This window comes from Mixophyes fleayi, chromosome 2, assembly GCF_038048845.1.
Source record: "Mixophyes fleayi isolate aMixFle1 chromosome 2, aMixFle1.hap1, whole genome shotgun sequence".
NCBI lineage: Eukaryota > Metazoa > Chordata > Amphibia > Anura > Limnodynastidae > Mixophyes > Mixophyes fleayi.
The window spans coordinates 73,474,138-73,618,316 of NC_134403.1; the positions used below are offsets into that span (position 1 = coordinate 73,474,138).

The following is a 144,179-nucleotide window of genomic DNA, read 5'->3' on the forward strand; positions in this document are numbered from 1 at the left end:
AGGGTCCAGGAATCAAGCCGAGGGTCAAAACAGAAGATCAAGCAGCAAAGGAGCCATCACAGGAAGAGGGGGAAAGCAGCAGCAGCCAGGAATTAACGGATGAACTGCACAGAGCACAGCTTGAGGCAGGTATTTGAAGCAGTGCGACAGGTGCAGTTCTAAATAGGTATCAGGCAAGGAGATTAACTCCTTCAGGCATGTTGAAGAGTTCAGGAACAGAACAGCAGCACCTCTGGTGGTATGAGGTACTGCTGCTAGATACAAAGAATAGGCAGAGTCGTAACATCAATGAAGATAGAGTTTGATTCACGACCATGGCCTTATCTGTGTAGAATTTGTATGTTCTCCCCGTGTTTGCATGGGTTTCCTCAGAATGCTACGGTTTCCTCCCACATTCCAAAAACATAGGGAATTTAGACTGTAAGTTCCAATAGGGCAGGGACTAATGTGAATGACAAATATTCTTTGTACAGCTCTGTGGAATTGCTGGTGCTATATAAATACACACAAAATCTGTCAATTTTGTGTGTATCGTCCGCACATTTATTATGCACATGCCCAGAACCAGACTAGAGGCCAAGAAATGCAGCCACGTCCAAGTCGTCTTGGAGCGCAAAGGCCACCTACTACACCATATGATTTCAAGGAGGGGAAGTAGTCAATGTACAGTAATAATGTTCCCGTGCAGCAATGTCCAAGTCAACCTCCAGCACAAACAGAAGTAAGCTGGTTTTCTGCTGCATTTCTTGCTCCAGCTACAGGGCAAGTCTAGGTCCCAAATACTAGTTATGATGGCTCAGTATACATGCTAAAACATGTGTTTGCAATCAGGAACAACTGTAAAAATGTACGCCTAATAATTGTTTTTAATTTACATTTTTCTCATTAATGCCTATCTTATTAACAGGATCCAGTTTCAGGGGGAGGTACTCCAAAAAGTAGGACTGGATTAGGGTACATCCCATCCACACTACACAGTACCATCCTCAAACTAACAGGTTTTTTGAGCGGGCGGTTCAATGTAAGCAATTGCTGCAGGCATACGTATATATATATATATATATATATATATATATATATATATATATATATTTACAAATACATATTGGAATATGTGGAGAATTTCTGGAAAACTTTCAATTCCAGCTATTGATTGAACTCTCCTGGGCGGCTTGCTCCATTTACATTGAGGTCTTGTTGGATTTTGGAGTGAAGGAGAATTTTATAGACTTGGCCTTCGCCTGAAAGATGCAGCTACCTCTGGTTCCTAAAATCAGGCCAATGGCTGTAGAATCTGTGGATGGACGACCCATAACTCCAGCTTCCGTAACCCACAAGACCATCCAGGAGCTGATGTGTGTCTGTTTCAGTTATCAAGAGCTGATCTCATTCAGTGCCATCCACACTCCCAAGAGTCCAATTATGCTGAATTATTCCTGGTTCTACATTCTCATACCAGTGATCAATTGGAGGACAAAATAGATACAAGGATATGATAATTCATGCCGGAACACTTTTCTACAACCAGCAAAAATGGCAAGTAAGTACAATTAAGGTGAGGAGACTAGTCTGGACCAAAGGGGATGCCCGATGAGTACCTAAGGATCATCAGAGTCTTCAACAAAGAGCAGACAGAGGTACTTCCACCCCACAGAGAATGTGACTGTCCGATCAACCTGTTGCCTGGCACCATGCCCCCGGGGGGAGGAAATTCTCAATAGCTAAACAAGAAACAAAGGCAATGACCACCTATATTTTTCACGAGATCCAGATCCCTTGTCGCACGCTTCATTTTCGTAGTGAAGAAGGATTGTTCCCTACAACCCTGAATCAATTAACTAGGGCTCAATGAAATAACAATTAAGAATCATTACCCCTCCCACTAGTCTCGGACCTCTTCGAGAGGCTCCATCAGGCCATGGTCTTCACAAAACTGGATTTGCGAGGAGTAGACAACCTGATCTGTATCCTTTCGGCCTGTGTAATGCCCCATCCATCTTACCTTTGTGAATTGTCTATTTAAGAACCTACTGGAGACATTAGTCCCCATCTACCTGGATGATATACTTATCTTCCCTAGCACACTCAAGGGACATCACAACCATGTGAGAGAGATACTGCAAAGGCTTGTGTACAATCAATTATTTGCTAAAATGGAGAAGTGTTCCTTCAACCAGTCCAGTGTGAGCTTCCTGGGACACATCATCTCAGCAAAGGGCATAGGAATGTTACCAAAGTAGCTCCACTGTGCTCAATTGACCACTGCCTAAATGTATCAAGGCCATCCAGAGGTTTGTGGGGACCAGCAACTACTATAAATGCTTTAACTGAAACTTTTCAAAAGAGACTCCCAAGGACACATGGACCTTCCAGACACAGCAGGCTTTTGACACCTTAAAAACCCTTAAAACTCCTTAAAAACCCTTAAAACTCCTTAAAGTACACATCCTCTGGTATTACACCCCAGTCGGGCCTATATCCTTGAAATGGATTCAGAGTGTGGAGCCGGAGCCGTGCACTCCCAGAGGTCAACCATAATGTGGGAACCTGTGAGCTGCAGGCTATTATGCTTTATGTTACTGAGTGGAGGTACCAGATTCCCTCTCTCTATAATCACTGACCACAAGAACCTGCAATATATGCTGAGGGCCAAGAGGTTGAATTTCTCGACCAGTAACATCAACGCCCATGCATTCTCCAAGCAATTCTCTCCCAAATGATTGATCATGGGGGGATCTCCCTGCTTGTTTCTGTGAATGGCCATTTCTTTGGTGCTGCAAGACAGGTTCTGCAATTGGGGAAATGAGTCACAATTGGCAGGGCATCCTGGTATCAAGAAAACTATTGATTTGGTCCCCCAAGAATTCTGGTGGTCCACTGTAAAGGAGGATGGTGTCTCTTTCTTCCAAATGGGCACTACTTATGCATGTACCAAGGTACTATGGACACTGTGTTTTGGGCTCTGTCCATTCCACAGAGGCCACGAACCGATGTGTCCATAGATTTCATCACTGACCATCCCAGCTGTCAAGGCAACACCATCCTGGTGGTAGTGGCATTTCAACTTTCCCAGATATTTACCAAGGAAGTCTTCAGGCTGCATGGACTTCCCTTGGAGATAGTATCCGACAAAGGGGTTCCATTCATAGCAAGGTTTTGTTGGGCCTTTTGCAAGGTGCTGAGAATTTCACACCATTTCTTATCTGGGTGCCACCCTCAGTCGAATGGACAGATGGAGCAGCCAACCAATCTCTCAAACAGTTCATGTGGTGCTTTGTCTTGGATACCCAGTAAGACTGGACCCAATTGCTTCTGTGGGCAGAATTCTCACTTAGCAATTTGTGCAGGACTCCACAGGGATAGCTCCTTTCTATGTGAACCATGGTTTCCATCCAGTAGTCATTCCAGCTCCACATGCCACCTCTACGGTTCCTTCAGCAGAAACACATGTGCACGATCTCCAGGAATTGTGGAAAAGGGTTACAGGAGCAGCTGAAGATGGAGGTAGCTAACCAAAGGTATGCAGACCAGAGCAGATGGGACAGGATGGTGTTCTCAGTGGGCGATAAAGTGTGGCTCTCCACATGAAACATCACTCTATAATCAGCACTCTGCTTAGAACAGCAATCTAGCTAGCCACCTCACCTGGACTACTGCACAGCTTTTTTTTTACTCTGTAACCAGCCTTCAGTGAAAAGTTAAACTCAATCAGAATAATTTATCTCATCTGTTTGCAGCCTCTAAAAAGTCCCTCAGTTCTACAAAAACTTTTGCAGAGGCAATTGTTTTGAATTTCTCTGCTCGTGCTTTGAAGAAGACTTGTTGTCAGGTAACAGCAATGGCTGGTTAAGCTAATATAAAGTCTCTATGGAACACAGAGGTGGAACTAGCGAGCTGTGTGCTCCAGTGCAGGGAAGCATGGAGGAGGGAACCGGGGCCCACAGCTCACTAATTGCCCATGCAGCAGGCCCCATTATCTCCATGGGCCCTGGTGCACTGCACCTGCTGCACCAATAGTAGTTCCACTACTGATGAAACACATGATTAAACAAGGTCTCTGGAACACAGGATAAAGTAAGGTCTCGATAGCAAAGGAGTGAATAAGTGGTAACAAATTAATTGAAGCATAGAATTAAATACTTGGTAACGAGTCTCTGAAACGCAGGATTGAGCAGGATTCGACTCAATTATCTGCAGAACCTTTACATAGCCAGGCATTTAAAAGTTATAAACGGAACCTATATATATAATTGTATATAATTTATATTTAACACATAAGTATCTCATATGTCTCTCCTATATGTCTGCAGATATATTATATCAGGCTTGCAATTGGTCGGCTCATTAAACTAAAAGGCCGAAAATTACTTTGAGTCCAATCATATATTATATAAACACATTTATCCCGTATGTGCATATGATTGGCTCATGTATTTTTAAAAGGGGATCTATTTCACCAAGAAATATATCTATGCAATAATAAATATACTATATACAGATATATAATTGTAGCTCATTGACTATGCAAGATTTTGTCCAAACCTTTGCAATCTGACATAAATATATTTGTATGCAGTTTTGATTTATATCTATAGTTTTAATGATTCCAAAAAGTAATTTGACATGGAAACTCAGCTCTATTTTACTAATATTTATTTACAGTTATTCAGATTACAAAACATGAAAAAGCACAATGATAATAAGTTTTCGAATTACTTAGATTTCCTTAGACAACACAAAATACCACACCATTTGACAAAACACTCAATAATTAATATGCATATTATATCCTTTCAAGAATTAAACAGTATAGCTACCTGTTAGAGGATATCATTCAATAATTCTGTCTGTTTCATCTCCTTCTGCACTCCACCTCCCTACTTACTTCTTGCGTTTTTTGATCTAACGAACAATGTCCTGGTCTCTCATATATATATTTAAACGTCCCCCCACCATGGGTTGTGATTTTCCCACTATGTGTTCCTATAGCCTTGTCCTTTCCCAGGATACAATCTCACTGAGCTATTTTTTTCAGACTGTTGTAAAACAATCCTGCCCAAGGCAAGGAAGGGGGCTGTTGTAAAAAAGGTGTCTTTGATGTAACTAAGTATCAGTATAATGACTGTCCATCTGTCCAGGTGACATGGAAGAGGCCATAAACATAAGATTTTCTCTTTCTCACTGACTATCTTTTGGGACCGGCTTTTGATGTGTAAATGGCATTTTTTTTGTTTGGGAATCCAGTGACAAACTTGTTCTATTACCACTGTTGTTCAGTTTTGTGTCTAAATGTGAATTCTATCCACCCATATGGCACACAATGACTAAGTCTAGCAATTAAACACAAATATACCACTCCATACAAACTAGTTTATTAAACTACACTTAAACTTTATTATTTAATTCTCTAATTGATACATTTACGCACAAAACTATATCTCAACACATCTACTTCTTACTAACCTATACACACACACACACACACACACACACACATATATATATATATATATATATATATATATATATATATATATATATATATATACACACTATTTTATGTCAGACAATTTATCCTTATTCTTCTACTCACTACATTATTTTATTTATTAAAACAATTACCTATATGGTAACAAGGTCAAACACTAATGCATGTCATTACCTTCAAATGGGTTTGTAGCAGTGTACATTAACTGCTCCATTGCTGGACAACAGGAAAGTCAGATGCTGCATCCTTCAGGTGGGATAATGAACTACAGCACAAATATTTCAAATACATAAAACAAGACTCCAAGTCCTGACAATCCTCTGCATTCTCTAAGCCAATATCCTATGTAAAATATGTATCTTATGATATTATGCTCCATAGACTGCTGCTAACAGATGACATAGATTCTGTTAGGTAGAGAAGCAGGGCCTGATCAACCACTAGGCTGACCAGGCTGCAGCCTGGGGCGCTGGGTCCCGGGGGGCGCGGCGCTGCGGGTATTTATTTATTTTTTTCATTCTTTTTTTTTTTTCTTCATTAATTTTGTTTTCGGGGTGGGGGGTCGCCGCAGGGGGGTGGAGGGCTCGACGATCAAAAGCATTGGTGGTCAGTGGTTAGCAACTAGAGATGGTCACTGACCCCCGTGTTTTGGTTTTGGATTCGGTTTTGGATCTGGATTACCGTCGCGTTTTGGTTTTGGTTTTGGTTTTGCAAAACCGCCATTGCATGTTTTGGTTTTGGTTTTGTTTGGTTTTGTTTTGCTATTTTTTGGGAAAATCCATGTTTTTGGGCCTAAATTAACCCAATTTAGTGCTCCAACTGTTTTAGAGACAAGTAATCTAATTGTTGAGGTAATAAATCATCCAAAAAAACAGTTTAATTCTTCGTTGGTAGGCCTTCATTTATTCTACACACAAAACAGATTGTCTTCCTCTCAATCTATGCATATTGGCAATGCAGCCATCGTCTTTGGATGTATATTACACCCTACACTTATAGTTAAATATGTAAAGAAATGGAAAAAGACAGTTTGCTTTCTGTCTCTATAGGCCACCCTCCACTTTTTTTAAAAAAAACAAAAATTCAGCCATTATAGACTGTACAATATTAATTGACATGGAGAAAGCCAGTTTGGTTTTTGTCTCTCTAGGCTCCCCTCCACTTGTATAAAATACTAATAAATTCAGCCGTTATATACTGTACAATATAAATTGAAATGGACAAAGGCAGTTTGGTATCTCTCTGCATCAGATCCTCTCTCCACTAGGAGTAAAATAGAAAACTATTCAGCCGTTATATAATCTAGAATATAAATAGAAATTGAGAAAGGCAATTTGGTATCTGTCTGCATCATAATCATCAACATCATCATTAGCGCCCTCGTCGCCTACACAAATCTCCCCCTCATCCTCTTCTAATTCCAAAGTGGCATCCTCAATTTGGGTATCACCGGCTACACTCGGGCTATTAAGGCACACATCAGAAGAATGCTCACGATTAGACATCCTACTATTGGATGGACTCTCCACAGGGATTGTTGTCATTTGTGAATCAGAGCAAATATTCTCCTGTAATGCCTCACTGTTATCTTGCAGCTCGGCTTTGACGCGTAACAGTAGTTGTGCACTAATTGTAGGCTGGGTAAATTTTTGGGATCTGCCACTAATAGCCAAAGGTGAAGGCCTCATTCTCTCTTTGCCACTGCGTGTGTAGAATGGCATGCTTGCAATTTTTTTTTTATCGTCACTTAACTTTTGCTCAGTTACACTTCTTTTTCGCTTCAATACAGTAAATTTTTTTTGGGTTTTTGTTTTTTGCACTAATTTGAAAACACTCTGTTGTTTGACATCGCCTTGGCCAGATGACGTACTGGGAACACTAACATCAGGACTGGTGACAGAACCTGGTTGCTCATTCAGATCATATGTGGACTGCTTTGAATCCATTCTGAGCGCAAACCACTGGGGAGTGCTAAAAATTATTTAGTAGATACTGCTGACAGATATGACTTTTGACAGCCAGAAATATTAATGCACAATTAGGGAGGACACCCCAAAAGCACTGAGGTGTGCTACAAATTATTTAGTAGATACTGCTGACAGATATGACTTTTGACAGCCAGAAATATTAATGCACAATTAGGGAGGACACCCCAAAAACACTGAGGAGTGCTAAAAATTATTTAGTAGATACTGCTGACAGATATGACTTTTGACAGCCAGAAATATTAATGCACAATTAGGGAGGACACCCCAAAAACACTGAGGAGTGCTAAAAATTATTTAGTAGATACTGCTGACAGATATGACTTTTGACAGCCAGAAATATTAATGCACAATTAGGGAGGACACCCCAAAAACACTGAGGAGTGCTAAAAATTATTTAGTAGATACTGCTGACAGATATGACTTTTGACAGCCAGAAATATTAATGCACAATTAGGGAGGACACCCCAAAAACACTGAGGAGTGCTAAAAATTATTTAGTAGATACTGCTGACAGATATGACTTTTGACAGCCAGAAATATTAATGCACAATTAGGGAGGACACCCCAAAAACACTGAGGAGTGCTAAAAATTATTTAGTAGATACTGCTGACAGATATGACTTTTGACAGCCAGAAATATTAATGCACAATTAGGGAGGACACCCCAAAAACACTGAGGAGTGCTAAAAATTATTTAGTAGATACTGCTGACAGATATGACTTTTGACAGCCAGAAATATTAATGCACAATTAGGGAGGACACCCCAAAAGCACTGAGGAGTGCTACAAATTATTTAGTAGATACTGCTGACAGATATGACTTTTGACAGCCAGAAATATTAATGCACAATTAGGGAGGACACCCCAAAAGCACTGAGGTGTGCTACAAATTATTTAGTAGATACTGCTGACAGATATGACTTTTGACAGCCAGAAATATTAATGCACAATTATGGGGGACACCCCAAAAGCGCTGGGGAGTGCCAAATATGAAGAAAAAATAATAAACCTCTATCCTCCTCTCTGCACTAGCGATTTTGGTTAGAGCAATTGCAAGAACAATATTGTATTCTCTGTCCCTGCTCTAATTAGCCTATGACTACACCCTGCTCTCTCCCTCTGTCAAATGGCGATGGATTGCTGTGGAGGCGTGTATTTATAAAGTTGAAGTATCGCGAGAACCGAGTCCCGAGATCCGACAACGTCACAATGACGTTCGGCCTCGATTTGGATTCGGAATGGGCGGGAGAGTACCGAGCTGCTCAGCTCGGTACTCGGATACCCAAAGTTCGGGTGGGTTCGGTTCTCGGAGAACCGGACCCGCCCATCTCTATTAGCAACACACAGCCAATCACCAGGCTGCCTGTTGCTGTGCAGCAGACAGGAAGCAGGATGTCTTCACTTCCTATCTGCTGATCTGAGGAGAGGAGCGACGCTGGCACAACTACAGGTAAGTGAAGGGGGGGACTGCCCTGCATATCTATAGGGAGGGGGGGAGACTGCCCTGCATATCTATAGGGAGGGGGGGGAGACTGCCCTGCATATCTATAGGGAGGGGGGGGGAGACTGCCCTGCATATCTATAGGGAGGGGGGGGAGACTGACCTGCATATCTATAGGGAGGGGGGGACTGCCCTGCATATCTATAGGGAGGAGGGGGGGAGACTGCCCTGCATATCTATAGGGAGTGGGGGGAGACTGCCCTGCATATCTATAGGGAGGGCGGGGGAGACTGCCCTGCATATCTATAGGGAGGGGGGGGGAGACTGACCTGCATATCTATAGGGAGGGGGGGAGACTGCCCTGCATATCTATAGGGAGGGGGGGGAGACTGCCCTGCATATCTATAGGGAGGGGGGGAGACTGCCCTGCATATCTATAGGGAGGGGGGGAGACTGCCCTGCCTATCTATAGGGAGGGGGGGGGACTACCCTGCATATCTATAGGGAGGGGGGGAACTACCCTGCATATCTATAGGGGGGGGGGGAACTACCCTGCATATCTATAGGGAGGGGGGGGGGGGGACTACCCTGCATATCTATAGGGAGGGAGAGGGGGTACTGTCATGCATATGTATAGGGAGGGAGAGGGGGACTGTCATACAAATCTATAGGGTGGGAGGGGGGGGGGGGGCTGCCATGAAAATCTATAGGGAGGGAGAGAGGTTGATATGTATGAAGGAGGGCAGAGGAGGGGGGCTGATATATGTAACTGGGGGAGTTTTGATGTGATGGGGGGATAGCTACAGAGTGGAGGTAAGGAAAATAGCTGCAAGGGGGATGGATGCAGGGTGGGAGGTAAAGAAAATGGCTGCAGCAGGGGTTAGGGAAAATGGCTGTGGGGGGGGGGGGTTGTGGTAAGGAAAATGGCTGCAGGGGGTATATAAAAAATAGAGCAGCTTTGGGGGGCAGAATCTCATGATTGCGTGGTGGATACTAAATATTAGTGAGATGGGGCTGGTAGAGGTTTGTATTTGATTGACAACAAATATTCAGATATTGCTTATATATGCCTGTCCAATGGGGTACTTTTAGCTGGCCATAATGGAGTGTTTTGTTTTAACTAAAGGGCCTAATCATTCAGGGTTTGCATTATAATACATTTTTGCATTTTCAAAACAGGACGCCAACTTTCCAGAAGCCAGCGAGAGGATAACAAAGTTGCAAGAGAGAAGAGCAAGAACAGGTAAGAGACAATGGCACAATCTGTCTAAATTTGAATGCTAGAGAATACACCTGAACATTCATATTCAGGAGTGTTCCTATACACCTATATATTCGGAGGAGGAAGGGGGGTGGGAGGGGCGCTGCGGCCGTATTAGCCTAGGGCGGCCAGAACCCTTAATCAGGCCCTGTAGAGAAGGGATAGAATAACAACTATATTACAGAAAAATGTATTAATTCTAAAATTGCACATACGTTAAGTCAAAAATCCTAAAAATGTAGATTCAGGTTAGACAGACTTTATCTGACATTTGTTGCCACAGGGGGACTTATGGACTTCCTCAGGGGGACTCACTGGGGCCAAATGAGGAATTCCATCATTGGATAAAACACATAGGGGACACATTTGTTTCATTGGAATTTTATATTTTGAAATAGGGCATGTGACTATCACTAGATTTCTTTATCTTTATAATGTATAAATATTACAACTACTACAACACTTAATAATATACTTTACATTCTTCAGGTTTATTAGCAGTGCTGGTATCTTAAAAAAACAGGTCCTTGTGACAGGATGGACCTTCTATGCCACCCTGTCTGTGATTGATGGGGACTGGCTGGGCTTGCCTTGCCTTGCCACCGTCCCCTTTTTTTACCCCAAATTGTGCCTGTGAGGACACCGGGGTTATTACCAAAGCTCTCTAGATACCCGGTCCTCTAGGTTCACAGGTCACACAGGTAAGGAGACAGGAAAGAAATAATAATCCCTTTTATTAAACAAAGTGCACACACTTAGTAAAATACAACAGTGCTCCCCAAGGAGAAACTTGTTCCCCCTGCCAAATATATCAAGTGTCAGAAAATCACCAGTGCAAGTAAAACTCCCCAACAAAATCCCCAGCAGGTTACCTCCAAGCACAGAGTCCTAGCAGGCCCAAACTCCTGGTAATAAAATCCACAGCTGACAATCCAAGTGGGCCAGGGTTTCTGATCCTTAAGGTGGGTCTGTGTATCTTGCTGATCCCAGCCGCTCGGCCAACTCTCCACCAGCTTGGTGGGACCCTGGGTATCAGTCTCCCTACGGATGTAGGCTCACCAATTCCCCAGAATCTGCGAGTGTCTCCCGATGGAGTGGTAACAGAATCAGTCCTAGAGGTACACTGTCCGATCTCTGTCAAGAAGCTCCTGCCTCAAGCATTCCTTTAAGGCCCTGCGAGAATACGGTTACTCTCTAACAGGTCCTTGCTGTCTCCAGATTCTCCAACAACACTCCCATCCCCCAGACAGCTCCTTTTTGGTCCCTTCTCACCACCCCCCCCCACTCACTGTCCTCTTGTGATTGGTGGTGTGAAGAGTTTGGGTGGTAACCGGGGTGGAAATAGTGCATGACATCAGTGGTCACCCCTTGCTGTGATGGTGCCATTCAGACTGTGTTGCAGACTTGCTAGAACAATAGTTAGCAAACAGGGAGAGACCCCCTACTGATTTTAGATAAGGTCCTGACCCTCCTTTTTTTAACCCGTTCCACTACTTTTTGATGTCACAGGGTCCACAGCTGATTCACACTTCCTGTGAGCTGCCTCTCCCCTCCCTCTCTGGACACCACAGTAATAACAGATCTGGCCACCGGGCGGCATTTAATAACAGAGTGGGCCATGGTTGTTCAATTGGCCCACTGAGGACAGACCGGGTTGGCACGATATTCTCAATATAAGGCCCGGGTCTGTCACATACCTCCCCCTTATTAAATCAAGGGGACAGTTGGAGTCTGGTGGTCGGGCTCCAGATGTTCTCCTTGGCACGGTGGGTTCCTTAATGAAGGGTTCTCCTCCTCTCTTCTGGAGAGTCCGTCCGCATTTGAGTGGTCTTTTCCCTTTTTGTGCGAGATAGTAAAGTTATAACCTTGTAATGCTAAACTCCACCGTAATAACCTCCCATTTTCCCCAGCAGATCTTTGTAACCAGTAAAGGGGGTTGTGGTCTGTAATTACTGTGAACTCTTGCCCATAAATGTAGGGTTGTAATTTCTTTAGGGCCCACACTATGGCCAGGCATTCTTTTTCAATGGTGGCATAGGCTACCTCTCTATCAACCAGCTTTCGGGATAAATAAACTACTGGGTGCTCATGCCCATCCTCCCCCACTTGGCTGAGCACAGCACCGAGTCCACACCCTGAAGCATCTGTCTGTACCAGAAATCGTTTCTTGAAGTCTGGGGCTGCTAACACTGGGGACTGGGTCAATGCTGCCTTCAGAGCGTCAAAGGCTCCCTCGCACTCTGGGGTCCATTCTATACGTCTAGAGTATTTTTTCTTTGTCAAGTCAGTCAGGGGCCTGGCAACAGTGCTATACTGCGGCACAAATTTTCTGTAGTACCCTGCGATCCCGAGGAACGCTCGTACTTGCTTTTGGTTGGTGGGTCGGGGCCACTGAACAATGGCTTCTACTTTTGCCGGTTCAGGTCGTATGATTCCCCCACCAACACGGTGCCCCAAGTATTGCACTTCTGCCATGCCCATGAAGCATTTGTCTGGGCGAATGGTCAACCCTGCCTGCCTGATTCTCCTCAGGACCTCTGACACCTGCACTAAGTGATCCTCCCACGTCTGGCTGAAGATGGCAATGTCATCTAAGTAAGCCTGGGCAAATTCCTGACACCCCCCCAACAGGTCATCAACCATCCGTTGGAATGTGGCTGGAGCATTTTTCATCCCAAATGGCATTGTCGTACATTCAAACAATCCCAGTGGGGTTATAAAGGCTGACCGCTCCTGAGCCTCGGGGGTGAGGGGAATTTGCCAATAGCCCTTACTCAGATCCAAAGTTGACACAAACTTGGCTGCCCCTAGCCTGTCTAGTAGCTCATCTATTCGGGCCATGGGATAAGCATCAGTGGTGGTGACCTCATTTAGTTTACGGTAGTCCACGCAGAAGCGGGTGGTCCCATCCTTCTTCGGGACCAATACCACCCCTGCAGCCCATGGACTATTTGACTTCTTAATTACTCCTAAGGCCAGCATTTCCTCTATCTCCTTCCGTACTTGGGCCAGTACAGCGGGGGTCATGCGGTATGCTACCTGCCTTATGGGCTTCTCCTCCCCCGTGTCTACATGGTGGGTGGCTAGGTGGGTACGACCGGGCTTACAGGTAAATTGGGCCTGCTCCTTCTCCAGTACCTCCCTCATTTCCTGCCTCTGTCCCTCTCCTAGCTGCGTCCCCACTGTCACTGTCTCCACCCCCTTTTCCTCTCTCACCTCCCCTATCATCTCCAGTAGGGGGTCTACCTCTGTGGGACCCATGGGGGGACAACACACCACCATTGCTGCCACTTGCCGTTCCACATAACCTTTTAGTCGATTGATGTGGAAGGTTTTCAGCCAGGTTTCCTCATCATCCAGCGCTACTACATAGTTAACCGGCCCTACCTGCCTCACCACTTTGTATGGGCCATCCCAGGTGGCTTGAAGTTTATTCCGTCTCATTGGGATTAGCACCATCACCTTCTGTCCTGCGTTCAGCTTCCTATCCTGAGCGTGGGCATCGTACCACTCTTTTTGTCTTGCCTGGGCTCCTTTTAAATGGCCTTGCGCCAGCTGCGCTACTCTCTTCATCCTCTCCCTCATCTTCTCTACATATTTAAGGATAGGCTGCTCATTGGCCTGGAATGTTCCTTCCCAGCTCTCTCTAACCAGGTCTAGGGGGCCTCGTACCCTCCGGCCATACAGAAGTTCGAAAGGAGAGTATCCGGTGGACTCCTGGGGTACTTCCCTGTATGCAAACAGGAGCTGCTGCAGGGCCCTGTCCCAGTCTCTCCCTTCAGACTGTACATATGCCTTCAGGAGGTGTTTCAGCGTTCCATTGAAACGCTCACATAACCCATTGGTCTGGGGATGGTACGGGGTGGTTCGTAGGGGCTTAATGCCCCACTTTTCCCATAGGGTCTGGACTAGGTCCCCTTGGAATTGGGTCCCCTGGTCAGTAACCACTTCCCTGGGATATCCTACCCGGCTGAAAATGTCCACCAGAGCCTGGGCCACATGCTCTGCGTCTATGGACGACAGGGCTACTGCCTCTGGGTATCTGGTGGCAAAGTCCACCAGGGTGAGGATGAATCTTTTTCCGGTGTAACTGGGGATGGCTAATGGACCTACGATATCTATAGCCACCCGGGCAAAGGGCTCCTCAATTATAGGCAGGGATTGTAGTGGAACTTTCTTAGGGGCTCTCCCTATTCTCTGACAGGTGTCACAGGAGGCTTTGTAACGTTTCACATCCTGGGTGACTTGAGGCCAGAAAAAAGTCCGCAACAACCGGGCCAACGTTTTTCTGGTCCCAAAGTGCCCCGCTGCTGGAATGTCATGGGCCAGCGCTAATAAATGGGTCCGGTAAGCCCATGGTACTACCAACTGCTTCACTTCTGTCCCTGGGTCTTGATCTAGGGTGGGGGTGACTACCCTATATAACAGTCCTTTGTCCCACACTACTTTACTGCCTGCCACTTCCCCTCCCCCAGCGTCTGCTGCACTCCTCAGTTTGGCTAGGGATGGGTCAGTCTGTTGGGCCTTCCTAAATTCCCTTCTGTCCTCCTCCCCCAAATCAATTTCTGGTACAACATCAGATATTTCTGGGTTACTCACCAACGGTGCTGCCTCTGGCTCCTTGGTTCTGGTTGCCGGGGTTAATCTTGGTGGTCTCCTTGGCGTTGCGGCTTCTTGTGCTGCTGTGGCTTGTGCTCGGCTCTGGCTGCGGGTCACAGCTTGCACAAAGTGAGTGACCAATCCCTGGCCCAAATCATTCCCCAAAATCACTTTTGCTGGTAGTCCATCCAGAATGCCCACCTCCACCATTCCAAATCCCGCCCCCCAATCCAAATGTACCCGGGCCACCTGAATATCTGCAAGATGGCCCCCCACCGTGGAAATCCGGACCTGCTGTCCCTCCATAACTTGGGATCTTTTAATTATATCAGGCTCCACCAGGGTCAGGGATGCTCCTGAGTCTCTCAACCCCTGGACCTTGCAGTCCCCCACCCACACGTCCTGTAGATGACCCTGCATATTCCTAGGGCTCTGCCTCCCCTTCCCCAAAATCAGGTTCACCACATACACCCCGTCCCTTGCCTCTGGCACATCAGGACAGGGTGGCTCGGCCTCAATGCCGATTTCAAAATCTCCTGGGGCATACTGTACAGCGGCCACTGGTGCAGCTCTGGCTCCTGGGATCGGACTTCTGGTACGGGGGCAATCTCTCTGGAAGTGCCCCACCTGGTTGCACCGAAAGCACCTCTTTGGATTCAGGTCCCAGGGTCTGGATCGGGCTGGTTCATCTCTTGGATTCCGGGCAGAGTTCTCTCTAATAAAGGGGGCTCCCGGTGTCACTAGACCTGCTGGAATTATTCGGCTCCCCCTCCCTGCAGCTGCTTGACTAGGCATACTAGGGGCTCTCCATCTTGGTCGACTCACCACATACTCATCAGCTAGCCCTGCTGCCTCCTCCAGGGTCTCAGGTTTTCTGTCCGCCAGCCATTCCCGGATCTCTGGGGCCATTTTTAGAGTCAGCTGCTCCAGCATAATGAGCTCTTTAATTTGCTTAGCGGAGCGGGCCCCTTTCCCTTCCATCCATTTCTCGCAGGCCCTCTGTAGCTGGCTGGCAAATTCCTGGTGCGACTGTGACCCTCCTTTATTCAAAGTCCTGAACTTGTATCTGTAGGTCTCTGCATTTAACTGGAATTTTACCATCAGTGCATTTTTCACTGTACCATAATCCCCACATTCGTGAGGGCTTAGAGCCTGGTAAGCTTCCAGCGCTCTCCCAGTCAGGCTGGGTCCCAGATATTTGGACCACTCTTCCTCCTCAATCCCATGGACTCCCATCAAGTTTTCAAAAACCTGGAGATGGGTATCAATGTCTGTGTCTGCCTCTTTAAAAATTGGGACTCCACTATATCCCAGCTGAGGTCTCAACCGGGCCTCTCCCCGACCTTCTACTCTCTGAATCTGGGGTACCTCATATGCTACCCCCAACATTGCTTGGAGTACGGCTGCCCTTTCATGCAGGGTTGCCCTTTCCCCCAGTGCTGTCAGCCAATCTTGCAGCACTGCTGGAGTGCCGGACGGTGGTCTGGGTTGTGTCCCACTAGGGGGTCTCTGTGGCTGGTCTTTGGCCTCCTCCTCTTCCACCTCTGACTCTTCCATCTCCTCAGGGTGGGCCTTTTCCCATTCCATTAGTTTGGCCACCAGAACTTCACGCACGTCTGTGTCATCAAAGTCCACCCCTTTGGTTCTGCAGAACCCCTGCAAGTGTTGTTTCCTTGCTTTCATATAGAATCTCTCTGTGGCTTTTAAGCTGATCTGCTCTGCTTCTGTGGCCATTCCTGCTGACTTCCTAGCTAGGGTTTTTTTTTTTTTTTTTTTTTACTAACACTGGTGCTGACAGACTGTTGCCTTGTGTCCTTACAGAGCCTGACCGTATCTGGATACGAGTCCCTGCGCTCTACCCAAACGTTGGGACTGTGTGACCCCACTGCTTGCCACCAAAATTGTGAGGACACCGGGGTTATTACCAAAGCTCTCTAGATACCCGGTCCTCTAGGTTCACAGGTCACACAGGTAAGGAGACAGGAAAGAAATAATAATCCCTTTTATTAAACAAAGTGCACACACTTAGTAAAATACAACAGTGCTCCCCAAGGAGAAACTTGTTCCCCCCGCCAAATATATCAAGTGTCAGAAAATCACCAGTGCAAGTAAAACTCCCCAACAAAATCCCCAGCAGGTTACCTCCAAGCACAGAGTCCTAGCAGGCCCAAACTCCTGGTAATAAAATCCACAGCTGACAATCCAAGTGGGCCAGGGTTTCTGATCCTTAAGGTGGGTCTGTGTATCTTGCTGATCCCAGCCGCTCGGCCAACTCTCCACCAGCTTGGTGGGACCCTGGGTATCAGTCTCCCTACGGATGTAGGCTCACCAATTCCCCAGAATCTGCGAGTGTCTCCCGATGGAGTGGTAACAGAATCAGTCCTAGAGGTACACTGTCCGATCTCTGTCAAGAAGCTCCTGCCTCAAGCATTCCTTTAAGGCCCTGCGAGAATACGGTTACTCTCTAACAGGTCCTTGCTGTCTCCAGATTCTCCAACAACACTCCCATCCCCCAGACAGCTCCTTTTTGGTCCCTTCTCACCACCCCCCCCCCCCACTCACTGTCCTCTTGTGATTGGTGGTGTGAAGAGTTTGGGTGGTAACCGGGGTGGAAATAGTGCATGACATCAGTGGTCACCCCTTGCTGTGATGGTGCCATTCAGACTGTGTTGCAGACTTGCTAGAACAATAGTTAGCAAACAGGGAGAGACCCCCTACTGATTTTAGATAAGGTCCTGACCCTCCTTTTTTTAACCCGTTCCACTACTTTTTGATGTCACAGGGTCCACAGCTGATTCACACTTCCTGTGAGCTGCCTCTCCCCTCCCTCTCTGGACACCACAGTAATAACAGATCTGGCCACCGGGCGGCATTTAATAACAGAGTGGGCCATGGTTGTTCAATTGGCCCACTGAGGACAGACCGGGTTGGCACGATATTCTCAATATAAGGCCCGGGTCTGTCACAGTGCCTCTCTAAAACGCAGTAGGCAGGGCTTCTGCTGCAACCACTAGGCTCCATTGCAGCGCAAAGAAATGCTTCCTTCTGTGTAACTCTTGCTGCTAGTGTACCCCCTTGCTGGGCACCTGGACTGGTACACCTGACCTCTTCCTTTAGATCAGGGTTGCTGTGAATGGTTCCCCCTGGTCTATCACACTGGGGGCAGAGTGTTGTTAGCGGATTCTGAATCTCCATTCACGCTCCATCCCGCCCTCTACGTTCGGCTAACGACCGCCGCCTCTCTTCCCCCCTGGTTACCTCCTCCCATGCTCGCATCCAAGACTTCTCCCGCGCTGCCCCCATCCACTGGAACCAGCTCCCCCGCTCCATCAGAACTTCCCCCAACTTGTCCAGCTTCAAACGGGCCTTAAAAACCCACCTCTTCCTTAAAGCCCTTCACTCCCCCACCCAGTCTCCCCCTACCCTCTCCTGTCCCCCTCCTACTTCCCACCTTGCAGTTATATAGATCATCTCAGTGGTCAAAGTGGAAATTTAGAAGCGGTGGTATGGAAAATGTAAGTGAGTAGAATTTTATAGATTTTCCACCAAAGTAGTAGAAGTGACGGTATAACACTATTTATCAGCGCACTTCAAAAACTGTTTATTAGTGTGATTGACTGTACCTTCCAATCAGATCAACAGGTTTAATACTTAATACCAGGTTCTTGTTTGTCATTGGTTGATAATTTTATCCAATCAAATTCAATTAAACTGGGTTGACTGATTTTCCACTAGGACACTCTGGGCCTGAGTCATTAAGGAAAGTAAGCCAAAAGAAGGAGTAAATGTTCCCCGGGACAAACCATGTTATAATGCAAGGGGTGCAAATTAGTTTATTATTTTGCACATAAGTAAATACTGGGTGTTTTATCATGTAGCACACAAATAATTCACATCTTTTTTTTTTACACTGAAATTTAAAGTTGATCTAGGACATGCCCTACCCAAGCTATAAATCTGTCCCCATATTTTATATTTATCTCCCCCTCCAATGCAACACGGTTTTGCCCAGGTGCAAAGTTACTCCATCATTATGCTTTGCTCTCCTTAATGACTTAGGCCCTCTAAGTTTTGTATGGACTTACCCTGTGTCTCCCTAATAGCTCCGAAACAGATTTACCGAAAGGCGGGATCTGTTGGTTGCTGACCATTGTAGTGTAGAATGTTGAGAACTCCCTCCCAGTATTCACGAAAAGGAGCTGGCAAAAAAAGAGCCTGTCTCTTTGGACCACTAGAAAGGACAGGAGGGAGCTGTGATTCTCCTTATCCTGCAGAAGGCCATGGGCAAATTTGCTAGAGTTAGAGAGCTTTGTTTTTCCCCGAGTCTCTGTAATTTAGGATTTTCCTAATTTAGGCAGCACGAATGGATTAGAAATTAGGCTAACCTTTCACTAGGATCTATCCTCATGGACAGATCATTAGACGTCAGCAGGACGTAAACACAGAAGTGTCATTTTTGCATCTCTTCCATACTTTTTTGACACCAAAGCAGAGGAGAGACATAATTTAATAAGGCAAATGTCAGATGGGTGGAGGAAAGTTGTACAGGTTCTACTTTTCCCTCTCCCTGCTCTGTCATGCAATTTGGAAAGATTTCCATATGCACTGCACCAGTATCTCTCCATAGAGAACAATAATCTCTATGTGAGATTCCATCGCTCCTCACATTAAGCTGTCAAAAATGAAATGGAGGGGAAATGGAATTAATTATGCCCTTAATATTTTAGTTTGATCCTTCAAAATTTGTAAAAGTAGCCCACCCTCTTAAAGAGTTTGGCAATGGTACTGCCATATAAGCAGTGTCAGAACAGATGGGTAGTACTTTAATATGAAGGAGGGCAATTTATCCTTTACAGATCAAAGATGACCAATGATCTCTAAGATCCTCCATCATGTCTTTACCGACTCCTGGAAAATCACAATGTGACCATACAGAAGCTAAAAGCCGAGCACAAGCTGGAAGGCTAAAAATTGGCAGACTGTAACACAAACACATACATGGCAGGTTCTCACACAGACTTACACATACATGGCAGGATCTGACACAGACTTACACATACACGGCAGGTTCTGACACAGACTTACGCATACATGGCAGGATCTGACACAGACTTACGCATACATGCCAGGATCTGACACAGACTTACACATACATGGCAGGATCTGACACAGACTTACACATACATGGCAGGATCTGACACAGACTTACACATACACGGCAGGTTCTGACACAGACTTACACATACACGGCAGGTTCTGACACAGACTTACGCATACATGGCAGGATCTGACACAGACTTACGCATACATGCCAGGATCTGACACAGACTTACACATACATGGCAGGATCTGACACAGACTTACACATACATGGCAGGATCTGACACAGACTTACACATACACGGCAGGTTCTGACACAGACTTACGCATACATGGCAGGATCTGACACAGACTTACACATACATGCCAGGATCTGACACAGACTTACACATACATGGCAGGATCTGACACAGACTTACACATACATGGCATGATCTGACACAGACTTACGCATACATGACAGGTTCTCAGACAGACTTACGCATACATGGCAGGTTCTCACACAGACTTACACATACATGCCAGGATCTGACACAGACTTACACATACATGGCAGGATCTGACACAGACTTACACATACATGGTAGGATCTGACACAGACTTACACATACATGGCAGGATCTGACACAGACTTACACATACATGGCAGGATCTGACACACTTACACATACATGGCAGGATCTGACACAGACTTACACATACATGGCAGGATCTGACACAGACTTACGCATACATGGCAGGATCTGACACAGACTTACACATACATGGCATGATCTGACACAGACTTACGCATACATGACAGGTTCTCAGACAGACTTACGCATACATGGCAGGTTCTCACACAGACTTACGCATACATGGCAGGTTCTCACACAGACTTTATTGTCGACCTAGTAACACTGTGTACAGTCATAGCCAAAAGTTTTGAGAATGACATAAGTATTGGTTTTCACAAAGTTTGCTGCTTCCTTTTTGACAGATCTTGCTATGGTATACTGAAGTAAAATTACAAGCATTTAATAAGTGTCAAAGGCTTTTACTAACAATTATATTAAGTTTATGCAAAAAGTCAACAACCTAACAATACTATCATTGTCAATACTGACGACTTTCCAACCCTGTCTATATTATGGTGTTGACCATATAAATGTCAATCATGTAACTATCGAACACATATATCCCACCTACTCTGAATATGTTGTGCTGCGTATGTAAGCATTCTGTAAATGGATGTGTCCAAGAAATTATAAATGTACTGTCATGAACGCCTAAGTTTATTTGGCCATAGATTAACTTGCACATCTCATATAGGGGTCTATTTCCAAAGCTGAGAATGGCCATCGCAGCTCTTCTTTTAATTTATCAAAGAGTTAATGCGGGAGAAATCAGATATTTCTCCTGCCTTCACCTGTTTAATGTTGATTACTGCAGTCCCCATAGACTTCTGTGTTCGGCGATGTGACCCAAATTAACAGGTCTTAAAAAACTAACACTATCTCAAGATGGCGTTAGGCTTACCTTTCTAATGGAGTCCTGTGCAGTAACCACTGGGGGTCAGAACCTCTATTCTCTGGCAGCATTAGGCTGCTGGTGAAGGAGGTTTTAGTTAGCTTAGATAGGGGAGGGTTGCTTGCTAGGGCTCATCAATGAGCCCTGGCGTGGTAAATATTAGTGGCAGGATATTGCAGTGATACAGTATGATTTTTCTCTGCCGCCCACTACCAATATTAAATGGACCACATAGAAACATATGTGCACCAAGTGCTAGAATAAGTCAGCTAATTGTGAGTACAAAGAGCAAGAGTAGGAGAGATAAGACAGAACACATTTCTTTTTTCATGCTATGTAAGTTGATATTTAACTACTATACAGGTAAAAACAGATAACGTATTGGGCTTGGAGTACACACCTTCTGTGCATGCTGTCATTTTCACCTATATAGAGATGCTTAAAAATGTGTTAATCTCCATTCTAAACACTTGTCAAATTATATGAAGTATTCTGTTTATTTGAACTGTACTCATTCTGACGTGTTTTTTTTTATGTATCTTACTCATCTGTACTATGTTATTTAAACAATAGGCTGGGCAGCACAGAGGCCTAGTGGTTAGCACTTCTGCCTCACAGCACTGGGGTCATGAGTTCAATTCCAGACCACGGCCTTATCTGTGTGGAGTTTGTATATTCTCCGTGTGTTTGTGTGGGTTTCTTCCAGGTGCTCTGGTTTCCTCCCACACTCCAAAAAACATACTGGTAGGTTAATTGGCTGCTATCAAAATTGTTCCTAGTCTCTCCCTCTCTGTCTGTTCCCCTCTCTGTCTGTGTGTGTGTGTGTCTATATATTAGGGAATTTAGACTGTAAGCGCCAATAGGGCAGGGACTGATGTTAATGAGTTCTCTGTACAGCGCTGCGGAATTAGTGGCGCTATATAAATAAATGATGATGATGATGATGATGATGAAAGAATGTGCTGTTAATAGTAAATGCAACCACTAGGGGACCTGAACGTTTTGGCTGTCCTGGCCTATCAGGTGCTGGGACTTGTAGTTCCACTGCACTTTGTCCCAAAACCCGGATTCTATATCGCCTCACAATCTACTCTTTGGACATAGTACTCTTATATCCTAGTCATGCGCGATATAAACATCCCTGAACAACATCCATTAACATCCCTCACTGTGACCAGTTGTTGCACAGAACTATTTTCCGCCGGTGCTTCCGGTCACGTGGAGACAAGTGCTGGGTGGGCGGAGCTTCAGCTGTTTTCTCTGGGTCTCACGGTGACGGATACCGACTATTATCCAGCGAGATATCCCGCCGCCCCTGCAGGTGAGTGAGGAGACCTAACCTGTCCCTGTCTACCACCGGCCATAGCACACCCCACTGTCTGTCACCCCGAAGTAACATATCCGTAGGTATGTCACCCGCTGCGGCGCCCCCTCCCCCCCCGGAATATATATGTAATATGGAGTCAGCATCTGATGACCACGCCCACTGTGTATCCCTATTACCATACTGTATACATATTACGTAGTACCGGGATGGTGTGAGCTGCAGCGGCCTTCTCACCAGTACACAATGTCATCCCGTGTATTGTAATAGACGTGTAAGCTGCAGACCTCTCTTTTATTGAATGCCAACAACCACTGGACATCAGAGACACCAGTGACTGCCAGTGACAATCCTCGCTGCTCTCTTGTATGTCTGGGTCTTGTAGGGATTGTTCTGGTTAAAGGGTCTTTGCTTTTGCCAGACCAAGTGCCTACAATTGTTGTTTAATGCAGCAAATACGTATGCTGACTGTGGTAGCATCTCTATGGGTTATTTCTTTTTTTTTACTACTAACACATTTATACTGTACCTCACTCTACTGTTTTATACTGAACACGTTGGGCTACAGATTGATTAACTAAAAAGTGTTAGCATTTGTCAGATGTTTCCGTTGTTAAGTTTAGCAAGAAGTTTTGTTTTATGTTCACATCAGCAAAGTAACCCAGATTTGCAAATGATTGTTTTTTGTTTTTTTAACCAACCTCATTTGCTGACTAAGACTTACACTGCTCAGTGTTTTGTATAGATACATTGTATTATACTTTGGATGTGCTGACAGTATGTTCACCAGTGATTCTTTTTTTTTCTTGATTTTTTTTTTTTTTTTTTTTTTTAACATCAGCTGTTTTTATTGAAGTTTTAGCAGGTATTGGGGTACAAAAAGTGAAAATGAGAGGAAGGAGCACACAAGGGGGGAGAGTAGAGAGGGTACATAGTGGAGTAGGAACACAGCAACATACCACTAACAAGTTGCATGTGGCATAGAGACAGTGATGGTGTTTAGTAAGGTAACAGAGTTCACAGAGAGGGGTCTGAGGTCTCGCAGTGAGTAGACTGCGGGAGTTCAATGAGAGTGGGAGCAGAGTAGGTAGCGGAAGGGCTGGAACGAGCCCCATGGGCGCCCTTCTGTGACATGGACGTGCCAGTCAAATAATTTCATTAACAGGGAAGAAAGTGCGGTGGAGTAGAGCACCCCTAGGATCTCTATTTCAAAACTAAATTGAACGTTATACAGCACTTTCTGTAGGGCCTGATTTACAGGCTTGGGTTATAGCAGCTCATGCGGCAATAAGAATATGGCTAAATACGTATCGAACCAATTATTCTTTTATATAAAAAAAACAAGTTTAAGAACAATCTATTCTTGACAATTTAAATAAAAAATGTTTCTTTTTTTTTTTTATACATAGGATTTATTTGCACTTTATAATGTCAATTGATATAACTTTCCAGTGAAACCTTTTGCTATATGGTAATTTAGTTTTATAATGGCCCACACCAAACCTCCAGTAAAGTGCATATATTTGGCATCCCTGTAAATGTTAAAAAATAATATCCTAAAATGAGGGATATATTTAGTGTTTAGTGCAATTTTTTTTTTACATTACACAAAAGAGCCATATCAATAATGGCTTTAGTTAAAATTGTGTGATGAGAAATTTGGTCCCTATCTTCCACAAATCGCTAAATTCACAGTGGCACCATTCTATACAAAGCATTTGTTACATAGTAAACCACAATACAATCACACTACCCCACTTCTTCCTTCCTATTCCAGTGTGATGCAAGGTAGACATTCTGTCCTCATAAGCTGCTTTTAAGAAAGACTGCTATAGGCCAAGAGATAGGATAAGGTAGCATTCTGGACATATTAAGTTTAAGCCCTAATCTCTAAGTTTATAAATCATGATAATCCACAAAATTTGATATAAATGTCCAATAATAGGCTTGCCTGCTGTTTAAACTTCATTCTCAGAGTAATTAGGACTGCCATATTCACTTCTAGGTGCAGTTCGGTTCATCTTATTCCAACATTCATGACTACTATGACTCTTCACATGATCTACAGAATGACCCTTCTTTTGAGCTATGCTTTCTCTTTGGCTAGTTAAGTGTAACTAATGCTGTGCTTTCCAGCCTAAAAATGTAGTGGTCAGAAGCTACTTTAGTTGCATACAACTCTACGTGTTAAAGGTAATTTTTCTTTCACACTAGAGCACATCAGCCGTGAGATTTTAAAAGTGCTCTGTTGTGAAGGGAAAAACACGTTTCGGTAAACAGAAAGCTGGATGTCCTTAAACTAGCTTCTGAATGTTGACTTTTCTTGACCAGAAGAAAACAGTCTGTAAATGCTAGTGTGACACCAGCATAATGAAAAGGATATCCCCAAGGCCAATTGTTTTATTAACCTACACATCTACAAGACTACTCCATAATGTGTAAACTGTTAGCCATTTGGTATACCTTCTAGCGTTTTCATTTAATTTTGTTTTGTTAAAACAGATGCTGAACAAAGACTATGGGGTCAATAATGTCTGCATACACCAATCGTACGACATCCTCGAAGCAGGCTAACAACTCGCGCGTTGAAGAGGATGATGATTTGTTAGATGAAAAGGACAGGGAGGAAGATATTGCCCAATTTCCTTATGTTGAATTTACAGGCCGTGACAGTATTACCTGCCCTTCCTGCCAGGGAACTGGATGCATTCCAACAGGTGAGACACAAGGAATTACTGCTACTGGTTTCTCTGAGCCATTTACAGTTAAAGCTCTAATGTGATTGATAAGACAAAAATAACTTGAATATGGTAGCTTACTTTATAATCTAAACATAAATCACACGAACAATGAAATCACTTATTCTATTTCTACGTCTGATCTAATTTTGACAAATGTATCTCATTCATAGGTTTGTTTTTTAACCTGAATTTTAAAATTTTGCCTTAATATTATTTTTTGCCTGTAATTTTATTGGAAAATTAATAGAAAAAATAAAAAAATTATATTTTTGTTACCTTGACTCTCTATTACAAAAATAATTAGAATAAACCGTATAATTCATATTTCATCAAGAGCCTTTAATGAAATGTTGTGGCTGAGAAACCATGGATTCAAAGTTTTTTTTCCCTCTTACCATTAAAAATAAAAAAGCATTTTCAACAGATAAAGTTCTTGTTTTCCTAAAGCATTTTCTCTTTCACTTTCCTCGATTTTGTTTTTTTTATATATTCATTATATATGTGCCTTGTTTCAGAGCAAGTGAACGAGTTGGTTGCGTTAATACCATACAGTGACCAGCGACTGCGGCCCCAAAGAACGTAAGCATGAGGGAGAGTGCATGTACTTTTCTCTTTAATGCCACATATTCAAACATTTATGGGCTTTTTATTTCTAAATAAACATTATTTAATGATTCATAGTAAAGCTTCAAACCACTTTTATTACTTGATATGAAAGCTGCATTACCATCTAGGGAGGGAGCCAGAGCATTATATCTCCACTAACCCCCCCCCCCACCCCTGAAGCCAAGGTTGCTCCGTGCACCTTTGTTCCTAGGCTCATGGTTAGTCTCTGAGCCCCGGCTAAAAACTGTGGCTGTGTGATGTTTTGGAGGGAGTGTAAGGTGGAGGACCAGTGCAGGGCCACCATCCTTGACATTGTGACTTCTCATTGGTTTCCCCCTTGCTAAAACACCCAACCAAAAAATAGTCACTATTTTTAGTTGTCCAGGCTGGTAACATGCTAATATAATAACAAAAACACAAACTTTGTATTAAAATCTTTCATTTCTGTTGCAAGAAAAGTCAGTTACCTTATAACCATGTAATATTTAACTTTCAATGTCATTGTGCTCAGAGCAAGAAACTCACTCAAAAGTGTTGTGTAAGGCGATATATATAGATATTAATGCCACCATTTCATGCACAGCTTCACAGAGAATATTTAGTCATTCCCAATACATCTAATTTCTTGTGTATACATTTCTCAACAGGAAACTTTATGTCGTGCTTTCGGTTCTGCTATGCCTTTTAATTTGTGGTCTCGTGGTGTTTTTCCTGTTTCCACGAACTGTTCTTGTAGAGGATGGTGGTATCCGAATGGTAAAAGTGTGGTTTGATAATGAAAATCACATTGTGAACATTGCTATGACGGTACGTACTGTGAAAAGATTTGCTCCAACTGGAACAATTATTTCTTTGTGCTAAAGATACAGTACTAAAGAAACAAATGTACTCAATTAAAACTTCTGCATTCCTCTCTGATAAACAGAATTTATTATGTTTTGTCCAATTTTTGCTCCCTGTTCTCTAATTCTTATTCACTGAAATCTGTTATTAGTGTCGACTATTTGCTAGTGAAGACCAGCTCTTTCACAGCTAAAGATATAACTGTGGTAATAAATCATAAGGTGTCAAAGGGCTTGTGAATGGTCCTCCCACTCACAACCCCCCTCTGCCGCCATATAAATTTGGTGAATAAGGGTTGGCGGAGAGGGGAAAATATATAGGTGCAGCTTTAAAATAAATACTCGGTGAGTATAAACTAGTGTCTAATATAAATATATATTATTATTATTATAATACCTGCCCACAAACAGAAAAATCTGTCAATAAACGGCATATGAAATTGTAAATTTTATGTTAGGTGTAACTTTTTTTTATATTTCTGATTTAAAAAAAAAAACAAAAAAAAACTTTCACCTTGTCTTGCAATTCTATAGTATACTTCATACTTGTCTACTCTCTCGGAAGAGTAGACAAACCTCCCGGACCCTATAAAATGCCGAAATTCTAGGTATTGAATAGCGAGGGGGGGGGGGGGGCTCGATTGTCATTAAATCCCGCTATTCATTGCTGATGATTTTCTGTATTTTATAGTAGGGGCGGGACTATAGTGATGTAACAACGTCATCACGCCCCCTCCTACCCTCTGTCACATGATCTGTACTCCGATCTCCCGGAGTACAGATTTAAAAAGTAAGCAAGCATGGTATACTTTATATTACAAATACTTCAATTGTAGATTTTCTCCAAGTAAAAGGAGGTCCCCAATTTAAGCCAAAAATGAATTGCTGCAGCTACCATGGAGCAAAACCTGCAGCTCTCAATAATCCAGTGAAAACTGTCGCCTACAGGCTGTAGTGTGGAAGAGCATAGTAAGATGCAGTTTTGGTTTTAGGTGGAGACCCCAAGTACTTGTCTGTCTGATGGTGTACAGTATTGGCTCTAGGGAAATAATTGAATACATTTTTGTAAATATAATTTCTCCTCTAAAGGTAAACCAATAGAATGTTGACAGATTTAGAATCTAGTCTTGTTTGCATAGCTTGCAACTAAAATGGTAAAATTTCCCAGGAAAAATAGCTAGCATTTTTGTACATACTTTTTTAAAGACTTCAACAGAGGAATCTCTCTCATGGTGACTACACCCCTATGTACAGCTCTAGCAGCCTGGTGACTGATTGACAGGCTTTTAGATATGAAGGCAGAGATTGGAGAAAGGAAAGAGTATATATTGTATCATCAAAACTAGTTAGGAAAACATTTGCATTTGAGTTTGCCCAGGATATATTTAGATTAACATTTCATGATTAATCATCTTTTTAAGTATAGAAACTGTGTTATTTGTACACTGTTCAGTTAACGCACAAATCTATAGAGATGACTGTGTGTACAAATGCTAGTCTGCAGAATTAAACTTAATATTGTACATATGTTTTAATTTTTTACAGAGCACATTACAGATGACCAATTCAAATTTCTATTCAATCTCTGTGGATAGCCTGATTAGCCAAGTACAGTACATGAACACTGTCATTGGAACCCAGCAGCAGACCAATGTGTCTGTTATCCAGCCGCTCAGCGAGAAACTGGTAAATTACATTTTTATTATATTACAGTATGTGCGCTTTGCCGTGTCTGCATTATGTTGAACTGCACGCAGGTATCCCAGCTGAGATTGTCTGCAGTTTTCATAGTAACGCAGATACATAAAATTAATGTGATTATCTGACCATGGAGACTGCAAGTTTGGCACATGCACCACATATATAAATAAAGAAACCTTGTAGATTATAAAAAAAATTAAACGGTGAAGGATAATAAGATATTGTGTAATTACTAAAGATTAAAATTCTAAAAGCCCACTTATCTCAGTGTAAATGAAAGACTAATGTCTTATCAATATACAGTATTTTAAACTAAGATGAGGGGGCCTTTATGATTTTAATCTTCAGTAATTTCACAATACCTTATTTCTTTCTCTCCTCCATGGCAGTGGATATTAAGACGTTAATCCACACCTCCACTTGAGTCAGAAAGAAGACCTTTTTGGAGGGAATGTAGGGCCACTCCTCTGGCCTTCATGTGTCTTCTTGCCTGTCCTCCACTAAGGGTAAGGGCAAATTATGGGTAGAGGGCAAGAGGGGCTATCAGGAGGAACAAGTGCTGATTGTTTAGTCCACATTGTTGTGCTAGCTGCATAAACCATGGGGGAGACGTAGAGGGACGGGCATCTAACTTTCGGGAACAATCAAAACACTCTGAATACAGGGTAGACAGCAGCATAACATGCAATATATAATGTGTGCTTATGTATAGATATGATGCATTTCCTACTGTAAATAAGGATATTAGAAGTCACCAAGGCGTTCTGTAAACTTTAGAAATTTCACAGAAATACAATGTGACTTGTAATGTGTGTAATAATTTACAGTAGGGGTTTATTTTCTTAAGTTTTGCTAATTATGCCAAGTGATGACATCAGAACAGAAACCATGCAGCCTATGCTGACCGTCCTACTGTTTTGTTTGGTTATTTGACATGTTAATGATGTCTGTCAGAGGACTCACAATAATGTGCGCTGCCTAGTAAGAGTTTCCTGTCATTTTTAGAGCGTGTATACAGGGATAGAGGTAATAGAATACCATCATAGGGCCCGGTGCAGAGTTGACCACTCCAAATCGCAGCTGAAAATTATATATATTTTAGAGATAGATAGATATCCATCGGTCTATCCTATCATGAGAAGCTAAATAGATCCATGTCGCTCCATTTAATCATTCGCATCAGTCCTTGTCCAGTTGGAAGTCTAAATTCTCTACCCCCAACGCTGGGGTCCATTTTGTCAGTATCCAGGGAAAAAAACCAACTCAAACAAGGGAAGAACAAGCAAACACTGCACGGATGGTGTCCTGTTTGGAACGGAACCCAAGGCCCCAGCACTGAGAGGCAGCAATGCTAACAAATGAACCAGTGTGCCACCCAGTCAATGCTGATAATCCTGAGTATTTTAAAAAAAACAACATCATATGTACGCAGTATAAAATGATCTGTGTAGAAGATTGTGCTCAGTCCATTTCTAGTAGTCCTAGATAGGTTTTTATCCCACTCACGATCCAATTTGTAGAGTAGAAAGAGAGACAAAATGACTAATACCATCAAAATAATTAGTATTTTTGTCTATCGCCTACTCAATGGTCTGGATCTTCAGTGATAATAGATTCCTAGGAGTGGATTCTTATCGCCATGTTTTACACATTTCAGTACCACCTTGCTACCTTATACTGTCTTGATAAACGTTCAAGATAACCTATTGATTTGTTTCTGTTATTTTTTTTAAATATTTTTATTTTTTTAATACAAGACATATATATGGGTCAGCTGTTTTTTTGTGATAAATTTATATATATTATATACCGTATTAATGTATATTATATACTGTATTAATATGCAGGAAGTAATGAATCTGTATATTTTTAGGTGAATTTCACAGTGAAGTTGGAGTTGGGTGGGACCTTATCTTATTTATAGTAAGTATGTTACATAGAGTAAAGGTTATTGCTAAAACACTGAACAAGTTGTTAAAATTGCTAATGCAAGAATGTTCGAGTCATCCACTTGGTTCGCATATAGACATTTGGACGACGATTAAAAACAAGGAGGAGTTTGTGTGATGGTTCGGCTGGGTGGAGTGGCTCGGAATGGGGCTTGATGTGGTAACTCGGTTGACTGAATTTGTCCCACAAATAATATGGAGCTCCAATATACATCCTCCCCTTCCTAGGAATGTTCTAACTCATATCCTGAAAATGAAGTACTGAAAAATTCTGATTTGAATTAAGAATGTTTATTCATATTCTTTCCTTTTTGTTGAATTTCTGTCATCCTGGTTATATTTCTTCCCTCCCCACCCCCTTTTTTGGTACAGTAGAAACGGACAAGATATTTGTGTCAAATTAAAATTGGAATGCAATTTTTATATATTACGAATTTATAGCTTTCGTGATAGTTACGCTCTACTTGTTGTACCAATGTTATTGGATCCGTCTCCTGTCATAATCTGTTATTACCCCCCCCCCCCTCCCCTTTTTTTTATTGAAAGAAAATATCAGTAAAATGCCAATATGTTATGAAAGTGGTGCAGCAAGATCTTGCGCTGCAGTTTCCCAACTCTGATGCTAAAAGTTGGCACTGAAAGAACCCGATATATGGAACCCGACAGATTAAATAAAGCAGTCTTACAAGTTTCGACAGTCCCCTTGGAGAGCTCTGCTGTGCCTCCCTGTTCCTGGACTGGAGCGCAGGATTAATAAACTTTTTTCCATAATCTTAATGCTGCAAAATCCTCTATAGCCAAATTCTGGAAGAACCCTTCCCTGTCTCCCCTCCAGCTTGTGCAGAACAAAGTTTGGTTCATTGCCTCTGTGGAGCGCATCACTTATCCGCTTTACAGACTCGCTCCCTCACTTCTCCTCCTACTCATTAACCGTTCTGTGTTCCCAGTTAGCCTGGCTCTATACACTACACTAAGGTTGATATGAATGTTTCCATTACCTGTTTATCCATTGATGTTTGTTGATTGTCCATTAGCTCTTTTCCTGGTTCTGATTCGGTCCTGACGGGCGCTCTGCTCTCTCCATTCTTTCTCCCCTTCCCTTTCCTTCCCTCCCTATTTTTCAATTTATTACAATGACATGCTGCTGATGTATTGTTCTACTTTGTTTTATTTTCACCTACTGCTGTGTTGATGTTACCTTGATAAACATTCCTTTCTCTCTTTTTTCTTGTTTTGTTTTTTATTGTCATATCAAGATAAGGTGTTTATAAAAAACAAAACAAAAAAAAAGCAGTTTTCCTGCCATCACTTGACCAAGGAGGTATTCATTTTACCCACATCACAAGGTGTGTGGGGGAGGGGGGCAGGGAAGGCTCTTATGTATGTCTCAGAGACCTATGCTGGGATGGGGTTAACATTATTTCTGAACTCCAGAATTCTCCAGAGGATGTTAGATGTTATATTTACCCTGCCTTAGATCATTTTTTTTTTTTTCTTTTTCTTTTTCTTTTTTCTTTTACTGCGGCTGAATAAGAAATTCTTCTGTTTATGTAATGAACAGCACGCGACAGAGCAGATAACTGATGTTTATCAGTTTGTACAGTACAGGTTACTGAAAGTAAAAATTACAGAAAGTGTTGAGGAATGCAACATCCTGTCACCGTGTTCATTAAGTTTTATATATTTAATTTTCATTAAGTAAAATTCTCAGATGTCTAACACAGAGCTCATTTGATGCTGTTATGTGTCTGGTTATATTCTTGAAATACAAAAGTCATATTTGTCCTTTGTAATTTGCTGTGCTTAGCTTTTGGTAAGTTTGTTCTCTTTTCTTTCAGTAACTTCTGCACGTTTCAGTCTGTGAAAGTGCACAACATAGTAGTTTTTATGCGGTATGTAGCGCTCTATTTTCGTGTTTTTGTTTTCGCTTCGTTGTTGTATTTCATACTCCCTAAATGTCATTAAACGAGTTTTAAAAAAAAAAAAAGAAGATGGGAAATGTGAGTGAAATGCTGATTTCTAAGTACGTTTCTCTTCAGATAAGCTCTGATAAGCACCTGTAACACAGGTGCAATGTTATAATATTGCATTGTTACATTTTTCAAAAAAACACAAGTTAATTAAGAAATTCCCCAGGCTCAAAAAGTGTGATCACTTACAAAAGCATTAGCCATCATTTAAATCCGTTTTAATGTGCACAGACCATGCATATGGCCTATAGACACTACACTAAAGGTCATGTTTTGCAGATAAGATATGGTTTATTTTTCACTCTTTGCTGTGCATTATGCTAAATCCAGTTCAGAGAAAAATGTCAGCAAACCATGCATGCATAGTGAATGAGTGATGGTACATATGGATTTAAACAACAAAGCCATTGTACATTAAATATAAATAAGTTGACTGTCCCTTCCTGGTTGTTAGTGTACAGACCCGCTTGTTTATAATTCACCATGTTACTGTAGCCTTTGGCTTGCCTGTAGACATTTTTTTTTTTGTTCATGTATGATTAGAACAGCAGTGTGGTAGCTGAAAAGTATTTATAAATCAAAGTGAATACTCCGCCACCTCGATGCAGCAGACCTCTGCCTGCAAACACTTGAAAGAGAACTCTACCCAAAACTAAAATCTCCGTTTTGGGTGGAGATGGAGTTAAAATAAAAAATCATGCTTACCATACAGGTGACATTTACCATAGTCCTCAGATTTCCTGCTGGCTGTAGTAGTTCATACAAATGGGAATGTTCGTCATTGGGTTCCACAGGGAAAGGTGTCTGCAAGTACTTTCATTTTTTTTTTAACTCCATCTCCATTCAAAACTTGCCCCAGGTCATATTTGTCTCTATAGTCCTTTTTCCTTTTTTTTTTTTTTTTTTTTAATTAGTGCTTGTTGTATTTGTTTTTTTTTTTTTTGTTTTTTATATAACAAACTGAAGATGTGCAAGACAAATTGGGTTAAATAAGTCCTGAAACTGTTCCCAGTGCATATTGCACTGCGCAGATTCTAAATGTACTTTATTTGTTGCACACAGATGTACTGGAGGTGAGTGAGGCCAACCATTAGTCTGTATTGCATTGATTTTTCTTTTTATTTGCAATGGTATGAAATGTGTTTACATTTATGACTACTGTAGCATCTAACTTTTTCCTCTTCCTCCTACAGAACATCAGTGAAGCTTTCCTACATTGGGCACACATCACAGAGCTCCCTGGAAACCTACCAATATATTGATTGTGGAGCAAACTCAACGATACTAACTGACCATCATGCTCTATAAAGTTAACATTGGCCATAACAAAGTATTAACAGCACTGACACCTTTACTTTTCACTGTGATTCCTCCATAGAGAGCATACAACTAATACCACTGCAGGAGCTTATAGCACAAGTTTACATTAAAGAGTACTGGAATCTGCACTGCCACTTTCTTTTAATTGTGCAGGTCTGCCTAATCACAATAACGTGACTAATTTATTTTGAAGTAGTGGGAATGAGTATTTTATCTAAAAAAATATAAACGCAATTGCGGTTTTCTAATTATGATTGTTTTGTATAGCATTGGTGACCCTCATTTTCTGTAGTTCTTTTTATTTGATTATGGTTATTCCCACCTTTTACTTGCAAGAGTATTTTTTACCATTTTAAAATTCTGTTTACATTTGAACCTCTTGGGCCACATATCTATATCCAATTTGCACAATACACAGCACAAGGTCTCCAAAATTAGGTAGTAAAAGCACATAAACTGCCAAAATACTTAGACTAAGCTATAATTAACTGTGGCTACAAATGTTTGTTCTTGTGGATTTGTTCAGCTATTTTCCCTAAACCTTGAACGTTTTGTGGCCGGTTTTGTATAATTAATTATTTAAAACAAGGTAATATTAATACTGGTATAACAGTGTCCTTACCGTTGACACCTTAAAGGCACTTCAACTAAAAATGTTTTATTTATTTAATTGTGCTTAGTATAGTGGAATGCTTGTGCTAGCCATAGGTTTTTGTGTTATTTTTCTGTGCGATTGCTGTTAGCCCGTAAAGGAGTTGGGTCCATCTCCTCTGTACCTTCTGGCAGTTTAGATACTGGCCATGCCACAGTTACATTGAAACCAACAGTCATTCCTAACCTATGCTCCTAAATTGTTGAATGTGGAGAGGATTATCATATATGAATACTGTACTTTGACTGCCTTTGAAAAAAATGTAAAGCACTATGTATGGGATAGACAAAAACAAGACAAACTAAATTCTAAAAGCAGTCATTATAGATGCTCCTTGACACTGGAATGTTATTCATTCTTAATATTGATGTTTGACAAATATATAAAGGGAGAATTTTAAAATGAGGGTTAATGTGCTTCAAAATGTTCCCCTTGATTTATTAGTTTTACAACTCAAGGGTACCTAAAATTGTTCTGCTTCATGGTTAGACACACTGTATTAGTCCCAGGATGATTTGCAGAGCGGCTGGATCTTGTAAGGTTTCCAACCTGTGATAAGCCAAAATGACAATTTTCTGTATTGGCACAGGATAATAGATGTGTAATCGGGAGGCTTATTGGTAAATAAGAGGTCATGAGTTTGTTAAACATTTATGAATAGAAAAGGGTAGGTACTGTGTTTAAATTTGTAGTGAAAGGTACTTTGTAAGAAAGCAGATGAGTAACGCTCTTATTACTTGGAGACCATATTTACTTCTGTGTAGATACCATAATTTGGTGAAATGTATTGACTTCTTCAGTTAAATGAATCTTTTAAATTCTAAAACCTATTTTGCTAAGCAACAGAATCCATGTCGGTGGTGCATTCAGCTGTTCTGACTGGCTGCGCTTGTCAGTGTGGTCAGAGGGTGACTGCACACAGGTCAATGGCATTCATCTGTTTTCCTCTGGCATACATTTACTAGCATGCTGAATAATGGTCTGAGACTGCCTGTTATTGGCTGTGTATGAAGCCAGCAGCAGAAGCGCCAAAGAAAATGCTGTCCGTGACTAATAACCTGGGCATGTAAGAGAAACATTATCGCCATACGTACTGGAAGGGCTATCCTAAGGGACATAGATATCTAATGACCGCAAACATGGTCATTTACAGTTTGCTGAATGCTTTGTTTTTTTTCTTTTTGGTGTTTTTTTTTTTTTTTAAAAAAAAGGAAACTAGTTGAACACATACCAATCCATTAACGTTCTCAAGTGTGTTCTCAACAAAGATACCGCCAAGCATTTTACGGCAAGCATGTAATAATTTAAAGTTCTACCCCTCGGGTTATTTGTGAAGCCAGGGAAAACCTTTTTTGTTTCTTTTATTTAAATGCCCATCACAACCTTTGTCACAAACTAAGGGACAGATTTATGGATGTTTGATTATACAATATGTTTCAAATATCTTTAAATCATAAACTGGGCCTCAAACTAGCTCACTCTTGTTTATATTTGTTTTTTTACTGTATATTGATCTTAAAGTTAGTTTAGTTGCAGTTGTATAATAAATCTAGTCCTTAAAGCACAGTGAATGCAATAATTATAAGACAAGCGTTTGCTTTTTGTTTTCGTTAGCTTTTCATGTTTGTATGGTGGCTACAAAACTGGTGTGAACAGAAGATGCATATCCCTGTAAAACTAATATTCTAGGTGTCCTGCGCAAATATAACTTTGTTCACTTAGTCATTCTTTTGTTAAATAATTTTAATGCTCACAATCATACAGTTTGGGTTGTATAAATTTTGTTTTTTGCAAAGTTAATAAAATAGTTTGTGTTTAACGTTGTGATTTTATTTTTCTATTTGTACAATCATCTTTGAACGCATCACTAAAAAATGGTGGTACTCTTGTTTTAATTGATTGAAAGAGGTCTATGATATATTTCATTCATCCAGTCTAATGTATTCTTATTATCCTTCAATACTACCTAGCAATAATATAGAGGCAAAGTAAATATCCATTGCTTTATATGGAATTAATACAAAAGATAAGAGGACCCTGCTTGCTTTCGCTCATAATCTATAGGAAATGTCAACTGTTACAAGTATGATATGTGCTGAACACTGGGGAGATGTAAATATTATAACTACAATGGGAAAAGGAAATGCATATATCTGTGTGTATTGTATTATGTCTGTCTAAGACCTTTTCCATTACAAGTGGCTTGCCAGCTTCCTTCTCACTACTGCTATACACTTAGTGGCCACTTTATTAGATACACCATTATAGTACTGGGTACTTTGCCCCCAAGAACAGCCTGAATTCTTTGTTCCAAGGTGCTAGAAACATTCCTTACATATTCTGGTCCATGTTGACATGATAGCATCACACAGTTGCTGCAGATTTGTCAGCTGCACCTTTATGCTGCAAATCTTAAATTCCATCACATCTATTGAAATGAAATCTGGTGACTGTTGAGGCCATTGGAATACACTGAACTCCTTGTTATGTTTGTGGAACCAGCTTGAGATGGTATGTGCATTGTGACACGGGACGTTATCCTGCGCGTAGTAACCATAAGAAGATGGGTAGACTGTGGCCATTAAGGTATGCAAATGGTCAGCAATGCTCTATTGGTATGAAGGGGCCTAAAGTCTGTCAATAAAACATTCCACACAGTATTGCACCAGCCTGTATGGTGGAGTAATGTTTGTGTAAAATTCTGACCCTATCTGCATGTCTCGGCAGAAAATGATATTCCTCAGACCAGACAACATTTTTCCATTCTTCAACTGCTCAGTTTTGGTGAACCTGTGGCCTCAGTTTCCGGTTCTTAACTTACAATAGTGGAACCCGGTGTGATCATCTGTTGTTGTAGCCCATGTACTTTAAGGTTTGATGTGCGTTCAGAGATGTTCTTCTGCATAGCACTGTTGCAGCACATAGTTATTTGAGTTACTGTGTGTTTCTGTCAGTTTGAACCAGTCTGGCCATTCTCTGACCTCTCTTGTTAACAAGGTGTTTTCACTCACAGAACTGCTCGCTGGATATTTATTGTTTTGAGCACCAGTGTGGCTGGATCACTTAGAAATAACCTACTATATAAATTTATTTCAATTAGAGGTGCAATGTCCCAATGTTTATTGTAAATGTACTGATGCCGTGTTAGAGGATATTTGTTTTTGTAAATTTTCTAAAGCAAGTCCCATGCTATTTAAGTATTTTCATCTGAGTGACTGCATCTTTTTAGCCTGAATGCACAGGGAGCATCCTATCTGAATAATGAATGTAACAGCAAGTAATTTAGGAAATCACAGATTGATTTGAATTTTGTTAAGTTTAAATTGCATTAAATTTAAATTTAGGGAGCATATTATATCCTGATGCTAAAGATCTAATGTAAAATCTCTGACTTTGTGGTTCCAGATAGGCTGTGTTATCCCCTGCCAACAGGGGTCTCAGAAACAATAGATAAGAGCTGTTTTTTGTATTTCACTGTAGTATATCATCTGAACTTCTGGTAGAGCACTAGAACCTTTTTAACTAGTGTGTAAATGTCTTTCTAAGGACCTTTGAGCAATAAAACATCCCTGCTTAAAGATTTTGTCTGACGCCTATTGCCTGCTATATCCTGTGCCCAACAGATAAGAGCTTACACTCTAATCCGCTCACCATCTTTCCTATGTTGTGCATCTGTGTCAACGCTTCCCGCTATCCAGCAATCCTGATCCATAATAAGCAGTCAAGGGGTACTAGCCAACCCACAGCAAAGAGGTACTAATAAGCAGTAGAAGTAAGCGGGTCTAGGTGCAGTGAAGGAGCCTAGTGGTGGCAGTGAGATTGTCCCACCACTATTGTGCAGATGACATTTGCAGAAGGTGAGTGTCCGGTGGCAAGGTGACACCAGTATGAGTGATCAGTAAGAGTCTTACTGACGGTGAGAAAGAAACCCAGGTAAACTGAGTAAGAAGAGCATCCCTTCATTCCTCCTCTTAACAGAACGGGTGACAAAGTAAGCCCATCCGGTCACAACCATTTACTGTAAAAGCCAGAGACTTGTGCGAGAATATCCCTGGATATCAGCAGTTTCTGAGATACTCAAACCACCCTGTCGCACTAACCAGCATTCCAGAAGTAACTAAGATCACATTTCCGCTCCATTCTGGTGTTTATCCTGTACAACAGCTGAACTAGATATTTGCTGATTAGATATTTGCATTAATGAGCTGTTGGACAGGTGTCTCTAATAAGGCTTGTCATCTTTGACATTACTTTGCCACCATATAAGTTCACCCTCTGATTGTGGTATATATGAATACAGCGCTGGAGAAACACACACACACACACACACACACACACACACACACACACACACACACCCCCCCCCCCCCCCCCCTAAAATTAGTTCTGGTTTATTATAGCTTAGACACTATTATTTATACAGATAACAGTACCTACTTGGTTTCTACTGTAATCACATATTGACGTAATAATTAGCACATTTTTTTTTTACTTGTATGCTCTGACCTTTGATTAACTTTACACAGAAATTTCTACAAAGTATCTGCTCAAGGCTAACTGTCCTGCTCTATCTTAAACAAAGATAAAAGAAATTTTGATCTGATTGAGAAATCTGCATCAGCCCTCTATTCACCAACACACAATCCATTATAATGTGCTATAGTGTCCTGTATAAAGAAATGGAAAATAAAGTTGACGCTTCCAAATATAAATGATAATAAGACAGTCAAATAATATAGAGACAGATATATCAGTCTGTCAAAGTTTTCAAACTCAATGCATAGAAGTATTAAAATTCCAAAACTTTAATGCAATGGAGATCCCAATATTAAGTCTCCAGCGCTCTCCTCTCAGAATATGTATACATGAAAGCAAAACAGAAAATGTATCGGAGCGTAACATGTATTGACAACAAAGTGTAAACTCAAATGGCCCAATTACACCTGTGCATATATAGATAGTAACTTAATAACACCACGTGATTGCACTCCACCCCCTTTCAGGTTTGAACTTACAAAATGGAAAAACTCCATATCAACGTGGTATACAACAGGAACTCCGATAATAGGCTTCTGATGCTCTTCTCGCAGAATGTGTATATATGTGTATATATATATATATATATATATATATATATATATATATATATATATATATAGAGAGAGAGAGACAAAATCAGAAACGTCATAGTGTAACATGTACAAGCAAATAGGAACGATCACCAGTGGTCCGATTAGTACTGTGCATATATGACTGGTAACACATTGTGATGAAAAACTCTGCCCCCTTTTGGGTGTAAACTTACAAAATAAAGCATCTTAAATCAGCATGGTATGCAAATAATATATCCTCCTCAGGGCAGCTACACAGATATTCTAAAGTAGTTTTCTTGCACATATACCCAAAAAGGAGAAATTTTGCCAATAGTGTAAAATCACATATTCACGGTGTTTGAATCACATAAAAAAACGTAAAATCACAAAATAAAAATGGGCTCCCCAACAGAAGAACGAACTTCACCCCATATCCTATGTAAATCAGCATGTAGATAGAAACATCTCTCACATTGTGGGGTAGCCAGCTAGTTCCTTCCACAATCTTTAGGAGATGGAAGAAAGATGGTCTGTCCAGTGTGCATTGATTCATGGTGCCCGCCCCTCCCCAACGCGTTTCGATTAAAACAATCTTTATCAAGGCATCAGGGTTAGAACAAACAGTCGCATAGTGTAGATGATAACGTCCAATCACATAGGAGTGCCAATTCAAACAATTAGCATAATGGTGAATTGTGTGTTCGGAATCTTGTAAATGGCAACTCAATAACCATATACATGCAAATACAAATACCACAAAACTTCAATTGCATAAGTGAAACCATACATTTAGAGGTTCAATTAAATGTATCCACTTGCATATACAAAGCCCATAAATACAACTTTGCTGTTAATCCTGCAAGTAATTAGGATATTCTACCTCCTATATCTCAGAGCTTACAATCTCAGACAGTGGATTTCATATCCACACATACTCAACTAGAGTGTTCAGAACAAGGCTCTATAGAGACAAAGATAGAATAAAAGTTCAAATTAACTCATCCGCATCTCCTGGATTCGGTAAACTCGAAGGTTCTTACATCAACATGCAAGATTTAAGAGTTGATATAATATGTTAATAACTAAAACAATGAAAGGTGATAGAATCCAATGACCGTCACGTCTTCAAAACGTCTCGATAATAAACCCCCTTTTTTTCTATACCCCAGGGCAAGAAGGGACTGAGGGAGGTGGAGGCATAGCCAGGCAGGACCCCAAACAACCAGAGAAAGGTAGTCGGTAGGGCTCTCAGGCAGTAGGGCTCAGAGTAGCTACTGTATCAGGAGACCGAGACTTCCCGCTGAGGCTCTGTGAATTGACCGATGCTGGTGGCTACAAGAATATAACAAGGTGCACCAAGTGAATGCTGGAGGCTGTGCACAGCCCAGCAGGAAATTGTCTCACTTTGCGGGGGACCGCAAAAAACCTGCAGTAGCGGCTGCACAAGAGACTGGGGCTCAAGTTTAAAAAGTGGGGGAGGAATATTGTGAGGATACCAACCTTAGCTGGGATGGCAGTTACCCTCTGTGTGATTCAACTCACTCGAGTAGAACAGAGTATATCCAAAATAAGGCTTTATTACGACAGCACAACACCACAAGGTGTTCACAAGATACAAGATAATGGTAGCATGTATCCTCCAGCAGCCACTTGCAGTCAGCACTCCAAAGTGATAATCTGAGTTTCTTTCAGAGTCTTATCCTCCCGCAATATTGTAACTGCTAGACAGTTACTATATCGACCAGCTTGGGATACTAGCTCACACTGACTCTTTGCTGGTAGGGTTTCCTTCAGCTGCACCACAATGCCTGGCCCAGAGTCCTTTTCACTAATGTCTTGTACACAAGTATCCTCCAAGCTAGAATCGCTCTCTTGGCATTCTGCTCTCCCTGTATTCTTGGCTGTATACAAAGGGAGTAGGGTCAAATATCTCAATCCTTCCACCTACAGCAGGGGTCTATCAATGGACACTTTAACTGTTAGACATACTGTCTCTGTTACCTTTATTATACAATGGAATGGCTTGACTCAATTAGCTATTTGGCTGAATACACTAAACAAAGGGTTACAATATAACATCATGGAATGACACTTCACGCTTGCATGAAACAACAAGACATTTGTCACATTGTATCTGCCACATTACACAATATAAGTCTGTGATACATTTTGATACAATAACATTTATATTGATACATGTTAATGCATTTCCCAATACTATTTCAGCCAGTATATTACTGTAAAGGCATGTTGCATATCATCTAGAAGTTCTAACCATATTACCTCAGATTACCTGTTGACCTTAGATTGTAAGCTTGCGAGCAGGGTCTTCTCACCTCTTTATCTGTTTTACCCAGTTTGTTTATTAGTTTACCGTGTTTGTCACCAATTGTAAAGCGCTACAGAATATGTTGGCGCTATATAAATAAAGATGATGATGATGACCTAGCTAATTAACATGGGCTGCCAGCTAGCTATGTCAAGTTCCTCAGACATTGTTCTCATTGGAAACTAAATCTAAGCCAGACCTCATGACAATGGACATTTGAGACAAATGGTAATTACCTTAGCTAACACAAGCAAAATGACTTCTGCTGTCCTGTTATTTTCACACAATATGGCAATATTCTTTCTATTTCTAATACATACAATATTGCAGGTAATAGCAAGGGCAAAATGTACTTAATAGTATGAACTAAGAATACACATAATACACCAATGCTCTAATCTAATATATATAAGCCTAGCGGCGTGTGTTAGTGTGTGTGTAAAAAACTATTTTCTCAGAAAGGGCTCATCCAATTGACCTGAAATTTGGTATACTGACATTATTTGACCAAAAAAATATAATAGTGAAGTCAGTTAACTTCTATCATCCCCCCTACCCCCCCCCCCCCCCGTGGGAGGGGTAGTAAAGGCTAAATTTACGAGTTGAGAGCTCAAACTCTTTTTCGTGAGGTAATTTTACCTCATGAACACACATGCGTAGTATACTTAACACAGTGAAGAAACCTGATGAAAGCACCATATGCATGGACGTCATTACTGTGCTACCCGCCTTCCTAACAAATTGGCAAACACCTACTATTACTACTCACGCCTTCCTAACAAGTCGGCAAAAATTACTACTCACACTCTACTGACAAGTCCGCAAAAAACTACTACTGACGCTTTCCTAACAAGTCAGCAAAAATTACTACTCCCGCTGTACTAATAAGTCCGCAAAATATAAACCACAATCCAACTTCTATAGCCCTCACTATCAAACAATAGCAAACAAAGTCATTATCTTATTTTTATTTTGTTTATTCTTATTTAAATGGGGAGGTCAAAAAAATACAATTGTATGTCGCATTTTCACGAGTACAGAGAAGCAGTGATGTGAAAGTGCAGGTTATGAATACTGCCCTTCAAGGAAGACTGATTGAGCACAGCGATAAGGTGTTTAGCAGAAACGTTGTGTATCGAGAGGTTTTAGAACAGTAAGACGATGGAGATTAAGGATGTGGCGATGAAGATGAAGGATGAGGTGATGGAGAAGAATGATGAGGTGGTGACGTGGACAAAACCACGTTAAAAAGGGGCGCTTACGTTGGGAAGTAACGCTCTTCCCCTGAGGAGGCCTGGCCTAGCCCCAAATGCATGACAAGAACCTTTTTAACACCTTAAGTAGCTTGATTTGACTAGAATGCATGAGTATCATGCACGGGTTAACTTGTATATATGTATATATGTATATATATATATATATATATATATATATATATATATATATACATATATACATATATACAAGTTAACCCGTGCATGATACTCATGCATTCTAGTCAAATCAAGCTACTTAAGGTGTTAAAAAGGTTCTTGTCATGCATTTGGGCCATAGCCCAGGCCTCCTCAGGGGAAGAGCGTTACATCCCGACGTAAGCGCCCTTTTTTAACGTGGTTTTGTGCACATGTCACCACCTCATCATTCTTCTCCATCACCTCATCCTTCATTTTCATCGCCACATCTATCCAGATGTCTATCCAGACACAGGGATCTCTCTCAGCGGTCCTGATTATCACACTCCTCTCACTCTGTCACCCCCGGCAACCACCAACCACTCCCCACTGTCACCCCCGGCAACCACCAACCACTCCCAACTGTCACTTCTCCTTCAAGAAATATATATTTATTTTTTTTAAATCTTTATAAACACTTTAACAATTAACAAATTAAATTAACAAATTAAAAACATCTTAGTATACCAAATTTCAGCCCTTTCTGAATTTTTTTTTCCACACACACTAAGAATTTAGTAGGTCAGTGTATAACTCCACCCAGCAGGTGGCGCTGCAGCTTGGTTTTATTTTTTCAACACACACACACAGACAGACTAACACACGCCACTAGACATTTATATTATAGATATATATACACGTAGACTGGGCCAAGGATTAAAAAGTACATTAAACTGTGAGAATCTGGTGAGAAATATAAAGTTCTCAGTCCAGTAGCACCCTGTTTCCTCACAATTCCCATGAACCAACCACCTAGTCCTTTGAATTAGCCATGACAACCATCCTGCAAGATATGCACTCCCAGTGTGCTTTTCTGAAAATGTATTCTTTAGGTCCTGGATTTCCTGTAAGTGTTCATCAATTAATCTTTCTGGGTCATCTGTATCATTTGAATCATAAGAATGTGCCACACCGAGCACCAAACTGGCTGTTCAGAGTCACACAATATCACCCTTATTGTGCGGTAAGGTAATTCAAAGCCAGTCTATGTTGCACCACCTCCTTCTTTATCATTTTCAACTCTTCCCCCACATATCTGAATGTATTATCATAAACATCTGTAATATTATCTAGTAATTCAGCTAGATCACTGAGTTGTCTATCGTTGAATACAGTTCCCGCTGTTCCTAATATGATAATGTTTCCCTGGTTACCCCTAAAATTGTCCTAAACCCTGTGTCCATAACCTTTTTGTATGGTTTCCCCTTAGTATTAAGCCTATGAGTGTTTTGTTTCATGTGGAATCAAAACATACATCACGATGTTCATGCAACTGTGAAATCCACAACGTCTGTGGTTCTGTAATGTATATTTCACTGACTATGCGTGTGGTGTTCAGATCCATAATTTCCTCTAGGATCAAAATTATGGCTAACCAGGGAAACATTTTAGAGCCAAAAGGGGCTTTGGCACAAATCCAACAGCTATCATTTTTTGTGCATTTCCTATTGTTTTATGTAGGTGTAATGAGGTATTTGGTTCCTTGTCAGTGGCATTCTGACACTACCTGATGCATCTTTCTTCGAGTGGCTCTACACAATATTCACAGATGCACTTTTGTATTGGGGTAGTCCCTCAGATTTGTCATTCAAGATTGCCCTTCACTGGAGATAAGGGGTCTATCCTAAACCCTGAAAAACAGCCCCATACCATTATCGCTCATCCACCAAACTTCACAGTTGGCATAATGCAGTCTGATAGGTAATGTTCTCCTGACATCCACCAAACCCAGCCTCTCCCATCTGACTGGAAAGCAGACTGTGGATATGAGCCAAGTGTCCATCTACCCAGAAAATAAGTTACATAACCAAAACATATTGCAACCTTTTACTTGCTGAGAGTTGGACAAAATCAGTCTGAATTACCTGGAAGTGTCCTTCTGTAGCTAGGAGGTATATTGGCTATCAATTGAGCCAAAGCAGTCTTTGATAAGTGTGTTAAACCATGACTAATCTGTGCCAAAACAGGGTACAAACTTTTTTTTGGTGCAACAAGCTTACCATCATTACTGTACCACAAACCTGTGTGGTCTGGTTCACATCCTCCCTACTGCCAGCTGGAGACCTCCTATCTGGAGAACAAACTTTTATGCATAGTATTTAATCATCAGGGATTACAGTAACTGACATTATTTCATTTTTTTTCTTCTTTTAACATTTTTTCTGCTACTGACTTCACTACTTTGTCAACTGTTATTATCTTTGGGCAACACATCCATCTTTGTGGTGTGTTCTTGGTATTTTATAATGCCTATAATGCCTATTGGTAGCAATAATACATTCTATAGTTATTATACCATGTTAGCTTGTGCAATGGGTGTGTCATTTGATGTGAGGAAATTCCTAATTTTCCATAATAAAATCATGATTTGTCATATGTTGGGCTACCCAGTGAGGGTGAACTAAATAGTGATTGTTTCTGTGCAGAAAAACCATTCGTTTCAGTAGTGTATATAGCTGGATCTGGGGCTATGAATTTTGTAAGGTCATACACTTGGGCTGCTATTTGTGAACCTGGTGATAGGCAGTGACCAATATATGTAACTCTTTGAGTAAAAGAAGTTTCAAAATCAGGTGAACAAATAAGGTTATCAACATATAGAATCAGGATTAAACCACCTTTAGGAGAGGGAGTAACACAGTTATCAGTTACATTTTGATTAAAATGCTGAACCATTGATGAATCCTCAGAAAGTTTGGCTTAAGCAAATTGAGCACACCTTTATTTATGGGAATAGAGAAAAAAATGCATAAATTAACAACAGACAATTATGCACTATCAAGCTTGAAGTTGCAATATATAGCAACTTGGAACTATAGTATACCGTGATTGTAATGCTCAAGTAATCTTTATCTTCTAGTGTCTGAAGACATTTTAATTACTCTTGAATTATTGAAGCATACTCAACAAACTTATTTTTAACAATTATACACAGGGCCTGATTAAGGGTTCTGGCCGCCCTAGGCTAATACGGCCGCAGCGCCCCGCCCCCCCCTCCTCCGAATATATAGGTGTATAGGAACACTCCTGAATATGAATGTTCAGGTGTATTCTCCAGCATTCAAATTTAGACAGATTGTGCCATTGTCTCTTACCTGTCCTTGCTCTTCTCTCTTGCAACTTTGTTATCCTCTCGTTGGCTTCTGGAAAGTTGGCGTCCTTTTTTGAAAATGCAAAAATGTATTATAATGCAAACCCTGAATGATTAGTCCCTTTATTTAAAACAAAACACTCCATTATGGCCAGCTAAAAGTACCCCATTGGACAGGCATATATAAGCAATATCTGAATATTTGTTGTCAATCAAATACAAACCTCTACCAGCCCCATCTCACTAATATTTAGTATTCTAGTGATTGCTGAGACCACCCATGTGACCACCACACAATCATGAGATTCTGCCCCCCAAAGCTGCTCTATTTTTTAAAAAGCCCCTGCAGCCATTTTCCTTAACCACAACCCCCCCGCACAGCCATTTTCCTTAACCCCTGCTGCAGCCATTTTCTTTACCTCCCACCCTGCATCCATCCCCCTTGCAGCTATTTTCCTTACCTCCACTCTGCTAGCTAGCTATCCCCCCCCGTCACATCAAAACTCCCCCAGTCACATATATCAGCCCCCCTCCTCTGCCCTCCTTCATACATATCAACCTCTCTACCTCCCTATAGATTTTCATGGCAGCTCCCCCCTCCCACCCTATAGATTTGTATGACAGTCCCCCTCTCCCTCCCTATACATATGCATGACAGTCCCCCCTTCCCTCCCTATAGATATGCAGGGTAGTCCCCCCCCTCCCTATAGATATGCAGGGCAGTTCCCCCCTTCACTTACCTGTAGTTGTGCCAGCGTCGCTCCTCTCCTCAGATCAGCAGATAGGAAGTGAAGACGTCCTGCTTCCTGTCTGCTGCACAGCAACAGGCAGCCTGGCGATTGGCTGTGTGTTGCTAACCACTGACTACCAATGCTTTTGATCGTCGAGCCCTCCACCCCCCCATGGCGATCCCCCCCCTCGGCGATCCCCAGCGGCGACCCCCCCCCCCTCCCCCACCCCAAAAAAAAAAATGAATGAAAAAAAAAATTAAAAAAAAAAAATACCCACAGTGCAGCGCCCCCCGGGACCCAGCGCCCCAGGCTGCAGCCTAGTCAGCCTAGTGGTTGATCAGGCCCTGATTATACATGCATTGATAAACAAACTAAATGTGTCAGCATTTAAGGTATTCAGCAGAAATGAAACCATTTTTCCTATACATTTGACTAGCAACTGACCCGTCTGCAAACTTTGTTTTTAACCCAACACAACATAATGCTAGTCACAATATTTAAATCCTCTGCTTGGGTCATGTGGACCACAGCACCATAGACAAAACAAACCAATCCTGACTTAGCAAGACCCAGTCACTGCATCCTGCAAAAGGGTCACAACACAAAACCAGAAAGAACTAATTAACCTCAGAAGTTTGCACATTGACATAAAAACAATGACAAAGAAACCCTCATCTTATTATCAAATCAAAATGGATTAATACTATCTGCAATATCTGCATGCAAGGATTCAAACATACCAGGTCTTCTGGACAGATCATAAATCTTTCTTGTATAATACCAGCACTACCTCTGCAAACACACAACAAAATAATGAAAGATGTCCTCACTTGATGTCGAGGCAGATGGCGAAGATGAAAAATATCAAGATGATAATAATATGCTTTGTTCTAGCAGAAATACAATGTCCTAGGAATTGCACTAAGATTGCTGGATTAACTGTAATTTTTCTTTGGATACTTTTGCATCAATTTCTATAGAACCATACATACATACATAAACATATGACATAGTTCACATTTTTCAACATTTGGGGAGTTACACAATCCACAAATAGGACACTCCCAATTTGTTCCCTTAGAATTTGTTTTGATCTTTCTCTTCCTTAACGGGTTATCACCAAAGTCATCATTTCAAACATATCATCACATTCTTTCTCATATTCCACTCAATGTTCTATTTGACTTTATAGACCCTTTTCAGCCTTGTGTCTTTCTCAATTCTCATAATTTATCAGAGACTAGTGTCCCCCTGGGGTCCACACCACCCCTTTCAAATAATTTACTCATAATACCTTTCAAGACCACCTCACCATGTATCAAAATGTCTTAAATTACAAGACTTTAATAAGACACTTTACTTTGTGTCTTTCTCAATTCTCGTAATTTATCCGGGACTAATGTCTCCCAGAGTCTACAGGGGCGCAGCTCAGTTTCGGCAGCACTGTACTATACAGCAGCCGCGGCGCTGTCAAGAAGCGTCCGCGGTGGTGCTGTAACGCCGCGGAAGTTCCTTTGACAGCGCCGCGGCTGCTGTATAGTACAGTGCCGCTATGTGAGGCACTTCGTTAGCGGAGGGGAGGGGTTTCTGAAGACCCAGACACTCCCTTGCTTGCGTCCCTGATCTAAACTGCCCCTCTCAAATATCCAGAGCTTTTATTGAATTATAATTCTTACACCTTCAAAAACATCCCTTGGTACATTCTTCCACAACTTTTCTATCCAACGATCATCAAGAATTTCTGTTAATCCAATAGACACATTAAATGACTCTCTGAATATAAATGTGTCATGAAATTGGCTTCCAATACAAATGTTGTTAATTCTAAATCCCTCACTGGTTAATTTAAGAATCAGAGTACTTTTCTGTTCAGTATCAGATATTTAGATAACCAATTACAAAATATTTAGAAAATCAAAAATTGCTTTGCCAGAACCAGAAGGATGAGTATTCTCAAGCCTTTACAACAGACTGGTGGGTCTTAGGAGATTCAGAAATAACACATTTTTAGAGCAGAATAAGACTTCTACTCACTGCATGGTTTTGTTGTTCCTAGTTCTGTCTCTCTGGACCCCTCGCAGTCTTCCGAAAAGGCTTGGAGAATCTCGGTGGGACATCCGAGTACTGTCAGATGACAAGCCTTGCCACCTTATAAGTTTACCTTCTGATTGTAGTATATAAGAATACAGCGCTGGAGAAGTGATCAGGCACACACACAGTTTTTTGAAAAATCAGTTCTGGTTTATTGTAGCTTAGACCAGGATCGCCATCAGGGGGGTACAGGGGGTACTCTTGTACTGGGCCCGGGCGCACCAGAGGGCCCTGCGGCACACACTTACCAGGGGGCCCGCTGTCCTCCACTCCCAGCGTCTCCACTGCTGTCTTCAGCTTGGCTGTCACAGTGACAGCCAGGCAGCAGAACGCGATCGCAGGGCCAGAGCAATCATTCCCCTGTGATCAAGTGATCTCCCTGTGACAGCCAGGCTTCATTTGTACTGGGCCCCACGATTTCTGATGGCGGCCTTGGCTTAGACACTAATATGTATACAGATAACAGTACCTATCTGGTTTCTACTGTGGTTACATATTGATGTAATAATTAGCACATTCCTTTACTTGTATGCTCTGACCGTCAATTAACTTTACACAAAAAATTCGGCAAAGTATCTGCTCAAGGCTAGCTGTCCTGCTCTATCTTGCTTATCTTTTCTGAAAATGACTTATTTCTTGGTTTCATAGTAAGATATCTCAGCCTTGAAAAGCACTTGTTATTCTAATTACAATTCCATTAGATGTGCAGGTCTGTACGTTAATCATTCTAGCTAATTGGTTTCTACACTAATTATTTCTCTGTAAGCTATATTGCATAATTAAAAAGATCATTTCTTTTGCAGTAACAACCGCCTGTATTTTTCTGCAATATGCCCATTTCAGACCTCTTCTGTTACAAATGGTATGCCAACAACTGGTGGTTGATCATACCCTTCAATAGAAATTGATAAGCATCCATACTACCACTAATTCTAAATTGCTGAAACATTTTTTCTTACCACAGGCAAGATCCAGGTGTGTTTGTGTGGCTCTGAGTGGTTATGTGTGAATTTAGTGTGATTCAGGTGTGTTGGTGTGAATCTAGTATAGATTATTGCTTAAAGGTGTGAACATTGTCTGGGTTGATTCATGTGCAAGATAAATTTATCGACCTAGGCTGGTTAAAGGGACCATGCCTGGATTACCCCTGCCAAAATACGTGTAGCAGCACATATAAAACTCCTACTTTTTGTACATTGCAAATGTATTATATGCTATTTTGTATCTGGAAGACTAGTGAGATGTGTGCACGTGTCTTAGTGTCTGAGGAAAGAGATGAATATTTCAGTAGCATATGTAGATAATTAGCCATTTGAAATTGTGGCCTGTACACATTTTAAAAAAGTTAATAGGTAAGATCATATTGTAGCCAGGCTTTCCCACAAGATATCTTGCACCTCTGCAAAGCAATGATCCTAATGGATAGTCTGAATGCTCTGCTTGTAATGACTAGAGCGATGGAAGTGGAAATGTGCATTTTAATAGGAAGAATCCAAGAGCTGCAAGGCAAAATCAAATGTAATTTGTAAGACTCAGTTGGGGCAGTTACAATGACTAGTGCACAACAAAAACAGGTACTTAAGAATTAATCCTATGTTGGCTTTCTTTTTTGTAAACTACTAGATACAATTTAGGAACTGATTGGTTGCTTAGAGTTAGGCTAGGTACACACTGGAGCTTTTTCGTCCAATCATCGTGCAAAACAGCCAACATCCAACGATTCTTTCAGATGTTGGTTTAGTGTGTATAATTCCACAATGATCGAAAGTCGCCCCAAAGTGCAAATTGTCAGTACATTTGGTTGGTCATACTGTTTAATTACCTCATTCCAATCACCTTACGATCATGTAATGTCTATAAATTCCCGATCGATCAACGACCAACTGTCGATAGTTCCTCAAGTTCGACTCGTTTGAGGGTGTGTTTATGTAAATTTCTGATGCCTGTACCTCTCCCATGTGGTGCGGTGTCCACACATCACTCAATTGGTAATTAGATGCTTCTAATTGTAAAACAATAGTAGCTGTCTACTGCATTCATGTGTATAACATGTCTGCTTGTTTAATTATACTTCATTGTCAGTACAGTCTACAAGAAAAGCTTTGTTTTCTACATATGTGTGTTGCATATGACTGGTTCTATAATTATGCCCTTTGTCACTGTAGTATAGAATAAAGACACATATGTTTGAGATACAAAATATGTGTATTAGATGTGTCTGCCTGCATAATTATACAACTGTGTGCATGTACTACATTTCTAAGTTTTATATAGATGTGTGTATTGTATATGACTGCTAGAATATCTATACACCTGTGTACATGGCAATGTATCTTGTAACCCTGCACATGTAAATTCATCATGTTTTATACTTGTGCCTTTATTTACTTATTAATATATATATATATAGTTCAGTCCATTGTTCTTTAATCCTTTAAAACATGTCTAGTGTGTACGCATGAAATGTGTGAGCGATAGGACCTTCAGCCCGTTAATAAAATTGTTGTAGATAGAACGTCGGTCGGAAAATTCTTCAATGTGTATCTAGCCTTAGGCAGCAGTTTTAATTTTTCTCACTGTATTTTCTGTGTAAATGAATTGACTTGTTATGGGTAGATGAGGAAAGGTTTAAGATACTCTGCCAACAACAAAATATAAGCATGTGCAGGGGAGGGCTGGCAAATTTTGGTCCAGTGGGCAAGACTCGATTAAGCAGACTATTTTAAAGAAAAAAAAATGCAGATGGCCCAGTGCCCAGCCCACTATGGGACTGGCCTGGGAGCTCATGCTCCCCTGCCCCCCAGCCCAGACTGCCCCTGAGCATGTGATACTTTGGTTCTTATAATCTACCACTAGGAGTTTTTAAACATTATGTCCACCTGAAACGAAACATCAACTGTACTATCTGTAGGACTTTTGTGCCCACTGCCTTCTGTGGTCCGTTAAAACACTAACATACTCTACATTTCCAGCACCTGAATTCTCACTGCAGGTGATGTGAGCAACAATCACAGTAAGATGCAGTTTGAACTGCAAATTAGCTTTGTCACTTTATGTCCCTTTACATATGGTGGTCAAAACATGGACAAATCTTAGTAAAATGGCCCTTGCTCTAGTAAAGAAGGAACTCACAAGTTCCCTGAAATTTTAAAAGCTTTCATTGCAAATTAAATCATGCATCTTGTAATTAATGTGTATACATATGCGAACCTGCCCCTTATATTTGTCATATTGTATATTTCATACATAAAGTATAAATACCACAGTCCTTAATTACCAATACATTTATTTTATTTAGGAGATGGAGGGAGCCCAAAAAAGTTTATATTGATAAAAGTATCTTGAGCAAAGACCTATGATGTATGATGTTTTATTGCATGAGAATATGTAAATACATGAAGTCTGACATAAAATATATTGGGTTAACACACAGGAGTGCCTGGGCAATCCAATTAAAATGATATACTGCCTGAGCTCTTCTGTACTCATGCCACCAAATCTTGTGGAATTCAACATGAAGAAAAGAACCAGTGTCTGTGTTACTATTCCAAAGTGTTATTCACCCATTTACTAATTTTATAGAATTTTATCTTTTGCTTGTCAAACATGTTGAATAACCACGCAGCCTACAATTATTTTCTTCATTCCAGTATCATAAAGTTGTCTATTGAGAATAAATTAATAACAAATGAAAGTACAATAGTTAATAAGACTACATAGCTTGTTCCTTCACTAATTTTCTTGTGAGGACTGAAAATATTCAGCCCACAGCCTAACAGTTCACTAATTCCACTAGCTCATGAATATTGGCTATGAAGTTCCACAGTGATATCACTGATTACTAGAGATTAATAGGCTTGTGGGTAGCATTCTGTTCATTATTATTCAAAGTGGCTTTCTTCAATGTGTGTGACAACCTTTAACAGAATCTTTGATCATACTAATTTCTGTGGGGATATGTGTTTAAGTCCTAGTAAGATAGTGATCGTTTAAGTCCACGGGTCATGACATAATCCAATTTTTAGAATTTGGACAAACTCTGAATCATATTACAAGAGGTTCTGCCAATTCAATAACTGAATCCAAAACCTTGTTTATATATTTAAATTAAGTTTACATGATTAACAACTTCCTGCTTCCACCTTGCTAGGACGTGCCGCACGAGCTCTCCACTGGGGCCCAGAGCCTGGGCTCCCTATTCCTGTGGAGAAGCCCCCGGCCCTTCTCCGCAGCCTACCGCCTACTTTCCTCTCCTCCACCCTGCCTCCTGCCGTGTTCCCGCTCCCACCTGGCTACTTGGCTCCTGCGTTCGGCTAATGACCACCGCCTCTCTTCCCCCCTGGCTGTCTCCTCCCATGCTCGCATCCAAGACTTCTCCCGCACTGCCCCCTTCCACTGGAACCAGCTCCCCCGCTCCATCAGAACATTCCACAACTTGTCCAGTTTCAAACGGGCCTTAAAAACCCACCTCTTCCTTAAAGCCTTCCAGTCCCCCACCTAATTGACCTCCTCCCAGACTCCCCCTACCCCCCTCCCACTCCTGCCCTCCTTCCTATCCCCCTCCTTATCATTCTCTTCTCCCCCCTCTCCGTCTCTGCCTCCGTTCTCCCCCTTTCCTCTTCCTACCATTGCGTCTCTGTCCGTCCTACCCTCCCTTTAGATTGTACGCTCCTTCGAGCAGGGCCTCCTCTCTTCCTGTTCTCCACCAACTTAACTCTGCTCTCCAGCTCCTTGTTTCTTCTGTGAGGTCCTACTGCTCTTCTACCCCTCTCTCTACCCTGCTGGGGGCTCTCACCTCTCATCTAGCTGTACGTTGAGCTTCCGAGTTACTGTGCTTTTTGTTAACTGTACCGTGCTGTCTCACCCTGTTTCGTGTTCTGTCTGTCCCTGTATGGCGCTACGGATACCTAGTGGCGCCCTATAAATAAAAATTAATAATAATAATAATAATAATAATAATAATAAAAAAAAAAGTAGGATGTACTCTAATGTGAAAATATTTTCTTTACACATGCAGTAAATTGTAGGGGAATTGGGACTTTAATTGGGTTGGCTAACTAGTAAGGATCCAGCCAAACTCAAATCTTACAAAAAAAATCTTTAGGAATCAATTGAGTCCTTGATTCATGCCATCCCTTTGCACTTGCCTTCTAGCCATAGTGTAGGCTTTCATTTTGTAGGATGAACCATAATTCATAAGATTGTAGCCCTTAGATTCATTAGGAGCACCGGGTGAATATGTTACTAGAAATCAACATTTACACAGTTTAATAAGTACAACAAAATCACAATTTCTTCTCAAAAAATAAGTTGTAAAGTTTATTATTTATATTATAAGACACACTAAAATTGTAGTTTGCTGATTTGCTTTAAAATTGGGTGGTTAGTGTCAGTGAAAGACCAAAATTCCTGGGTTAAAATGTTTTGCTTGAAACATCATATCTGTACTATGGGATTTAGGGTCATTTCTGTTGTGTGAATACTTTCCTAAGATTAAATCTCATTAAGAAATGTCTTGTTAATGTGGAATGTTACAAATCTCAAATGCATAAAGAGATGATCTAGCACAAATAATTAAATTAAAAAAATAAAAAGCCTTGTGATTATTTTTTATAATTAAATTTTTATTTGTGTTGTTTCGTTCTGTCATGAAATATCCCAGATAAGATTAACATCATTCAACAAAGATTACATCATAGGATGGACTTTAATACAAATAAAAAAATCAAACAAAACGTGTTTTATTTTTTTTATAGAAAAAGCTTTCTATCTTTATTGCGGAAGAGTAGGAGGGATGGGAAAATGAGAAAAAAAGATACAGTAAGACAATTATTTCACAAGAAAGATTAGTGTTGGTGTTGGACATGTTTACTAGCCTACCATGCTGAAAATCAGTATTGCAAAATAAAAAAAAAATATCTATTTTACATATACAAAATAGTACATATTCTTATTCTTTATCCGTTCTGGTTTCGCTTCCCCCCCCACCCCCTCTGGCCAAAAAGGTCTACCTGTTTTTCCCTTAAAACTTTGCAAAGTAAAAGCCAGAGATACTTATATTTTTAGGGAAAGAGTTCAGGGATCAACAATTCACATACATAATTGGGAAAACAACAAAGAAATTATTTTGAATGGCTTTGACCTGAACAGTATAAATCATCCACTTGCCTATTACAATACTGATTTTATTGACTCTAGCTGCTAAACTTTGGCATTGTCCACATTCCACCACAAAACAGCAACACTTAAGTCACCATTATATACTCCACTGCTTCCCCATGATCCTTGATCTTTGATCCATCTCTTAGTCTTCTACTAAGTGGAGAACACAGAAGCATAAGGTAAGCCCCTTATCTTGGCATAACGACCCATGATCTCTCCATCCATGACTGTTTCTGTAGTTCCTACTGTGTGTTTAGTTCAGCTTCAAGATTAAACTTGTGTCTCTCTAGTTTTTTAGTTAGTGTGAGGTAGCTTAAACCTGGGAAGTTTTAGATTTTGCCCCAAACTTCCTTCATCTCATATTGGAAATAAAAAAAACAAAGGGCAGACGAACTTTAAATCCTGGACATTTTCAATCTTTGCTATCTACAGTATAATAAAAAAAAAAGTAAAAAGAACAAAGCTCAGATCAACTTGTACTTTCCAAAAAAAGTTATTTTTATATCAGTTGATGTTACAAAATACAAACTTTTTTACAACAATAGCACCATTTCATTCAATGACACGCAGTCTGGTAGTCTGCTGGTATACACTGTGAGGGGGGGAGGGTTGCTTTAAACTGCACTTCGTACATCGGTTAGGGGGGGCTTTCAATCATGCCAGTTAGTGTCACACCTTCACCTGACCCATAGGTCTTACAGGAAGACAATAAATAAATAATACCATGATTTTATTCCGCAGTCTGCCCATTTCTGTTCTTGCAATAGAAAATAAAAATGTCCAAAATGTAAGCGCGTGGATGAATGGTAATTTGGGGTCGGTTCAGCCATTCAGTGCAGAAGTCCTAAAAGTGATTGGAAAGTACTCAGGTCCTTAGGGTTTTTATTAATTTTTATTTACTTTTTTGGTTTTTACAAGAAGCAAACTGGGCCAATGTCAACACCAAATTCCTGATCAGCTCCACCAATATCCATAGGTGCAATGTCTACGATGGGCAGGCGGGAAGTCTTCTGTGTCCTATATTCAATAACTGTCTTGCCCCATTTGCCAGTGTGTTTCTAGAATAAAATAATAAATAGTTGTTAAAGCAAAAATAAATGTGTAATCATTTAAATAACTTAAATCAATTTTATTAGCTATTGATCCAAGACTTTACTTTTACACTTTGACTGGTAAAACTCAATTCCCCCAGTTATTCTGTCCTCTAAATGGTAATGTCCTAATACATTATATCTATGTTATTCCATTTTACTGCGACAAAACAGACCTTATAAATCCCTTATGCTGATCTAAATAAGTAGAAAAATAAAGTTTTTTGTTTGTATATTTTATTACACTTGGTAAAGGTCAAATTAATTTAGTCCCAAAATATTGTAGATTTCTTTGGTCTCTTGCTTAATAAATACATATAGATTTAAACATACAAAATAGCCCCAGTGTTTACTCTTTATTGCATATATTTTGTTGAGCATTTCGACATTTATATTTACCTTGCAGCCATCTTCCAAGGCAGTGTATGTGAATCGGCTATTGCCCTCAGCTCTAATCTCAACATCATTGGATCCTTGTAGAAGAAGAGCCTTTTTCAGGTTGCCTGAAGCCTCATCTATGAAAGCAATACTGTTCTTGCAGTGGTAGGTGATGTTCTGTGATGCGTCCGTAGACAGCAGGCGGAGGAAGGTCATCTGAATGCTGGCAGTGTTGGGTGCTGAGCTGTCATCACCATAACTGAACTGCAATAGTAAAGACAACAATATTGTAGTTTGATGGCAAATAAAATAAGGCACAACAATCACCGTCAATTGTAACAATATTGAAAAAGGAAGGCACCTAATTCATTTGAGAAATGTAAGTAAGAAATTTCAATTGTTTAAGTAAAATTTAATTTTTTTTTTTGCATTATGCACAGAATTGAAATAAGAAAAGTGCTTACCTGGAATCCACCATTGATTGTCTCTCCAAACCAGATGTGCTTCTTGTCCTTGGTCTTGCTTGTCCACCAGTTCTTCTTGGGGATCTTGCTTGGGTTGGGGTATACACATGTTTCTCCAGTTTCCATGTTGCAGAAGACTTTAATGGCATCCACAGTACAACCCTGGTTGGGGTCAATCCAGTAGTCACCTGAAAAAATATCAGGATATATTCAGGAGGATAATACATTATTTTGTTTTTCACTCATCTGTGACTATTTTGTACATACCGCTCTTCCATTCAGGGTGGCACAATTTCAGGTCCCGGCAAGTACGAGCTGGGTTTTTCTTGCTTCCATCTGGGCTACGGATGCTCTCAATCTGGTTGTTCAGTGATTTTAGAGTGGCATCAACCTCAACATCATGCTGGCGGAGATTGCTGGAGGCCTGGTCAGCACGCATGTAACGAAGGGGATCGGGTCCTTTCTCAGTCTGAGATAGGCCAGCAAATGCAGACATGTCAATGCCAGGGCCGGGAGGACCAGGGGGACCGGGTGGACCAGGGTTACCAGGAGGACCCTATTGGAAGAAGCACAAACCATATGAGTGGTCTACTAGTCGTTTATAATCACTTTAAATTTACCTTTGTTGTCTAATGAGATTGCACTTAAAACATGTACAATAACATTTAATTTGGAATAGTTAGAAGCTATAAATGCAAAATTGTGTGTATACTTACAGCTGGACCAGTTTCACCACCACGACCACGTGGACCAGGTGGACCAATTGGACCAGGCAGACCATTAGAACCATCTTTGCCAGAAGGACCAACAGGGCCAGGTGGACCCTAAGCAGGAAAAACAAGATGTAAGTTGACTGGTAATGTCAAATGTGAACAATATAATCAATAATAATAGTTTTAGTTAGTTTACTTACTCTTGGACCGGATGGACCAGCAGGACCAGTAGCACCCTGATCACCAGCAGTACCCTAAAAGAGAAAAAACAAATCAAAGTTTGAATTTAAATGTATGCTAATTAGTCCCTGTTTAACAAGGAATGTTTATTACACGTAAACCTTTTGCACTATTTTGAAAAACACCTAACCTGATTTTGAGTTTTATAACATGCATTTGGAAAACCAATAGTTGTAATATTCTTAGAATAATAATTAATAATAATAGTAAAAGTAATAATCTCTATTATATCAATAGTATCCACAGCTCTTTTATCGGATATAGCCTTAAATACCATGTCTGGCTTGTCCCATGATTTACTAACAAGTAATATGAAGTGTACACAGAAAAATTGATCAATATATGATCCAATGTGGGAACTCAATTTTCAAATTGTGTAACATCTGCATTTTTTATAAATAGGAAGCTTTCACTGGCTAATAGCAGCGTGCTTGTGGATTGTATGTGTTTCTAAAAGCTGATTTGTAAAACAATATTGTTAAATTTTTGTAAGATGATAATGTATGTGTACTGTGTTTTATTATTCAATGGATGGAAAGAAGATGAGGAACCTAAACCCCTATTTTATCACTTGTCCCACTTGTACTGTGTGTTAGGCTAAGCAAATAGATAATAACTAAAAGCATGAGTCATGTTAATGCCCATTATACTTGATAATGTTGTGATTAAAATAGATACAGTATTTTGCAGTTTTATGTAGAAATGGGCAACCATAGACTTTCCACCTGTTTTGAAGTACATTTCCAATAATACTTAGCAAAGCAGAAGGTTAGGGACGTCATACTTAAAATAGGTACTTGTAGGTAAACTGCTTGAAGAGCTTGTGTAATGTTCACATGTAAAATGAACAGTAAACATTTTAAAATAATGATCCATTTTGGCTGAGTAATCTTTGCCAAGCAAACTACTTAACAATTCTAACTGTCTATTTGCTATATTTTATTGTTTGAATAAAATAATTTGTATGTGATCCATGAAGCTTGTACAGTCTATTCTATAGTGAGTCTTGCTGTGAATTTCACATGGGTAATATGTTGAGGCAGCAGATTGATATGACTGCGGACCCCTTGGTTTTGTGGTTTTCAATTAGAGATCTCTGTTTATAAAATGTTCACTTTATAAATGACATGAGACATTATTATAAGAGGACCATACGCAAACATTTATTCTTCACTGTCCAAAATAAAATATTCACACTCGCTTTTGTTTAATGCAAAATGTGCAGCATTGTAATTAGATAAAAAATAAAAATGTACACTGCACCGACATACACATAGGTTAACATTGCTGCCGAGCATTGCTAGTTGATTTGATTCTGATCTAAGGTTCCGAGTTTGCATATTCTCCCCGTGTTCATATGGGTTTCATCTGGGTGCTTTAGTTTACTTTTACAATCCAAAGGCTAACTAGAAGGGTAATTTGGTTCTGTCTGTATTGGCCTTAGGAGCAGATTTATCAAACTGTCTAACAAGAAAAAGTGGAGATGTTGCCCATATCAACAAATCAGATTCTAGCTATCTTTTTCTAGAATGTACTAGAGACATGATGGCTACAATCCACTTGTCCTTTCTAGAAAGTTTGAGATAGATATATATATATATATATATATATATATATATATATATATATATATATACACCTGGGGCAGATTTTGATAATAGATAATCTTAAATATAACAAGACACAAATGTATTTCTCAGTTATTGTACTTACTGGAGGTCCGGGCAGACCCTGAAGACCAGTGAAACCTCTGTGACCTTTCTGGCCTCTCTCTCCAGATTCACCAGCCTCACCCTTATCACCACGTGGACCTTGAGGACCCTAAAATACAGTAAAGTGTTACAAAAAGAACCGTAAAAATAATACAATTTCGAAAATGTTTTCTAGTAAAATGTATGAGGTGAACAATATGCAAATGCCAACATGCAGAATATAAACATACAGCATATGCTATAACACATTCTTATTGAAAATATGAAGCAGAGGCATCATGTGGGTAGGGTTTGGACACTGATTCATATTTTCAGTCTATTGTTACATATTTATTCCCACATAGTGCTTGTAGCACATAGGCTTAAAATGGGATAATAATATATCAGTTTTGTTAATTTCAGCACTGGGATCAATATAGTTGAGGTCAACTACGAATGATCTTCATTTACTCTATACACAGGTGTTTGAAATGTCTGTATCCAGCCCATTGTAACTACATATTGACCCTTCAGTTGCCTCATCTATTTGTCAGGGCCCAGTATTACACCCAAGGAAACTAAGCTATAAAACATTACTGTATGCATGAAATTTCACTACCCTGATACTGCTTTATATTTATTTTGCATTACAGCTTGGAAAAGTAATTAGTCCATATATGTTTATACTATAGTACTAAGACTTTTTTTATACATGAAAATGTTCAATAAAATGACAAGAGAACTTAAAAAAGGAGAGTGGTACTTACTGGCAGACCACGAGCGCCAGCCGGACCAGATGGACCCAATGGACCTTGTGGACCCTACAAAGGAACATACATGTTGAATTAAAGACAAACTATCATTTATTAAAGTATGTTTATGGTGTGTACTACATAGCTTCACAAAATGCAGCAAAAATAAACTGACTACTCACCACTTTGTAACGAGAGTATTAAACTGATTATTTAATTCTTTGCTAGTTTCATTAAATATACCTCTATTCTAATTTCCTTAATGTAGTTTGTGACAAGCATATAAAAATTTTGGTAGTGGCACCAATAACGCTCCCCTTATGGTTCATTGAACAAAAAAGAACATTGTTACATTCTGTGCACTTAAATGACTGAATATACAATATCTAACAAGCTAGGAGAAAGACTTGCTCTGCACCCTACCATAATTCTGCGAACATAAACCACCTGACACATGTTTTTAAAGTTTCTGACTTGCCTCCTGGCTAAATAGACTAAGCGCAAAATCTGGCATTTTAAATGAGTGTAAATAAAAATATACTTACAGATTCACCTCTATCTCCTTGTTTTCCAGTTGGGCCTACAGGACCAGGAGCACCAGGAGAGCCAGGAGCACCAGGTGCACCAAGAGGTCCGGTCTCACCACGGTCACCCTGTAGGATTAGAGGAAATAATTGAGTAATTTGTAATAGTAAAATGCATTATCAAGCTATAAAGTTTAACAATTATTATTCTCTCCCTAAGGTAATACAGGAGTCATATAAAATATACTGAGCTACATTAGTCATTGGTTTAAGCTATGACCATGTTTGTTTTTATTAGTATTGTATGTACCTTTCTATGCAAGTACTCTAAATCCTAAGTAGTTGTCAATTATTAATTTGTAGAACATGAAAATCAAAGCTGTCTTGAAATCCTAGAATGTCCATTTAATTAGATTAGAAAAAATATTAAAAGTTGTCCCTGCTGAATCATTTCGACTCCACTGTTCCCACTGTGAGACCTACACAAAACTGCCGGTGGAATCATTCTATTAATTTGACAATCTTACCTTCACACCAGTAGAACCATCGCGACCGGGAGGACCATCAGATCCAGGGTTTCCCTAAAGGAAAATAACATTTAGGCTTTATTATAAATAGCTGCTGATGATGATGATGGCCTTTTAATCTGGCCATCTATACAGTAAAACAATAACTGATTCTGATTTTATTTGTACATGTAATAATTGAATTATGTCATTTGCATTATTTAACTTTACTATTATTTAACTTTATTGTACAAATGTTGTCTCATATTTTCCCTTCAAGACACCATTAAATGCATCCCAACACATAATAAATTAATTTTGAAATGATAAGGTGAATAATAATTATAATTTTTATGTAAAACAATCTAAGCGTATTCACTTTTTGGAATAATATTGTATTGTATTTGATTTGTGTGTTTTTTTTTGTCAGGAAGTAGCTGACCTTACTTTATTAACCTTCCTTCTTAAGCCAGAAAAGACTTCAATATATGAATGACTTCAGTTCTTTTGGTAGATCGATGTCTATTCTGCATGAGCTACAGGTTACCTCTCATCTTGCTGGGAAACAGTATGTATTTGTTCTGTTCTTGTAACCTAAATGTTGTCTTGTTCTTGTAACCCTGGATTATTGGCTCAAATTATCATTTGCCCATAATTCTTTTTTAAAGCTGACATATTTAAAACATGAAACAAGGAATTGTCTACATGAACATATGGTTTAAACAGTAACGTCTATTATTAGATTTGTATTCCTTTTAACCATCGCACAGTAGCGTGGGCATATTTAGGTTTTTAGATTCAACTGAATCTGTCTCCTCATTTCTGGAATTGACAGTATAATACGCATAAGACATGTGTATGTGAGTGTGACTAACCTGAAAGGATTGGGCAGGCTGTGTGACATTTGCTTATATTAAGCTTACTTCATCTCTATATAGGTAGGTATTTTTTTATCCACTATACAATCACAAAATGTTAAATACTGGTGACATGTGCCATTTACTGATGGTTTAGTTTGTGACTAATACAACTGTGATTGATGCTATTTACAAGGGATATCTAAAATATTTATTCTGCATTTAATTATGGGCCTTACTTCACGTCCAGGTTCTCCAGAAGGTCCAGTCAAACCAGGTGGGCCAACAGGGCCAGGGGGTCCACGGTCACCAGCACCTCCGGGACCTCCTTGTTTTCCAGGCTCACCCTAAAGAGAAATGTATGAATTATTAGATCATTCGGAATATATAAGTATGGATACTGAAAGTATTGCATATATTGGTTCTCCATCTAAAAGAAATGCTTTTCCTTCCATGTTCTAAACTAACCATGCCATAGTATGGATAGTGGGGTGCTAATAATTTGCAATTTATTTCTTTATGATGATGATTTTGCTGTTGTTGATATGTCAAGTCTTTATGTTTAATGGCTATCCAAGATTGCAACAGCAATATACTTATTCACTTTTCCTCATAAATTAAAGATGTAATGTAAGTTATACTCTAAATGTTTTAAAACGTATTCATCAAGAATCATTTATACTTAAATAATTGGAGAATAACTAAATATGATCATGTATGCCCTTCTATATACAATAATCGTGTAATGTCCCTTCCCTCATGTAAACTATAAGAGCATTAGATAAACATCTCAATGTTTATGGCCAAGAAAAACAGCTCCCCACTACCACAAAATGACAGGCAAACTAGACACATGCATAGAGCTGCTCCGGGGCTTGTGTCATTCTGCTGATTACTAACCATCTATTTTTCTCATTATTTAATTTGACAAAGGTGGGATATGTGTGGTGTGCAGTATGTGTGGTGCGCAGTATGGGGGGTGCGCAGTACGAGGGATGCGCAGTATGGGGGATGCGCAGTATGTGGGGTGTGCAGTATGTGTGGTGCGCAGTATGGGGGGTGCGCAGTACGGGGGATGCGCAGTATGGGGGATGCGCAGTATGTGAGGTGTGCAGTATGTGGGGTGTGCAGTATGGGGGATGAGCAGTATGTGGGGTGTGCAGTATGTGGGGTGTGCAGTATGGGGGATGCACAGAATGTGGGGTGTGCAGTATGAGGGGTGTGCAGTATGTGGGATGCGCAGTATAGGGGATGCGCAGTATGTAGGGTGTGTAGTATGGGGGGTGTGCAGTATGGGGGATGCGCAGTATGTGGGGTGTGCAGTATGGGGGATGCCCCATATGTGGGGTGTGCAGTATGGGGGATGCACAGTACGTGGGGTGTGCAGTATGGGGGATGCACAGTATGTGGGGTGTGCAGTATGGGGGATGCACAGTATGTGGGGTGTGCAGTATGGGGGATGCGCAGTATGTGGGGTGCGCAGTATGGGGGATGCGCAGTATGTAGGGTGTGCAGTATGGGGGATGCGCAGTATGTGGTGTGTGCAGTATGTTGGATGTGCAGTATGAAGGATGCGCAGTATGTGGGGTGCGCAGTATGTGGTGTGTGCAGTATGGGGGATGCGCAGTTTGTTGGATGCGCAGTATGTTGGATGTGCAGTATGAGGGATGTGCAGTATGTGGGGTGCGCAGTAAGGAGGATGCACAGTATGTGGGGTGTGCAGTATGTAGGGTGTGCAGTATGTGGGATGCGCAGTATTTGGGGTGTGCAGTATGTGGGATGCACAGTATGTGGGGTGTGCAGTATGGGGGATGTGCAGTATGTGGGATGCGCAGTATGGGGGATGTGCAGTATGTGGGGTGTGCAGTATGTGGGGTGTGCAGTATGGGGGATGCGCAGTATGTGGGGTGTGCAGTATGGGGATGCACAGTATGTGGGGTGTGCAGTATGTTGGATGCGCAGTATATGGGGTGCGCAGTATGGGGATGCGCAGTATGTGGGGTGTGCAGTATGGGGGATGCACAGTATGTGGGGTGTGCAGTATGGGGATGCACAGTATGTGGGGTGTGCAGTATGTTGGATGCGCAGTATATGGGGTGCGCAGTATGGGGGATGCGCAGTATGTGGGGTGTGCAGAATGGAGGATGCGCAGTATATGGGGTGCGCAGTATGGAGGATGCGCAGTATGTGGGGTGTGCAGTATGGGGGATGCACAGTATGTGGGGTGTGCAGTATGGGGATGCACAGTATGTGGGGTGTGCAGTATGTTGGATGCGCAGTATATGGGGTGCGCAGTATGGGGGATGCGCAGTATGTGGGGTGTGCAGAATGGAGGATGCGCAGTATATGGGGTGCGCAGTATGGAGGATGCGCAGTATATGGGGTGCGCAGTATGGAGGATGCGCAGTATGTGGGGTGTTCAGTATGGAGGATGCGCAGTATATGGGGTGCGCAGTATGGGGGATGCACAGTATGTGGGGTGTGCAGTATGGGGGATGCACAGTATGTGGGGTGTGCAGTATGGGGGATGCGCAGTATGTGGGGTTGCGCAGTATGTGGGGTGCGCAGTATGGGGGATGCGCAGTATGTGGTGTGTGCAGTATGTTGGATGTGCAGTATGAAGGATGCGCAGTATGTGGGGTGCACAGTATGTGGTGTGTGCAGTATGGGGGATGCGCAGTATGTTGGATGTGCAGTATGAGGGATGCGCAGTATGTGGGGTGTGTAGTATGTAGGGTGTGCAGTATGTGGGATGCGCAGTATTTGGGGTGTGCAGTATGTGGGATGCACAGTATGTGGGGTGTGCAGTATGGGGGATGTGCAGTATGTGGGATGTGCAGTATGGGGGATGTGCAGTATGTGGGGTGTGCAGTATGTGGGGTGTGCAGTATGGGGGATGCGCAGTATGTGGGGTGTGCAGTATGGGGATGCACAGTATGTGGGGTGTGCAGTATGTTGGATGCGCAGTATATGGGGTGCGCAGTATAGGGGATGCGCAGTATGTGGGGTGTGCAGTATGGGGGATGCGCAGTATGTGGGGTGTGCAGTATGGGGATGCACAGTATGTGGGGTGTGCAGTATGTTGGATGCGCAGTATATGGGGTGCGCAGTATGGGGGATGCGCAGTATGTGGGGTGTGCAGTATGGGGGATGCGCAGTATGTGGGGTGTGCAGTATGGGGATGCACAGTATGTGGGGTGTGCAGTATGTTGGATGCGCAGTATATGGGGTGCGCAGTATGGGGGATGCGCAGTATGTGGGGTGTGCAGAATGGAGGATGCGCAGTATATGGGGTGCGCAGTATGGAGGATGCGCAGTATGTGGGGTGTGCAGTATGGAGGATGCGCAGTATGTTGGATGCGCAGTATGTGGGTTGCACAGTATGGGGGATGCGCAGTATGTGGGGTGTGCAGTATGGAGGATGCGCAGTATATGGGGTGCGCAGTATGTGGGTTGCACAGTATGGGGGATGCGCAGTATGTGGGTTGCACAGTATGGGGAATGCGCAGTATGTGGGCTGTGCAGTATGGAGGATGCGCAGTATGTTGGATGCGCAGTATGTGGGTTGCACAGTATGTTGGATGCACAGTATGTGGGTTGCACAGTATGTTGGATGCACAGTATGTGGGTTGCACAGTATGGGGGATGCGCAGTATGTGGGCTGTGCAGTTTAGGACATATGCACTCACAGGGAATAGAGCGGCTTAAGGACTAAATTGTTCCTTGAACTACATTAATAATATCTTACAGTGACGACTATACTTATGTGACAGCACTGCCTACTTGGTGCAATGTACAGTTAACATATATTATTGTCATCTATGCATTTTAGGGATAGTGAAAACCAGTTAGGAGTTCTATGACCACATAAAGACACAAAGCCTTCTAGGTATCTTTCAATATCCTTGTTATATACAGCAAAGGACATTTTATAACACATCTGGTGAAAAGTGTTGCAAGTGAAGTGATAAATGATTCAAATGCGATTCACAACAGATGACCACTCTCCGATCTGATCTCAATGTAGACCACAGAAAACACCTAGATGATTTGTACACTGTATGTAGTTCATTTTCTAGCTCTATTTTATATATGTGCGATACTACGATATAGAACATTTTTACTGAAGACAGCATTATTACTACTTGTAAGAACCTATTCTACAGAAGATTACTAACATTACATGTTGCTCTTGTATTATAATATTTTCACTCCACTTTGTATAAATCTATACTTACAGATGGACCTGGAAGTCCAGGGAAACCTCTCTCACCACGCTGACCGGGAAGACCAACAATACCACGCTGTCCAGCCAAACCTTGAGGACCAGGAGGACCATCAGGGCCCTAAAGAAAAGGATGGTCAATGCTCAAAATTAGGAATTATGAAATTGGATCAGTAGCAACTATGTAAGTTGTGAGAAACGTGAGCTAAACACAGTCTGTCCAATTAAGTTTACTAGACATCAAGAGCTCTACAGGTATATGATTAGGGCAATATCGTGTTATGACCTTTGGAATACCCCCCCTCCTCATGTTGCCATGTTACCCAGTGGTGATTCTAGACCCCAGCAGCCAGTTAGATGACCGATATCAAAATACATATATAGTGTTTATACTCACAGAAGTACCATCTTCACCGGGCTCTCCCTTCTCCCCAGGAGGACCAGAAGGACCTTGAAGACCTGGGTCACCAGCACGGCCAGCAGGACCACCATCACCACGAACACCTTTGGGTCCATCTTTACCAGCAGATCCAGGTGGGCCAGGAGGACCAGGGTTTCCCTATAAAATATAAATTGAAAGTTAGTTATTAGTAAAAGGATATCTCTTTACTTTATCTTTATTATTTGGAAGTATCTACTAAAAGAACTCTAAGTAAGTGAACAGACTAAAACATGGGCTCTGTTTTTATATCCGTTTATTTATTACACTTAGTTATAAGAAGTGGACTTAAGTTGGTTATAATGTTTAAGACTTTATCTAACACAGCAGTCATCTACATTGGGATTGAAAGTGTTGTACATCAGAGACTAGTTTGGTGACTTAAACACACAGGGCCTCATGAGTTGAGCATATGTGTCTTTTATTGTGCAAAATACGCATTTCCGTAATGCACATGTACACAAAAAAGACTTACACTTCTGTCCACATGCAGACTCGGTTGCATCATACACTAATGACATTCAGAGAGACAGACCAGGGGACTGAAGGGTCCTGCAAGTGCGTATAGTAAGGACCTGTTCTCGTAAATGCGATTGAATCAGACCTGGACACAGATACATATATACCGTACACGCCGTCGGAATGCATATCTCTTGCAGGTGATCGACCACTGGTGCAAAATATGCACTGATGATGATGACAATCAGCAGCACTAGCTAGGTGCTTCCCATCGGTTGTCTTATGATTGGCTGATTGCGGATTGCCCTCCCTAGGTGATTGTGCCTTGGTACTTTGTGTTGTGGCTACATGATGTGTGTCTGTTTGTATTTCTGACTTTTTAAGTTTGTTAATCATCTTGCCAAGACGCAGAAGAGTTTGACTGCTCTTGTACATAGTATAAGTATATGCACAGGTGTGGGGGTGTTTGTAATTAATTACTATTTTATTGGTTATGGCTGATACTGCGAGCACTCACAATAAGAAACATATATTTTCTTACAGCTATACCCACTAAATGAACCCAAAGGGAACACTATTTTTTTGCAATCGGTGCATTTTAAGGAATTGTTTGCAATTCCGTCTCACAAAGTACACAAGTCTAAAGTGCAGCAGAAAGGTGTGTATGATTAATTATTTGATTGCAGTGTATTAGGTTATTAATTAATTGTAATTGCTTTACCCAAAGTAGTCAAATCTAGAGTACAGCAGAAAGGTGAGCATAATTATTTGATTGCAGTGTGTTAGGCTATTAATTAATTGTAATTGCTTTACACCAAGTATTCAGCAGAAAGGTGAGCATAATTATTTGATTGAAGTGTGTGTTACTGAAGGGACAAAAATGCATCAGCTATGAGCTATCTTCATTGAGAAATAAGGCATAAGTGCTGCGACATACGCCCTGCTCTAAAGCCTCACCCAGTCGTATCTCTCGCTAGTCCCATATGCAGAAGTGGATACAGATATGGACACAGATATCCCATAGATTGTAAGTTTGCGAGCAGGGTTCTCTTACCTTTCTGTCTGTATGTATCACCCAGTATTGTTTTATTAATGTTTGTTCCCAATTGTAAAGCACTACGGCATTTGCTGGCGCTATATAAATGATGATAATGATAATATACAACTGACATCGACCTGAAATATATATGACCATTGCAGACCTGGTCACATCTTCAGATACATGCAAACGTCATTGCGTATTTTCTTCAGACGCATTTTACGTCTGTGTTTTTTACATAAACTGCGTCCAAGCTCTACATGAGGCTCACGGTGGTATAAGGCAACTCTACTGTCACTAACAGGATTTGAATCCACATTGGCAGCAAGCCTTTCTTTTCATTGTTAATAATGTCAATAATTCTTCATCTACACAAGATATATTTGTCTAAATGGTAAATATGTTTTATGTATTCACTGTATTTTTCTTTCTAAAATAGAAAGCAAAATTGATTGGCAAAATTTATTTTGTACAGAGAAACCTCTGAATATTTGTATTACTGTCAATGCATGTGGCCAAAACTATGCACCCACCATGAAAATAGGTAATTGCCTATTTGTTCTTAAACCTGCAAAACAAGGGCATATTGCTTACATTGGCGCCAGGAGGACCAACTCTTCCAGCAGCACCAGGGAATCCAGTAGCACCCTATATGCAGAAGAAAATATGGTTAGAAAATTCGGTCAGTTAACATTTCAATAGTGATCATCTAATCAAAAGGAATGTCCACACACTTTTCAAAACGTCATATCAACAAATGAATACATGAAAAAATAAGCATATGGTATTTTTTTTACCTTTTTTTACATTTCAGCCAAAATATTTTAAATTAATTTGAAAAGACAATAGTCTGAGATCTTACACTCCCCACCCTTTCCTATTTACTACATAGGAAGTTGGTAGGCATCCTCCACTACTGATATTTACTACTTTGTTTACTACTTTGTTTACTACAACGTTCCGGCTCTCTGCTTTTCAACCACAAGGCAATAGAAACATGAATAAAATGTGTGCAGGACACTGAATTATAAATTAGGAAATGAGTCAACATTTCCTTTATGCACAGCAATAGTATATAATTTCATTAAGGTAGGTACATTTAATGCTCAGTTCAAGACTGGCCACAAAGTGAAGGCTGTGCTTTGAGTACTAAATATTCTGTTCATGTTTGTAGTAAGGGATTATACCAGTTTATTTTGTATCCTTATTCGGTCATCAATGATAATGTCATTTTTTATGGAGATAGAACTTGTTTAAACAATGTTTATTGCCATCTACTCATATGAGTGGGAGTAGGCATATTTTTCTGATGGAACAGCGCCCCCACTGGCCAAGTTATCAAGAAATATGGTAAAATGCTTGCTTATCATTACTAAGCACTAACTTTTAACTCTCAGACACACTTGTTTACATTCTACAGGAATAATCAAGAATTGTTCAGCATAATTGCCCATGGCAATAAATCTAGCCTTGATTGAGGCTTTTGAACAATGCATCTACCTACTAGGCTTTGAATGTTGATTGGATAACATGAAAAATAGGCCAATGAGGTTGTTCGGCCTCTATCCAAAGTGTATTGTTACTGGATATTTGCATTTGTTTTCCTATTTCCCCATCAAGCCCCATATCTAAGCTTCCCTTTGATATCTGTACTCAGGAAAATGATGGGCATTATACTAAATATTTCTAAATGTGGAGAAGATTTCACCTTTGCAATGCAGCAAGTTAGAATGGTTAAACAGTAAACGTATACTTACAGCTGGTCCTTGTGCACCACGAGCTCCTTTAGGACCATTAACACCAGTTGGGCCCTGGAATGACAATGACATTGGGCATGTTACACGCCAATACTAAGTATAGTCAATGGTTCATATACATCCCTATTTTGTTTATTTTAATATCCTATATTTTTTGTGACAATGAACAGAATCTATGGCTAGTGCACTTGTATATACCTGCACAACATATACAACTATATATACTAGCAATGATTAAAATTACATTCTAGTGTTCATATAATGTAATATTCTAAATTGCTGTGATAAAGACATTGTAATATATTTCCATTGGTATAATAGTTAAAATTATACAGAGGTAAAATGCCTATCTGGGACAGCTGGTTGCACTTGGTATATTCTGATCATGCCACTTAATTTAAGATAATTTTTTTTAGTAGATGTAGGTTATTTCAGATATAATGGACAAACCTGTGGGCCAGGAGCACCAGATGGACCTTGAGGACCAGGAGCACCAGCATCACCCTTCTGTCCAGACTCACCCTGTTCACCCTTAATACCAGCTTGACCATCAGAACCCTGCAACACAAAGGAGGAGGCATCTCAGAACATATACTAGGAATACATACTGTAATGCAGAGAATTTAAGGTAATAAATATATGGGGATAAGCTGTAATATCGCAAAAAGAATATGCAGAGAAGGTGGCATCATGGCTCCATTAATATATACTTCTCAGGTCAATGTATTACATAGTTGAATAATCTAGATAATTAATTTTCTCTTATAGCAAACATTATTAAACATTTACTTGTAACAGAATCCATAAATATCAAAGTAGGTTGTGGACAGCCATTAACCATCATACTTTATATTGAAGTTCGCTTAAATTTAAGATTTATGCTGAAAAAATTGAATAACAGTATTTTAAAGATATTATATGAATAACCATTTTTTTGTGGCTTTTTACTTACAGGTGGGCCAGCGAAACCAGCAGGACCAGGTGGGCCAGTCTCACCACGATCACCCTATAAAAGAGACAATTTCATTATCAGTCTTTTAGTTCATATGTTCAATAGAGAAATTACAGTTAGAGTATTAGAAAAATAAGTTCTGGTATTATATATTTTGGTTGAAGTTTTTACTTGTCTTTATAAAAAGTACTGATTTGACTTACAAAACAACCAAAACACATTGCTGTAATTGATAAGAAAGACACTAATTTAAAAATATATATTTCAGGGACCTTCATTTAATAATAAAAACACTGAAATTGTGTATTACTTTTCAATGTTATTTTACTTCATTGTCAGCAACAATGAATCATACAATGTGTGCATGAACTACATTATTCTTAATGAATTATTCAATAATAATAATAATAATAGGCTGCAACACATTATGTATATTAATTTTTTGTTGCATATATTAATCAATATAATAGCTTTATATGGCTAATTTCCCCTAGTTCACCACTGCATGTTAATAGTGCTAAATATATTAATATACCACTACAATATTACATTGTTTCTTATGTTCAAACATACCTTAAAGCTTATTATATGTTAACAAAATCAGTAAAATACCAATGATAAAATACGCTATATACAAAATGAACATAGATTTTAGATAATAAACTTACAGGAGCACCACGGGCGCCAACAATGCCGGCTGGGCCAGGAGGACCAGATTCTCCCTAAAATATAAAAAAAACAGAACAATGTAATTTCTCGAACCACAAAATTAGCATGAATGATATAATACTACAAGTCAATAAATCTACTTTCATTTAATGCAGTTTACATTTATGGAAACCTTAACTTCTTAATTTAAAATCATTGTATAATTTTTATTAGACTAAGCACATATGCTACAGATATAGTTAAAGTTTTTTTTTTTTTTTTTGTTTTAGGACATATTAAGCCTTTCTTCTTATCTGGGTTAAATGGTATTGCTAACAAGTTTTATTTCCACTCTAGTATTTATAATATTTTTTAAACTACAAATTATATGAATAATATCAAAATATTAATCTGTGAATTGAAAGTACAGTAGGGGTGCTCCTTTTCTCCAAGAATGGGTTGCAGATTTTCATTTAAAACTGGAAAAATAGTATAATCTTGCTCTGTACATGTATTTTCTGGGATAAGCTAAATATACCTTATGCTGAAACTCAAGGATGTATTTTATTGGCTACAAAAGGCACCTGTTTATAGGCACCTACAGGATATGGAGGTTCAGCCTTATTTACATCATTACAGACTTCACCCACCTAGTGGCAAGGAAAGATATTGCCTATAACTCATACCATTTGAGACTATGATTTGGGCTGTTTCCCATGTTGGCATATATACATTTTAATACTATATCTTCTAAAATTTTATTTGGTTTTCATTGAATGGGATGTGGTCTTTGTTTTAAATTGAACTTCTACAAATCAATATATAATATAAATCCAACATTGCAAGGAATGTAAACCTCTTAAAATGATAATGTTATACAGCAGAATTGAGGAGAATCAAACAATTACTATTTTTATAAGCAGCCTTGTTACCATTCCGATGTTCTCAGCGCACAGCTAATTCATACAGGGATTGGAACATATATATTTCTGATATTTTTTATTGGAGCAGTCGACTTCCAAAATATTGGAGAAATAGGCAGAGGGATGACAGAGTCATGGTCCCACAATATTTTATCAATTAATGCCATTTTAAGACAAAATGTATAAAATTTACAGCATTATATATATTGTTATACAGAGGAATTAAATATTTCCTTGACTGCTGACACATTTATTTACGTTGTTATTATGTTGATGATTATTTTACTACCAAATATTAATAATTATACAGGGATACAACTGCTTAAATCTTAACGAAACGATTTTCATATGGTAATAAAATCATTATGCATTAATATTTTAATTTGCAGCAAATCTGTAGATGAAATAACACTTACTTTCTCGCCATTAGGACCACTTGGACCATGTGGACCAATAGGACCAGTCAAACCCTGCAAAAGAAAAAGATAACAAATTAGGTCATATTCACATTTTAAAAACTAGCCTTTATATATGTGCATCAGCACTCACCGCCCAGCATGACCTGACCACTGGACATGATCATAATACAATTGTATTACACTGTATACAGATATCAGACACTACACCTACACAACATGACCTGACCACCGGACATGATCATAATACAATTGTATTACACTGTATACAGATATCAGACACTACACCTACACAATATGATCTGACCACCGGACATGATCAGAATATAATTCTACTACACTCTATATAGACAATGGAAAATACACCTATCTAACATGACCTGACCACAGGATAAATCATAATACAATTATAAAAAACCCAATACAGATATAGGACTCTACACCTACCCAACATGGAATGATCACTGGACATGATCAGAATAGCATTCTATAACACTCTATGAAGACACCAGACACTACACATCCCACCGTAACCTGACCACCGGACATGATCAGAATATAATTCTTCTACACTCTATATAGACAATGGATATAACGACTCCCACCATGACCTGACCACATGACATGATCATAATACAATTATATAAACCCCAATACAGATATAGGACACTACACCTACCCAACATGGAATGACCACTATCCATGAATATAATATGATTATATTACACTTAATACAGACATATAACAGTACACCTATCTAAAATGACATGGCCATTGGACATATCTATAGTACAACTCTGTTACATATCATATACCTATATTAAATAAATGTCAACTTATTGAGCATGCATGATAAGTGCAGATAGCAAGAATTGCATACAGCCACACTGGCTGGGCAACTGGTCAGTATACAAAACAGGTACACTGTCAAGGAAACAAATCCCAGGAAAATGTTTTAAAAACCTGGGAATGTTCTTGGTAATTACACACAAAATTAGCATGAGAAGTTGCATTTTATGCTCAAAATTGTCATGAAGGATTAGTTCTTGGGTTCAACATCTCTCCATTGGATTTACTTGAGATGCTTAATTAATATTTTACTCAATAAGGATTGCCTATAAAATAATACATTATTCCTTATGGAGGTACTTCAAAAGCCATCCATATATAGAACAGGTTTTTACTAATGGCCTATATATATTTTTATAATTCAAACAATTTCTAATAATTTTCTCATTCTTACTCTTGAACCATCTTTTCCAGGAGCACCTTCTGGTCCTTTCTCACCAGAGTCACCCTATTTAGAAAGAAAAAGTTAAAATTAGCAAAATAAAATTAGTATTAGTATGCTTACTTAGTCTTACTATTCATAAAAAAATTATTCTTAACTTATGTTCAAATTCATCGAATCATTTAAATTTAGGTCTAGCGTATGAAAGAGAATGTCAACTCATTACTCACTAGCAACCATTACAACAATATAAAGATGTTAGTTATTATTCTTGATTTCAGGCCATTGTGTTTTAGAATCTTCAAACTATTGTGCAACAAAACTTAATCTGTAGTGCCAAGCAGGCATTTTATGTAACTATGTAGTGCTGTATTTTTGTTGGGGCAACTATATGGTGGCTTACTAGTAAATCCTTATATGCAATGTATAAATATTTCTTTTTAGAAGAATATGTAGCCATATGTTTAAGTGCTAGTAAAAACAAAAAGAAAATATAATGAAAATAACTACCTATGTATATGTTTTAAGGTAAATTTTTTATTTAGAAAAATTGTACATTCTGCAAGGTTTTCTTATGTATGTGGCTTAGCCTTTCTACTCCCTGAAACTAATGTTGCACCTTTCTCATCTTTTAAGCCAGGCAAAGAAGCTATGAAATGGTTAGCCATGTAGCATTTGTGGCACGTATTTAGATACAAGACACATGTGTGGATGTACTCATTAGTTCACACTTTTTAAATAATTTTTATCAAGATTATGAGTTGGAAAAATAAGGAAAATTTACAGAGCTCAATGTGGGTGCTGATTTTACTCTTTGACTACACAAGATATGTGGGACCAAGTATAACATAATCTATGTATACAAAACTTAATTAAGGTCGGAAAGTAGACACTGTAAGCTGCAGAGTGACCTGAGAATAGGGAAGCATCACAGAATAAACTTTTAGCCTTATGTCTTTCATTGTTGTTTAATAGTGTTGTGGTAAAATATGGAGAGTAGTGTAAGATGGAATTGGTTTACTTACTCTGTCACCTTTAGCTCCGGGGATACCAGAAGTTCCTCTCTCACCAGGCATTCCCTGAAGACCAGGTGGACCTTGGGCACCATTGGGACCAGATGGGCCAGTAGCACCCTACAAAAATATTAAAGATACACAATTAACCAAACAATACACACATATTGTATAGCAGATACACACTTATAACAATAAATATAGAATATGAAATTGGAGCCTAAACCATGATCTTACCTTAGGACCATCAGTACCAGGAGTACCAGGAATACCACGAGGACCTTGGAGACCTTGAGGACCTGATGATCCACGTTCACCTGGGAAACCACGTTCACCCTACAAGGCAGTGATAACATTGGTCATTTAGTTGATAAGACCAAAGAATTAAAAATCAAAAAAATGTCCATGCTCAGTCATTAAATGAGAAGATTTTTAATCACATGCTCAGTCATTAAATAAAATATTTGAAAGTTTATTTATTTATGTATATGTGTACTTCCAAACCACATGACGATCTGAAACAAAGTTGTCTCGAAGTAAAGTGTTGTGAATATAAAATGAGCGCAATCAATTAATATTATAACTTACTCTTGGTCCAACAAGACCAGCAGCACCAGCTTCTCCGGGAACACCCTGGAATAATAAGAAATATGTAAGTTGTTTTGTACAGGTACATTCAAATAATGACCAATATAAAATACATTGATTTGGAACACTCTGGAGCTGTCAATGAATTCTGAAATCTCTCCTCACCCAGAACATTTCATTCATTAATATTATGAAAGGTTTGTCAAATGGGAAGCACAATATCTTCTCTCCCATCCATACTGATGACAATCTTTAAATACATCCTCTGTATTGCCTAAAAACTCCACCAATTTTTACTTGGTCGGTATGGCCTCAATCTACTGTTGTTAACATACACAGGTGATGACAGCAGGGTAGAACAATGTGTGGCAAATAGTGGCAGATGAGGAGCTAGGATTTGTTCTACACTGTTTGACAATAGGATGGTTGCTAGTGGTGTCAGATACAGAAGGATCAAAGGTCAGGCTTCCAAAATAAATGGCTTTCAGTTTGGGATTGAAGTCTGAATACATGGTTTATTTTTATCTGCAAAGACTTGTAGGAGTAAAGTGTAATATAGCTCACTAGATTTGGTGTTTATATTTGTTGTGCCTGTAAACAAGAACAGGCACACCGAATTACACTGGGCCTATATATACCATTTGAATACAATGAGCTACAGTTGAATAATATCTTCTATACATCTTTGTATGCTTTCTATATTTTTACATTAAATTATGTAAAAAATTGGATAATTAATCCTTTCTGGATTGTAAATTCAACAGCTAAGTACTAGTAGACTAGGTCTCTATCGGAGTTGGTGCAAGAAGACATTATATGGCCTTTCTAACTCTCTCCCCTTGTCTCTGACCATTTTCTCCTTATTGTTTCGTTGCAGTTTATTGGGTATAATGATAACCTGTATCTGTCCCAGATTGTAAGTGGACAATGTCAGTGGTAATAACTTGCAAGAGCAGCAGACTCACAATACTTTCCTGTCAATAGTGTACATTAATATTGCATATGGTCCGTAGGTAAAGAGAAGTTATTGAAATCCAAGACAATGTGATAATACAAATTTCTGAAGTTTTTTAACCATTTTCAAGCTATTTTTTTCAAAGTTTGTTGGAGCACTGCAAACTGAAACTTGTAGGTTCAGTTTGTTCATAATTATACTGTTACACAAACTGTATACTATGCCATGACTATTGGTATTCTGTAATCAGTTTGAAAGTCTAATATAGTTCCTTAGTTTACTGAAGATAGAGAGTTGGTTTTGGATACAAGTATTGCTCACCTGATCACCTGGTTTGCCACCTTCACCGGGAGGACCTGGGGGGCCAGGAAGACCCTGGTAGATTAAAAAAGATAATCATTAAATATTGCAAAAGTCAGTTCCTACCACAAATTTCAACTTATTCTTATGCTATTGACATACAATTCATTGATTCATCCATTATCATTGTCTACAGTGACGTACCTGGAAGCCAGATGGACCAGGTGGACCTTGTTCACCTCTCTCACCAACAGGACCCTGCAAGAGAGACATTAGCATTAGTATCGTTAGTATGAACTGAAGGCCAGGTCTACACCAATGGGGTGTCTAACCAGCCAACATAAAAGTTATTCTCATGAGTTCCTTTAACTGTAGGTTGCACAGTATTTTTCTATAACACTAGAATGATTGTGATTATAGACCATCAAACTTAAAATATCAAATTCAAATTCTAACTGAAAAATTACTTGTCTATATTTAACCTTGATAACTTACATGTTCCTCAATCCTCTTTGAGGAATGGTAGGGTATAGGGATCTTACACTGCTTGATTAAACATTTCCCCCCACATAAAGCTTTTGTATCAAATTTTAAGAGTTAAAGTTTATTATACTAAGTATGCTGAGGACACAGATTCTATTTCAGTCCCACGACCAAGGCACCTTGGCAAAACCAATAGGCACAATATATCAGCAAATGTTAATACAAAGGCAAATGAATGTGGATATGATTGTATTGTATTGAAAATGCCTGTAGTTTGACATAACTGAAACTGGTAATGTTAGATCACAGTTAGTGATTGAGCATTGCTCAGAATAAAAAAACTTTAAGTCTACCCATTTTATTATTTTTTTATTATATTTTTTTTATCATGGTGATCGCTTGGTATATATTTTTGATATATTATGTTTTTATATGTAAATGTTTTGTTTTTTTAATGGAATGTCATATGTTCCCATATTCTGCAGGTGTCAATTATTCTGTCCCATTGAGAAATGCTGCTGTTGTCAAAATGCTGTCCAGATATGTCAATAACTTTTAATTGAAATTAAATTCAAATGAAAACAATTCTCAATGATGTATAATTTAGCACAACATTAATAAGTAATATGTGTAGTAGATATTTATGGCTTTGTTGTCTGCTGTATTTGGTGAAATAGATGTATATAACATTGTCTTATCCCTTATTATTGGTCACTATCAAAACTTGTTTCTTTCAAGACAGACAGAATGGGAATAACTACTTACAGCAGGGCCATTTGGACCTTGGGAACCAGTTTCACCATCTTTTCCAGGCAGACCCTAAAATAGAGAGAACCATTTTTAATAATCTTAAAACAAAACTGATTTGAAGGCAAAACAGAGCAGGACTAGGTTGTGTAAACATATAGAGAGAACAGCAATGTTTTATAGAATGTGTAAATGTGCTATAATTTATAAAGTCCTTTGGTAAAATGATCTACATAATTATTAAAAAGCATAATCAATATTCTCTTATTTTATAAGAGCAATCCTGTATGGTACCATAACATTTCTTTATCTAGTTTATAATCTCTGATAGTGGGAAAGAATGTAACGATCTCTGTAAACTAAATTAATGTATCTATGGAACTTTGATTTAAAATGAAAATAAAAATATGTATAAATGACAAGGTAAAGGTACTTACTCTTAGACCAGGAGCACCAACCAATCCTTTCTCACCAGGCTTGCCAGCTTCACCCTGAAATCAGTACAAGGAAGGACGTTTATCAGTTGAAAGGCTATAAGTATTGTGTTATTGAATGTACCACTAATACCTGTAGACTGTTGAGTTAACCTGATAAACAGTGTACAAGTCCATGGTCAATTTGTACAACTATACATAGTTTAATTTGATGTTACAATGGTCTGAGAAAACTATGATATTGATGAGGTAAATGGTTTTGTTAAAGAAGGTACATATTTATGTCTCTAACTAACAGATATGTGAAATTTATTAAATTCGATTATATTGAAGAAATTACTGTGACCTTTGCAGAGGAAAATGTGAGAATATGGTAATATGTAAATGAGGGGAGGAAAGGAGCTTAATATTGCAATATAGGAGTAATTTATCAATTCTTGGAGATTTCTTGGAGATTTCCCCAATTGTGAAATGACTAACAGTCAATTAGAGAGCTAATTAGGGAAGGAATGATATATTGTATTTTATGCTATAGAGCTGTTAATTGCTAAGCATTACCCACAATACAAGCTACAAGCTCACCAGATTGACAACTGTCTCTAATTTTCATGGCCTGCTTACATTCAAAATATATCAATATGTATGCGTGTTGTAGAATTGTCAGCTCTGAAAGTTCCTTACATTGGCACCCTTAGGCCCTGGGAAACCCATGACTCCAGGCTGACCACGAGCACCCTGAGGACCAGGAGGTCCGGGACGACCATCTTCACCAGCAGCACCCTAGAAGTGATAAAACCAAACCATCATTTATTTTATGACTATTTCAACTTCCTCTTTATATTAAATATATTAAACTTCTATATAGTACATAAATATTATAATATTTTCATAGAATACTAATAGATAACAGATACACATGTGAATTTCAACAAAAAAACTTACACTTGGGCCAACTTTTCCTTGAGGACCAGCATCTCCAGGGCGACCAGTGAGACCCTAAGGGAAATAGAATACTCATTAATAAACTGGGAATTCTGATAAAAAAATTAGTAGCAATCCCACATAGAAGGGTTTGTTTTTCTCTAAATAGAAAGTTAAGTATCTATTAAGCATGCATCTGATAGACATTGTCCTTAGCTATCCTTCTACAGATCCTTATCTCCTTTTCAATACCTCTCTAAAGGGCAAACAATAATGACTGACACAGGGTGACATCTCTCAGCATGTCATGTGATGACATGTCTGCCAGACACAAACACAGTCAGTCTGCTACACAACACAGGCTCACAGCATATGTAATGGCATAAGAGGGGAGGATGCCACAGTGAAAACAGAGCTCAAATGGGTATTCCAAAGCCTCTCTGCTCACTACATCGTAGACCATGTGACTGTTGTTGCCATGGTAGCCACAAAACAATGTGGGAAATGTGCAGCCCTACCAATCATTAATAGCAGTCTGAAGAAACAAACCAAGGGAAAGAGGTAATCACCAAGCTGTTTCTTAAAGCTTGCTACAGTGATTTATATTAAAATTGAATGTAATTTCTAGTAGAAGAATATTATGTCTGTACAGATATGACATGGTTGGGACAGGGAAAAAACCCAAAAACTTTAAATCTTGGCCTGCTGCAAAGTGAAACCTTTGCAAGGGCTCCTCCATGAGCTAATTTACAACAGCCCATTCAGTATTTCTGCATTAGGCTTTGGGGATTTATAGACATATGTAATGTCCCACCACTCTGAGCTTGACTATGCCTATAAGAGCCTAAATGTAACTTTTTGTTTCCATGTCCCGTACCTGCAGAAAGATGATTTTTCCCCAGTTTTTTTCTTGTAATGAAGTGGTCTCTAAATGTACTTTAATTTTTCTTTTCTATTAGACATGTTGCTGTAACAAGCAATTCCCCATTATATACCCAGGGATTCGGTGTTGGAGGTAATGATGTTGTGTTGGGGTGGTGGGAATGAAAACTTATAATTCCAATTTAAACTGTAGTGAAAGAGACAGCATAGTCTATCTGATTTTACTTACCCTAGCGCCTGGGAGACCAGGTTCACCAGGACGACCAGGATCACCGTTAGCACCCTTTGGACCGCTAAGACCGGAAACACCACGATCACCAGGAGCACCCTAAAATCAAAAAGTTTGTACTTTATATTACTCTCAAAATATCAGGTCGTATTACAGAAAAAAACATAGTTATCCTTGATAGCATCATGGACTTAGAAATAAAAAAAATGAAATTGATGAGGATATTTAGGATTTTCACTCTTCACAGTAGAAGATACATTGTTTAACGGTACCTTTAGATAAGACAAAAGAGCAATTCAAGAATAACTGTCTGACATATAATAAACTAATACTGTGGCATTAGTTATCACAATATCATATCTACACTCAAATAGTCTATTGTGGATATGAAAGCAGAAGGGAACACAAGGAAACATTTCCACTCACCTTTGGTCCAGCAAGACCATCTTGACCAGGGAAACCACGGTTACCAGGAGCACCCTGGTGACAGAAGGAAAATATTATAATGGTTATTCCAGTAACAAGTTGTATACTATAGCTAAGCGGTTTGGGTAAATTATGCATACACACATAGAACCAGTAAGAACGTCCTGCTTGCAAGATCACAATCTATAGAATAGCACCAATCATATTGTATTTATGTACTATTACTTGAGACTGAAAGCGAGCAGGTAGGGTAGTGTATTCTCACATTTAAGTGATTAAGTATAATCGCATCAGACAATGCAACTGATATGGGCCAGTCTCTTAGGTGGGCAGCCACACATTGGTTTATTCAGACAGCCACTAATCTCCAAATCAAACCATATTACTTTATTGCTGTGCTGGTATGGATTAGTGTGGATCAGATCTTGGTGGGATGGAGAGATATAACATGAAGCACCTGCTGAGGTCTTCAATATTATGCTATGAGACACAGTCATTTCTTTTTATGGCCCACATCAAAGAAAGAATAGAATATTGACTTAAATTTAATATGAAGACAGAGGAAATAGGGGTTGTGGAAGGACCCAAACAATACATATATTTAATAAAGGTACTCAAACATGGGTTAATTTTGAAATGTATAAATAATGTGTAGAAATGAATAAGGGAAATATATACATTGTCTTCTCTGTAAAAGAGTGGAATCTTGTTGGTATCACTGCTCCCAGACTGACGGTTATATAGTCTGTTACAGTACAAACTCGTGAGGCTGAGAAGCAGAGCCAGACTGGCAAACTGGCAATTCTCATTTGCCCGAGGAGCTAGTGAGTATTAGATTGTTAGTGTGTCTGGGCATCCAAATGTTTAATAAAATGGGCTTAACAGCTTGTGTCTGCCTCCAAGCTCTGCTTGTAATAAAATTTAATAGGCTTTGAGTCACAGCCACTGCGCACTCTGGACTGTCAGCACTGGTGGCGATAGAGAGCCACAATAGTGAGCTGACCAGTGGATGATGGCATAGGCCACGTACACAACTGTGAACTGACCAGGGGATGATAGAATAGGCCACATACGCAATTGTGAGCATACTTCCAGATAATCTCAGACCACATGTTTCTAAGCAACACCACAAAGGGAGACAGGTGACACAAAGGACTAGATTTACTAAGCTGCGGGTTTGAAAAAGTGGAGATGTTGCCTATAGCAACCAATCAGATTCTAGCTTTCATTTATTTAGTACCTTCTACAAAATGACAGCTAGAATCTGATTGGTTGCTATAGGCAACATCCCCACTTTTTCAAACCCGCAGCTTATTAAATCTAGCCCAAAGTGTTTGTAATGTAATAGAACTACTAGTGAAAAGCTCATTTCTATGTGTTAAAAGGTTACTTGCAAACTATTCATTACTGATATAAAGTCTTTTTCTTACTTTTGATGAGACAGATACATTTATTGATTTTGTATGTTTTGTTAAGTATGTTATTGCACTAATGCTCTTTATCCTAGGAGAGGCAGTGTGTGAGTATGTATATCGGCTTTATGATCAGAGAATCTTTTCTTGAAGCTCTGAATGACTCTATTTTGTAGTGAATGTATGTAAAAGTTTCTAAACTTACTCTTTCACCAGGAGGACCAAGTGGACCAGCGGAGCCAGGCTCACCACGGGCACCTCTTTTACCTTCTTCACCAGCTGGGCCGGGAGCACCCTGAGGACCTGAAGGTCCCTAAAAAAACAACATGTTCAAATCTATATCAGTAGCTGAAGAGGAATTATTATTATTATGCAGCATTTTAGGCAAGTTAAGTCCTTGCCTATAAAGTAAGTTGATAGCCAATAGTTACAGTGTACTGATGCTAATCCAAACAATCCTTTATTACCATTGTAATATTAGGACCCTGGGAGTTCAGAATATCATTGCAAATGCCTACTTCATCTAATGTGAAATCCATAGCAGAAATGCTAGTTGTTCATTTTGCTTTCTGTTTCCTATTGCAGGTTTAAAATAGCAAATACCAATTTAAATTACTATTTATTTAAACTACTATTTACATTCTGCCAAGGTATGGAAATGTTCCCACTTGTAAATGTTACTGGTTGGGGACTTTTCACAAACCAAATATACATTTTTATTTCAACCTAAATACTTTATTTAACTTTTAGACTATGTAGAAAATTTTACATTATACAAAATTTTAAAACTGATCTTAAGGTAATACCAAATTAATTGTTTTCTATAATGGTTTCTATACAGAGTGAAAAAACAGACACTTGTGTTTGTTACAGAGTGTTTTACAAATTTCTAACAAAGGTTTGTTATGTTTTATTAATGTTTTACTAATGTGAATGTAGACAGAGGAAAGTGTTTTTTTTTAAATGCATTATAAAGAAATTAAAACAATTAATACTTACAATTTCTCCCTTAGGACCTAGTTCACCTTTGAAACCTGCAATACCTGGGTCACCCTAAAATAAACACAAACAATATATTAGTCATATGTCTCAGATCTTTTGATTCACCTAATTATTATTGTTATTACCATTTATTTATATAGCGCCACTAATTCCACAGCGCTGTACAGTGAACTCACTCACATCAGTCCCTGCCCCATTGGGGCTTACAGTCTAAATTCCCTAACATACACACACAGACACAGACACACACACACACACAGACTAGGGTCAATTTGTTACTGGTAACCTACCAGTATGTTTTTGGAGTGTGGGAGGAAACCGGAGCACCTGGAGGAAACCCACGCAAACACGGGGAGAACATACAAACTCCTCACAGATAAGGCCATGGTCGGGAATTGAACTCATGACCCCAGTGCTGTAAGGCAGAAGTGCTAACCACTGAGCCACCGTGCTGCCTTATTTGCTATTAAATCATTAGATCTAACATACAAATCAATAGCAGCAGATTTCAGCTGTGCCTAGGTAGCTTGCCCAAAATACATTATATACAGCGGTGGTAAAATAGTTATCCACCCAGTGCAGATGCTCTATGCACCTGCGGTACACGGGCACATCAGTCATACAAGACCTACTTACTTCCTCTCTCCACCTATTTAAAGCTTAATCAATAAATACTGCCAACACTTTGGTCCACTATTATCAAAGCACACCCACTATTATAATAGCGATACTGCATGTAAAGTAATGTAGAGTGGAGATAACTGACTTACTTGTTGACCTTTGGGACCAAGAGGACCAGTGGCACCTTGTGGCCCTGGTGGACCACGTGGTCCAGGGAAACCAGGAGCGCCAGCAATACCAGGAGCACCCTGAGGGAAGATACACACAAAGGACAACATGTTATTGTCATTTTATATTAGCTGCTTCCCATAGCACCCAATGTATACATCCAAACTCCTATATAGTTGTAGCATTAAGTTACTGTATCAATGTATGTGCCTAATGAACATTGCCAAACTAAGAGAAGTATCTTAGGATCATCAGTAGTAAAGCCCTTAAAATACTGTTATAAATGTACCTAATAACTATTATTAATATTATTTAGACATATAAAAGGTATGTGCTACTTACAGATGAACCTTTAGCTCCAGGAATACCATCAGTACCAGGGTTACCCTAAGACGGAAGAAAACAATGAATTAATACAATATATTTTATAGAATAAAAGACGTAAGGTAAAGTAGATCACTTATATTATAATTTAATCTCTCTTCCAGGGCCCTGACATAAGAGTTGATAGTTCACCATGTGTAAAAATTACAAAGCCAATAAATATATATACAGCCTGTACTATTTATATGATAACTAACAATATCAAACCACAAGATAGAAGCTTCTTATAACTTATGTAACTCATTTTTCTACCTTTCAGATATGCTGTTTTTGTGAAATAAAATATATACTGGGACAGTGATGATGTATACAACAACAACATCCCATTTGTAATATTACTCAATAATCTCATACAGTACCCTGGAGTCCGCTGTCATTTGTTAATAATGTCTACACGGAAACATCGTGAAGGGCATTGAGGAAAACTATCCCACGGGTAGCTCTAAAGTAAAGGTCCAGTAACCCATAGCAACCAATCAGACATTTGATTTTCTAAACTGTACTTGAGAAATAACAAAATATGATTGGTTGCTATAGCCAACACCACCCTTTCCACCCATTTAGCTAAAGAACAGTATTTATAAATATCCCCTGATATTTGCATGTGAGTTGTCATGACATTGATTTATTGTTGTGAATTTGAATAAAGCAATTATGATGCATAAACATTGCACATGGTTTCCCATATCTTTACTTGCATTGTGTCCTATTTCATTGAACCTTTGTTACCAGATTAACTATAGCTCTATAACAATGTGATAATGCCCACAATTTATATTCTTCAGCCCATTGTTGTTTGCATTTCCAGTATCAATAGATTTAGTCTACATTGCAGGCAAATTCACATTGTATGAGATACAGGTGTCTGGTACCCTTTATTGGTAAGAAATATAGCTGCTGTACCACTTGTGACCAGCAGAGTCTAAACATTCCCAATGATTACATATAAGCCAGGTCTGGCCAACCTGTGGCTCTCCAGCTGTTGTGAACTACAAGCCCCAATATGCTTTGCTAGTAGATAGCCACCTGATAGCTGGCAGGGCATACTGGGACTTGTAGTTTCACAACAACTGGAGAGCCACAGGTTGGTCAGGCCTGTATTAGACAATGAGCTGTAATACTCATTGTCTAATGACTAGATGAATTAAGATCTTACTAAAAGGTTTTTGCCATTTATCCTTTTGTGATTATACCATGCATATATTATAGAGTGTAACTTTACATGTTTACTTTATATTAATAGTCAGAACACTGCAAGTCTATAGCAAACCAGAGACAGCCTTAAAATCCAGATTCCTATCTATAGATCTAGCTGAAAAAGTTAATCTGGTCCTATCTGTCCATTTGCTATAAACTAAGTTTATGAGTTCACTTGTTTAAAAAAAATCAACAGGAATCTTAAAGGAAACTTACAGAGGCGCCAGAAGGTCCAGGAGATCCAGGTGTGCCAGACTCTCCCCGGGATCCCTGAGCACCCTCAGGACCACGAGCACCAGTGGGACCAGCTTCACCCTGATGAAAAGAGATGACAATTAGAGAAAGGTCATTATTACTGCACATATAATATTATCATTATTATGATTATTACTATTATTTTAAATTAGATTAAATAATCACTTGAGTAAATGTTAGAAACTGTATTTCTACCCAACACAATAACAAAGCTTGTTGGCTTGACTAGGCGGGGAAACTGATAGTTGTCTTTATTTTTATATGTATTGAAATAATGACATTATGTGTTAAAATAGTCTGCTGTGTGATTAAATGTTGTGTTGCTTTCTGGATGTTTCATGATTCTACCGTACTAACATAAATAAATATGTATGTGCATGGCAGATCTGGGCATGTATTGTGATGTTTCAGATGTAGTTCTATTAATAAATGTGATCCATGTAATTGTACAACTTATAGATAATCATCTGTGGATAATCATTCCCTCCAAAACAATATTCCTTGAATTAAGTTCACAAATGTAACGTTAAATGTAAACATTATAATATGTGAAACCTGTAGCTGGTAGTATTCTTAAAAGAGTGTTCAGTGAAACAGGATAACACCAGAAATATCACATTCTAAGAATGTTCTTGCTGCGTGTACTCTATAGTCTATTATTCCCTTCCTGCTGCCATCTAGTGGTTAGTTTGATGTTTTTCTACTTTAGAGTAAAAACATTTAAATAGCTGTAGAAAGAGGGCTGCTCTATTTTTTGCTTCCTATTTGCAATTTAAAAGTAGTTAAAATTCAATTGCAGTTGAATGCAATTTCCTATAACATTGACCATTTTGGGGACATTTTGCACCGCCTCTTTTCAATGGATTGTTAAAATGAAATGCATCATAATCTAAACATACCACTTTATAGAAGCCAATGCATTTATACTACATTCATCAACAAATGTATTATTCACATGTGTATTACCAATATATGTTATGTGGGTTTCACAATTGCTAGTAATTAAATATGTCTGGCATATGAACATTTATAGCTGTGCTTCTCTTACCAACATCATATCATGTTAACAGATATTGTATTCTCTGTTTGTCATTAGTTTATAAAGTGGAATGAATGTTTAGCAAAATACATAGCTTCTTAGTCATCCTATTTTCCAGTATATGCTTCTAAGCAATGTATAGTTATCTATGATCTATGTGATATTATAATGCAATATTTGCAATAGTGATGTTAAAATGTTTAAAAATATCTTGCTTAATGTGTAGATAAAAGAGAAGTTGAACTTAGATAAAAAAGGAACTCAAAAATGTATGCAACGTGCTTAGAGGACATTCATAATGATCTTAAACTGCCTGTGTTCATTATATAAGCCCATTGTTTTATTAATGCACTGATGCATTCATTCCTGTCTCCTTTCACAAAGATCCTTGTTTGTCCAAATTCCAAACTGGACCCCTGTGATGTCTGGTTACCATAGTAACTGCTGCATCTAGACTCCTGGGGGAAAAAAAACTTTAGACTAAGTATAACAGGCTACCATTGAGTTTTCCACTGAAACCTTAGAGAAATGTGTACTCTTCTCTGTCCTTAGTTTGAACTCTGTGCCCCCAATTGCTTACTGATCTGCACTAATCCTTCTAGGTGCTTCAAAACTTAAAAACGATTTGTCCTCCATAACCCAGCCAGATGTAAGGTCAAGGCACATGAGTTTAAATAAGTATTTCAGTCTTTTATATGTTATAGATTTATATCTTCTTATCAAGCATTAACAAAACTAAATATGTATTTTAGCCAAATTAAAGGAATAAAGTAAGTGATCATAACTGACCCAAAATTTATATTAATTTATTTATTATTTTTTTTTGCTTTAGACAAATGAATGTTATATAGATCAGCATAAAAGTCCTGGAGATAAATGTATCAAGCTGCAAGTTTCCAGCGGGATTCAAAAGTGGAGACTAATGATAACTATAATCTAATTGGTTGCTATAAGCAAAATCTCCACTTTACAAACTCGCTGGAAACTGTCAGCTTGATACATTTACCCCCAAGAATTATTGAAAACTATAGCCCAGGCCTGTCCAACCTGCGGCCCTCCAGGTGTTGTGAAACTACAAGCCCCAGCATGCTTTGCTGGTAGACAACCAGTTGATATCTGGAAGGGAATGCTGGGACTTGTAGTTTCACAACATCTGGAAGGCCGCAGGTTGGACAGGCCTGCTATAGCCCATGCTGTGGTCCTCACTGCATTATTATGACCTCTGGTGGAGAAAACCAGCGTTGCAACCTACAGGGAGAACTTTTATTTGAATTTCTCTAGTCTGCTCTAGACTTGCTATTATGTGACCTAATCATGCTGATATTTATTTACTCTTCATTTTTGGGGCCAAATAATTGCTCCTTAAATATTATACAATAAGAACGACTTGGTACATTTTTATCGAATTTTAGCTTCAGTTCAAAACACTGACAATATATCAGGTTCTCTAGATACATTTAAATGAGTTTAAATGAGAAAAAGTATTATTTCCATTACAGTTGAGGAATTCCAAATATCAACGTTTTTAGTAAGTACCTTTTTTATAAGTACCTTTTTTTTTACTTCCTGACCAATATCAATCTGGTCATTACAATCAGTTCTGTGACTTTCTATGGCAGATTTGTTACATTTATTACTGTGGGTTTTGTTTATTTATGTATTTGTGAGCCGTTGGTTCTCCAGTTACCTTTTCTGTCCATCAACTGTCTGTGTAATGTCTGGTTTCCTACAAGTTTACATGTTAGACTGACTCATCCATATTGTTCTGCTGACAAATTCCTGTAATTTAACACATACCTTAGAGCCAGGGGCACCAGGGAAACCAGGAGCTCCAGCTGGGCCAACAGGTCCCTGGAAACAAAAGGAAATAGTGATTTAAACCCATTCACATATCTTGGTTTATAAAGCAGTTTAGCTCTGAGTATTTTGACAGCCGTAGAGGAAATGAGGACTGCTGCCAATGCTGTATACATTACACATTCAATTATATAGGAGAATCTTTTCTTCCAAATAAAAACACAGTGAATCTCTTTGCTTTCAATTAGCCACAGGTTTACTGTAAAATGGCTGAGAATTACGAAGGAGACATTATTATTTATATATATTATAAGCCAAGGAATGTGGAAGACAGGTAGACCGAACAGAGGAAATGTTCAGCGCTTCAACGGTTACTGAATTACATCTCACCTGGAGTTTAGAATATACCCATTTCTTTAGTAGTTATGCATAAGTAACAGGAAGTAGGAATGTAGAAGAAATATATATATAATAAGGACATAGATTAGATTACTTACTGGAGGACCAGCTGGACCGGGAAGACCATCATTACCACGAGCCCCCTGTAGAAAGAACACAAGTCCTCAGTGAGTAACGCAAATTAAATATATAAAAAAATCAAGTTGAGAAACTAAGTTTGATCTGTCATAGACAGATGGCTGAATAGAGTGCTGGTCTGTAAATGTAGATTAGAACTATGGGGGAATGATTTACACTAAAGCAATAGTTCAAATACATACAGCTAAATTAATGAAAGTATGTGGTTTATATTGCTTGTATATAATAACCACAAGTCATATTTGTCCTGCAAGTCAGTAAATCATGTGTTACCAGATAACATAATATGTCAGCATACATTTTGGAATTTACAGTCTGCAGCTAATCACAGTGCCTCTATAGTGACACCTGGTGGGGGATATGTTGCATAGCACACAACTAGCAACTTCACTGACGTCATTAATAAATAGTTCACAATAAAATCGTAGGCAGCATTGTGAATTAAATGGGTTGCCGGCAATCCTGAATACGCAGACATGCAAACATGACTCATTTCATTAGGATGATATTTTTCTAGTTTGGAACTGAATTAATCCTGAATCCAGCTATTTAATTGATATATATCAAGCCCTGCACATCAATTCATTGATTGTGACCAGGTTAATCCATTAAAAGGTAAGTGGCAAATAGGTGGAATGGGTCATATTGCACAAATGCACTTTAAAATGTTGAAAGTCTATAGATCTTCTATTATACTGCTAGTTAGTGATGAAAATGTTATACTACATGCATTCATTTGACATCTGTATATATGAATTAATAATTCAGAAATATGCCTCTATATTGCCACTCTGTGGGTGAAATGTAGCACTGCAAATTTTTAACACCTGTATTTACAGAGGTATTCAATAGGGTGGAAAGAATGCAAAGGTCACATAGTTAATTACAGAAGTGCTATGAACATAGCTGATAGAAATGTAAGTTTATGTTTAAATAGACACTATTTCTATTACATTGTGTCTATTTTTAGCAAAGTTTTCCACAACTCTAAATATATGAATATTTTAATACTTATTGATAGTGATGCATAAGTCACATTAGTGCAATATTGACACATATACATTACAATCATAGCAAAGGTGGTAAGATATAGATCATCTAACCTAATGCCTTTTCATATGTATTTAAATTGTAGTTTAGTTTTAGTGACCCTTTAAATGGAACTAAACTTACACTCATCACTTATTAATACATTAGAAAGTGACACAGGAGAATGTCATACTGACATAATTTAGGTTTGCCGATTCAGCTTTTCCTGTTTGATAGTTGGCAGGATGATAGTGGGTAGTACTGTTTATTGGTATATATGCAAAGACCTATGCATAAATTGATAGCAATAGGTGATTTTATTGATTACAGTGTGTGGCTTTGAACATGGGACATACTCTTGTAGCAATATGGCAGCGAGCAACGTCTAGATAATTTTTTGATTAAAAAGAGCCTGCTGGCAGAAAAGACTAATTCGTCTTCCTCTGCAACATATTAAAACATTTTTAAATGTTTAGTTTAATTTTAATGTTAGTAAACATAAAGACTTCACAATGATCTAGGTAAACTTTTGGGGAATTTTGTTTTCAGATATTCTTTTAGATTCTTATATAAATTGGAAGTGTAAGAACAATTCGTCCAGGTCTTATGTCATGTTAGTCACCTAAACTCCAATGAACTCCTTTCAAGTCTCTCTCAAACCAATACTTCCCTAATGGAATGAATGGCTGAACATTACGTGACCTAATGTTCTATAGTTTATTAGTATATGATCTTATTTTATCTACATTGCTCATATGTGCAAAGTAAGGTCAGTTCCAACACTTTCCTTCACAACTTATTTTGCAGACACACTGTAAGACTTTAGTTGGCCATTTTGGTAATTTACAGCTTGTACAGTGTATGGCTCCTTACTAAAGATTTAGAATCAATTGCATTTGCTTCAGCAGGGTGGAAGATTTTTTGCGATCAACCCCATTGTCATGCATGTGAAGCCATCAGCCGACCTTTAAATAATAGGGTAACATTTGCCTTTGAAATTTGGCAATCCAATTAGATTGGTGCAATTTGGCCTCCCACAGATGCAATCAGATTGCAATGATACAATACTGTAAGATTCCACAGTGTGTCAGAAGCTTTACCTTTAATACCAAATATATTCTGCTTTGTGATAATATATCCTGACTCTGATACTACAGAATGGATGCCGCTGCAAATTTAGCCCCACTTCTACCACTACTGCACCTAAGTGTCTTTTTGTCTCTGATGGAATCACATAGTGCACCCTGTCAGCTGAATTGTAGGGAAGTTGTGCCTTTTATTTGGTAAGAGCACCACAAAGATGGCAATTGCAGGCACTGAGCTGAGCACCATGGCTATGAAACTCTATGTTAACTAACAAGGTTTTTACAAAGCATCTGTGAGCCTTGGTAAGCTAAGAAAGAATGTTGGAGACAAGCCCAAACAGATACCATCCATAGATTCAAAGACACAGGACAATAAAACGTCCTGCTATCACCTACAAGATGAAGGGGATTAGGGTGAATACTGATCAGATATATATCCTAGAAATACCTTCATGTATATTTACATAAGTAAATCCCTTTAAATAGCTGCGGTTTTGCTATGTCAAGCAAGTACAATGTTTTGCTGCAATCTTGGATAAAACTCGGAAGTTTACATAGGTAATTTAAGTACATGTTCTAAGGCCAATATTGAGCTGCTTGTCTGTACTTGTAGGAGGTGCATTCAATGAAAAACATAGTCCTTATTCACACCTTTAATTGTTTTCCTTATACAAGTCATGTCAGGTTTCTACCACAGACATGACTTCAAAGATATAGCAACTTGTAATGTAAGAAGAGCTTCCTGCAAACAGTGGCAAAGAGTTATAACTATTTGCTAACAATTGCAGCTTGCGGGATGCCGAAGCATGTTGGCTCTCAATGTCTTATGCTAAAACGGTTTGGGTGCAAGTGGGTACACAGCAAGTCAGCATGGCTCAATGTGGCTGCACATGTGTAGTATTTATGAGGATTCCTAAGAAGATTTACCTATTTCTGTCTTTTACTGAAATGAGGGGCAGGGACTGAAAATTGCTTAAGGGCACTTAATTCTTTTTTTTTTTTATTCTACATGTTATTGTCGTTTAAAATTCTTCATGTTCATCACAGTTTTCCCCTAGATTATGGTATTGGATAATGACTTGTGGGGTCTGTACGCTGGTGCCATCCATTCACTGTTACACTGCCAATGTCACTGTCTCTGATGGTGCCCACAATAAACGATTCCTACTTGGAACAATTTCTAATGGACTTCATCACACATAGTGACATCTTCATTTCAATCTTTAGACATTGCTCAGTTATTTCTTCTAGCTTGTGGTTGGCTTTCAGTCATAGTCATTATAAAAGCTGGCGCAGAGGGAGAACTTTAAAATGTGATCATTTTCTAGATTTAGCCATATTCAATACTTACAGCAGATCCTGAAGGTCCGGGACGTCCTCTCTCACCAGGGAGACCACGGGGACCCTAAAATATTAAGACTTCAGTCAGTTTATCATTCATATACCTTGCAGACCATTATCATGATGATATACATCTTTTAGGATATGAAGGGTCATAAGAGTTAGAGTTCAAGAGATTGGGATCACTATTAGGCCATTACGGCTTTTCAATAATCAAGTTAAAGTCTAATGTATTGTTAACAAGTAACCAACAACTGTTATGTTGCGCTCTAAGTCCATGGTTCATATGACTGAGGGTCATACTTTATTATAAATGGGGTCAATTGGGGATATTACAGATATTTTTTTTTACAGTGCAGCACTTACAACAACAGACACTTGCTTTCATTTGTCTAATATTCATTAGACTGGTCAGAGCTGATAGCTTATTGGCTGCTATGTGTTACTGCACTACATACGTTTAGCTAAAGTAAATATCCCCCTATATGTCTGATAACCATATGCAATGAGTTTATCAAAGGGAAGAGACTTGAATGTATTGCTCTAGTGTGAGTGTAACCAGAAAATAAGAATGCATTGTATTAAACCATTTAATGAGCACAAGATGTGCATAGAAACATAGCTTCATTTCTGCCATAAATTCCTATATTTTTATAGAACTTATATGTATAAAGAAGGTATAAAAGCTAAACTTGGTTTCTGCCAAAAACAAAAAAGAGACCACTCACCATTGGACCAGGAGCACCAGCTTCACCATTAGAACCACTTTCACCCTATAGGAGTAGAGAGCACATAGAAGGTTTTATAAGACACCTTATCACATATAGTCAATGACTACCCTCCCTATAGCACAAACCGCAGCACTGGTGTAATAAATGGGCAGGCACTATTCTATGGAACGGTCTCATATTACTCATCAACGGGTGGAGTAGATTCTAGTTAAGAATTCTTCTCACCTAGCGAATGAATTAGAACAAATTAAAGATATCATTATCATGACTTTTACATTGTAATGTATGGGTATAGCCATGACACCCTGTGCCATCTGTGCCATGGGGCAGCACTGACTGTGGACTAAAGTCTATTCCATCTGTATATGGTGGACAGTAACTACTGTAGTACTCCTTTCCAAGCACAATGGTGGATTTATGGGCTTCAGCACTGAGATCACATGGCTAAATAGAGGACAGTATTGATTGCAGACCCTTACCTTGGCACCAGCGGCACCACCTTCACCCTTTGCACCATCCAGACCTGGGTAACCCTACAATAAGAAATAAGTATTGTTATTATATAGTGAATGAAATGAAATTATTCCACTAATTCCTAATGAATTAAAAAATTAATTATTAATTACTGTTCTTTGTTTCTGTGGGAAAATATTTAAATGCCCCTACAAGCATTTAATTTAGTAAGAGACATCGGGGCCCCAGCTTTTATTAATTCCCTTTTCTACAGAGCATAAAATATACATTTTATTTTCCTTTAATATTATTTCTAGAACATTAGTGATATTTATATCATGGAAAAGGTTTCATTTTGAGCTATAGACTCTTCTCCTTTTCACAGTAGATGCAACATAGAAAGGTGTATGCTGAACTATGAAAATCATTAGGTATGACGTTATGTAGCTTTATATAATATATATGTTATACAAACCCTGTGTCCTTTTACTCCTGGAAGTCCTGGAGTTCCGGGGAATCCTCGAGCACCCTTAAAAAAAAGACATTTTGATGAAGCACAGTATACAAAATTTACTTTAACATCGATAATCATTTTTTAACATGGTGTATGGTATTGAATTGTATGTCATGGAAGTCATGAATGTATTTTAAATAACTTGATGTGCTCTATTTAATATGGTGTGTGGCATGCTGTTCCTTATATGTGCAACATTTCTCTTTAAAAGTTTGAATGTTGTAGGTCATAGCGTGGCAAAACACTCCCACATATCGTAGGACATGACATTCTCCAGTAGCTTCAGTGTTCCACAAGTAGAACAGTGTATTCTCAATTGATTGTATCAGTGTTCCATCAGTACGTCATTGTATCCTTCATTCAAGTACAAGTAGGGCAAGAAGTCTCCCATGAATAGTATCAGTGTTCAACCAGTAGGAAATTATATTATCCAATATTTATATCAACGTTCCACCAGTATGGCATGTTGTCTCCTGTAAGTAGTGTTAGTGCTCAACCGTTAGGACCTGATTTTCTCCATTAACATTGTCAAGGTTCCACCAGTAGTATGAGATGGTTTCCATTATTTCAGGCAATGTTCCACTAGTAGGACATGATGTTTTTCATAAATATTATTAGTGTTCATTCAGTAGGACACAGTGTTTTCCATTAATAATGTCAATATTCCACAAGTGGGACATGGTAGCTTCCATTAATAATGCTCCATCAGAGGGGTGTACTGATTTACAATTATAGTAGCCATGTTCCAATAGTGTTTCATGCTGTATTCCATTAATAGTGTCATTGTTTCACCAGTGGGGCCAGTATAAAGGTTCCACCAGTGGTGGATGAATCCTTGTGAAAAGAGTGTCAGTATTCCACGAGTACCACCAACGACCACAGGGTCTTCCAATAATACTGCCAGTGTTCCAACAATGAGGTATGACATTATATATGTATAGTATCATTGTTGTGGTGCAGGGTATTGTACAGTAATAGTGTTACAGATTAATTTGTGGACCCTCATATCAAATTTTAGGAATGTAGCCCTTATTTTAATTTACATATTGTGTTTGGTGAGTAAAATCTGATCAGTTCACATGATTTTAGACATTAAATCTTACCTGTGGTCCTGGGGGTCCACGTTCACCAGATTTGCCAGGTTTTCCAGCTTCACCCTAAAATAATAAGTGGAAGAACAATTTATTAAACAAGTTAAAGTATGGCTAGAACTAATATATCTCACTATTACTGGGTATATACTAGTATCAATATAAATATAATGTACTACTACGATGCAACACCTTTAAAACCTGCATTTGCTAATATGACTTTCTATGAAGTAAATCCTTTGTAGAGGTCATTAAGACTGTTATTGACAAAACTCTAGCAAATATAGTTTGCCCAATGGGCCATTCTGTTGCCCATTATATTATAGGCATATATCCATGCACTTATATATAATTTCCCGTGTATACTAACAATGCATATTACACACATTTATGTTTTTATGCAACCAAAATTTAAAAAACATATATGTATAAACACTTAAAACTTACATCATCGCCAGGCTTTCCAGAAGGGCCAGGAGGACCACGGGGACCCATAGGGCCCTAGAAAATAAAGCAAAAATGCCATAAGAGAAAACATCATACAAATAACAAGGATCATGAGAGTTTGAGAGATATTGCTCCCCCTACTGTATGGAGGGTGGAAGTTCTTTTGAGATTACATTATTTTACCTTTTTAAAACTATTACATCTTTGCTGACCACTTACAAAATATTGTGAGTGAAAAAACTGCAAATCCTAAGCGGCTGAACACTCCTTACCCTTCACCTCAGGGGAACACATCTAAATGATATTGTTAAGCTATATTATCTGGTTCAGTCTGAACACCTACACTCCTCACCTGTGTGGGGGTAAAAATACCAAATTCATTTAGAGAATTAGCAAAGATGTCTATTTGAACGTTAAACCATACAGTGCTGACAACATAAGGGTTGATTTAAATGTACCATGAAAATCTAGATAAACTAAAATCACAGACTCAGACAAGATAACTCCCACGGTACTCTGTGAATGCACCAGTTGGCTTGTGCAACTTAAACTACAGAGCACAGACTTAACCCTACAATATCACAAGTGATATCTCTACACCTAGACACAGGTCACTTGTTTTGCTTGCTAGTTATTTAATGAAGAAATAAAAGTTCATGTCAGTGTAAGGTGCCTCAATAAAATAATGATGTTCTAGCGTGAAAAGTAGCTGATACCAATATATTAAAATTGATTACTTACACCAGCACCAGATTCTCCGGGCTCACCGGGATTTCCTTGGAAACCTTGAGGTCCCTAAAATTAAAACCAATTACAGTTAACAAAAAGAAAATCAACCTATGTACCACTTGCCATCCTGACGATCAGTCATGTAAAGTAAACACTCACAGGGGAGCCTGATGGTCCAGGGGGTCCTCTAGGTCCCATAGGGCCCTATAACATAAATAAAACATGATTAAAATACAAAGTAGATAGTAAAACATTATTGGAAATGGAATGAATGGCTTTCTGTATGGCAGGGTTGCTGTGTAACTGTAGGCTTTTTGTTTGAACTAAGTAACACATTTATGTTTATTTAGAGCAGCTTTGAGCTTGGAAGACTGCCATGTTTACCAGCCTTAGATTTCATTTACTACTTGCCAAGAAATGCCGGAGCGCAGACATTTCCTGGAGGAACACATTAGGGATTCTACAATGCAGTAGCTGATGTCTGCATGTTTAAGACTTCCAGTCCAAGATCCACTAAACTCTATAAACAAATCCTGTATTATGTTTACAGGTTTGGTTTTTTTTCCTGCACAGCATGGTAAGGAACAGAAAATATCTTGTTATGTATAACTTCAGTAGTTGAATAAATATTATAGTCTGCTACAGCCTTGCTTACTCGTTTGTTGGGGCACTATGTTACTGTGTGATGTGTTGCTTATCCTGTCCTCTAGGTGGCGCCATCATAATTTGCATTTACATGAGATAAAGAGTCATTCTTACCATTGGTCCTTGCATAACGCCCATTTGTGCACCTCCAGCTTTCTCATCAAAGCCTCCAGTCATCTGAGCAGCAAAGTTCTGTGGAAGCAAAAACTCTGATTAGAGTTTACAAATATATTGAACTATCACAGAATTGTTTCACAATTTAGACACACAAAATAATTAAAACCAAACTAGGATTATTTATGGTGTATATACCAATATTAATGCAATGTGCTACTGGCCATTTATCAGTGTCACTTTTGATTGCTTTGTCAATTGAAATTAAATTATTTAGCCCTTCAGATTTTATTTTGATTTAATTCTTCCCTGAGAACCTTTTCTCTCTCATAGGTCAGGAGCCTCCACACTTCCTATGTTGTAACATTGTTCTATCTCAGTTGCACCTTTACTTCATCTCTCAAAATGTGACTGGTTGAACATAACGGTAGCTGTTGTCCCACAATTACTAGAACACTGAAGGTTGTCTATCCTTATACTAAAGTATATTTCTTACTTGTCAGAAAATTGGCATCAACTATGTTTATTGTACAACTCATGTTTTGAATGATAATAATGTATAACATTTATTTTCTGTCTAACTTCCATTAAAAAAATTGTAAAATCAAATATATATTAAAAAAAAAGTATATTCAGTGTGCAGTGTAACATTGTCTAAGTCGTATCATTAATGGCTGGTGTCCAATGAAATTAAGTATTGGCCATAGCCTCCAAATAAACACAGCTCCCCCTAGTGGTTGAACAATGTCTCTTTCAGACGTATCATATTACTAACAGATAGATAACACATTTTCAATTGTAATCATTTGTGATAAAAGCACATTGCTGTAAACGGAGCTTTTCTGCACTGCAAAACAATGTATACATACTTTTTTGCACTTGATGGCTTCCATTCCATGCCATTCACTATATTTTACTTATGGAGACCATCAAATAACAGTGTGCACCTGAATTTGATGACAGATTAATCTAAAAGATAGATATGTGCAAATTTGACTTCTCTAACTTGTTGCCTAACTATATTTCCCATGATGCTCAGGCATTGCATTGTATGAATTGTATTCTGGAATGCCAAGGATTGTACAGTTCTGATTTGGGATATACATTATATTGATGATCAATTTATACAAAACAATGACAGCAGTAAACTGAATACATTCTTACAATATATTAGTTATTTAATAGCACTAGTGTTTATTTATATATTCTTAGGGATTGTAACCAATTGGGGCGTGATAAAATACCATATTTTGCCTAGAATCACGTCATCAATGCCCTATCCCAACTACTTCACCAGGAAGTGGGCAGGATGTGGGAGGGTGCCCTGGTCTCCTGGGAGTCTGGGAAAACTACCTGAAATTCATGAGTCTACCAAACATTCCAGGAGCGTAGGCAAATATACGCTAACCTTGTATTGTTATTTCTACTTTGAGCTTGTCTCCTGTAAATATTAAGGAATTACTGTAAACATATAGTAGTTATAGGACTTTACATAGTTTCTATGATGGCTGTAGTAAGTCAGCTTGCAGATCTCATCAAACCTTTTGTAATACACATGTGACTCTAATAAATACACCAATATAAACCTCTGTAAATATTATCTGAATAAATTGTGAGTTCTGATGTCATAATTTATAATTGAAGCGTCTGATGTAATAACTTTAATCTTCCTTAGGAAAACTTTTATAGTATGTATTATGCACCAAATACAGTTAATTATTATGGATATTAAAAGTCACCTCAGAAATCTGTGACCTGTAAAAAACACTTGTCCTGCAGCGTCATGTTTTATATGGTAACAGACCTCCTCAGTGACTTATAATATCCTTATAAATTAAAGTTGTGTGTACACTATCCCATATCCCATCTGAAGCCACTCCCCCTTTTCAATCTAATTGCAGTGTGATAGTCTTCTCACAAAACAATAGCTTGAGGGTGTGGCCTAATGGCAAGGGATATGAATAGGGGAGGAGTTTAATATCACTAGGTGTGTGATTAGGTCCAGAAAAGCCCAAACATATGGCAGAAAGCAGGGAGAGAGGTGGCAGACACAACTCTCCATGTTTGTACATTGCCTGCGCAAAGGAATAGCATTAAACTATATCTACCATATCCATTCTCTTGTGCTGGGCACAATTCAGCCCCAACATGTTTTTAAGTTAGTGTTCCTTTAAATGTTTTTTTTCTCTGAAAGTTAAGGCATCTTATACAGATTAGATGCAAATGTTCCCTTCAGTTATTTATTTAAGTTAAAGGTATATCTGTAAATGACATGTGAAAAACAGATATTAATTCCAGTAACTGGGCAGAATCTAATAAAATCTCAGTTTCAATTATGCCAGCAATTAATATATGGAAATAATTCTAATTTTCCTGGAAACATTTTTACAAAACTATTTTAGTTTAAATTTAGACATACTTTTTAATTTAAAAAAAAGGTGCAAAAGTGCAAAAATCCAAAATGGATCAATCGATTGATCAATCAGACCTTTTAATTTTATTGTTTTATTGTTTTTCTTGGGTTTGGTTTATTAATATTCCATTTAGGTGCAACATTTGCATTGAACTACAGCAACTAAACATCAATTCACTTTTATCTATTCAGATAAAAACTTACATTTTACGAAGTTAGCTAATCTGTTTTATGAAGTCAGACAAGCTAATCTGTTTTATCAAGTAAAGCTCGGTACACACTACAGGTTTTTCCCCCAATTACCAAGCCAGTCACACGATAAACAACTGTTAGGTCCGATATTCCATTAGTGTGTGCACTCCCATGATCATGTTTTATCGTACCAAAGCACATTGTTTCCTTTCATTTGATTTTATAATCAGACTAAAAATCTCTATAAATGATGCAACAATGTCGGGCAAATTCTGAAGTGTGTATGAACTCACGACCAGCAGTGTAGGCAGATAGAATTCTAAACAGTTTACAAAGTCGTGATCTTTTTAGCAGATGGTTATGACAGATGAAGAGCACAGATCTGAAGGCAAATCGTCTAAAGTCCTGTAAGTGTGTACACATGAATCGACATGATGATCGGGACTTTCAGTCGTTGGCAAAATCGCTAAAGATATTACATCAAGAGAAGTTTTCTGTAGTGTATACCTAGCTTTAGACAAGCTAATCTGTTTTTTCAAGTGTCTGATTGGTTGCTCTGTTTTAGAGAAAATTTAGAGCACTTAAATTCAAGTTTAGTCTATTAGCCCTTTAGGATAACTTGTACTTAATTAATATTGGATTGTTATTGATCACTGCACAATTGTTAGTAAATAAACATGATATTGTTGAATTTTATAGTTTATGTCTAACCTGTTTTGACACATCTTGTAAATTTAATTACTATATTTTTACTATTTTTAAGTTTCCAATATTAATTTTTTTTTTTATCATCTCACTATGTCTTCAGATGCATATCTGAAAACATTATTTTGCTTGCATAATAAGTAAAAAAAATAAAATCATATTCATATATAGCATTTACCTGGTTTAAAATGTGTGGTATACACAGGTTAAAGATCTAGGGGTAAATGTATCAATATGCGGGTTCTTCAACACCCGCGTGTTCAGCCTCTTCCGCGATTAAATTTCAAGCGGCGCTGCATTGTAAAGGGTTAACTTCCCTTTACAATACAGCGCCGCTTGAAATTTAATCGCGGAAGAGGCTGAACACGCGGGTGTTGAAGAACACGCGTATTGATACATTTACCCCCTAGTGTAGATAGATTATATGTGTCAATGTAGAGAGTCTGTATTCATATGGATATTATGGAATGTAGACTCTTTTAATAACGATTATTTACAATTTATGCAGTGACTGCAACACAGAGTGAAAGAATGACTGATCGAAGATCTCCAAGCTCACACAGAACTGCTATTGGGATTCAAAAAAGGGTCTTCAACATGTCTCTCAAGATCCTATCTTGTGATTTCATTTTATATTATCCTATATATGTATTAGCTATATCATATAATACTTTATAGTAATAACAATACAGTATATCATAGGGCTAAATAGTATTCGTAATACTTTTGTCATAATCAAGTGCTATACTGCATATTTAAATCTCATAGAGGACGAAAACTGCTAAATACTGTATATATTACCATTAATTGTAACTGTAAAAATGAGCACTAAAATAATTTTGACCAGGCAGCAGAGTGGCTCAGTGGTTAGCACTTCTGCCTCACAGTCATGAATTTGATCACTGACCATGGCCTTAGCTGTGTGGAGTTTTTATGTTCTTCCCGTATTTGTGTGGGTTTCCTCTGGATGCTCCGGTTTCCTCCCACACTCCAAAAACATACTGATAGGTTAATTGGCTGCTGACAAAATCAACACTAGTGTGTGTGAGGGAATTTAGAATGTAAGCTCAAATGGGGCAGGGACTGATCTGAATGACAAATATTCTCTGCACAGCGCTGCGGAATTGGTGGCGCTATGTAGATAAATGGTGATGATGATGGTGAGGAAGAGGTCTCTTGCACCATGTGTGCACTATAGAAACCTGACTAACTAAGCTTTTACATATTGTTTTTCAGTTAATATAGTGCCATTATCCTATATATGATGGAGGTGATTATACTATAGTTGCTGGTACAGAGTGTCAGTTATCATGAATATGATAGATATTGAAAACTGACTTTATCAGAGCTAGTTTTCCTCTCTTGTTTTCTAGAAAACTTAAAAGAACACCTATTGTCTACATACGGGATATAGTCATTTTGGGGTTGGACAAATATTCATAAAAATGCAGCCTATTAATTCGCTGGTAATTAGCGCTTCATGAATATTTCTTAGGCTTTGTGAATATTAGCCATGAACATGTCAGTAATATTCTGTATCCCAGTTAATTGATAGACTGTATTCTTATTATTCGGGTTAAACTCCACACCTATCACTTTCAGGGTTATCAGATCTCCCATTATGATCAAAGCTAGACTAATCATCGATTAAATCACTTGTACTGAGCTTAGATTCACCTGCACTGCGATAAATAAAACCCATTTGCTGTCATGTTAGGAAATGATGTAATCTACTCTGAAGTTAGTATAATACAATCGCTCTTTTACATCTCCTATATCACTGTCATAAAATTATCACACTGACTGCAAATAATAGCAGATAACCTGAGCAACTGATGTCTTACATGCCAAGGGCGTTCAAGCCATATAAAAGAGGAAACTTTGAAAAGGAGTATAAAGTATTGAAAGTCAATTATGTGTCTAATAAATGTTTTGCATTAGAGTTTTCATGCTGGAGATAAAGGCCTGGAACGGCTGTGATGTTGGACAATCCTCTGTTTGTCCAGTGTCCAGAAAAATAAGAAAAAAACTTTCTGGGTAGAGAAGATTTTGTGTCAGAGGAATGCAAACAAACTGAGTGATTACAAAGAGTGACTGTTATTTGGTAATTTGTAACAGTGAAGTCTTTCACCACTGTCAGCTTCGTTTAGAGATGTAGGGAAAATGTTCCTGGTTGATATGAGCTGATGATGTGAACTCTACAGATTTGTGGCAAAGGTTTTGTGCCAGAATTAAGTCTACTTACTCCGCCAAGGCCGGGAGGTCCAGGTGGGCCAGGGGGTCCTGGGTTTCCAGGAGTACCGGGTTCACCATCTCTTCCACGGGGTCCGAGAGCACCCTAAGTGGCACAAGATGGACACATTATTTATTTCCCATTCATACAAGATGGAGACATTATTTCCTAGTCACACAAGATGGAGACATTATTTCCTAGTCACACAAGATGGAGACATTATTTCCTAGCCATACAAGATGGACACATTATTTATTTCCCATTCATACAAGATGGAGACATTATTTCCTAGCCATACAAGATGGATACATTATTCCTAGTCACACAAGATGGACACATTATTTCCTAGCCATACAAGATGGAGACATTATTCCTAGCCAGACAAGATGGAGACATTATTCCTAGCCATACAAGATAGAGACATTATTTTCTAGTCATACAAGATGGAGACATTATTTTCTAGTCATACAAGATGGAGACATTATTTCCTAGTCACACAACATGGAGACATTATTTCCTAGCCATACAAGATGGAGACATTATTTCCAAGCCATACAAGAGGGAGACATTATTTCCTAGCCATACAAGATGGAGACATTATTTCCTAGTCACACAAGATGGAGACATTATTTCCTAGCCATACAAGATGGAGACATTATTTCCTAGCCATACAAGATGGAGACATTATTTCCTACTCATACAAGATGGAGGAATTATTTCCTAGCCATACAAGATGGAGACATTATTTCCTAGCCATACAAGAGGGAGACATTATTTCCTACTCATACAAGACAAAGACATCATTTCCTAGTCACACAAGATCGAGACATAATTTCCCACTCATACAAGATGGAGACAACATTTCCCATTCATACAAAACAGAGACATTATTTCCTAGTCATACAAGATGGAGACATAATTTCCTAGTCATATAAGTTTGAGAAATGATATCCCAGCCTACAAAATGAAGACTTTGTTCTCAGACACTGAAGGTGGACACATTATTTATCACTTATACAAGATGGACACATTATTCACCCAAGATGGAGACATTATCTCCCATTTATATAAGATTGATAAAGTATACCCAAGTCATACAAGATATAAACACTATTTCAGAGTTATAGAAGTTGACAACATTAGTTTTGAGTCAAGTAAGATGGAGATATTATTTCACAGCCATATAATATGGACACTTTATATGTGAGTCATATAAGAGGAAGACATTATTTCCCAGCCACAAAAGATAGATACAGTGGGGGACAGTTTGAAAAACTTTTCTACAGATAACTGCATAGAAGAAGCGGTGATACTAGCTAATATTATATTTTATTTAAGGTTCTAAAATATACTAGAATAAACACAGATTTTGATTGGTTGCTGTGGGTAACACATCTTTTCTACACAGTTATATGATGGGCAGTTTTCATAAATGTACTCCATAATTTCTAATTATTCATACAAGACAGATACAATAGTTTTCAGGCAAATAAGATGGACATATTTATTTTATTACTTTATTAAATTTGAAAGAAGCTATAACATTCAATCAGACATTTTCTTTCATTGGATAAATCACTAAATCGTATAAAGGTAATTGCTGATTGTTTGTTGAGTTATTACACTTTTGCACTTTGTTAACATATAACCTGCATTATTTTTCATGCATCGAAGATGAACATATTTCTCCCCACTCATACAAATGTAGTCTAGGCATAGAGGAGGTGCGGCATATAAGTATGCCAAGTTGTAAATATCATTTTTATTATTTAATGTATTATACTTTTTACTTACTTTTTCGCCTTTATCGCCACGATCGCCTCTTGGTCCTTGTTCACCTGAAGGTCCCTGATAAACAACAATAATTTATATTAATGACATATTGATCAAGGAATATAAACATGAGAGATATAAAATATGCATCTATGATATACCTGTGGTCCTGGAGGTCCTTTTGGTCCTACAACCTGTATAAAGAGAGAATACAACATTGTTTATTGTGAAATATTATTATTATTATTATTATTATTATTATTATTATTATTATTATTATATATGCTTTGCTTAACTGGGTTGTATCCAAAGTGAAATTTCAGGAAAAGATACTTACATCTTTAATATCGCCAGGTTCACCTTTCTGTCCCTGGAAATTGTGGTAAAAAAGAGAAATTAATTTAGTGCTTCTAGATGATTCTAATAATACTATAAGTTATGGCAGGGATAGACAAGATAATGTAAAATTCAGGAGTCAATCAATAAAACCTAGCAAGGTCTTTTAAGCAGCCATGGGAGATGTGCACTCATAGATATCAGTAGAAATGGCTACCAAAAGCCCAAAGTTATGTGTTTAGCATGTTTCTCTAATGTGCATGTTAAGGTTAGTATTTTATTCTTGGCGTATTATGCTACAATCTTTAGAAGTAAACCACATCAGCATCATTTATATTAATGAAGAGTAGCTCTAAATCTGCTGACTTAGAATACAAGGCATGAAGGCCAATGAAGATTCATATTGACAGTACACATGTAGTAAAGCACCAAAACAGCTATTGAGATATTTGGGCAGCCTTTGCAATTATTGCTGAATGGATGCATAATGGTTCTGATCTGTTGTGACAAATTCAATTCTAATAGTTGATCACGCAAGTTATGTATATAATCACTCAACAGAAGTAATGAAAATAGATTACCTTTAGCCCACCTTGCCCTGTTCATGCGAGAAAAGGTAAAAAAAGAGAAAAAGTTAGCTAGGAGTAATTCATATTTAGGTTCTTTAAACATTTAAAGTAAACAAATCAGGGTCTGATTGAACATAGATAGACCAGAGTACAGACAAAGGTTGGATACATTGACGGCCTTCTTCCCTTGAAGAAGTTCAGTGTTAAATCACATGACATAAAACAACCTCTACGTGACACAATGTTCTTGTTCTTTGACTTCAGTTGGAATTGTTACATGGTGGTGGATTGATATTTTCGGGGTACTCAAACACAGTTCAGTGCCAGTTGGTTAAAAATAAATTAAAAGAGAGTTTGATTAGGCAAAAGTGGAAGCTGTTTAGTTCAACTTGCCCTCTTCAAAATGTTATGTAGCAATTTTTCACATGAGAAATTACAATAGAGGTAGCTAGGAAATGATTAGTTACAGGAAACGTAAATACGAACAAGGGTTAAGATAGATGTTAATTAAGACTGCACGCAGCACTGCTAAACATACATCCTGCATCAAAGAAACAAGGACATAGCTCATTAACCTCAAGAGCTTGTAATCAAATATAAATGCTGTTTATAGTTACAGTGCTGACTATGCAGTTTAAGCCATTAAAAAGGGAACCTCATGGATAGCTTATCTTCTGCCTTTTAGAAAAACTGATTATTTAATTTTTTTGCCTGAGCCACGAACATGTTAATGTGTCTATTATATTTATAGCAGGTGGTTTGTGTGTGCTTCCAATCTGACTGCCAAAAGAAACCGCAGGAGTGTAGACCTGTGGTTTCATTACAAGGCAAGAAAAGGACACATCGCCACTCCTACCCTTGTGATCTCTGTAATTGAGCAGTATCAAAGCTTTAATCATACATAGAAGTACTATTAAAATAGCATATATACCGTCTCCATTTGGGGAGAGGGAGTGTTACAGAATGAGCTTATTACGGAACCTATGCTTTATATAGGCAGAAGTATAAACTGGAGGTGCTCTTTTTAACTGCAGCAGATACCTATGGTTGCCCAGCCTGTTATAGAAAGGCATCAATCCATAGGTATGCACAAGTAATTTATTTATGAAACACAAATAAATAAATTACGATCACTGATGGTGGAGGACTGCTCAGTTGGGCAGATGGGGCAGCACTCTCCAAAGGGAATCTCAGCATTAGGGCAGTCTTTAGTTTCCTCGCAGATTATCTCGTCGCAGAGAATAGTCCCAGTATCACAGACACAGATTTGGCAGGGTTCTGGTTTCCACACATCTTTGTCATTATACTTCTGCCCATCCTGCACGCAGTTCCCTGCATCCACTGTGCCAAGGGGCAGGGGGTGTTATAAGCGTAGGCAGAGGCAGCAAGAGAGTAAGCAGAAATAAAATAAAAGGGAAAAATATCATACAATAGTCATATAAAATTGTCATATATTGCGGTGTTCAGATATTTTTATGACATATTTAAAGAACTGCTTAAAAATATTAATATTCTCTAAATTATTAACATTGTTTTTATCTACATTTGTTTATATGATTCCTCATATATTAGTATAAAGTAGTTGAAACTCCAGATACAATTTATTAGTAGCAGCAGTACAGTACAATAATAGGTGTAATGTTAAACTTCTCCAGATGGGGGCAGTGCTGAACCAGACAGATGAAGGTGATGTAAGTTCAGATAATAAAGGCTGCTTGGGGTAAGAGGGAGGGGAATGCCCTAGTGTAATATTTGCTGGCTAGAGTTATAGGAAGTTGTAATATAATATTACAACATGAACTATGTAGGATTGTTAATAACAGCATGGTTGTCTAAGGTCATTCAGAAGCTTGAGAAAAGTGATTGAAATTAATGTCCATTGGGGCTCTTCTTTCAAGATCCCTAATAAATATGTGTTGTCCTCTTAATCTGCAAATACAATGCATTATTTAATAACATATGATCTTTGTGTACATAAGTGATGGCTATGTTGACTAAATGTAATAAATATGTTTTGAAATAATTATCCATAATTGAGATAGCTTAAGATAAACAAATAAAATAATGATAAACTTGTAAAATGACAAAGGGGATATTATGGGACATTGTGAATCATGAACTACAGCTCATTATTCTCAGTCTAGCTCCCTTTGGGTCCCATGTCTATACTTGGGTAGCCCAGAGGACCCTTCATGAATGGGCCTTTCTGTAAAATACACAGAGGTTTCAATTCACATTTCACTGTCAGGGGCCAGTTTAAATAAATATGGGCAACATTTCAACTCCATCTGGAAACCATTGCTGCCAATCCTGCTAGTGCAAATAAACAATCACAATAGTCAATTGGAGTCTTCAAATAAGGCCACATCTCACAGCTTTAAGCCATATTGACATGTCTTAAAAGCTCATCCACTTTAAACAAGAATGAGTACAGAGATTTCTCAGTTTGGCCCCCTTCAAACCAGCCCAAAACTTAAATATAGGTATTAGCATGCAAAAAAAAAATACTGATTTAAATGTCATTTTTTACCTACTTCAATGCACCAACTTCATTTTAGGCCTGTGTTCACCTGAAGGGTTAATTAGCACTACACATGTCTACAAGGTCTATTTCCTGCAGAGCCCTAGACCAATTATACAGTCTGTTCTACTGTGTCTATACATTTATTTTTAAATACATGGAATCTAATTACCTTAACAGGTTTCATATCTCTGCATAACTAAATATCGACATACATCTTACTGCAAAGAAGTGAGTACAATTATATGACAACATTTCTAGTTGGCTTCCCTGTGATTTTATACACATATTTCTCTTTCTGCAGATGTCAATTTCAGAAAAAAAAGAACTTTCTTTATGGAATGGAAGAAGGATTCCAACAGAAAAAGTGGCAAATCGTCAAGAGAGCATGCCTTTTCCATACTAGCGCTGCAATGGCTTTACAATCTGTAGTATACAAAGACTTAAAAGGCTCATAAAGGAATTTTTTTGGACCATTGGGGACCTGCCCAAGCAAGTTAAAAAATGTCTGCTAAGAAATAAACCTTCCAGCATTTATCTAGAAGAATTGCCCAGGCTGTGTGCTAGCCAGGTGTTTTCTCATATATTCCATTATTGTTTTGCCAGTTTTTTTTAACAATACAATTTGCAAAAGAAAAATAAAATTGCGTAAAGGTATTATAAATAAATAAAGTTAATGAAGTATCTTAATGATTTATAATAAGTACTACATTGACATATATATTAAATATATATTTAAACCTATGAAATATAGTTTTTTGCAGGACTCACTCTTTAAAGTTAAGCATAAAAGGCTTAGTAAAAATGTGAAGCTATTTTGAGGTTCTATAGGAATGGTGGGTCCCAGGAATGCTTTCCAGCATTCACACGGCCTCTGGAGGGAAAGATCCTTTTAGTGATCCTTAAAATCAGAGAGAAATCAGTTTATCAAAGAATGCAGCACCAGTGCTGAGATTATGTGTGTGCTCACACCTTCTTAACACCAACAGCCACATGAATGTCTGTGTTATGTCTCAAGCTGACACGAAAGCCTATTTCTATATTACCTACTGCAGGTCTTCTCTATCAATCACTATGAAATATGCTGCTCTCTGTGGAGACAGGAATTTCACCGTCTAAAACAGTTCAGTGTCAATAAATGCCTCTTCTTTTGCTATTTCAGCTGCTTCAGTGGATAAGGTTTCTTAGTCTATCTGGAAAATGTAACCTTCTACGACTTAACATTATTTAAATTATATCTAAGGTGAGCTTGTGTGTAATCAATCTAGTGTGAGCCAGTTTAGTGCTAACAGGTTTAGACCCATTAAATATGTGTAAAAAAAAAAAAAAGCAAGCTACGGTAGATAGTACAAAGTTCTAAACACTTCGCTCCAATGCTGGTTATTTAGAACACTGAGCATTAGTTAACCTAAGTTAATTGCAGATTCAGACAGCACCAGTAACCGCTGCGCTGAAAGTTGCCAAGTTCAGTGAAGACGTTGGATGCTGTCACTAATAAGGATGCAATAACCTTGAATGCACTGCTACACTTCGTGAGCGCATTTTCCCACTTGTTATGTAACTAATACGAATGATTATTAATTGTCACTGGAGTACAGCGAATGACGGTTTGATTTAAAGGGCTGATTGTGTTAACCCGTTCGGGTGTGGATGGAAACTGTCACTAAATGTCAAATCAGCTCCCGAGTCCTATAATAAGTGCAACAGAAGTGAAATGTGTGTATATGTATAAAATATAAATTAAAATAAAAAGTTGTAACTTACGAATATCTTCATCTTGGCATCGTACAACCGCTAATAATATGACTTGGGTGGCTGCGAACAGCACTAGTGTCCTTGAATCCACAAAGCTGAACATGTCTAAATGTTAGACATGCAGAATCTTTGTGGGAAGAAATGAAAAAGAGGAGGGGAGGAGAGGAGGTTGGCTGTCCCCAAAAGTTATCTTGTCTTCATGCAGCCGATTTCTTGGGAAAAGAAGGAGAATCCAGTACCAGGCCCCAGCAGAAACTTAGTACTACCTGCTCTGGGCCAAGGTACTGAAGTTATAGTCCTCACTGCCTTGAAGTCAACGTATATGCCCACATCTTAGTCCTCCCCTGCCCCCAGCAAAGATGAAATCTGAGACCCTCCACTCCTCTCTGCCCTCTCCCCATCCCACCAGACCCCTCCTTCTTCTGCAGGGTCCCTTTGCGAGGCATGATGATGCCACACTCTGTCCCCTTTCTCCCTCCCCTCTCACTGTCCCAACCTCCCCTTCTCTCTGTCCTGCCTCCCCCATCACCTAAACTCTTTCATTCCTCTGTCAAGGAAAAAAAAAAAAGTACCAACATTTAGAATGAAGTGGGAGAGAGAAAAAAAAAAATCCCAATTTGCTAAAGAAGGACTCCTGAGTTTGCTGTAAAGTTTTACTGGGGAGATCTGGTACAGGAGAAAGTTTAGTTATGTGAGAGCTGGTCTGGGGAGGTCTCGCAGGTTCTTACGGTTCTTGAGAGTTTCTGGCTGTGGATCGTTCTCAGGTGGCTCCCGGAGTATAACACATTTAAAAGGCTCAGGGCACAGTATGTGTGGTTTGGAATTTCTCTCAGCTTTTCTTATACATATTATTTTGACTTGCTTGCTAGACACTGTATCACTCTTCTCTTATTTACTCAACTAATAGTTCCATTCATCTAATAATGTCAGGAATTTACCAGCTACCTGCAGCTGCAACATCATCAGTGAAATAAGTATTGTTTTTATTATGTTAATTTCACTTCTAAATTTGTATCTATCTATCTATCTATCTATCTATCTATCTATCTATCTATCTATCTATCTATCTATCTATCTCTCTATCTATCTATCTCTGTCTTTCTGTATGCATATCTAATATATTTCTCTGTATGTGTGTGAATAGAAATACAGCTTTTCTTTTAGCATCATTTAACTTGTATCTGTCTACATGGATTTTACTTTGTATCAGTATTACACAGAATGGCTCTAGTGTCACAGAAGTGTAACTGAATCATGAATGATCTTTCTATTACAACCTCATGCTAAAGCTGGGAATTGGTTTTCAGGCTGATGCTGGGGCTGGCCAGGTGGTCCTGTTGAATGAGATCTATGTTTGCCCGCTTTCCCCTTTTGGGCTCTAAGTGCTGTAAGGGAGGGTCAGAAATTTCATTTTAAGTTCCAGGTAAATATGGATGTTCCATAAGATAAAGAACTATTTATTTGCCAACTGCTGCTAATAAATTAATCAATATTTAAATTTATAAGAGTTAGATTAACATGCTGAATTACTCTGCAGATCTCATTTGCAAGAGCTGTGTACCCGGTAGGTGCTATGTGCTTGAATGAACAAGTCTACATTTATATCAAATTGATATGGGGGCACTTAGTTGCTATTTATTTCTAATGTTTAGTTTCAAAGTGATATTGAAGTTGTTATTTAAATCGTCACTTTTACTAGTCACTAAAACCAATTAAGCATATTTTTAATTTCCTGTACCTTATTACATTTCCATGGTAAAAAAAATATTTTATTTAAGTTTAAAAACCCTGTATATCCCCCCCCCCAACAACAAAAAAAAATAGACATTGATTTGCATTCACAATTTTGTTCATTGGATAGTGTTATAATCTAGCGGACACTTACATTTCAAAGGCGGAGTTCAAACTGAGAACTGAGATGGATATTAGCATATTCAGTAGCCTCAAAGAGACATATGCAACCAATAGCAATTTGTTTCCTTTAAACTTTTGATTGGATGAAACAGATCTCATGGGTTTAACTGGGGATAACCAATTAAAATAAGAGTTGCTCAGCCAATCTTTGTCATCTTTTATTTAGAGAATAATTGTGCTGCCAAATCTTTTAGTACAAGTCAATGCTATTCTGGCTAAACATCCATGTTTAGAGCAATTAATAATGTCTTAAAACAACAGTCATTGTTTGCACTGATTCTTGCTAGTTATATAAGTAATATGTACTTGTTTAAAAACGACAAATTGAGTTTGCTGAATGAGATTATAAATATTGGGTGTATGATATGCCAGTTGACAATTACATAGTTCGCAAAATCATTTCATCAAATCTCCTGTGTATGAACCTTATATATGGAATGTCAGTACCAGACAGCACTGGATGAGCTTCCATGTTGCTTCTCTATGTTTTAAGGCCCAAAGTTTTGGTTATGCAAAGGTGTTATGAAATATAAAATGCCACATGATACAGCTGCTTGCCCTAAGCTCACTGCTGTAATGCTGCATGTGTATAAGTGTGTGTGTATTTAGTGCCCAAGAGTAGGAATCTCACATATCCCATTTTTCACAGGACAGTCCCAGTTTTTCTCAATGAAAATCTGTAATTTTGAGCTTTTATTTGTCAACAGGTTAGTTGGAGTAAATTATTTTATTTCCTTTCCCTAGCATGGGACAGTTTTAATGTGCTGAATAAAGATCAGGTCATATGGGCCCCATTTTAGTTTTTTAAAATAAGGGACTAATACACAATAGTTCATAAAATGATGCATAATAAGTACCTAAGCATTAATGATATATACAACACATGCAGATATTAAAAGCCTGCTGTATGCAGAAATAGAGCTGTTTCCGACCCAAAGAACTAGAATACTGCTTATGATGTGCATACCATTGCTGCTGCATGATCACCTTTTGAAATATGCCCACAGCTACTTTATTGGTACTTATTGGCTTATTTATTGGTATTGTATTGGCTATTCATACAGTGTGATGTCACATACTGTTCCCTAGTAGATGCAGTCTGGCAAATGTTTCCTGGAATGTGCCCCAACAATGCAGTACTGTGCTCCGGTAATTCCAGGAGTGAATGATCTGCAGCCAAATTTCCAGCAGCAGAAGCAGAGGCAGCAGCAGCAGCACCACCAGTCCAGCAGTGACATCAATGGGCAAACTGTCTTTTCTGAAGAAGTGAACAAAACTATTCTTATTTAAAACATTTCCTTAAATAATACAAGACGTCTGAGATGAACAAGTGATGATACTCTGATGTATGAGAATACTACTCAAAACCTAGGTTCTATAGAGTCTTGCTGTCTACCTATTTACTGTGGAACATGTTACACTATTTTTGGAATAATATACTTTTAATTTTAAACATAGTTTATTTAAGTACTTTGGTGTCTGACCCTTAAAACTGTGATTCCTCTCATTGATATACAACAGGGAAATTAATATAATTTCTCTATCAAAATAAAGTATTTCACAATTAGGAAATTGTCACATTGGATTTCCCACAGAGATAATAAGCAAAAGACTCGTTTGTAGCAAAGGAGTATATGCTTCTGCTGGTGATACATATGTACCGTCTCATAGTGGTTTATAACTTTATATGCCAGGATGTTTATTTTCCTAACAAATACTGATAACAACTTCTGCATGCATTGACATTGTACTCAGGGCCATCTTAACAACATTATGGGCTCCCGGGCAAAGCAGTGCACTGGGACCCCTAGATATAGATATAGATATAGATATCTACATGTATACAGATACAGATATATATATAGAGAGATGGAGATAGATAGATGTACTTGCTCAGTGACCCTTGAAGGTTTTTTTTGCAGGTTTTTTTCTTTTGCAGGATTATTTATTCTCATTAAGAGCCCTGCCTATGGGGCCCCCTTGCCCATGGGGCCCCCGGGCACCTGCCCATCGTGCCCAATGGAAAAGATGGCCCTGATTGTACTCTCAAGAATTTTATAAATCTTAAAATACACAAAAAGGTGTCAATACTATAAGTGTATAAACAGCTGTGAAAGATTTTCTTATCTTTGTCACAATGTTACAGTGATGTCCATTTTAGAACATATATATCAATGCCAGAGAGCAACAAAAATAAATAATTTACAGTTGTTGATAGGTTGTCTTCGAACAATGTATACAGCTTCTCTGCTTCATTAATCTATTCACCAATCCCATTTACCTCAGCCAGAGATTAGCCAAAGATTGCCCATAAGATGTTCACCAAAACATAATTTGATAAAATAGTAAAAGTGTTCGATTTGTCAATAACTATTTCTCATGTGTTTTTAGGAATAATGCACCCCATACATTGAATAAAATGGAATTATTTGCTGATTTATATTGCTATTTATCACAGATCACTTAATTCTTAAAAAAAACAGCAATATTCACCAATCTAGGGTTATTTTATTGTTTTACAGTCTGAATATCTGTAGCTCAGTTCCTGCAAATAAATTCTTGCCTGTACCTTTCTACTTGCAGAGCTGATTATATCATATTATGGCCTGTCAAAGTGACATGTCTTCAATAAATCATTTTAAATCTATCACTAACACATTTTTACCCTGAAGCAGATGAATTTCATACCAAGAACCTTAACATGGAGTTACTGTGTCATCACAAAATTAATAAGTCAACTTACGGAATGAGTAAGACTTAGTATAATCATCAACACCAACATTTATTTATATAGCGCCAGCAGATTCCGTAGCACTTAGTATAATTGTACTAAATGGTTTTTGTCTACATTTTCAGAAACTATATTGTACAGCTCCCACTTCTTAAATCTTTATTTAAGGCAGGATAATGCATGAGTGCACTCATATTTGCTCAAACATACACTTATTCTATGCCTCGTATAGGTATGTTATAGCACATGTGTAGCTAATTTGCTCCTAGATAAAATGATGTCCAAGTACTGCCAATCTTTCCAAGTGTGATCCTGGCCATAGGCAAACCGAGAGGTGTTTCCTAGTGCCTAGAAACCCCACTCCAAGCCTGGGGCACTGTATAATTGAGCCGGCTGGAACCTGCCCCCGCTTCACACGGCTCTGCTTGAAAAGAGAGAGAAGTGCATGCACCTAACAGTAGTGCACGCAGCATTGCCCATGTATATTATGGAGATTGGGAGAGCTGGAGAGTAGCCAAGTACTCTCTAAAATTATAGCCATGCCCCCATGCATGCTGGTCACGCCCATTGGCGGCGTGGTGTGGAAACCCCCCAATCCTGCGTTTGCCCCTGATGGCAGTGGCCAACTTGTACACAAGAGATGTTGTTTTGGGCTTACAAGGACTATGAAACATCCGTATACAGGTGTCATGAAACAAGTCAAGGGCAATCAAGGTAGTTGAGCGCACGTGTTCTTGTAATGCTTCCAGCAAAGGACCCTGGAAATTGCGCTAATTTTATGTGGCACCTTTTATATTTGTGTTTCACACTATAGGCTACTACATTACAGTGATCTTACATACCCATTGCAGTGATCTTATTAATGTTTAGATAACACGTTGGCTATGTGCCTCACACACTTCCTCTCCTGCTCACACATGGAATGTATAGAAGAGACTGAATAAGGAATAAATGCAATAGGTGCACTAACATTAATGAAACGCATCTAGAAATAATATTTACTTATAATGCACATTTTAACCGTGATCAAATATATTATATAAAGAGATGTGGCCTAGCCATAGGTGGCACCAGTATAAATTGAATTACCTATTTCAGCTGCTTACCAGTTACTGCTGAGGGGTAGTGCGATAGAAAAGTCCACTGCCTATGGTATTAACTACATATAATATAATAATATATTGCATTATAGTATAACTGCAGTATCATTCATGAAGTGGTGAACATTTGGTTGGTAAAGCAATACGGACAGAGCCAAATTATGGAGAAACAGAATCATAGTGTCAGTATTTCGGTGAGGAACATACATTTTTAGGACACTTTCTATACTTTTATTCACTGCGGCTATTGGACAGTTCCTGCATTTAGCAATGAATGCACACGTTTGTTCTGTTTTTCCCCTCACCATCAAAAGTGTTAAAATATTCCCATGCCTGCTTGTCTGACTTTTAAAACCTATATACTTATTTTAGCACATACAGTGTACTTGTGCAGTGTCGAAAACATATGGAAATCCTGTAAATGATGGAGTCACTTCCAAATGTGCATAATACTACTATAGGTTAACCAGACTTAGTTAAATAATGTTGAACACATTAAATCTACCCTGGGTTAGACTAGTATAAAGTATAAAGTAGACTACAGTACTTTGTATATAAATTCACCTAATTGGCAGCTTTGTGCATAAGAAGGACTATGCCCACATCACACCACGGTTTTTGGAACTGCCGCCATAAACGCGCTCAGTGTGACCTTGTGCAGGTTTGTGGGTCAGGCTGGAAATCCGCTTTGTCCAGATTATGCTCACTTTAGGACCACCTTCTTCATTCATTTTAGCTTCTTCATTTTTAAATGAATTATAAGAGGTGTTGGGAGTGTCTGTATTGTGTGTTTGGTTGTTTTTATTACAGTGGTTGAAGTGTGCCCAGAAAAGTGATTTCTCATATTAAGTGAGCCTGGAAGGTACAAAAGGCATCCCATTGAAAGTACATGCCTTGGCTTGGGTTCAACCACCATAAGGAAGTATGAAAAACAAGTTTACAGGGAGAAAACGCCGAGTCCCCCTCTCCCTCCCTGCAAAATGGAGCACATTAAATGCTCTTTTCCCACCCCATATGTATCAGCTGAATAGAAAGTCTCATTTTTGTATGTAGGTAGGTACATAACCAGGTTCACTCATATACCTAGCCTGCACTAAGCAAGGAATGATCCAATCTGCACATCTCACCATTTTCACGTGTATAATCTATGCACATTACCTAAAAAAGGGCACAATTGCTAACCAGGGATTTGCAGTGAATGAGGTGTTTTTTTGCATCTTTACAATATGACCCTTAATGTCCCAATATTTTTGTATTGTTGCATGTAATCACACATATAGGGCCTGACGCGCAGCTGGATGCATGTTGGGTGCAATTTATGCTCAAAACAGCTGACTGTAAAATTAGCGTAATATCGCCCATATGTTGAGTCAGAGCCTTTCCAGATACGTCCAGATCTGTACTTGTAGCATATGTGCCAGGCTTACGTCAGGCATACCTAGACCCACATACGCAAACACACCACTAGGTCATGCGCACAAGAAAAGTTTGATACCATTGAATTTGATAGCGAAAAACATATTTTCTTTCAGGCTTGATATAATGCAGGAGATAAAATACTCCTTAAGTTTCAATGAAAGTAGCAAAAAATTATTCATAAAATACGCTCATAAAATCTTATAATTTATGCACAATCAATGCAGAAAGCAGCTCCAAAGGTAAATTTGCAATCAGCCAATCAGAAGTGGTTGTCTAGTGATGGTGACCGTCATCATCGTTGGATATTTGCACCTGTAGTTGTAGAAGACACGACACCTAACAGGCGTATACAGATCTCCGTGCTGGTCTGCTTCAGGTGCATTTGAGTGAACACTTCCCTCCTGTACACAGCATATGCTAGACCCCCATTTCTGCCTTTCCAAGTGTAAGGAGGCGTAACTCTGAGATGCGTGCAACTCTGCATGTGTGCATAATATACATGCGCTTTCTTTGTGGGCAAGTGCAGTGCAAATTTTTCGAAATGTGCACTATGCAAACTAGCATAACAACTCAGCATCAGGCCAATATTCGGTAAGGTTATACATCTTGGCATTTTATTGCATTTTGTTTTTTATTTTTACTTTAAGTTTGTTTATTAAAACATTCATGAATAAAATGACAAATATAACAAATTCACCATCACAAACACCGTATGACCTAATTATATTTTCAGATAAACGATCTAGGTTTTACCAACAAGCCTAGAGAAATGCCCTATGAACCTGCTGAAGAACATCTGATCATTGTCAGTTAGATAAATCTTTTTTGTTGATGCTGTTGGATGATTTTCATGTGACTTTGTCCAACAGAAATGTTTGCGATGAAAGCACAGGATTTTCTGTTTGCGGAACAGAGAATGTGTTCATTATGGGGAAGGGCAAATCAATGGTTGTCATCCTCCCGTATGAGACTTGTATACTTAAGTACACACGATGCTGTCTAAACATAAGTAAATGTATTAGCTGTTTGGCTAGTGGCAAAGGTGACCTAATAATTCCATTACATTAGTTTGAACCCAAATTAGCTTTCCTTCTGAAAATGGTCCATAAAAATGTTTAATGCTGATTAATTTAGCTGCTCATATAATGATCCGTGTTATATGATAACCTTACTGATGAGCTGGAGAACTCTACACAAGGTCCTACTATATGTCTCAATCACTGTACAGAAGACTACAGCAGCAACCACTAGATTCTATTATGTGTAAAGAGCATAGTTAAGCACAATCTGTACCACGTAACTGGATTATATTGTCTTCTATTATTAAGGTGATTAAGACGAGTGTGAGAGCATCTTTTATATACAGTATTCATCTTGTGCTTGCCCCGATGTCTCCAGTTTTGAAACTGGCATATATACAACAGGATGCAGCCAATCAAATCATCAGAAGAGGACTATACAGGGGGAGGTAGTGACCTGTGCACTTGTGTGATTTTGTTAGTGGGCTCCAGGCAGGGCTGTCTTCCCCATTGTGCACGCTGGGCAATTGCCCAGGGGCCCCATGGGCATAGGGACCCCATAGGGAGGGCTCTGAAGTAATTAAGAAAAAAGAAAAAAACTTACCGTTTAGAGGGGTCGATCCGGCTCCCTCCCTGTTCCCCGCCTCCGTGCTGCCCTCGCACTGATTGTCGGGCTTGATATCATTACGCCCGGCATTTTCAGTGAGGAACGCGTCGAGTAGAGCTAAGTAGCGATGGACAAGCAAACGAGGAAGAAAGAAAACAGAAAAGAGAAGAGAAGAAGGCGATAGAAAGGTAAGTGAAGGGGGATAAATAAGAGAATAATGGAGGGCACAGAGTCTGATACAAGGGGAGACCGGAAGCATGATGAAGGGGGACAAATAGCAGAATAATTTTGTTTGTGTTGAAAACTTGATTGATAATAAATAATTCATAGTTTATAATAATTTTGTTTGCCTTGAACACTTGATTAATAAAAATTCATAGTTTATAATAATTTTGTTTATAATAAAAAAAAATATGTGGATTAATCTCTGTAGTACAGCATGCTTTTTTAATGTTTAAACACTAATTTTGTTGCAGGTAACAATAAATATTAGCTTCATTTTATCGATAATTTACATTTTTATTCCTGTGAGTGGTTGTGTAGGTAGGGGTCCCAGTGCACTGCTTTGCCCGGGGGCCCATAATGTTGTTAAGATGGCCCTGGCTGCAGGACTGTATATGAGACAGAAGCGGCATCATCACTGGTGCAGGAAGGTTCTGGTGTTAAACACACAGTATGTGGAAGAAAGCTAATACATCCAAGTTGTTGTAATTATTTGAATTTCCATGGGAACTCACTAATTACATATAAATAATTACAGGTACATGATTCAATGCAGTTCCACATTGGTTGCAACCACACTTAGTATACATAAGTATTGCTTGTTCAACGGACACAAAATAAAATGTTATATAGAAGATGTCACGAAACGTCCCAGTATGTCCCACATATAGCAATCTGCACAGCTGGCTGTGACTGGCGTCACCTTAGTCACTTAGCAGTGAATACACCTTTTCTGCCACCACAAAGGATTTATTATAGTGTCCTTATGTTCACCAGAACCACTTATTAATGTTTCACTCTTAAATCATATACACATGTAGCATGATCCTCCCTGGGCTTCGTAAATTCACAAAGAATCACGGAGAATACACTAGATTAAATTTATTTATGAGATGAGACCTTGTGGGTGAGGGAACACAATTGAGGAACATGGAACATTTCAGTCTTGATAGACTCCCTCATGAAAATGCACCATGTAATGTCTAAAGCAGAAGATTTTAAACCCTTCTTACAGGATCTTCACCCCCACCTTAGGAATTACATTTTCAATTAAGTCAGATTGATTCCCAAAATTACACAGATCTTTCCGAAGTAAACTATCTATCACTAAGATATATGTTCGGGCACCTCAGAGAATCCCTCACCTCTGCTTTGCTTGAGTGGCTAAATGGTTTGCAACAGCTTCAAACTCCTCCAAGACCCTTATCTATCCCGGGTCTGGATAGTTTAAAAAAATTAATGACACTTGCATAAGTTCAAACTCATGTCATCTAGCAAAGCACACGTTGAGCTTACATTACAAGGTTACATAAAATATTCACATGGTCATACATGAATTCAACAGAAAATAACAATCAGTCATTAGATATACTACATAATTGTCACAGAAGAGATTTAAAAAAATGGTGATATGGTATAATGTAATCACGAGTGCATTGAAAGGACTAGTCGAACTTGTGTGAGCACAGGTGTAGAAGTGGGCAAAACCTGGGGGTAAATGTATCAAGCTGAGAGTTTTCCGGCGGGTTTGAAAAACCAATCAGATTCTAGCTATCATTTATTTAGTACATTCTACAAAATAACAGCTAGAATCTGATTGGCTGCTATAGGCAACATCTCCACTTTTCAAACCCGCCGGAAAACTCTCAGCTTGATACATTTACCCCCTGGAGTGTTATGTTGACATATGTGTTTGCAATTTTGTCTCTTTTTTGGGTCATTTTATCTTGAATTGTTCTGTAATAACCACATGTGTGGACCCAAAAATATTGTTTGTAAGCATGCAGTAATTCTGGTTAATAAAAGAGCACATCAACGACTGTGTGAGGTCCTTAGCCAACCGCAAGGCAAATGGCCATCTCGCTGCCTAATGAGTAGATGTATTTATTTTCTGCCCACCACTGCAACCAGATGAACAAAAATAAGGGGAAAAAGCCAAATGACCAAATCTGTCAGCGTGTAACCAGAATAAGGGCCTTTAACTATGATCTTTGCCCAGGACCTATCAATATCTGAAAGCAGTTCTGTTTTGTTCAATTATTGTTTTATTACAGTCATTTCATTATTCTTTTGCTCAATTAAGCTATTGGAGCATGCTTTATAGGACAGTTGTCTGATATCACCTCTTAGACATTCAGTTCAACAAAAGCCTCCAGTGCCCATATCAGTGCCCACACCATATTTCCATCACCAGGTCACCGTTACTTAGACAATTCACTGTATTGTCTACCTCTACCAGTGAACATGATAGAACAAAACCATCCCACATAGCTAATGCATTGTACTACAACAAATGGTTTATGTCTTTGTGGTTATGTCATTTTCCATATAAATGACCTACAACATATTTAATTTCCAGTCTGATACGTTCTATATAAAAAATAGAAATGTCAAGCAATACAGCTGTGTTGTAGAGGACAACATGAGAATACTGTCAATTACATATCCCAGACAAAATGTCTTTGTTAGAGAATTGGGCACTAATGGCACTGAATACATGGTGATATTAAATGCAATTACAGATTACTCTGATGTCATAGATTTAAAAAATTAATTTTGCATAGAGACATTTCAGTGCTTACATATTAAATCATTGCATATAGCTAGTATAACTTATAGATCTAGCAAGTAAGCTCAGATTTGTCTTAAAAATATTTTTAATATTAAAACATAAACTAGGCGTAGTGTTGTGTTGCTGAAAATTGTTAACACTAACATATATCACACTAACCGAAAGTATAATAGAAATTGCCAAAACAGGGGTTTGTATATACAGCTTTACTAGCTTAAATAAATATAATATGTTTTACCTAGGTTTGACCCTGTTCTGTATTCTGAATACAGTGATGTTAGTCATAGTACATATGAGTGAATGTCAAAATCATCACCTCTAAGCTGTGCACGTGCTACAGTATATGTGCACAACACTTACATGAAGTGCTAAACCATTCCTCCCAACAAAAGGGGTCATCAGCTGAAAACTTTTATAGCTAACAGGTGCAGCTCAGCTCCCAAGACCTCTTATCTTATGTCAGTGAATAAAAATCAATACACATTTGGACAACACCATTTTATTTTGTTTTTTGTAACTAATTACCAAGAAAATACTTTAAAAATTCTATAAATCCAGTGAATATTAGAATGTTAATAATGTCTCAATGTAGTACAATGTTTTGTATGGGTTGTGTGGTGTTTTGTAAGTGTTTAGGTCAATTTTCAAAAGACCTGTAACCTGGACGCTCAATCAATCTCACTATGATCGTAGTTACTACAAATATGCACACACGCAGATGGTATCAGTGACATCATTAGTTCCTGGTGCATTGATAGATGGCTACCTCCGCTAAGAGTAGGTGATGCAGCCACTTCAGTACACTAGTAAAAGAGGACATTTGTATTTAATATACTGGCATTAGAGGTACATTATGGTTTTTGCATATAAAATAAGTTGCTGTAAATCAATTAAAACTATTGCAAATTACCTAGGGCCCTATGCTTCAGTCTCAAAGCTCAGACCCCAGGTAAGGGAAGAACTAGTCCAGATCTCAACTACTGTATGTGATCATAGAACAGCATACAATGGCACAATGTGAACTATGGTCATAATATGGGACAATGCAAATAATGTGGGCCCGGAGCTCCAATTATGTTTTGTGACATGACGCATATAATTTTGTGCAAATGCTTCTGTTTTTATGAGAAGCGCATGGATTTGTATGTCAAAAGGGCGGTAAACGTTTATTTTCCTTCTTATGGATGGAGATGGGCAGATGTAAAACAAGTGGTGTATTTAGTAAGGCCAGGGCCAGGGCCTGTATAGCCAGGGCCGCAAAGCATTTTTCTCAGGCAAACTTAATATGGGTTATTAAAGTACATTTATACACAAATGTCTACCAATGTAATAATAACATTCATATTTACCATAATGACACGTAATAAATACAAATCTGATTGAAGATGAGCAAATTTGCAGCAAAATTTCATGCAATCAAGTTTAATGGTGGATTGTCTAGGTAGTTCCCTTTGTTACAATCTTTAAATTCCCCTTTTGTGTAGTCATTCTGTGGAGCGCTATTCTGCACCGTATTTGTAAATTCCCATCTCACAGAATTTATTGTAGCCACTGTTTGCTGGTGAGGTGGTCTCTCCAAGCATGCGCCTCTGTAACCCATTTCAAACCCGTTACTACCTTAGATCCCTTTTGCTACTCGGGGTGCCATTGGTGGATGAGAATAGATGCCCCCACACATGCAGAATAGATGCCCCCACACATGCAGAATAGATGCCCCCACACATGCAGAATAGATGCCCCCACACATGCAGAATAGATGCCCCCACACATGCAGGTTAAGTATTAGATGTTGTGCAGAGAGATTGCAGTTAGCCGCGACGTGCTGTGATCTGTCTGTGAAACAGTCCACAGAGATATATCACGCCAGAGTTTTTCTCAACTCTCCGCTCATTTTCCCTCTTGTGCCAGAAATATGTGAGGAGAAAATGAGCGGAGATTTTGTACCGTATTAGTCAGCAATGTGCACCACGGACACCAAGGGGAATCACTTCTAATTGAATTCTCCCCATAGTGTAACTCATTACATTAAAGTCTCTCAATGTAATGTAACGAGTACCAGGCTAACTCTGTTGGATGAATGAATAAAGGATATTCATTTATAAATCATCCAGATCTTTAGCTTACTTGCAATTAGTAACATGAACATAAATCCATATTCTCCTCACTTGTCACGGTTGGCTTATAGGAAATTGATCTCTAGGCTCTGCTGGACATTGCTTAGCCCACCCACAGGCGCAGAGTCTAACAGGCTGGTGATTTTCGCCAGGAACCCCCGCAAGGAAGTATGGCACCAAACCTGCAGGTCGCGGTCCTGTGAGTGGGTGTACAGCAGAATGGTGTGGAGGAGCCAGGTGACACGGGCAGCTACAGATGAGGCACAAGGAGAGTAGATGCCCTATGGTGCAACCAGGAGAAACAGAGGCTGTCACAAGGGTGATAGGCAGAGGAACTGGTACAGCTGGAGTATAGCACTGGTATTGTGCAGACCACACGAGGAAGTGGAGATAACTGGGGAATCAGGTGATGAGTCACCGAGGCAGTTGCGGTCCACAGTGGTAGCGGTCAGAGAACTGGGGCTGTCCAATGAAGTACAGGAGAGGTGGTATAATAGTACTGGAGCAGAAATAGTTCAATACAGCAGGAGACTGAGAGCAACTGAAGTGGCCGAGGTAACTTGTAGCAACAATAGATGAGATACAGTAGTAGCAGCTCTGAGTGATAGCGGTGAGAGAACGGAAGCTGTCGCGATGTAGTACAGTTGAGATGGTAAATAGCAGTACTGGAACAGCAGGAGTTCAATACAGCCAGAGACTGAGAGCAGACTGCAGCAGCAGGGGTGACTCGTGGTAACAGCTGATGAGTTACAATAGTAGTAGCAGCTCTGAGTGTAGCGATGAGAGAACTGGAACTGTCACGATGAAGTACACTGAAGATGGTAGTAGTGGTACTGGAGCAGCGATAGTTCAACTCAGGCAAAGACTGAAAGCAGAATGAGGTAGCGGAGGTAACCCGTGGTAACAGCTGATGAGTCACAATAGTAGTAGCGGCTCTGAGTGGTAGCGATGAGAGAACTGGAACTGTCACGATGAAGTACACTGAAGATGGTAGTAATGGTACTGGAGCAGCGATAGTTCAACTCAGGCAAAGACTGAAAGCAGAATGAGGTAATGGAGGTAACCCGTGGTAACAGCTGATGAGTCACAATAGTAGTAGCGGCTCTGAGTGGTAGCGATGAGAGAACTGGAACTGTCACGATGAAGTACACTGAAGATGGTAGTAGTGGTACTGGAGCAGCGATAGTTCCACTTAGGCAGAGACTGAGAGCAAACTGAAGTAGCGGAGGTAACTCATGAAAACAGCGCAGGAGTCACAGGTGTAATAACGGCTCTGAGTGTAGCGATGAGAGAACCGGAGCTGTCACAATGAAGTACACTGGAGATGGTAGAAGAGTACTGGAGCAGCGATGGTTCAGCACAAGCCACGAACTGAGAGCAGGCTGGAATAGCGAAAGATCCACAAGGAGCACAGGAACCAGAACCACAGACTACAGGAAGTGAGCTTGAAGAACAGGCATCAGACAGGTGAATTCAGGAGGTTAAATAGTGCTCTATGAATGCTCAGCCAATGAGAAAAGAAGGGAGGTCCAGAAGTGCAATGGATTTGCACCTGTGCTGAACTGAGTATAGCTGAATGAAATGAATGAAGTTTGTCTGACGCTGGAACATGGCAGTTTCCAAACCAATGACATGCGGGTAACAGAACAGGTACTACTTGCGGAACCGAAGCGTTACATCACTCATCCTGCACAGTGCTTTTACAACGGTTCATTTCTAATAGGGTTTAACATAGGACTTATTCAGATGCACAGGCCTCACTAGACATCTTCCTTACTTCTGGGCTGTCACAACAAAACTCTACCCAGGGCAGTCTCTTTTGTTAAATGTTTCTCTCTGCTCTCTCACTAGGCTGTCTGTCTCTCACAGCCTCCATGCAGCTGCCACTGTCACATTATTCCCATGCTCCCTTCTTATGGCTGCAGGACAAATTGTTAATTGGGAGCATAACTTTTTAGTTTCAGGTCACCATTCTCCTAACTACCAGATGTGGTAATCCCATGTCCCTATAACACCTGAGAGACTCTGCCTGTAAGCCCTACAAGCCCTTTCAGCCTCAACACTCAACCACGGCTCCAGTACTGATTCTCGGTTATGTGTCACCAATCTGGCCACACCCCCAAGAGGTGGTGCACTCTGCTTCATGTCAACCTTCCCAGGGGAAATTGCCTGCATGGCTTTGCTGCGAAGAGGACGTTAGATTACAGTCTATGAATAGAGCTGGGATAATAAAGGTTAAGTCATTCTGCTGAGTGATGAAGTTGTGGTAGGATTGAGGACATTTAAGACAAAATACCACAGGCAAATGTGGAATAAGGCAAATGTGGAATAAGGCAAATGCTTAAAATTTCGCTCATCTTTATGGTCAATATCCTATTACTTTCATGAAGACACGACTTTTCCATCCGGACCCGCAAACCCACAAAATGTTGTGCACAAGTTTAACAAATAGGCTGCATGCCACAAAATTTGTATTTGCATAATTAGTGCATGCTTTGAGCCCCATGGGGAGATGGTATAATGTAGGTCATACTACTTCCACCCTTACTATCTGCATGATGATGATGAAGTGCTGCATAGAATGTGAATCTTCTTTCCGATGTAGTTTGGAAGTGACGGTACCTGTGAAGAGGTTACATTCCACCAGTACAAATATACTGCCCATATGTTACTGTCTGTATTATAATTCCCTAACCGTTCTTTCACAAGCTATTTTAGACATTCTCTCTAATGTCTGCTCGAGCTTTCTCCTTCACATATGTTCTCCCCAACTTGAGTCATGTTCTCACAGTGTTTACTGTCTGTTTTCTCAGTTGTCTTTATCACCCAGTAAAATATAATTCTCACTTTCGCCAACAAATAACGTACTGTACTTACCATTTATGACAAATAAATTGTTATTTTACTGTGCACAGTGAGCATCAGCTCATTACTTGTTATAGGGCCACTAAACCAAAAGCAGAAAATGTTTCAGAACCTTAAGACAACTGCAGATAAATGTGTGATACAAAGGGGGGATTTTATTTTAGGTAATCAATTAATACTTCTGTTCTTCAAAGCATCAGACCACCCTTCTACCCCTACTTGAATATTAGTCTACAGATTATTGTACATATATTGTTTGTATTTGAGGACTGTTTTGGCTGATGTGATTTTATTATTGTGTTCGCTTCTCCCCTTGTTCACTTTTTGTGCTTCTTCTCCAATCCCCGTTTTGTTTTCTGTATCCCAATGTTTGATAATTATGTCAATAAAAATAATACATATGGCCGACTCTGAACGTACACGTTGTTTGGTGCTCACATCTATACACCCTGTGATCTCTGTCACATTAGGTCTAAAATCGCAGAGTGTATGGGCATCTTTAGTCTAATGAAGGGCACTGCATTCGGTCGCAAAAAGTCTGTAATGGCTGTCAACAGAATTATACCATAAATAATACCAAATATCCCAAGTCCCGTCAGTGTATTTTAACATTTATCCTTTGGTTCAGTCAATAAACAGTGTGGCTGGCCTCAACTTATACGCGTCACAAATGTGGGTGCTGGAATATCATTATCATCCCCGGTAGTACCATTAAATTTATGAATAAAAGGTTAGTACAAACTAGTATAATGGAAACACAGCCTGAGAATTTATTTTCAAAACATTTTTCCAGACTATATTTTAGAGGGGAAATCCTGCAATTAATGGAACTTTCATATTTGCAATATGAACGCAAAGCATGCTTCTTATAAAAGTATGTTATAATTTGTGGCCATTAAAGTGTTTTGTAAATAATGGAAAGTAATATTACAGGTCATTAGGGATCATTTATGATGCGGTGCAAAAATATGCATCTCCTGTGATTATGTTTGGGTCTCTGTGTACACCTATGTCCACACCTACAAAATTATTATATTTCCAAGATTTGTTATCTAAAATGGGATTGTGACCCCTATGTGATCCCTATCCAGGGGCGTAGGAACAAAAATTATTATGGGGAGGCAAAAGTCCAAGGACTACTATAGGGCTTAGAGACCCTTTTTCTCACATTTAGTATCTCATTTTACAACAGTTGTACCAGTGACATACAAAGACTTCCAATTCTATGTTAATTTTTGTCAGTGTTTCAGGGGTAGGCCAACCCCAGTTTCATTGTTTATTTTACTCTAAAAACGGATTTATACATTATTAAATAAATATTATCATTAATATTAACTCCCAATTAGTACAATAGCTATTAGAAAGATTGACACCTTCAATTGTTCATCTTAAACATTTACATGTTTCACAGTCCTTAACTAGTTTTTATTCAGAGTTCGTTGACCGCATAATCTCATTTGATTGAAAGCATTTTTAAATCTATAGTCACTGCCTCGCTGGTTCCTTACATTCAGGGTAAGCATAAAGTCAGTAGTTATTCATCATCAATACATGTTATTTATTACATTTTTATGAACAGAACACTGTTTACTAAACTGCGGGCTTGAAAATCAACCATTCAGATTCTAGTTATCATTTATTTGGTACATTCTACAAAATGACAGCTAGAATCTGATTGGTTGCTATTGGCAACATCTCCACTTTTTCAAACCCGCAGTTTAGTAAATATACCCGTTAGAATTTTTTAAATAAACAAATCAATCAATCTGTATTAAATCTATACTAAGGCAATCTATATTAAAGAACATTTGGTAGTTATACTAAGACAGTCTATAATTTAAAAAAGTTTCGCAAGTTTAGAACAGATATCAGGACTTCAGCAAGTAGCATGAAGGCTTTTGTGTAGAAGTTCATGGGGGCAAAACACAGTCTTCGCCCACCCAACAGAAATCATGGGGGGAGCAACAGACCCCTCTGACCCCCCCCCCCTCGGTTCCTACACCCCTGTCTTTATCTGTGTGCTTTCCATGTGCTCTGAAAAGTCATGTCTAAGCACTGACTACTTGCCTTTCATAGACCCAGTTCAATCCTTAAAGCAACTTCATAAAGTATTATCTTTTAATGGCTCATATGGGCAGTTTCTTACTAAGCCTTTCACCAGCATTTATGTCGGGGCCTAACCCACACTTAGGGGAACCATCAGCATTAGTTATATCTTACATTGCATTGTTCCTTTATTGTTCTACTCTGCGTCTGTTTTCCACAGCTTGATAGTTCAGTAAGTCTGGAGCCAACCGGCTCACATAAGCAATTGGGTGTCTCCTAGATACCGGTTTTCTAAATAGACTATTGAGGAAAGTGATCTCAGACACACATGGTATGCTGAAAAAAAAGTTAAAATAAAAAAGTTTTTAAAAGTGAATTTAAAAAATTTATAAAAAACAAGTAATAAACACGTTATAAAAATAAATTTTATTATGATTCAAAATATGCATCAAACATTAAATAAACTACACATATTCATTATCCCCGCGTATAATAAAATAAGGGTATATTTTATGGAATTAAATAATTTTGTGAAGGTAGCTTTTTTTTCCCCCCTATACTATATACATTTTATGTACCTAGGTGGCACTGAAAACTTCTACCTACACCAGACATATACAAATATATATATATATATATATATATATATATATATATATATATATATATAGGTCTGAGAAAAATAATGTCACCCTTGCTAATGTCTCCAAGTTTTCCTATCATGTCCGGCTTGTATACATTTAAATTGGGGATGCAGAATCCCCAATGTATTTGCACTTGTGTTCTGTGCTAGGCATCAAAAAGGCACTAATCAAATTATGCCTATAGTCTGTTCATATCGACCCTAACTTCCATTTATGTGTGTACTCCATATCGTAGAACAATACAGACACAGCTTTTTCATGTCGTGTGGTGTATATGCTGTGAATGGGTCTTGCTAGATGTTATGATATAGCTGATTACAAATTGTAATATAGATCTGTAGACCTGTTTATTTAGAAACTTGACACAACTTTGTCAATCTAGGAATTGTAAAACCCACTACAGGCTAGCAAGGTCTAACAAGGGCCTAACTGCAACTAAACTGCAACCAAACTACACACCAAGAGTAGGCATATGCGGGTTACTAAGTTTTGAATGCAATTTGGAAGGATACTTTACTGCTTGGCCTATACACATATATACGGCATCATGGCCCGAGCATAGGTCAGTAGCAACCCATTCCCTGCCGTGAGCAATGGATGGCCTTACTAATATTCTATTAAATTATAAAATCTTTTAATCAATTATCAGTTGACTGATTCAGTCTACAGAATAAGGATCTATCCAGGAGTATCCAGCACACAAAGCAAGAGAACCAGCACTGTGCAATTGGTATGTTACATTTTTTCTGTAAAACCACATTTACAGCCACAACAAGCAATAAAAACGTATGTGTGAGTGGACCTGTGGAGAAGAGAAACAACACTAATATTAATGGGATTATACAGGCTCTGTACAAAGCAGCCAATAGCAATACTACCTCTGTGACCCACTGAAGACAGGGGAGAGAACCAAGACAGACAGCAAAGACTCAAGTGATCGGCTCCCATCCAATAATATGCTCTACTAAGATAGGGGGAAACCAGGTGTTGATCTATACTTTCAAAGGGCTGCTTTTAGCATCTTCCAGGTACACTTAATATAGTAAATTATGGTCATTTTTATCAATGTAATTAAAATATTGAAGCACACAAAAGGGACATGCAATAAGTACAGATGTCTTAATGTTTCAACTTCTTCAGAGATGCCAGCGTACATAATTGGACTATTTTTACCTTCCAGGCATGCTTCATGCTGCAAATCTCTGCGCATTTCAATAAATGTAATAAAACATTAAAATATGTAAAAATGACATACGTAGTAAAGACATTACCAATCTCCTCTCACTCTCATTAATTATATCAGCATGTTGAGGGATACAATGTAAAACTAATGGAGGGGGTGATACAACGGTGGTAGTTGGATGGAATTTGAAGTAAAACCCATAATCCCACAAAAGTAGACGGTTGATTGTCCTGGGCGATTCCCAAACCTGGAATATGGGCATGTTTCTATGTCTCCATGAGGTGGACATGTAAGAAATAGGCTTTTGGAAATTGCCTATAGCACCCATGCATGCACACAGGTACCCTATATCCACAATGCATTGTGACATAATTACTAATAATCTTTTATCTCCTGATCAATGTTCTGCAGCATTTATTAAGAGTCTATTTCTTTTTTTTTTTTTTTTAAATTACAGTGATGACTTCTACCATTTTTAACATTGAGGCACAAGACACTCCATTGTGGTTTCTAGTTTCCCAATAGTGTACATGATGGATATGTGATTTGAATGAAAAAAAAAATATCTGTACAGTGCTGCGTAATATGGTGGCGCTATCGAGATAAATAGAATAATAATAATAAAAGCTACAATTTACTTAATACCTAGTACAATGAACAAAAGTTGTTTCTAATAATTTTGAAGGCAATGCATATATATTTATTTGAACAACACAATTTATTTAAAAATGGACAACAAATTGTTATATTGACTACTTCCATCATTTTAAAATATTTTCTGTTTGGTATTGTTACATAATGAACTGAAGCATATTTTTAAATGAAAAACATAAGTTTTGCTTTGTTAGTATTTATGCGGCTTAGCTTTTTGTGCTTCTCATGATCATATTAAATTTAATGGGATGAGATATGCCAGCGTGTAAAGTAAAATTCACTGCTGAATTATTCTCCTCCAGGAGACTTATGGCTAAAAAATGAAAATATACAAAAAGTTGTACATGCAATTGTAAAAATTTGTATGGAAAGAAAGAGAATTTGACACTGTTTTGTCTATAGTTATTTAGTCATCTTTTTGCATGAATATGTATCATATTCTATCAAACAACTTACAGAGGTATAATGAGCTGTCATAAGGATATTAAATATAAGGATATTAAATGGGCTGGTCATTTATAAAATATGGAAATTGTGTACATTTATTTAAAAAATTTAAATAATCTCAACAACACATCAATTAAAGTGTAGGAACATTGCTAATAAAATAAAGTACCAAGATACAAGACACAGAATATCGCTAATCATAATATAGCAAATATAAATACTAAAAGCTCCTTCTATAAATGCCACAAATAAGGAACTTCAAATGCAATTGTTGGGAAAGTAAACAGTACTAAGGCTGCAAATATTACATTCATCAAATAACATACAATGCATAGTACAGTAACATATTATAACACTAAATCAGTGCTGATAGTAAGTGGATCAATCTGGCAAATACAAACATGTTCACCGAGCTGCAGGAAAATCAGAGTCCATTCAAATGATCAGGGGAGGATCAGTAAGGTAATGTGAGGATTATTATCCAGACCCTGGTGTAAGTGCAGTATGATATTCTTAGTAGTCACTCATACAGCAGAAATTCACATATATGGGGCAAATCCAATTTGGGAAATGTACTGCATTGAGCTTTAAAATGTATTAAGCACTAGTGGACTCACATCTAAGCACTAGTGGACTCACACCTAATCATTAGTGGACTCACACCTAAGCACTAGTGGACTCACACCTAAGCACTAGTGGACTCACACCTAAGCATTAGTGGACTCACACCTAATCATTAGTGGACTCACACCTAAGCACTAGTGGACTCACACCAAAGCACTAGCGGACTCACACCTAAGCATTAGTGGACTCACACCTAAGCACTAGTGGACTCACACCTAAGCACTAGCGGACTCACACCTAAGCATTAGTGGACTCACACCTAGACACCTAGACACTGTTTCCAGTTTTGCTGGGTTTGCTCCTAGCTGTAAGTGATGCCCTTATGATGAATTGCACAGCAAGGCCATTCCAAATTTTGCAATGGGGCCCGGTATTGTAGTGCTCCGCCCCTACCGATTGAATATATTTTACCCATTAGAGATATGAGGTATTGGTTTATATTGTGATCACAACATTTAAGCTCTCAGCCCTGCACTCACAACTAGATGTAACTGAGATGCAGAAAAGGCATGTGATCTCCCAGGCTGGGTGGCAGCCAAGACAATATTAGTCATTATTAGTAAGCAACATGAAAACGAAACGTGTCCATGCTCAGCCTCACCTGCATTTATTAGTGGATCGTTTGCATTTATAATACCTTTCTTGGTATATATATATATATTTACACACACGTAATATTAATACAGTTTTAACTCAATTTTTTACTATTACAATTGCTCATCTGCACAGAATTTCAGCTTTTAGTATTACTTGTACTTCTTGCCTACTATACTATTATTCTATAAGATTCTATACTATTATTTCCATAAAGCCTCTCTTTATCATCAGTCCTTGTAAGTTGAAGCTCCCCATTGTATGTGATGATCTGATAAGGTAACAGGTGGTAGAGTTACTTATATAGTATAATGTTTCCTATTTCCGCTCACATGATGTCTCTCATTCCACATTGTGTTTTACTCTGAATAGATGTCGCTTTTCACTGTGAAGACATTGTGTAGCTTTCTGTTCTTGAATTTACTCGTGGATCACTGAACTGAAGATGAAAAGGGAAATACAGGAGTGAAATTAGATTTGGAAGAGATTGATATGTATATGTGGATACAATGAATATATAAATTGATTAATTGATGATTAGACAGTGAAAAATTACTGAACTAAGATGACGAATGTATACAGTGAATCATTTGTGAATCACAATGCTTCGTTCACTTGTCTACCTAATGTAATTCATGGTGTGCTCCACTAGTAGTTTTTGTAAAATGTTTCTGCACCTAGCTATATGGGTTGATGGATGAAACTGAAAAGGTGCATGGTAGAAATAGTAAAAAAGTCACATCAAAGTCCAGCTACGACCACTGTAGGCCACCTCCTTCATTAATTTCAATTTTTTTGTCTAAAATTCAGTGCAGTTTAGCTACATTTGTGTCTTACACAATAGAGTGAAGTTATATTGTTAAAATCTTTATTACATTGCTCAAAGTGAGTCTACAAATTCCACTTTCCTATTGAACTGCAATTGGAAGGTGTGAAATGCATCTCATTGAAAGTATAGGAACAATCTCAATTTACACCAGCTCAGAGGTGTTGGGAACTTCAAGTCCTTATGCAAGGAGAAAAGGGATGTCTGCCTCTCCACACCTTTATCCAATTTCAATAATATCGTTTATACATATGGGGGCAAAAGAAGGTGTGTTCCTGCTTGTAATCTGTACTTTTTAATGAGCACTTCCTGTCTGCCCAATTATTGGCCGGTGCAAGATTTTGCAACCCCCATAGATGCTGCAACCTTGGCTGAAAATCATATAGTTTCCCATTAAACTGGGGATGATCATCTCTTCTACTTATAGGGCTGTTTGACATGGTAGAAAGTTCACGTATACTAAAATACCATGGTAAACAATCAAATTACAATGAATTTCATGGGTTTTTTTTCTGAAAATTACCATGGTTCTTTTTCCAAGGGTGTATATGTATTAAACAGCAGGGTTTTTTGAATTGTTTCTTTTTTTCATTGCCTTTGCATGAGGGTTTTCTACTATGACTTCTGCACTATTTAATAGACATGCACATGTCATTTATGTAGCGTAAATATGCACATTTCCATACTGAACATGCAAACCTTAATGCATTCTTATCAACATTTGTGTATGTCTTAGAATTGCAGACTAAGGTATGAATACACCCTTACTTACAGTAAGGATGTATTCACCTAAGTGTTGCATGCCCCTTGCTGTGCAACTCAACATACACGACTTATAGATTCAGAGTGCAAAATGCATCCAACTCTAATTGAGGTCCATACTACACAGGCTACACATTGCAATAACCACTGTACACTAAGTATGCATGTAACAAATGTACAACTGCATAACAACTGTTTTCAATGTCATATAGTTCCTCTGTCCATGGTACTGATTAAATAAATGCAATGAATTATATTCATTATATTACACTGTATTGTTTATAAAGGAGTTACAAAATATTATTTCCCCCTGGTAAAATCAGCAAAGATTGTTATGTTTTACATATATAATACAAAGCCTTTCTCCAGTGACTTTCTGTAAATAATATATAGTACGCATAAACAGGGCATTATAAACTATACTTGCCTCCGCTGTTGTATTCTTTGGTAGCTGTTGTTACTGATTATTTTACCACCCGGTATTGAGAAGGGTCATGGCTCTGCCATTTCTCTGGCCAAGAGCTGTCATAGTATTGCTCACCCAGCCCCAGGACAGGGATGACACTTGCATATTGTTCAGAGAAAATAGCCCAGGTCCATCTCCTTACAGAGTGGTTACATGATTGATTTTCATGGTGACCATTCTATAGAAGGATCTTAATTATCTCTGAGGTTTGAGTATGGGGATGATGGCTGGGTGATGTGCTTCAGTCTCCTGAGTATGTGTAGTGGTTGGGAGGGGGACTCAGGTGCACAGAGTGATGTTTGTTCAGATTCAGGAGCACAGGCCGAGCTACAGTGAATGTCAATTTCATAGGTGACAATTGTTCCGAAGTTTTGTCTCGGGAAATGTCCCTATGTTTTATTACTCACCAACTGCATAATTTTAATTCTTAATTTCCTGCACGTTAAATGCAATACTTACCAACTATTTTTATTCATTTAATAAAAATATTTTATTAATATTAATCATGTTTAGTATAATGTTTAATACTATCTAAAATGATATATAATATTTATTGAAGAGGAGTAATTCAAATACTAAAAGTATTTTATAATCAAATTCAGTAAATATGACATGATGGGGATTGTAGTGTTCCAAGGGTGTCTGAGACAGTATCACACTAGACGTGCCTGGTTGCACCTGCACAACAGCAAAGTGTCATAGAAATCTATTTTGAAATGTTGCTAACAATGTTTTTCATAGAATATGTCTAATTCATACTTTTACTAAAAACAGTGCAGACAATTGTTTGACAAAAATGCCTATCCCTTTATCTCGCCTCCATAGTCTCTTTTCTTATATCAGCTGTGCTTTACAGTAGCCACTCACAATTTTACCACTGGTAGATGTAATAGTCCTGGTCTATCTAAATCATATATATATATATATATATATATATATATAAAAAAAACAGACATAGGTCCTCTGCACTCACCATGTACAGACTGGGGTGCAAGAGGGGGTTGCCCACATTGTATAGACAAGAAAACAGGAATACTCTGCACTCTCCAAACACATAATTAATGCTATATCAAGTACTGTTCTATATTAAAAACAGGGAATGTTAGTTCCACATATTGCAATATATGTTTAAACTGACCAACTGACGCCAAAGTCTTCCCATTCTGGTCAGTCCTAACATGATCAAATGCTCTTGCACCCCATTCTTCAAGCCTTAAGCCCAGATAAAATAGCATAGCATTTGATCATGTTAGGACTGACCAGAATGGGAAGACTTTGGCGTCAGTTGGTCAGTTTAAACATATATTGCAATATGTGGAACTAACATTCCCTGTTTTTAATATAGAACAGTACTTGATATAGCATTAATTATGTGTTTGGAGAGTGCAGAGTATTCCTGTTTTCATATATATATATATATATATATATATATCTATATATATATATAGATAGATATATAGGATGTATATATGTATGTATATATATATATATATATATATATATATATAGAGTTTGTAAAGAGCAGGACTATAACATCTACCAGTGGTAAAATTGTGAGTGGCTACTGGCTTTTTCGAAGAAAGGAGTTTTCAGGGACCATATAAAGAGCTGAGTAAATTCTGGGTAGAGAGATGCACAGAGGGGCAAATGAGCAGAGAGATCTTGCAGCCATGAAAACTATTAGAAGGTTATTAGGGGAGGCCAGACAGCAATTGTAAGAGTATTTATGGGTAAGATTGGACAGAACTTGTAGAGTGATGTTTATACAATGTCTGCACTGTTTTTAGTAAAAGTATGAATTAGACATATTCTATGAAAAACAAAATTGTTACATGTACTGTATATGTATATATATATATATATATATATATATATATATATATATATACAGTATGTGTATATATTATGATAATAATTATAATTAATGCTGTCAAGAGCATAGACGAAGGGATGGAAAGTTTAAGCTATTGCAGTGTTATGCATATTAAGAATTTTGCCCTGTTTACAAAACTTTACTGCACAAGGAGTGATTATTTGCATAATAAATCTAATTTGCACAACAAATCCATTCATTATAACAAATGAGACATTTGAAAGCTACTGTCTTCTGTTATTTCACTGGTGTGGTCTTTTCCAGATGGACTTGTCACCAACACATGTGTAGTGTTTTCTTATGATACAATGAAACCAACAGTGGTGGGTCTAGTCACTCTGCTGCTTAGATGCTACCATAGGACAGGACCACCATGTGTTTGTTATATTCCCTTCAGAGCACCATCCTTGTCAGCATTATCTGGATACTGAAACAAAAGCTTTATAAAGGTCAGTGAGATTCATGTAGGAAAGGAAGAGTATTTTATAGCTAGTCTCTTGACTGCTGCATGCCTTATTAAACTATGAGTGAAGAGGAAACAGAGAAAGCTCTTGCATCATGATTCTTAACTAAATTCTACATTTTACGAGCCAAAGGGAACAAGTTATCACCTGTGATATGTGATACAGAGGCTACGAATGACTGAAATACCTGTAATCAGGGCAGCTGAGGGCCTTTGAAAAACAGGGCATACCACAGTCATCTCATTTCTACTGGCCAAAAATGGAAAAGACATACAAATGAACTTCAAGAGATGGAGAGGGGACATCACGTTAAGCTCTCCTGTTTAGCGACTTAAACCTCGGAGATGATGATAATCTAACCACAGCCACTAATTTCAATGGAATGGATTTTTCGCTGTCTAGGAGCATTTCATAGTACAATCTCATCAGTATACACACATAAACCAATGTATATTAAAAAATCAAAATGTTAATTTCATGGTACATTTTGCTAACACTCATTACAGAGTCTTAATTGATGTCAGTCTTTAATTTATAACAGACATAACAAGTTGCTAAGTAAAGTTACAAGAGCCTTTGTGCATTAACCACTGCTCCCAGGAACGTAATGTTTTAGCATGCCAGTTGTGTATCTAAACTGAAAACACATCTTTACTCAACAAGTGGGGAGCTGAGTCAAATAAAGCTGTGTTTACTTTTCAGCCTTTAGCACTCACAAGAATGTAAATCACACATGTCTAGCTCCCAAGGCACATTCATGTTATACCCAAATATAGACCTTGGTAAGGTAAAGTATACTTAAAAGAACCCCTTAAACGGGCTAGTAGCCTATTTGGTGAATTGTGTTTTTATATTTCATAATGTCAATAAAACACATATTACATTTGGGCACTTAAAATGCATTAAAAAATATAAATGTACTAAATAATAATTACTATTATTGTATTAATGGCCTGATGTGGAGTTGGATGTATGTCCGTAGCATAAAATTTGTACTGCACATGTCCATAAAAAAGTGCACACATATGCGTGTATGCAGATTTGCTCGCATCTAACACTTTCAACTGGAGAGGCAATGTGGGAGAGAGGGGTGGTCTAATGTAGGCCGAGCACAGTAAATGCATGCTCTCGTAATTGCGATCAATGCAGACCTGGACCAAGATGCATGTATGCTGGTCAGTAGCTGTATAAATTACAGCTGCCAGAGGTCATGTACAAATACATGGTGATGGTGATGATGGTTGCCAGTCGCTTCTGATTGGCTGATTGCTAATTTAAATCTGATGCTGATAGGTACTTTCTTCATAGATCATCAATTATATGATTTTGTGGGTATATTTTAAAAAGACCTTTTCTCTTTTTGCTATCAAAACAAACGTTGCAGGGCCGCCTCCAGGATGGTATGGCGGCACAATTGTAAGGGGTACAGACTGGAAAAGGGGCGTGCCATCACCAACCATCACCAATGAGTCCAGACAAGAACTGCTTCACATATAGAATGTCTGTGAATCAGAAGTAGTTTGTGGCTGGGATCATCAGTGCAGGTGGGCTCTGCGAAAAGGAATCACCAGAGCCGGCAGGGGCATGTGTGGAGGTCTGATGGGCATGTGGGGAGGTCAGATGAGCATGTAAGGGGCATGTGGGGAGGTCTGATGGGCATGTGGGAAGTTCTGATGAGTATGTAAGGGGCATGTGGGGAGGTCTGATGGGCATGTGGGGAGGTCTGATGAGCATGTAAGGGGCATGTGGGGAGGTCTGATGGGCATGTGGGAAGTTCTGATGAGTATGTAAGGGGCATGTGGGGAGATCTGATGGGTATGTGGAGAGGTATGATGGGCATGTAGGGAGGTATGATGGGCATGTAGGAAGGTCTGATGAGCATGTAAGGGGCATGTGGGGAGGTCTGATGGGCATGTGGGGAGGTCTGATGAAAATTACACCGACATACATTTCCTCACTTGTCTCAAAATATCTCCCAACTCGACACCTCCGTTCTGTACAAGATCTACGTCTCTCTTCCACTCTCATCACATCCTCCCATTCACGGTTACAGGACTTTTTCCTGGCTGCACCCAATTTGTGGAATTCCCTCCCTCGCACAGTAAGACATTCCTCTAGTCTTCAAACCTTCAAGCGTTCACTGAAAACTCACCTCTTCAGACAAGGTTATGATATTCCTCAACCACCATCTTAATCTCCATAGATTACCCTATTACCATCCTCTACACAGCTAACGGAAGACAACAACCCTCTGACCAACATTGCCACACACACAGCCCACTCAATACTCTTACCTTTGCATTCTAGCTAGAGATGAGCGGGCTCGGATTTCGCTAATCCGAGCCCACCCGAACAGTGCGGATCCGACGGGATCCGAGCACTGTTCGGGAACTTCCGGGCGCCAAATGAAGCCAAACCGAGGCTATGACATCCAAGTCTCGCGTCGGATCTCGCGAGACTCGGATCTCATAAATGCCCCGCTCGCGGCCGCCATCTTCATTCTCCCTGTGGTTAGTGAAGAGGGAGGTTGATGTGCTCTGTCCTGCTGATAACTTTACTAAAGTGGTGCTTTGTCCTGCTGAGTGCATTAGTACTTTTTCCAGTGCTCTGTCCTGCTGATTTATTTAGTCAAGTGGTGCTTTGTCCTGCTGAGTGCAGTAGTACTTTTTCCAGTGCTCTGTCCTGCTGATTCCAGTTGTGCTTTGGCCAGTGTCTATGCTGCTGAGTCCAGTGGTGCTTTTGTCTTGTATTTGTTTCTGATAAGTCCATAGCAATTTGTTAATCAGCCAAAAATCTTTTAAAAAAAAAAATCAAATCTCTAAAAAATATTAAAAAAAAAAGATTAAAAAAATATAAAAAAATAATTGAAAAAGTATAACAAATATTATAGAGCAATATATTCTTGCAGTCCAAAAAAAGAGGACCTGCCATTTCTATTACTACGTTCATTATTTCTGTAGTTCCAAAAAATAGGAACTGCCAGTTCTATTACTATGTTCATTGTTTCTGTAGTTCCCAAAAAGAGGAACTGCTAGTTCTATTACTACGTTCATTATTTCTATAGTTCCAAAAAATAGGAACTGCCAGTTCTATTACTACGTTCATTGTTTCTGTAGTTCCCAAAAAATAGGTACTGCCAGTTCTATTACTACGGTCATTGTTTGTGTAGTTCCAAAAAATAGGAACTGCCAGTTCTATTACTACGTTCATTCTTTCTGTAGTTCCAAAAAATAGGAACTGCCAGTTCTATTACTACGGTCATTGTTTGTGTAGTTCCAAAAAATAGGAACTGCCAGTTCTATTACTACATTCATTGTTTCTGTAGTTCCCAAAAAGAGGAACTGCCATTTCTATTACTATGTTCTTTGTTTTTATAGTTCAAAAAAAGAGCAACTGCCATTTCTATTACTACGTTCTTTGTTTCTGTAGTTCAAAAAAGAGGAACTGCCAATTCTATTACTATGTTCTTTGTTTTTATAGTTCCAAAAAAGAGGAACTGCCATTTCTATTACTACGTTCTTTGTTTCTGTAGTTCCAAAAAAGAGGAACTGCCATTTCTATTACTATGTTCTTTGTTTTTATAGTTCCAAAAAAGAGGAACTGCCATTTCTATTACTACGTTCTTTGTTTCTGTAGTTCCAAAAAAGAGGAACTGCCATTTCTATTACTATGTTCTTTGTTTTTATAGTTCCAAAAAAGAGGAACTGCCATTTCTATTACTACGTTCTTTGTTTCTGTAGTTCCAAAAAAGAGGAACTGCCATTTCTATTACTATGTTCTTTGTTTTTATAGTTCCAAAAAAGAGGAACTGCCATTTCTATTACTACGTTCTTTGTTTCTGTAGTTCCAAAAAAGAGGAACTGCCATTTCTATTACTATGTTCTTTGTTTTTATAGTTCCAAAAAAGAGTACCTGCCATTTCTAATACTATGTTCTTTGTTTTTATCTGTGCAGTGGAATTTAGACCAGTTAGAGGAGGTATTGTGGCCCCGGTACCAAATTGGGTACCGGGGCCACTCCACTACGCAGTCCAGATAAATGCGTATCAGATATTAAACTACATTCAGTGTTGGGGCCAAATCCAAAATTAATGAAAATGACCTGTCATCGTCAAAAACAAGAGGTATTGACGCGTTCGAACTACACCCTGTATATGCTGCAGAGGATGTAGGAGCAAGCAGCTGTGCAGTGGAATTCAGACCAGTTGAGGGTGATATATTGTGGCCCCGGTACCAAATTGGGTACCGGGGCCACTCCACTACGCAGTCCAGATAGATGCGTATCAGATATTAAAAAACGTTGACTGGTGCTGCCAAATCCAAAATTAATGAAAATGACCTGTCATCGTCAAAAACAAGAGTTATTGACGCGCTCGAACTACACCCTGTATATGCTGCAGAGGATGTAGGAGCAGGCATCTCTAAAAAATATTTAAAAAAAAATATTAAAAAAATATAAAAAAATAATTGAAAAAGTATAAAAAATATTATAGAGCAATATATTCTTGCAGTCCAAAAAAAGAGGACCTGCCATTTCTATTACTACGTTCATTATTTCTGTAGTTCCAAAAAATAGGAACTGCCAGTTCTATTACTACGTTCATTGTTTCTGTAGTTCCCAAAAAGAGGAACTGCTAGTTCTATTACTACGTTCATTATTTCTATAGTTCCAAAAAATAGGAACTGCCAGTTCTATTACTATGTTCATTGTTTCTGTAGTTCCCAAAAAATAGGAACTGCCAGTTCTATTACTACGGTCATTGTTTGTGTAGTTCCAAAAAAATAGGAACTGCCAGTTCTATTACTACGTTCATTCTTTCTGTAGTTCCAAAAAATAGGAACTGCCAGTTCTATTACTACGGTCATTGTTTGTGTAGTTCCAAAAAATAGGAACTGCCAGTTCTATTACTACATTCATTGTTTCTGTAGTTCCCAAAAAGAGGAACTGCCATTTCTATTACTATGTTCTTTGTTTTTATAGTTCCAAAAAAGAGGAACTGCCATTTCTATTACTACGTTCTTTGTTTCTGTAGTTCCAAAAAAGAGGAACTGCCAATTCTATTACTATGTTCTTTGTTTTTATAGTTCCAAAAAAGAGGAACTGCCATTTCTATTACTACGTTCTTTGTTTCTGTAGTTCCAAAAAAGAGGAACTGCCATTTCTATTACTATGTTCTTTGTTTTTATAGTTCCAAAAAAGAGGAACTGCCATTTCTATTACTACGTTCTTTGTTTCTGTAGTTCCAAAAAAGAGGAACTGCCATTTCTATTACTATGTTCTTTGTTTTTATAGTTCCAAAAAAGAGGAACTGCCATTTCTATTACTACGTTCTTTGTTTCTGTAGTTCCAAAAAAGAGGAACTGCCATTTCTATTACTATGTTCTTTGTTTTTATAGTTCCAAAAAAGAGTACCTGCCATTTCTAATACTATGTTCTTTGTTTTTATCTGTGCAGTGGAATTTAGACCAGTTAGAGGAGGTATTGTGGCCCCGGTACCAAATTGGGTACCGGGGCCACTCCACTACGCAGTCCAGATAAATGCGTATCAGATATTAAACTACATTCAGTGTTGGGGCCAAATCCAAAATTAATGAAAATGACCTGTCATCGTCAAAAACAAGAGGTATTGACGCGCTCGAACTACACCCTGTATATGCTGCAGAGGATGTAGGAGCAAGCAGCTGTGCAGTGGAATTCAGACCAGTTGAGGGTGATATATTGTGGCCCCGGTACCAAATTGGGTACCGGGGCCACTCCACTACGCAGTCCAGATAGATGCGTATCAGATATTAAAAAACGTTGACTGGTGCTGCCAAATCCAAAATTAATGAAAATGACCTGTCATCGTCAAAAACAAGAGTTATTGACGCGCTCAAACTACACCCTGTATATGCTGCAGAGGATGTAGGAGCAGGCAGCTGTGCAGTGGAATTGAGACCATTTGAAGGTGGAGGTATTGTGGCCCCGGTACCAAATTGGGTACCGGGCCCACTCCACTACGCAGTCCAGAAAGCTACCTCGGTGCAACGTTTTGGACTAAAAACAATATTGTGAGGTGTGAGGTGTTCAGAATAGACTGGAAATTAGTGGAAATGATTGTTATTGAATGTTATTGAGGTTAATAATAGCGTAGGAGTGGAAAACAACCAAAAAACAGGATTTTAGCGCTTTTTATGCTTTTTAAAAAATAAATCAGAACCCACAACCCGAAATCAGAACCAAA

At 38.7% G+C, this 144,179-nt stretch overlaps 2 protein-coding genes across 5 annotated transcripts; one reads left to right on the forward strand and one right to left on the reverse strand.

The window, feature by feature from the left end:
- Window positions 1–22,600: 22,600 nt before the first annotated feature.
- Window positions 22,601–36,310, forward strand: TMEM106C (transmembrane protein 106C). 2 transcript variants are annotated; one of them, XM_075199273.1, is made up of 8 exons: window positions 22,601–22,707; window positions 25,213–25,427; window positions 25,967–26,030; window positions 26,705–26,864; window positions 28,445–28,585; window positions 30,474–30,523; window positions 32,388–32,441; window positions 33,713–36,310. In XM_075199273.1, exons 2-8 carry the CDS (start codon window positions 25,229–25,231, stop codon window positions 33,825–33,827), a joined length of 783 nt encoding a protein of 260 aa, XP_075055374.1. In that variant the 5' UTR covers window positions 22,601–22,707; window positions 25,213–25,228; the 3' UTR covers window positions 33,828–36,310. The 2 variants fall into 2 exon arrangements, with proteins under 2 accessions (XP_075055374.1, XP_075055375.1); XM_075199274.1 differs by lacking the exon at window positions 22,601–22,707 and adding an exon at window positions 22,963–22,984.
- A 19,603-nt stretch (window positions 36,311–55,913) lies between these two features.
- Window positions 55,914–111,177, reverse strand: COL2A1 (collagen type II alpha 1 chain). Of its 3 annotated transcripts, none has more exons than XM_075199271.1 (54): window positions 110,820–111,177; window positions 107,666–107,875; window positions 106,547–106,563; window positions 105,967–105,999; window positions 105,791–105,823; window positions 105,651–105,704; window positions 103,869–103,961; window positions 98,314–98,391; window positions 97,714–97,758; window positions 97,567–97,620; window positions 96,826–96,879; window positions 96,391–96,444; window positions 95,249–95,302; window positions 94,800–94,853; window positions 94,318–94,362; window positions 93,600–93,653; window positions 90,095–90,139; window positions 89,598–89,651; window positions 86,723–86,821; window positions 85,268–85,312; window positions 84,907–85,005; window positions 84,134–84,187; window positions 83,340–83,447; window positions 81,723–81,776; window positions 81,297–81,395; window positions 80,207–80,260; window positions 79,946–80,044; window positions 79,268–79,321; window positions 78,849–78,902; window positions 77,805–77,858; window positions 77,622–77,675; window positions 76,346–76,390; window positions 75,995–76,093; window positions 75,770–75,877; window positions 74,757–74,810; window positions 73,514–73,567; window positions 72,195–72,248; window positions 71,527–71,580; window positions 71,025–71,132; window positions 70,575–70,628; window positions 69,412–69,465; window positions 67,278–67,439; window positions 66,894–67,001; window positions 62,895–63,002; window positions 61,820–61,873; window positions 61,314–61,421; window positions 60,784–60,837; window positions 60,039–60,146; window positions 58,286–58,339; window positions 58,089–58,196; window positions 57,640–57,928; window positions 57,373–57,560; window positions 56,930–57,172; window positions 55,914–56,497 (listed from the first exon to the last, which is right to left on the reverse strand). In XM_075199271.1, the coding sequence occupies exons 1-54, from the start codon at window positions 110,911–110,913 to the stop codon at window positions 56,351–56,353; spliced, it is 4,467 nt and encodes a 1,488-aa protein (XP_075055372.1). In that variant the 5' UTR covers window positions 110,914–111,177; the 3' UTR covers window positions 55,914–56,350. The 3 variants fall into 3 exon arrangements, with proteins under 3 accessions (XP_075055372.1, XP_075055371.1, XP_075055373.1); XM_075199270.1 differs by having other exon boundaries at window positions 107,663–107,875; XM_075199272.1 differs by lacking the exon at window positions 107,666–107,875.
- Window positions 111,178–144,179: the final 33,002 nt, after the last annotated feature.

Coding starts and splice junctions, on each gene's coding strand:
- TMEM106C (XM_075199273.1), top strand. CDS start 25,229: ATGGGGTCAATAATGTCTGCATACACCAATCGTACGACATCCTCGAAG. Junction 28,586..30,473: donor AGCCGCTCAGCGAGAAACTG/GTAAATTACATT, acceptor GTATATTTTTAG/GTGAATTTCACAGTGAAGTT. Junction 32,442..33,712: donor AACATAGTAGTTTTTATGCG/GTATGTAGCGCT, acceptor TTCCTCCTACAG/AACATCAGTGAAGCTTTCCT.
- COL2A1 (XM_075199270.1), bottom strand. CDS start 110,913: ATGTTCAGCTTTGTGGATTCAAGGACACTAGTGCTGTTCGCAGCCACC. Junction 73,568..74,756: donor CTGGAAAAGATGGTTCAAGA/GTAAGAATGAGA, acceptor TTTCTTTTGCAG/GGTTTGACTGGTCCTATTGG. Junction 56,498..56,929: donor CCTTGGAAGATGGCTGCAAG/GTAAATATAAAT, acceptor ATTTTATTCTAG/AAACACACTGGCAAATGGGG.